Source organism: Pristiophorus japonicus, chromosome 4 (assembly GCF_044704955.1).
Source record: "Pristiophorus japonicus isolate sPriJap1 chromosome 4, sPriJap1.hap1, whole genome shotgun sequence".
Lineage (NCBI taxonomy): Eukaryota > Metazoa > Chordata > Chondrichthyes > Pristiophoridae > Pristiophorus > Pristiophorus japonicus.
Genome location: NC_091980.1, coordinates 284,920,572 through 285,064,750, shown reverse-complemented (window position 1 = coordinate 285,064,750; position 144,179 = coordinate 284,920,572). Strand labels below are relative to the sequence as shown.

The 144,179-nt window shown below is 44.6% G+C and overlaps 1 protein-coding gene across 3 annotated transcripts; it reads right to left on the bottom strand.

The window, feature by feature from the left end:
• Positions 1-49,071: 49,071 nt before the first annotated feature.
• sel1l (SEL1L adaptor subunit of SYVN1 ubiquitin ligase) lies at positions 49,072-101,578 on the bottom strand. Of its 3 annotated transcripts, XM_070879553.1 has the most exons (22): positions 101,359-101,578; positions 92,328-92,362; positions 86,140-86,302; positions 81,385-81,552; positions 73,822-73,927; positions 72,971-73,133; positions 71,295-71,348; positions 71,123-71,182; positions 70,722-70,803; positions 69,347-69,501; positions 68,953-69,009; positions 68,226-68,294; positions 67,201-67,278; positions 66,547-66,609; positions 63,697-63,784; positions 62,625-62,773; positions 61,420-61,585; positions 57,660-57,734; positions 56,359-56,531; positions 53,307-53,435; positions 51,859-52,051; positions 49,072-51,552 (listed from the first exon to the last, which is right to left on the bottom strand). In XM_070879553.1, the coding sequence occupies exons 1-21, from the start codon at positions 101,441-101,443 to the stop codon at positions 51,869-51,871; spliced, it is 2,301 nt and encodes a 766-aa protein (XP_070735654.1). In that variant the 5' UTR covers positions 101,444-101,578; the 3' UTR covers positions 49,072-51,552; positions 51,859-51,868. The 3 variants fall into 3 exon arrangements, with proteins under 3 accessions (XP_070735654.1, XP_070735652.1, XP_070735655.1); XM_070879551.1 differs by having other exon boundaries at positions 49,072-52,051; XM_070879554.1 differs by having other exon boundaries at positions 49,072-52,051; positions 86,218-86,302.
• Between the last annotated feature and the right edge of the window lie 42,601 nt (positions 101,579-144,179).

The window sequence follows — 144,179 nt, the reverse complement described above, 5'->3', positions numbered from 1 at the left end:
GACAGAGCAGACATTGTGAAAATGAGTGCTTTGAGCTTCACAAATGAAAACAACACAATGCTGAGCATTATACAACTCAAATCACAACATAGAGAGAGTTCGTAACGGTGTAATTCAACGTAAAAATGTAAATGCTGTGTCAGCTGTGTGCTGACCTTTAAAGTCTGTACACTCGACTTGCAAAACATACTTACGCCGGGTCCAAACTGTGAAATATAATCTTTGATCCCATTCTCATAATTTTCCCACCACTGAGAACCTGTCACAACAAAATTGACATCGAGTAAATTGGTAATGTTTGCACAGTTGTCATAATCCTGGATGCTGAAGGAAGCAGTGGATGACGAATACCTTGTACATATGCACTGAACAATGCACAGATGGAGAGAAGCAGCACTCGCTTTTCCATAGTTCACATGTCAGTGAAAGGCAGCCGCAGTCAGCGATTGTCTAAAGCCTATGGAAGAGAGAGAAACGATAGGACTGATTACTCACTCCTCTTTCATGGAAGTTCTCAGCACAAGCCTGGTAGTAAAGGAAAATGTAATTGATCGTGAACGAGATTAACGTCAGGGCCAGATGGACCCACCGCCCTAGCATTTTTAAAAGAGAATAAAGATAACAATCTGCTGACTGTTAAGTAGAGATACAACAGTTATTTGAATAAATGAATATTGTTTAACTCTTGGAGTACCAAATTTCCTCTGTAGTTAACAAATATGGAATTATCCAACACTTAAATAGAAATTGAAATTATTCTGTGTAATCATAACAAAACAAATTGCTGATATTTCATCTTCTACTGCTACAACACAGAACCTGAAGGCAGAGATACCCTAAACTCATTTTCTCCACTACAAATGCCCCCCAAACCCCTCTTCCCTGCTCCCTTCATTCACACCCTTAACAAAAAGTGTGAGGAGCTCACAGGGGAGAAATTTGCACCACTCGTCAGTGCCTGTGGTGGGGGGCAGTAACAGGGCACTAAGGGGTTACCGACCGGGCGAATTCGACGACAGCTGCAAACTGGCCTGGCGGTTTTGCGCTGGCGCTAGCACTTACTGTCTCGCTCTCTTGCGCCATGTAGATTGCGACGTCATCCGGTGTGCAGCGCCCCATTACCGCCCCAGATGTGATATTCGCTCCCGCCCCCTGCAGCATCGCTGGGCGTCAACAACAGCAGCAACAGGAGGTGTTGTCGCCTGGGCTGGCCGCTTGGGGAGTGATATTTAAAGGCACTCATGGTCAGGTAAGGCAAAATGTTCCCTTTTGGAGCACTAAAGCTGAAGATCCCGGGAGCAGCAAATCGTTTTTGCCTCATGTTTGAAGGGACACTATGCATTTTCTAGCCCCATGGATTTCTCTCTCATCACGAGAGGGAACAATTGACTAGCTTACTTCCTCTGTCAGTCACTTTGGTGTCAGTCTCCTTGGATTTCAGAGTGTTGAACCTCCAATGGTCTTTCACCAGCTTTTAAAAAATCAAACTTTTATTTGCAAATAAACCTTCTTGATTTTGTCATTGAGCAATCTGTGTGATATGTGTCGAACGCCCACAGGGGTGAACTCAAGATACTTTGGACAAAGTTCAGCTGGGTTGCTGAAACTCCATTTTGGAGAACATCTTTAAGGCAGTTTTGGGGGACACTGTAACATTTTGCAGCATATTTACAGTTTTTGATCTGCTTTCACACTGTCATCAGTGCCGATACCAACATCCAATGTGCTTCACGGTAATGCAAAATTTCATTCACATTCAAGGATTTACAATGTTATTCAACGTTTTATTGAGAAATAACTGATTGTTAGTTAATGGGAAGGTCTAGGTTATTTAGTTAATGGGAAAGTCTAATAAGTGTGAATCTGAGCACTTTACAGAGATTTAAAAAAAAATAATGGGCCATAATTTGCTGATAAAATAATGGCGCGCGTTATTTATGCACAAATGCTACAGCTACCTTAGGCGAGGGCAAATGCGAGGTTAAACACGAAAATCCAATAGTTGCTGTCCGAGATGCGCTGCTCTGCCGTTGGCTTTATGAAAACGGTATCTCGCTGTCTGTTTCACCATTGAAATGCATTGAACGGCGTGAGGCTGCTGTACATACACGGTAGACACAAACTAAACTTGCCACAGAAAGTTAAGCACTTCCTTTGCCCCACCATTGGTGGCCGTGCCCTCAGCTGTATAGGCCGTAAGCTCTGGAATTCCCGACCTAAACCTTTCTGCCTCGCTACCTCTCTCTCCTCCTTAAAATCTACCTCCACCTCTCCTAGGGGGAAATTTTCATGTTCGCCAGTTAATGGCCACTGAAAATGGCTGCAACGCTAACCGAGTCAAATTGGTCTGGGGGGGGCATGGAGAAGGTGGCGCAGCACTCACCTTCCATGCAACGCCGTCCTGGTGGCGTTGCTGGAGGAACTTGGGACTAAATTTCTGCCCAAGTCCGGCGCTGCCGCTTCTCACAGCCTCTGTGAGCGAAGCTGTGGAGCGCGCAAGGAATTGTGGGCAAAGAAGAGGTCTGAGAATTAAAGGGGCCGTGCACACTGCAGCAATACAAAAAAAAATGCAGTGAAACAATACATTTTTCAGCCCTTTCTGCCTTTTAAAAAGAATTTAACATTTAAAAGAAGTTCCAAATATGAATATTCAGCTGTTACAGCTGAATTACCTTCCTAAGCTCAACAAATGGGAAAACTGCCTCAGCAAGCCAGAGAAGGGGCACCGAGGATCTCCCAGGCAGCACTCCAGCTTTGTGCATCCCCTCAGTGCTGTGCCATAGCATCAGCCTAGAGTACATAGAAACATAGAAACATAGGCCCCAAGTTTCGACATGATTTGCTCCTGATTTTTGGGAGCAACTGGTGTGGAACGGAGTATCTTAGAAATCGGAATTCTCGCCATTTAGTTTGCTCCAGTTCTAGTCAGTTAGAACAGTTTCACTTTGGAACAGAATTTTTTTTTCAAAAGGGGGCGTGTCCGGCCACTTACGCTTGTTTTCAAAGTTTCGTCAGTGAAAACTAACTTAGAATGGAGTAAGTGAAGATTTTTGTACGCTCAAAAAAACCTTGTCTACACTTTAGAAAATCAGGCGTAGGTTACAAATCAGGCGTAGGGAATGAGGGGGGGGGGGGTTTTAAAAGGGAAGTTTACAAACATTAAACACTTCAGTTTTACAAATAAGGAGCCATCAATAATAAATGATAAAAACATCAATAAATCAACCAATAAATCAATCAAAAAAATTAATAAGAAATAATATTTTTTTTAAATCAATAAATAAAACATTTTCTACTTACCGACTGCAGCACCGGGAGCCCTCCAACAAGGTGGGGGGGGAAGCGGGAGTCGGGTCGGTGTCGAGGTCGGGTCCAGTCCAGGGGCGGGGGGTGGGGGGAGCGGGGGGAGCGGGAGTCGGGTCGGGTCGGGAGGAAGCAGGAGCTGGCCGTGGGAGGAGCCTTATGCATGCAGCCCCAGTGAGGCCATTGGGCCAGGGCTAGGGACTGCGTGCTTCGGCCCCTCCCACACAGTTTTGGGCGCCTGGAGCTACTGCACTTGCGCACCCACTGTAGCGCGCATGTGCAGAGGTCCCGGCACTGTTTTCAGTGCAGGGACCTGGCTCCGCCCCCTACAGCTCCTGCTGTGCTGTGCCGAGCTGCAAACGACCTGCAGGGAGGTGGAGAATCTGGAAGTTTTTTTTAGGTGCACTTTGTGGCGCGAAAAACGGGCGTCCAGGTCGGGACTGCGCCGTTCTAGGCGCGGCTCGAAACTTGGGCCCATAGAAACATAGAAAATAGATGCAGGAGTATGCCATTCGGCCCTTCGAGACTGCACCACCATTCGATAAGATCATGGCTGATCATTCCCTCAGTACCCCTTTCCTGCTTTCTCTCCATCCCCTTGATCCCCTTAGCTGTAAGGGCCATATCTAACACGCTCTTGAATATATCCAATGAACTGGCATCAACAATTCTCTGCGGCAGGGAATTCCACAGGTTAACAACTCTCTGAGTGAAGAAGTTTCTCCTCATCTCAGTCCTAAATGGCCTCCCCCTTATCCTAAGATTGTGTCCCCTGGTTCTGGAATTCCCCAACATTGGGAACAATCTACCCACATCTAACCTGTCCCGACGCGTCAGAATCTTGTATGTTTCTATGAGATCCCCTCTCAGCCTTCTAAACTCCAACGTATAAAGGCCCAGTTGATCCAGTCTCTCCTCATATGTCAGTCCAGCCATCCCGGGAATCAGTCTGGTGGAACCTTCGCTGCACTCCCTCAATAGCAAGAATGTCCTTCCTCAGATTAGGAGACCAAAACTGAACACAATATTCCAGGTGAGGCCTCACCAAGGCCCTGTACAACTGCAGTAAGACCTCCCTGCTCCTATACTCAAATCCCCTAGGTATGAAGGCCAACATACCATTTGCCTTCTTCACCGCCTGCTGTACCTGTATGCCAACTTTCAATGACTGATGTACCATTACACACAGGTCTCATTGCACCTCCCCTTTCCCCAATCTGCCACCATTCAGATAATATTCTGTCTTTGCGTTTTTTCCCCCAAAGTGGATAACCTCACATTTATCCACATTATTCTGCATCTGCCATGCATTTGCCCACTTACCTAACCTGTCCAAGTCACCCTGCAGCCTTTTAGCGTCCTCCTCACAGCTCACACTGCCACCACCCAGCTTAGTGTCATCTGCAAACTTGGAGATATTACACTCAATTCCTTCATCCAAATCATTGATGTATATTGTAAAGAGCTGGGTCCCAACACTGAGCCCTGCACTAGTCACTACCTGCCATTCTGAAAAGGACCCATTTATCCCGACTCTCTGCTTCCTGTCTGTCAAACAGTTCTCTATCCACGTCAATATATTACCCCCAATATCATGTGCTTTGATTTTGCACATCAATCTCTTGTGTGGAACCTTGTCAAAAGCCTTTTGAAAGTCGAAATACACCACATCCACTGGTTCTCCCTTGTCCACTCTATTAGTTACATCCTCAAAAAATTCCAGAAGATTTGTCAAGCATGATTTCCCCTTCATAAATCCATGCTGACTTGGACCGATCCTATCACTGCTTTCCAAATGCGCTGCTATTTCATCTTTAATAATTGATTCCAACATTATCCCCACCACTTGTGCACCATGCCATTATGGATTACACTTACATCCGCACTACCAAGGACTGGGATCAGCTCCTTGGTGTAGGTGCGCAACTTTTCCTGTACTGGAACCAGCTCAGGTTGTTTTTCGTTCCATAGCCTCTCAAAACATCCTGGCTCATCACTGACTGGCTCACTCCCGTGTCTACTTCCATGAAGACTGGAACGCCGTTTATCTCGACTTCCATCTTCACTGGAGGGCAATCGGTGGTGCAGGTATACACTCCATACACTTCTTCTTGGGGCTGAGTTGCCTCTCTGGCCAAATCATTATACTCCCCGTTGGATTCAAAGTCATCTACCAACTCCTCTGCTAGATGGTGAGCCGTATTTCTTTTACACATACGCTGGAGATAGCCCTTCGTCTTACAGATTTTGCGTACGTACTCAGCAAACCGACACTGGTGAGCCCTATGGTTTTCTCAGCAACGCCAGCATGGTGCTACTCGATTAGCACCCCTCGGCGGACTCTGAGTTGTGGAACCCTGAGGTCTGTGCTCTCTGCCCTGGGCAGAGCCACGTTCTACAGTCTTGCTTGTGAAAGGCACCATTCTGTGAACAGTACTTGCCGAGTTTGAGTCCACAGGATGAATTATTTGCTTGGTGCTGCAGGTCGAGGTCACGAATGCCTAACTGACGCTGATAGCCTTCTGCAGGTTGACTGTGGTGTTGGCTTGTGAAGGAGGCCCTCATGGCCAATTCTCATAATGAAGATGTCTCGCAATGCTTCGTTGAGGTGCATGCCAAAATCACACGGTGCTGCAAGTCTTTTGAGGTCGGCAGCATATTTTGCAATCTCCTGGCCCTCAGGTCTGCGGTGAGTGTAGAATCTGTGCCTGGCCATGAAGATGCTTTTGTTTGGATCTAGTTGGTCGTTAATTAGTTCAGTCAGCTCATCATATGTCTTATCCTTGGCCTTTGTGGGTGCCAGCAAGTCCCTGACGAGGCGGTAACCTCGGGCCCACAACTGGTCAGCAGTATAGCCTTGCGCTTCTCCACCAATGCGTCCATCTCCCCTGCCAGGTCGTTTGCCACAAAATATTGCTCAAGCCTTTCAGTGAAGGCATCCCAATCATCACCCTCTGCGAAGTCATTTAGTGTGCCAAAGGTAGCCATAATCGCGTGCAAGTCCATATACTCATCGCCAGTTGTTATGTCTGTAATGTACTTTTGAATGACTACATGAGGCAATATGTTGTACTCAAACTGTAATGACCTTGGTCCTTTATTTGTAACTCCAGAGTCAGGCAGCTGCATGGTGGCTACCCTTTTATACAGCCCCTGCCACCAGGGCAGGAAACCCCGGTCTCCACCAGTTACGCCCTCTAGTGTGCCAGCATAGTATATACACAGTATAAACCTTATTGATAGTACATCAGGTAAACAAGTCTCCATCTTATGCAACTATACAGTGACTACACAGAGAGTATATCTATAGTTTGCATATATAACAGATACAAGATGCGGGTATCCTCGTACATTATCCTCCTTTTGGCATGCACCTCTTGCAATCCCGCCCCCTGTCCCCCCCCCCCCCCCCACGCCCCTTGTCAGCCCAACTCCAACCTTCTGCCTTCCTAATTTTGCAAACGCAAGAAATGCAGCCTGCCCAGCCAGTGGATCAATAAGAAGAGGCAGCCTGCCCAGCCAATGGGACTGCAGGCGGGTGATTCCATCCCAGATATCCTTGCCACAAAGGGGCTGTCTGTGATGCAGCCTTCCGTCTGATTCCTCCTTGTTGGCTTCTCCTCTTCTGCATCTTCCTCTTTCCTCTGCAAGCAGATGCTGTAAATGTGAAATGACAGCATAAAATGCTGGAAATACTCAGTTGGCCAGGCAGCATGTCGACCTGGGACCCGGATGTTGCATGATCTGTTGAGAATTCACAGCATGTTCTGTCTTCTCAAAGGCCTTCAATTACCATCCGTGACCTTGCAAGCATACAGCAGCACTTCCTACACACTTAGAAAACTTTTCACATCTATTGCAGCAAGCCATCACTTCAATATTTTTTGTTAACAACAGTCCAAACCCTTGAATTCAAACTCATCTGAATGATGTGTATGTCCCTTTAAGAGTTGCAGACGTTGCCACTGTCAGCCTGCTTGCACACCAGGTTAACTTGCCGTGCTTAGGACCCAGCGCTGAACTCAGTGCTAGGGTTGAATTTCGTGTTTATGATGTTAAGTTGATGTTGCACTCCGATTGACATGACCACGCTGCCAGTTTTTTTCCAGGGCTCTGACAGTGACTGGCAGCGCAAAGGGGGAGAGGAATATTGTAGCCGTCGCAGGACCTGCTACCAGCTGGAAAAAGTGACGGATGGCGCTACAGAGTGTGGGTAAGGAGATGTATTTCTAGCCCCTAATATCTCTTTATGTGGTTTGGTACCACATTTTGGTTGATTACACTTCTGTGAAGCGCCTTGGGACATTTTATGATGTTAAAAGCGCTATATAATTGCAAGTTGTTGTCATCATGTCCATTTCAGTCTAAGTACCTTTTTAGTGAAATGATAAGTGGTGATTACTTCCAACAAACTCTCTGGCATTGAAATGAACTATTACACAGTGTGTAGTCTCATTCCTTCCGGTTTTAAATGCTGCTGGAGATTTTAAAAATGTTGCATCTATTTGCATCACCAGATTTCTGATTGGTCCCCTTGGAGGACAAAACACACCAAACAGTTTATCTGGAATGTGTAGTTAGATCCTGCCTGCCTAAGTAATCAAATACTAAGCAATGTGTAATTCAAGCCATTCATTCTGAATGCCAGGCTCCAGACAAAGCCCACAGAGAACAGACAGGGTTCACCCTTGCAGGTTAGGTCCTTCTCCCCCGCCCTAAACAACTTGCTGCCCCAAACTCCCCCCGCCAACAATTTCCTAACCTTCCCCACCTCCCGAGCCTCTGACCTGCCCCCTCCCGAACAAGTACTTGACCTTTCCCCCCAGGTTCTTGACCTTCTCCTCGCGCCCAAGTTCAAGGTCTGTCTCCCCCATCCCACCCTAATTCCTGAGCTTCTCTCCCCAACAAGTTCCTGGCCTTTCCCCTCAACCCCATAGATTGGGCATTGCGTGTGGGTCACGGATTGTTCACAGATTTATTGGGTATGAAGTGAATAGTGACAGTGTCATGACTACTGGATTTTGTCCAGTCCAGTGATATCACTTGCCATACTCACACCGAGCTTTCCAAGAAATCAACCAGGTCTAGGGGGAGAAGAGGGACAATGTAGTGTGGGGGGAAAGGGGGTGGGGGTGTTGTTGGAAGAACATGATCCGTCTTTCCATCTGGATCACATTCTCAGCTCTCATCACCACCCCCCCTTTTAGATCTAAATCACATTTTTCCCCCAGCCTCACTGTGCCCTCTATGCTCTTTAACCCCCCGAGATCTTGACCTCCTCTCCCCCCTCTGAGCTCCTCTGTTCTCCTCCTCCTCTCTTCTTTTCCCCCGATCCACTCTCCCCCTTTGATCTCTCCCTCTCCCATCCTCTCTCTCTCCCCCTCTGATCCTCTCTCTCCCCCTCTGATCCTCTCTCTCTCTCCCCTTCCAATCTCCTCTCTCCCTTTCCTCTCTCTCTCCCCTTTAATCCTCTCTCTCCCCCTTTCAATCCTCTCTCCCCTCCAATCTCCTCTCTCTCCCCCCCTCTGATCCTCTCACTCCCCCTCCGATCCTTTCTTTTGTTCCCCCTTCTGATCACCTCGCTCTCCCCCTCCAATTCTCCCTCTCTCCCCTCCCTGCTTGCCTCTCTCCCCCCCTTCTATCCTTTCTCTCCTCCCGATCCTCTTTCTCCCCCCCAGTCCTCTCTCTCCCCTCCTCTCTCCATCCCCCCTACCGATCACTCTCTTTCCCTCTAATCTCCTCTCTCTCTCCCCCAATATCCTCTCTCTCCCTCTCTGATCCTCTCGCTCCCTCTCCGATCTCCCCTCTCTCGCCCCTCCTCTCTCTTCCCCACCTCCGATCTCTCTCTCTCCCTCCGATCTCCTCTCTCTCTCCCCCCAGTCTCCTCTCTCTGCCCCCTCGATCCTCTCTCCCATTTCAATCCTCTCTCTTATCCCCACCCCCAGCCACCAACGGATCCCTGGACCTTCCCCGCACGGAGCCGAGGAACTTGTGGCCCAAGGTTACTGTTGGGTACTGCACCTACACGGCTCCAGGATACCGAATGCAGCGCAGGAGGCCGCAAAGTTGTTTGTGCAAATAATTACACCGTTTCAAAAATGAAAAGTGTAAAAATAATTTATCTACTTTTCCATTCTATTGCTTTTTTTTCTCTCTCTCTTAATCTAACATATCTTTCCCATTCTTTATTTCTCTTTCTGTAGCTGATTTGACATGAATTCACCTACTCTAATTTTCACTTCCTTCTCAGTCCATGCGCTGTTAATTTCACAATCTGTCAATCTAATTGGTTCAGGACATGCAACAATAACTTGTATTAATATAGCGCCTCTCACGTAGTAAAACGTCCAAAGGCGCTTCACAGGAGCGTTATCAAACAAGGTTTGACACCGAGCCACATAGGGAGATATTGGGACAGATGAACAAAAGCTTGGTCAAAGAGGTCAGTTTTAAGGAACGTCGTAATGGAGGAGAGAGAGGTAGAGAGGAGGAGAGGTTTAGGGAGGGAATTCCAGAGCCGAAGGCCTGGATAGCTGAAAGCACGGCTGCCAATGGTGGAGTGAAGAAAATTGCGGAGGCGCAAGAGGACACAATTGGAGGAGCATAGAGATCTCGGTGGGTTGTAGGGCTGGAGGAGGTTACAGAGATAGGGAGGGATGAGTTGCATTGGAGGCAGTTCAGAGAAGGTTCACGAGATTGATTCCTGAGATGAAGGAGTTGTCTTATGAGGAAAGGTTGAGCAGGTTGAGCCTATACTCATTGGCGTTTAGAAGAATGAGAGGTGATCTTATTGAAATATAAGATTCTGAAGGGGCTTGACAAGGTAGAGCAGAGAGGATGTTTCCCCTCGTGGGCGAATGTAGAACTAGGGGGTATAGTTTTAGAATAAGGCGTCGCCCCTTTAAAACGGAAATGAGGAGGAATTTCTTCTCTCAGAGGGTTGTAAATCTTTGGCATTCTCTACCCCAGAGAGCTGTGGAGGCTGGGTCATTGAATATATTTAAGTGGAGAAAGACACATTTTTGAATGTTAAGGGAGTCAAGGGTTATGGGGAGCGGGCAGGGAACTGGAGTTGAGGCCAAGATCAGATCAGTCATGATCTTATTGAATGGCGGAGCAGGCCCGAGGGACCAAATGGCTCTTGCTCCTATTTCTTATATTCTTATGTGAGTCCATGGAGGGATTTCAAAAGAAGGATGAGAGGTATGTCAGCGAGCACAAGGGTGATGGGCGAACGGTTGTGTGCCCTGTTCACTCAGGTCCCAGATACCCGGTTTCCCTTGCTGCGACGTTATCAGCTCGCACTTTCAGCAACTTATCCCGCAAAATAAAACGAGAGGAGATCGGAGGGAAAGAGAGAGAGAGAGAGAGAAGGTCGAAGGGAGAGAGAGAGAGAGAAAAAGGAGATCAGAGGGAGAGAGAGAGAGAGAGAGAGAGAGAGAGGAGATCAGAGGGAGAAAGAGAGAGAGAGAGGAGATCGGAGGGAGAGAGAGAAAAAGAGAAAAGAGATCAGAGGGAGAGAGAGAGAGAGAGAGAGAAAATCAGAGGAGATCGGAGGGAGGAAAGGGAGGTGGGGGAGCGAGAGGGGAGATTGGAGGTGGTGGGCGGGGGGTGGGGGAGAGAGGATCGGAGGGGCAAGTCTAGCTAATTGCCGATGACTTCCTGCAGCAAATTATGAAACATTCTCTTGAGCACACGCATCAGGCAGCTCGAGCACTGGCACAAGGCTGCTGCTGAAATGTTCTATTCCGCAATGCCTAAATACAAGAGATACAAGAACACAAGAACACAAGAAATAGGAACAAGAGTAGGCCATACGGCCCTTCGAGCCATTCAATACGGCCATTCAATAAGATCATGGCTGATCTGATCATGGATTCAGCTCCACTTATCCGTCCACTCCCCATAACCCCTTATCGCTTAAGAAACTGTCTATATTTCTGTCCTAAATTTATTCAATGTCCCAGCTTCCACAGCTCTGAGGCAGCGAATTCAACAAATTTACAATCCCAAGAAAAAATTTCTCCTCATCTGTTTTAAATGGGCGGCCCCTTATTCTAAGATCATGCCCTCTAGTTCTAGTCTCCCCCATCAGTGGAAACATCCTCTCTGCATCCACCTTGTCAAGCCCCCTCATAATCTTATACATTTTTATTCTTGCAAGGAGAACTTTCCACACTTCATGAATTATTCTCACTTCCTCTATGCTTCAACCTTGAAACATTGTGTGCAAGAGTAATCTCTTTCCATTTCCAACATAAGCTTGTGTACACATAGTGTACCACTGGAGGGTGCTAATGCACACATATCATTGAAAAGTACCAATGAACAGGGCAAACAATTGAAGAGACTTCAATTCGGATTGTATTGTACCAGGTTAATTTATAATTAACCGTGAACCTCTACAGAAATTTACAGCAAAATTATGTTAAATATTAGAATTAGAAATAAGTCAAGGCGCAAAAAGTCTTAGGGGGAGAAATTTGGGTCATTTGCGCTTCCCGCTGGCGCCCCTAAGAATGCAGCTTGGGCCCTTCCCTTTAATTCAGTGACGAGCCCGTCCTACATGGCAGCGTTGTGCGGCCCAGTGCGTAGCACTGCTGAGCCGTGCGCCCCACTACTGCCCCAGAAAGGAAGTGGAGTGCTTGATTTAGCACTCCACTTCCTGTCAGGGGAGGTAACCCCAATTTCTCGCAAGAGGCAACAATTCTGCACCGGCGCACAAAGTCTTGCGTCTCACCATTATTACTGCCTCCGTACCGAATTTTTAGCCTTATTATAGGTTACAGCATTCTTGAAATAAGGTCAATTGAAGTTCTGAGAGTACTAAATGCCACTAAAACTCTTTACAATAATGTTGAACAATAGCAAAGAGAATAGTGGATAGATCAACGTACATTATTATGACAGTAATCGAGATGAAGCAATTGTATAACATATAAATGAAGCTTGAAGGCATTATGAATGTCACCTGCAGCTGAAGATTTGAATTGCTACCTAAATTCATTTGTTTGTAATACATTAATAACAGTACACTGGAGGAACGAGATGGGTTCTAAGAGTTCAATCAATCTGAATACTAAGCTCAGAACTGTAACACATTTGAGTCCCAATCATCAGGTGTGGTTGTAAGTATTGTGTTCTTAACACAGATGAGACTGCACACAGGGAGGTTAAAGTAACAGTGACCTCAGTTTTTATTAAGACACTCCAAAGTGAGGAACAGGGCTTAGGGGCTGGCTTATATACAGTGCTCCCAAGCGATGCTGGGATCCCTTGGGACTTCAGGGGATGCGCTCCCTGGTGGTAGAACATGGAAGTGCATGCTTTACAGATACACAACATCACTCCCCCCCAAGGTCAAGGTGAAAACTATTTACAAAGTGAGGCGGTCTGGAGCCTTTCTTTCCCTGGTGGACCGCCTCGGTTCAAATGTCTGTTCTGGTGTGTTGGCTGTGCCCTCGCTGGGCTGGCGTGTTGTTGGCCCTGCAAGGCTTCTGGGTGAGCCTGGCCTTGCTGCGTTGTTGCACGTGATGGGTTCAATTTCCTGGTCCGGGGTGGTGTCGTTGATCCTTTGGGTGTGTGTTGTGGGTTCGAAAAAGGTGGTGTCTGCTATGGGTTGTTCAGGACAGTCTGTGAACCGCAGCCTCGTTTGGTCCAGGTGCTTTCTGCAAATTTGTCTATTGTCTAGTTTGACTACAAACACCCTACTCCCTTCTTCAGCTATCACCGTGCCCGCGATCCACTTGGGATCATGTCCATAGTTAAGCACATACACAGGGTCATTCAGATCAATTTCCCGTGACACAGTGGCGCGACCATCATTTATATTTTGTTGCTGCCGCCTGCTCTCTACCTGATCATGTAGGTTGGGGTGAACCAGTGAGAGTCTGGTTTTAAGTGTCCTTTTCATGAGTAGCTCAGCTGGGGCACTCCTGTGAGCGAGTGGGGTCTCGTGCGGTAGCTGAGCTGTACTCGGGATAGGCGGGTTTGGAGCGAGCCTTCTGTGACTCATTTAAGGCTCTGTTTGATTGTTTGTACTGGCCGCTCTGCTTGCCCATTGGAGGCTGGTTTAAACGGGGCCAAGGTGACATGTTTAATCCCATTGCGGGTCAAGAATTCTTTAAATTCGGCACTGGTGAGACATGGCCTGTTGTCAGGCAGGCCGAGGGTGGCAAGCATGGCCCTTCTGCTTTCAATGGTGGCGGTGGCGGTGCTTCCCAACATTATTTCACGTTCAATCCATTTTGAATTGACCACCACCACCAGGAACATTTTACCGAGAATGGGCCCGCATAGTCGACATGGATCCTCGACCATGGTCTGGAGGGCCAGGACCACAAACTTAGTGGTGCCTCTCTGGGCGCGTTGCCCAACTGAGCACACACGCTGCATTGCCGTACACAGGACTCGAAGTCAGAGTCGATACCGGGCCACCACATGTGGGATCTGGCTATCGCTTTCATCATTACTATACCCGGGTGTGTGCTGTGGAGATCCGAGATGAACGTCTCCCTGCCTTTTTTGAGAGCACTACGCAGTTACCCCACAACAGGCAGTCTGCCTGAATGGATAGCTCGTCCTTTCACCACTGGAACGGCTTCATTAGCTCTTGCATTTCAACGGGGATGCTGGCCCAGCTCCCATGCTCCCAGTTTTTTACTAGGGACAGCAGAGGATCTTGTCTGGTCCAAGTCCTAATCTGGCGGGTCGTGACAGGTGATCTATCATTTCTGCGGGCTGCGCCACCATCAACAAGTTTGCAGGCTGCGCCATTTCCACCCCCGTGGTGGGCAATGGTAGCCGACTGAGAGCATCCGCACAGTTCTCAGTGCCTGGCCAGTGGCGGATGGGATAGTTATACGCTGATAGCACGAGTGCCCACTTTTGTATGTGGGCTGAGGCATGAGTATTCATCCCCTTGTTTTCAGCGAACAGGGATATAAGGGGCTTGTGATCGGTTTCCAGCTCAAATTTGAGGTCAAGCAGGTACTGATGCATTTTCTTTACCCCGAACACACACACGCTAATGCCTCTTTCTCAATCATGCTGTAGGCCCTCTCAGCCTTAGACAAGCACCTGGAAGCATAGGCGACAGGTTGCAACTTCCCCTCAACGTTAGCTTGTTGTAATACACACCCGACTCCGTACGATGACGCGTCACATGCTAGCACAAGTCTTTTACACGGGTTATACAATACAAGCAGTTTGTTGGAGCATAAAATGTTTCTGTCTTTCTCAAAAGCAATTACTTGGTTTTTTCCCCATACCCAGTTCTCACCTTTACGCAATAACACATGTATGGGCTCGAAGAGGGTGCTTAACCCCGGTAGAAAGTTACCAAAATAGTTGAGGAGTCCCAGGAATGACCGCAGCTCCGTGACGTTCTGTGGCCTCGGCACATTCCTGATAGCCTCTGTCTTGGCGTCTGTGGGCTGAATGCCGTCCGCTGCGATCTTTCTCCCCAAAAACTCCACTTCTGTTGCCATGAAGACGCATTTCAACCTCTTCAGCCGCAGCCCTACCCGATCCAGTCGCTGGAGGACCTCCTCCAGGTTTTGTAGGTGCTCGACGGTGTCCTGACCCATGACCAATATATCGTCCTGAAAAACCACCGTGCATGGTACCGACTTGAGTAGGCTCTCCATCTTTCTCTGGAAGATCGCTGTAGTCGACCAAATTCCAAATGGGCATCTGTTGTAGATGAACAATCCCTTGTGCGTGTTGATGCAGGTGAGGCCCTTTGAAGACTCCTCCAGCTCCTGCGTCATGTAGGCCGAAGTCAGGTCGAGCTTGGTGAACGTCTTGCCTCCTGCCAGCATCGCAAATAGGTCATCTGCCTTCGGTAGCGGGTATTGGTCCTGTAGCGAGAAACGATTAATAGTTACTTTACAATCGACGAAAATCCTGACCGTGCCATCACTTTTGAGTACTGGAACAATCGGGCTGGCCCACTCGCTGAATTTCACTGGGGAGATGATGCCCTCATGTTGCAGTCTGTCCAGCTCGATTTTCACTCTCTCCCTCATCATGTGAGGTATCGCTCGCGCCTTGTGGTGAATGGGTCATGCCTCTGGGACCAAGTGGATCCGCGCCTTCACCCCGGAAAAGTTTCCAATGTCTGGCTCAAAAAGAGAAGGAAATTTGTTAAGAACCTGGGTACATGAGGCCTCATTGACATGTGATAGTGCTCAGATGTCATCCCAGTTCCAGTAGGTTTTGCCCAGCCAGCTCCTTCCAAGCAGTGTGGGACCATCGCCTGGGACAATCAAGAGTGGCAGTTTGTGCACCGTGCCCTCGTAGGTGACCTTGACCATGGTGCTGCCCAGGACAGTGATAAGCTCTTGGGTGTATGTCCTCAGTTTCGTGTGGATGGGGCTCAAGGCTGGTCTGAATGCCTTGTTGCACCACAGTCTCTCAAATATCTTTTTACTCATGATGGATTGGCTAGCACCAGTATCCAGTTCCATGGCTACGGGTGAGCCATTCAATTTTACATTTAGCATTATAGGTGGACATTTTGTTGAAAATGTGTGCACCCCGTGTATTTCAGCATCTGCCTCTTCTCTCTGAGGCTCGAAATTGCTTTGATCCATCATGGACCGATCTTCCTCTGCCACGTGGTGGTTAGCAGGTTTTGCAGAGCTTGCAGCTCATCTGAAAGCTCATTGGAGGTTGCCCCATTGTTCCACAGCTCTTGCATACATACCCTTTGAAGCGGCATGAATAGGCTGAATGGAAGCCTCCACAACGCCAACAAGGTTTGAATTGCCTTGCATTCATCCTTTGTTGGGGACTCTGAGTCATTGCTGGTAGTTGCAGACTCATGGTTTCTGCCCTGTAATTTCTGCTCGCAAACACAGTTCCAGTTAAATTATGAACATTGCTAGCAATTGTGTGCTGAGAGATTTGTTTGGTGTTATCACTGGTGGACATAAACGCCTGTGCTATCGCAATGCCCTTACTGAGGGTTGGTGTCTCTACAGTCAAACGTTTTCGTAGGATGGTCTCGTGGCCAATGTCCAGTACAAAAAAGTCTCTGAGCATCTGCTCCAGGTAGCCATCAAACTCACATTGTCCTGCAAGTCGCCTTAACTCGGTGACGTAGCTCGCCACTTCCTGACCTTCAGATCTCTGACACATGTAGAACTGATACCTCGCCATCAGCATGCTCTCCCTTGGGTTAAGATGCTCCCGAACCGATGTACACAGCTCCTCATACGACTTACCTGTGGGTTTCGCCGGAGCCATAAAATTCTTCATGAAGCTGTAGGTCGGTGCCCCGCAGACCGTGAGGAGGACCGCTCTCCTTTTTGCAGCGCTTCCTTCTCCGTCCAACTCGTAGGCTACAAAATACTGGTCTAGCCGTTCGACACAGGCTTCCCAGTCCTCACCCTCCGAGAACTTCTCCAGGATGCCCGCAGTTTGCTGCATCTTTGTGTTGGATTCGTATACTCGTCGCCAGTTATTGTGTTCCTAACACAGATGAGACTGCACACATGGAGGTTAAAGTAACAGGAACCTCAGTCTTTATTAAGATACTCCAGAGTGAGGAACAGGCCTTAGAGGTCGGCTTATATACAGTGCTCCCAAGGGATGCTGGGATCCTTGGGATTTCAAGGGATGCGCTCCCTGGTGGCGGAACATGGCAGTGCATGCTTTACAGATACACAACAGTAAGTACAGTATTTTAAGTTTTTGCTTGCATACTATTATATGCACTGTATGCTCATATCTATGAACACTTGATCTCAGGGTTTAAAAACCCGAACTGACCTTTGAGCACCATTCTCTTCCTCCCACACCCCACAGCAGTCCCAAGCTCCACACTTTTGCAATTCACTCCCAGCCTCAATGCTGATCTAACAGTTTGCTGGTCCTTAGATGAAATCTACCAAGCCACCTCAAACTTCCCCACTAATGCTCTTCCTCCCAGTACGGGCCCCTCTCAACACTCTCTGGGCCTAAAATTCAGCCTCCCAAAAAGGCCTCTTACCGCCAAAAAGCGGCAGCCAAGGGGCGGATTCCAGTTGCCGGCAATTTCCGGTTGAATGGCCGGCGGCGGCGAAATTCACCTCGGTGCATTTTCTGGCAGTTCTCACTTCCACCCCGCTGCTGCCGACCGGTCCTAAGTGTGCTGTCAAAGGGCGCAGTGCCAATCTCCCACACCTCCAACCAAATTCAGCTTCAAAAATTCTTGATGCATCAAGCGATATCCCCGACAGCTTTATCTGTCACTGCAACTTGTTGTCTATGTTTGGGACTTGGCTTTGCAGCGGCCATTAAAGGCGAGGGTCCACTGCCGTGGCTGCCATTTTATTTTTTTTGCTGGCCGACTTCCAGATCGGCCAGCCAAATATGCCCCCGGGTTCGGCCGGGCCACCAACAGGCAGCCCGTCACCCCCTCTTGGGTGTCAGGCCGCTAGCCCAATGGACCTAACTAAAATGTTCACAGAGCTCACAGCGACCCTCCCTTTTAAGTGAAGGGGAGAGACGTGGTGATTCACACGCATCATGATGTCATCACCACTCCTGCTGATGAATGATAGCGGCGGTGACTCCGTTCTGCCTCCATTTCCGCCCCTCTTATTGGCAATCTGCTGCTTACTGCCCCATTTCCGCCCCCATTATGACTGACTTCCGGTCCGCTTCAAAAAAACAACAGAGCTGAATTTCATGAAACAGGCAACCTCATCCAATGCGGCGGTGAAAACACTTCAAAAGCAGTATAGGTGTGACCTGTTTCGGGCAGGTCTGAATTTCGGCTCCTCTATCTCTAGATATTTTCTCCAACCACTAACTTCACATCTCACTGTTCATTTGCACTCTTTCCCTTCCAGCTCCACATGAACCCATACTGTGACATTCTACCCTCCTTTATGTAAAACAAAGTAGATAAAGTGACTACTAATAAAAATACAGATTTAGTCAATTTATTGGGGGTACGTTCATAATTTTAAAATATGCACAGGTTGTATGTATATAAGCAACCACATTTTAAAACAAAGGAAACTAAAAGATAATTACATGTACAAATTGAAAAAACTGAATACATTTCAAATAAAATATTAGAAGGTACATTGAAAAAGAACATGTAATTGGAGAGTAATCAATTAACCGTGTAAAATTACATTTAATATTTTATGTCTTTGTGAGCAACACCACTGAAGATCAAATAGTTTATAATAGTTATTAAAGTTACTATATGAAGTTTAACAGGAATGGTACCATAGTGGTTATGTTACTGGAGAAGTAATCCAGAGGCCTGGACTAATGATCCAGATTGTTGTAAAAACTGGTTCACTAATGTCCGATAGGGAAGGAAACCTGCCATCCTTACCTGGTCCGGCCTATATGTGACTCCAGACCCACAGCAATGTGGTTGACTCTTAACTGCCCTCTGAAATGGCCTAGCAAATCACTTAGTTGTCAAGAAGGTGGCTCACCACCACCCTCTCAAGGGCAATTTTGTTTTTTATTCGTTCATGGGATGTGGGCGTCATTGGCAAGGCCAGCATTCATTGCCCATCCCTAATTGCCCTGGAGAAGATGGTGATGAATCGCCTTCTTGAACCGCTGCAGTCCGTGCTTCTTTGTCGCAGTTTGATACAACCGAGTGTAGTGCTAGGCCATTTCAGAGGGCTGTTCAGAGTCAACCACATTGCTGTCGGTCTGGAGTCACATGTAGGCCAGATTGGGTAAGGACAGCAGATTTCCTTCCATAGTGAACCAGATGGATCTTTACGACAATCCGGCAGTTTCATGGTCACCATTACTGATACTAGTTTTTTAATTCCAGATTTATTTAATTTACCTGAATTTAAATTCCCCAGTTGCCTTGCTGGGATTTAAACCCACAACCCCAGATCATTAATCCAAGCCTCTGGATTACTAGTCCAGCAACCCAACAACTATGCTACCAAAGGGATGGGCAATAAATGCTGGCTTTGCCAGTGACAGCCACAACCCGTGAATGAATAAACTTTTTTAAAAAAGTTACCTTAATTCCCTGCATCAGATTTTAGATTACTCAAATATTAAGTTCACATCTCAAATATAATGGCTCAGATTTTGTGGTAGAAATAAAGGTGAGGCTAAAAGCACCCAGTCATAAGGAATAAATCAAACAGCAACGTCTGGCATCCACACATGCGCAGTTAAATGCAGAAATCACAAAGTTGCTGTCCGAGTTTTCCTGCTCCTCCAAAGATAACAGTATCTCACCAAGAGACTTGACGTTGAAACACATGAAGCAGTGAAGTTACGCTACTTACCCACTAGATACCCATTAATCTCGCTAGAAAAATTTACAGCTTGTCCATTCAATTGTAAGTGAATTTATAATAGCGTGATAAATCCTAATTACTGCCAATCAACCTCTCTGGCTCTGAGAATTAACTTTTACAAGCGTGGAGTACTTCAGATATTAATTATTGTTGGAAGCTTTAAAAAAAATGTAAAGTTAAATACTTTTTATTACATTTTATGTCTCTTTCATTTCTCTCTTAATCCTAACTTACTTTCCCTCTCTTTACATTGCTTTCTGTACATGATTTTGCATTGAATTAACTAGTCTAACTTACGCTTGCTGGTTTAGATTTTGCGATTGTGGTTTAAAAATGACATCCAAGCAGTGCGTGTACACTTCTGGTACAGGCTGTGCCGGACGCCATTTTGGATGAGGGAGTTAGCATCGGAGCTGGGAGCGTGCGGCGTAGGTATATAGACTGCGCAAATTGTGACGTCAATCAATGTGTCATATTTGTCAAATCAGATTGGATGCCAGCGCTGCCATTTTCGATCTCAATGCCGGAGCGAACACCCTTTTTTAACCACAGCTGAGTTGTTACATTTGAATGCATTTTGGGAACAACATGCATTATTTCTGAGCCAGAGATAGTCTAGACGTACAACAGGATTTATTTTGAGTGGTTAAAGAATGAACATGCATGGGAAGCTTAAATACACTATATGGTAGGCTCACATTGGCTAGGTTTTTGTTGCACTGTTTGCTAGTTTTATTTCCATTGTTAACCATTTCCCCTTATCAGTTGCTACATTTGTTTTTCCATTGCATGCAGATCCATGTTTGGAGTCAAGACCAATGATTGACACCCCTAAGCTACCATAATTAAGATGACCTTTTAATTTGATGCTTTACTGCATTAAGTAGCACTTTACTTTGGTAATATCACAAAAATGCTGCAGATGAAGAAAGCCATGTCACTTAAAAGGCCATGTCACTTATTCTAGCTTATCGATCAAGAATCTAGTTACCTCAACACAGCGCCCACCAAAAGTTTCAAAGGTTTTTGCTTTCGCTACCCATACCAAAAGTCCTTTTTTTAAATTCATTAACGGGATGTGGGTGTCGCTGGCAAGGCCAGCATTTATTGCCCATTCCTAATTGCCCTTGAGAAGGTGGTGGTGAGTCGCCTTCTTGAGCTGCTGTGGTCCGTGTGGTGAAGATACTCCCACAGCTTTTAGGGAGGGAGTTCCACGATTTTGACACAGCGACGTTGAAGGAACGGTGATATACTGCCAAGTTAGGGTGGTGTGTGACTTGGAGGTGAATGTGCAGGTGATGGTGTTCTCATGCGCCTGCTGCCTTTGTCCCTCTAGGTGGCAGAGGTCCCGGGTTTGGGAGGTGCTGTCGAAGAAGCCTTGGTGAGTTGCTGCAGTGCATCTTGTAGATGGTACACACTGCAGCCGAGGTGTGACGGTGATGGAGGGAGTGAATGTTTAAGGTGGTAGATGGGCTGCCAATCAAGCGGGTCTCTTTTAGCTGTCTGGTGTCGAGCTTCTTGAGTGTTGTTGGAGTTGTCTCATCCAGTCAAGTTCCATCACATTCCTGGCTTGTGCCTTGTAGATGGTGGCAAGGCTTTGGGGAGTCAGGAGCTGAATCACTTGCTGCTGAATACCCAGCCTCTGACCTGCTATTGTAGCCACAGTAATTATGTGGCTGTTGCGGTCAATGGTGACCCCCAGGATGTTGATTGTGGGGGGGTTCAATGGTGGTAATGCTGTTGAATGTCAAGGAGAGGTGGTTACACTCTCTCTTCTTCATATTGGTAATTTTGTGAAGAACTTCCAGTCATGTCCTAAATTTGTCTTTTGTCAGTTTGAAACAGTGTCCCCTCATTATAAGCTTTCAAGTAATGTTTTTGATTTACTTTAAACTCATCTTATATTTTTATGAGGTCCCCTCTCTAATCTTGGTCTGAAAAAGGCTTTCCTCTTGATAGCCATTTACTATGATAATTTTTGGACTGTGGAGCTCAAATATCTCCCTCGTGAACAGATCTGTACACAGTACTGATATACGTTCTGATTAGAGTTTTAAGCACAAATTCCTCAGACCCATGGTTAGTGGCCACATTTGAATGCAAGCTTTCTTGCTGAAGTTGGAGATCAGCTGCAGTGGAGATCGAGTTTTGCCTGCTAGTTTTCCAGACCTTATGTCAGGCCAAAGAGGTCCCTTCACTGCCTTCCATACATGCCAAGATAGTTTGGTGTGGCAGCATGCTTCTGTCAGGATACATGCACACCAAGGCATGGCCGCATCACCAAGCAACAGATTTTGTGGAAGTTTAAAATATTTAAACCCCATGTACAATACTCAAAAGCTCAACGTCCATTGACAGTACTTGCTCATACATAGAACAACATGCTGACTTTTCAGAAGACAGCCTAAGCGATGCTTTATAAAATATGGGAGCAGCCCCTCATCAAGTGCATACTAGGGACAGAATATATAAAAAGGTCAAAGTTTGCATTCATCGCAATTTCCAACTGTTTGTATCGAGGTTCTGAATCCAATCATTAAATGTAGAGCAAACATTTGGAGGGCCCATAACTAATTCCTGAGGCACTCAACTCAAAACTCTTCCCTCCTCCCCTACCATCACCCACCCAACAAGTATTCACCTTTCCCTGCCTCTCAACTAATTTTGTATCCATTGCTAGCTTTTACTTTAACCCACTGCTTTAAAAAGGCTTTATTGGAAATCTGGGTACACTATTTCATAGGCTTTTCCATTTCCACAGTCTAGTTGGATATCACTTTAATTAAATAAGCCAGGAGGTCAGACGGAAATGTCCTTTCGACATCCATATAGGCTGCTATTTACTACATTATCATAGTCACTAAAGATTTTTCCTAAAAATAGCTTGATAGTCAAACATAGTCAAAACAAGTGAAATTCCTACAATCCACCATAATAAGGATTTGATTTCCTAATTCACTGTGAAATAGTGGCTCTGGTAATTTTTTTAAATAGTAAGGGTCTATTTCCATTGGTGGAGGGGTCTATTATGAGGGGTCATAGTTTTAAGGTGGAAGGTTTAGAGGGGATTTGAGAGGGGGCTTCTTTACGCAGAGGGTTGTGGGGATCTGGAACTCGCTGCCTGGAAGAGTGGTGGATGTAGAAACCCTCACCACTTTTCAGAGATGGTTGGATGGGCACTTAAGGTGCCGTAACCTGTAGGGTTATGGACCTAGAACTGGTAATTGGGATTAGACTAGATGACCTTTTGTTGGTTGGTGATAGAGAATTCAACAGGCTGCATACAGAATTCACAGACCCCCCGGTTAGAGCTTCTACGTGCAACTCAGCACATTGCATTAAGTCATCAATCAACTTGACATTTTAGGACTTTTGGCAGCGAGCCAATTAAAGGTTAACGGAATATCAATTGAGCCAATAAGGTCAAAGAAGGCGTGTTCTTTTCTGTAAATTGATCAGGTATAAGAACAGCCATTTTGGCCATGTGTTCTCAGAAAGACAAAGGAACTGGCAATCAGCCAGAAGCTTGTTGCTGCTGCCAGAAAAAAAGTTATGTTAAAACTACAAACGGAGTTCACATTTCATTGAAAATTAGGAGATCTAACAATTTTGGCGTCACGAACATGATCGCTGAGGGGAGAAACTGAATTTTGGACATCGGACCTACATACTGAGGTAAGGACTCCTCTTTATAAAAGTCCTCAGTCAAAAGTCTAAATTCGCCTCTCCTTCTACACGATTCCGAAAGCCTCCGGTTTGCGAACCTTCCGGTTGGTAGTCGGCTCGAGCTCCCATAGACGTCTAACTTCGGCGGTGTGTTAGTTAATTGATCACCGACCCACTGATCGGCTGGAAAGCCTACGACGGGAGACCCCAGTAAAGAAATCAGTATTATGGCAGCAGGAGATAGGAGCAAAGAATTGCCTACAATTCTTAAAGGTGGGCAGGCACCACCTGAGGTTTCGATAGATGAAATCTTCGAACAGTTGCAAGAATACATAGAGCAACAATTCAACTTATCTAAAACCTGTATTAAGATCGAACAAAAATACGGTACTTCCAAAGGACAATGGTCCTTGGACGAGATCAAAATGTCTGGGGAAAAACAGCCCATATGAAAAATAAAGAGCGAATCCGATGGTCCCTAGCCGTTATGAGACAGATCCGACAGCAGAATGAAATTATAACGCGTTCCCAACATGATCGAGAACTGACCAGTACAAAGGACCAATTGCAAGCAGTTTGTGCACAGCTGCGACAGAAAAAACTTGAACTTGAAAAGTCGGAAGCGGAAGTTAAAGATCTTAAAGGTGAAATTAAAGAATGGAAAAAATCATTAGGTCAAGAGACAGTAATAGGAAAAGGAAAATGTATCGGTTGGTTCCCAGGGTACCCATGTTGGGATAAATTAAAAGCGCAAACCCGAAGACACGACCAAGGAATAGATACGGATTCTGAATCCACTGATGATACAGGGTCGGAGGATGAAGAATTAGGGGTGCGCTTTGCCCCTTTTAAAAAAAGACGAGTTTTAGTCAAATCAGAAGAGACTGCGGATGAGGACGGAACCAAAACAACGAAGAAAAGGGTGTATGCAAAATATTTAGTTCATGATCTGGCAGACCTAGAGAAAATTGATAAATGGTCCAAGGAGTTGCCCAATCCAAAGAAAGGGGGCGTGAAAACATGGGACCAATTGGACCGCTGAAGAAATATATATCAACTTCATACCTGGGACGGAGTGCAAATTTTGACTATAATGCTGCCAAAAACACAGGGAAGAAAATTGCACGACAAAGGTAGAAGAAGCTTTGGGGCAGGATGAGCAAGAATTAAATGCAGGGTGGGAGGCGATTAAACACTGACTGCAAGCCTTCAGTCCAGCTAAGACAGACTGAGGAAAAATTGCAGCCTGCCAACAGAAAGGAACAGAGGAGGTCCTGGAGTATGACGAGTGGTTTAGATGCACGTGGCTAGAACATTCGGGTATGGATAATACAGATGAGGAAATGGATAAACAAGTGTTTAGATCCCTGAAAGCAGCTTTCGTGGCAGGTCTAAAGCCAGAACAGTCCAAAATGCTTAAGGTAGTGTTACCGGACTGGAAAGGTAGAGGAACTACCTTTGCAGCATTGGTAGATCGATGTAACCAATTAGATCTGGATATGGGAGCTAAAGTCCGAGACCTGCAGGCTGTGGAATGGAAATCCCAGGATTCCGATAAACAGTTATTAGGAAAATTACCCGGAAAATGTCATTATTGTGGAAAAGGTCACTGGGCCAAGATGTGCAGGGCAAAACAGCAAGGTCGCGGCCGGGGAAGAGGATGCAGCCAGGGATACAATTCAGCCAACAAACCAGGCTTGTCACAAGATAATGACCTCAGAGAAGCATTTAAGCGACTGACAATACAACAACAGAAGGAGTTACTTGGGATAGCAAAAAACGATTAGAGCCCGCCCTGGCCCCCCTCCTCGCACTAATACAACAGAGGGGAGATGGGCTATATATAACTGAGAGGGTGGGCGATAAGGATGTGGACTGTCTTTTAGACACAGGGGCGGAATTAACATACTTACCCCTACAATATGGAGACTCTTTGCCATTGGATGGTAGGGCACGTACAGCCTATGGAGTTGGGAGCCATAAAACGGAAATTAAAAGGACAACACCAGTACTTATAGGGTTGGGTCCACATGAACTAACCACACAGGTCTGAATAGACCCAATAGATCAACCCCTTTTGGGAATGGACGTTCTAATCCAAATAGATTCATCATTGCATTTCGAGGATGGTCGGGTGACCTGGTCAATTAGAACTTTGAAGAAAGAAGAATTGAAGGAACACCCGATATGGGCTAAAGATAAGAATGATTGTGGCCTACTCCAGATGCAGCCTGCGTAATTTACCGGGACCAAGCCTCCATGCACTAAACAGTATCCCATCAGTTCAACTGCCATCATGGGAATCTTACCGGTTATTCAGCAATTGGAGAAACAAGGGGTGCTTATTAAAACGCATAGCTCCTCCAATAGCCCCGTGTGGCCGGTACAGAAATCTAATGAGACTTGGCGTTTGACTGTCGATTATAGGAAAGCTAACCAGTGTATTGATCAAAAAGCTCCTTTGGTCACAGATCCCTCCACCATTTTTAATGCCCTCAAACCGGAACATAAATATTTCTCGGTTATAGATATGGCCAACGGATTTTGGTCGGTGCCTCTGGCACCGGAGGTTCGACAGTGGTTTGCTTTCATGGTCTAAGGCCAACAGTATACTGGGACCCGGTTACTGCAGGGTTTCCACAACAGCCCTACGGTATTCCACATGGCTTTACAAAGCCATTTGCGAGAATTATCTCCCCTGTCTTCCACAGTCATCCAATATGTAGACGATATCCTGCTAGCTTCAAACACAGAAGAACAGCATGAACAAGATTTACGAGCTTTGCTGGACCACCTTTGGCTGAAAGGACATAAAGCCAGCATCGACAAAGCACAAATATCCTAAGAAGAGGTTGTATACCTGGGACAAAAGATTTCACAAGGAAAGAGAGAACTTACCCAGGATAGAACTGCAGCCATTCGGGCTGCTAAAAAACCCACCACTATTCAGGAACTAAGGTCTTTTTTGGGATTATGTAACTTTAACAGAAATTGGATTGACTCCTTCACACAACTTGCTCAGCCATTGAATAATATTTTAAAGGGGAAACGTGCCTCTAAAGAAGCCATCACCCTCACTAAGGAACAGCAAGAGGCCTTCCTGAGTTTGAAAAAGGCTTTGTGTTCGGCACCGGCTCTGGGAATCCCCGACAGTGGTAAGCCATTTACCCTGTTTGTCCATGAGAAAGAAGGATATATGACAGCTATACTGACACAAGAACATGGGGATCGGCAAAGACCCATTGGCTATTATTCGGCAAAACTGGATGCGGTAGCCCTCGGATGGGAAAGTTGCCTAAGGGCCATGGAAGCTACATGTCGAGCGGTAATGATCACTGCGGGTCTAGTCCTCGACCAAAAGCTGATTGTCAAGTGTCCCCACACTGTACGTGCTTTGCTGTCTATGAATAGAATTTCTCAGGTGACGGCAGCTAGATGGACCTGCTGGACAGCAGTTTTGGAAGCTCCTAATCTCCATATCGTCCGGGCCAGCCCGGTTAATCCCGCAACTATGCTCCCGATGTCAGAATCGAGGGAGCTAGAGGGGGGAGAATGTGAAGAGCATGACTGCTTGGAGATTTTAAAAGAAACAGAAGAAGCAGCCTTAGCAGCAGAGGAGCCTCTACACAACCCAGACCTTATCCTGTTTACAGATGGTTCCTCCTTTGTTGACAATGGTACCAGAAAAGCAGGATGTGCAGTTAAAACCTTATATGAGGTAGTGGCAAAAGAATGTTTACCCTCAGGAACGTCAGAACAACAGGCCGAGTTATGGGCCCTGTCAGAAGCATGTCGAATAGCAGAAGGACAGACAGCTAATGTCTACATAGATTCACGTTATGCTTTTGGAGTCGCTCACGACTTTAGTCTATTTTGGCGGAAAAGAGGATTCATCACTGCTGCTGGTACACCTATCCGAAATGGAAAAGAAGTCCGAGACTTACTAGAGGCCATACAATGACCTCAGGAAGTGTCCATCCTAAAGTGTAAGGCCCATACCAAGGAAAATACCATGGAAGCACAGGGAAATACCCTAGCTAACCAGGCAGCTAAAGATGTCGTCTCACAGGACGCTCCCCTAGAAGAACCAACACAGATGTGCAGATTGAAAGCACTCAGGACTCTGACACGAGACCTTCAAACAATGCAAGGCAAGTGCTCCCGAGAGGAAAAATGGACACGGGTTGAGGCAGGAATTAAGCTATGCGAAGATGGTGTCTGGAGAAAAAGAGTTACTGACAAGCCAGTCGCGCCACAAGTGCTTATGCCTTTTTTAGCCCAACAGATCCACTCGTGGGGACACTTGGCCTCACAACAGATGACGGCATGGTTCCAGAAAAGTTGGTGGGGTCGGGGATTTAAAAAACATGCCCAGCTGGTAGCAGACCGCTGTGTGGTCTGTCAGAAAAATAATTCTGGACCCATCACGGTAATGCCCCAACTGAGGCCCCCTGCCCTTGTCGGACCATTCCAGCATCTGCAGGTTGATTATATATCTCTTCCTTCATGCCAAGGATACACTAACATTCTTGTCATGGTCGACAGATTCGCTAGATGGGTAGAAGCTGTCCCAACTAAAAGAGCCACAGCCAATCACACTGCAAAGGTCTTGTGTAAGGATTACATTCCCCGATGGGGAGTCCCGAGTAGCATTGACTCAGATCAGGGAACACACTTCACAGGTGCTGTCTGCCAAGAAGTCTGTAGGTTACTGAACATTACGTTGGATTTACACTGTCCTTATCATTCACAATCATCAGGACAAGTAGAGCGAATGAATCGAACTCTGAAACAACGGCTTGCCAAATATCACCAAAAAGGAACACCATGGCCCCAGGCACTACCAATACTGCTATATAGCATTAGGGCAACCCTAAACAGAACTACAGGTCTAAGCCCATTTGAAATTATAACAGGAAGACCCATGTCGCTGCCAGGAACTATTGATTTACGGAAAGCTGATGTTCACTTAATGAGTGACACTTTGTTATCATACTGTCAGAACCTAACCAATGCTATTAGTTCTGTTTCCCGACAGGTATTGGCACCTTGGAGTAATCCACCCGAAGGAGGACACGACATAATCCTGGGAGTCTGGGTGCATGTGAAAAAGTTACATGAAGAACATTTGGGTGCCAAGTGGGAGGGACCTTACCAAGTGTTATTGACCACCCAGGCAGCTGTTAAAGTCCAAGGAAAGAAAGCCTGGATCCACGCCTCACACGTTAAATGAGCACCCATAACTGAAGCTGAAATCTGATAAGGACAATTACTTTTTGCCAAAATATATAAATTTACTGTATTACTGACTACATCTAGGCATAGGCCTACTTCTTACTAGCCGATCCTCAGCACCAAAGGGAAATAGTAGAGTAGCAAGGGAATTACATGTAAATACCTTTTTATATATGTCATACATTTATGCCAAACAAGGTAACATTTCTAGTTGTTGGGTGTGTGCGCATATTCCTATTCACTCAAAGGGAGGGATTCGCTTGAGGCCAGTTCCCTTGAATATCTCGGAAATGGCTGAGTGGATAATTAATCAAATCAAAACAGGCAATGCGTTTCAGGATACGGAAAACTGGGCACGTAAATGGAAGTCAGCAGGTTACAATCTGACTACCTTTGAAGGGGGATACCAACCGTGCTACAATAATTTCAAATGGCCCCCATTTTTTGTTATTACTCATACAATGGGAATAGGAAGACCGGGGGAATCGGTCTGTCTGATTAGAAACATCAAAGGAGGCCAAAATATGGGGTATAGTAACTGCTCCCGGAATTATAATACAATCAAGCCACGGAACCATCCAAACTGAGCCGATGTGGGAGTTTTTAACGTAATGGGGATTCTGAATAAAACAGATGGAAAAGCCTAGACAGGCCCCGGAGTGTTGCTGACAAAGAAACAGCTAACATTCATTGCCTATAATGGCACCTATTGGGTGTGTGGCCACAAGGCCTACCCTTGGTTCCCCCAGACTTGGACGGGATCCTGCTATTTTGCCTATATTGTGCCATATATGTATCATATAAAGTCCCTGTCGGAACATCTACACCGTCCTAAGAGAGCTATCACAGAAACAGAGAGGTTCTTTGCCATTCTGATCCCCAGGTATGGGACCGCCAGACTGGCAAGGGAATCCATTAACATGGCATCTGTTGTGGAACGGGTAGCCAATGATACCTCAGAGGCCCTAGTTAAAATCAATGCAGAAATGGTAGCAATCCGCACAGTAGCCCTACAGAATAGACTGGCCCTTGATTACATCCTGGCTGAAAAGGGAGGTACTTGTGCCCTACTTGGAACTGAGCGTTGCACATATATCCCAGATAGCTCCGAAGAAATTACCCACTTAGCGGAGCACATCCAAAAGGAGGTAGAAAAACTTAAGCAACCCCCGTCATTCACTTTGTGGAGCGGAGCCACTGAATGGTTCGGTTCAATAGGAACTTCATTGGTGGAAGGTTTAATTCTATTCATTGTAATTATTTTACTTTTATATTGTTTGTTTATGTTGAGTAAATGTTGTTGCGACCAGGCGGCTGTAGCTGCTGTCCCTAAGGTGAGACACCTTGCAGGTCCCAGCAGACCGTCTGTACATGGCACAGGGGTATGTTATGCTTAAGGGAAGGTTGTTTACTGGTTGAATTAAGATATTGATATTCAAGCGTGAGTTAGATATGGCCCTTACGGTTAAGGGAATCAAGGGGTATGGAGAGAAAGCAGGAAAGGGGTACTGAAGGAATGATCAACCATGATCTTATGGAATGGCAGTGCAGACTCGAAGGGCTGAATGGCCTACTCCTGCACCTATTTTCTATATTTCTATGTTTCTATTAAATTGGAATAAGGTTAATTAACCTACTAAAACCAGACTTTCATTGTGGCCACGATGGAATTCGGGTTGGTATAAATTTGTGTGGAAGCTACTAGTCCGGACATGTGATGAAACACATCAACAAATTTTCGAAGGAAACTATGAAATTATTTTGTAGAATGTTTAACCGGTGATAACTGATGTTTTATGATTCAGTTTGTGAAAGAATCAAAGGGGGAATTGATAGAGAATTCAAACAGGCTGCATACAGTCTGTGAGAATTCACAGACCCTCCAGTTAGAGCTTCTATGTGCAACTCAGCACAATGCATTAAGTCCTCAATCAACTTGACATTTTAGGACCTTTGGCAGCGAGCCAATTAAAGGTTAACAGAATATCAATTGAGCCAATAAGGTCAAAGAAGGTGTGTTCTTTTCTGTAAATTGATCAGGTATAAGAACAGCCATTTTGGCCATGTGTTCTCAGAAAGACAAAGGGACTGGCAATCAGCCAGAAGCTTGTTGTTGCTGCCAGAATAAAAGTTATGTTAAAACTACAACCAGAGTTCGCATTTCATTGAAAGTTAAGAGATCTAACAGTCGGCGCAGATATAATGGTAAGTACTGCAGGGAATAGAATATGGCCAGGGTGATCTCCTGGACTATTTTTGATCGTCTGGATGGGTCAGAGAAGAATTTTCCCAGATTTTTTCTACCTAAATTGGCCTGGGTTTTTATCTGGTTTTTGCCTCTCCCAGGTGATCACATGGCTCCAGTTGGGGTGGAGTTTAGATGTTTTTGGTATAAGGGGTGTTGCAGTGGTGTGGGGCGAACTGGTTGGGCTGAGTGCTCTTTGTCTTTCTGTCATTGTTCATGGGTTTGTATGTAACCTTTAGGGCTGCTGACAAAGGGCTGTGCGGCTCTTTGTCGGCCGGCGGAGACACGATGGGCCGAAATGGCCTCCTTCTATGCTGTGAATTTCTATGTTTCTTCTATGTTTCTAATATAGTAATTGAGGCCCTGTCATGTGTGGCTCAGTTGGAAGCATTCTTGCCTCTGAGTCAGAAGGTTGTGGGTTCAAGTCCCACTCCAGGGACTTAAGCACAAAGTCTAGGCTGACACTCCAGTGCAGTGCTGAGGAAGTGCTGCACTGTCAGAGGTGCTATCCTTTGGATGAGATGTTAAACTGAGGCCCTGTCTGCTCTCCCAGGTGGATGTAAAATATCCCATGGCACTTTGTTCTTTCAGGAGAACTCCCCTGCCATTCTTCAGTAACCAATATTTATCCCTCAACCAACATCACTAAAAACACTTGGTCATTATCACATTGCTGTTTGTGGGAACTTGCTGTGTGTAAATTGGCTGCTGCGTTTCCTACATTACAACAGCGACTACACTTCAAAAGTACTTCATTGGCTGTAAAGTGCTTTGGCACAATCTGAGGTTGTGAAAGGCATTATATAAATGAACGTTTTTCTTTTATTTTATTTCCAGTCTCATTTTGGTCAATGATATAATAGTACCCTGGATTATTGCACAGCATGGCTTATTTTAGCTATTACAATATTAACTTTTGCATTTCATCCATGGTGCAGTCACCAATTTCCTGGGTTTCATGAACGAGCCACTGCAGGTCATTCGCAGTTTACTGAAAAATGCTCTTATCTGGGGATTAGCTGTGAATTGACACTACTTTAAGCTAGTTAATAGCATTCAAAAATAAATGGGACATGTGGTATTGAAGCTAAAGCGCACAAGTAGAATGTAACCTAGGATAAAGTGAGCTGATCACATGACATTCATGAGGTGACATCGCTATTTAGAATTGATAAGTAGATTTTAAAGTCTGGCAATATAAATATAAAATCCTGAAACAATTTCTTGCATGCATTTACAAAGCTGATTTTAATTCGTTATCTATTTCTCCCGCGACATGAACTTAAAACCAAAATACCTAAATAGATGCACTATAATATTGTGCTTTGTTTGTAGCAAGATCTGTCAATTCCAAAAACATCACTGTCAAGTATGAGGATAGGGAGTCTAGAGATGGCCTATGTACGCACATGATTACACTGTTAGACCCGCAGAAAATTGCATAACCTCGCCATTCAAATGGGCAGGATGTACTTACAATAAATGCTTAACTCTTTTGAAAGCAGCACATTAAAATTAGGATCAACTTGACATTTTCTTCAGGAATTTAACTCAAGTAAGTGCTAATGACATCATTAAGGGAATTATTTGCAACGAACTGTTATCCCCAATAGTAAAAAGGCTGAATTAATGTATGGGATGATAAAGTAGCCAGAAATGTATTCCAGCTACATTGAATTAAGGAAACCTTAAAATTAAAAAAACACATTCTGCTAAAATGTTTCAGTACCTAGATTTTTACAATTATTTAGGGATATTTCCCCATCTTTTCCTATTTACCCACCACAAAAATTGCTTCTGATAGAGAAAGTTAAGATACGTTTTGTCACCAGATAATTGTCACCGACATTACTTGAAGCAACAAAACTCCAAGGGCAAGGGCTTGGATTTTTATGGGGAAGGTGGATTGGGGGGCTTCGATGTGAGAAGGAAACCCTGGAGAACAGGTTTCCCACAGACACAGCTGATGATCATATCCTGCGGTCAGCCACCAGAGGATTGTGGCCGGCCTCAGGATGATCATTGGGCAGGGCTGGGAGGAGGGGGACTGTCCAGAAAGGCGATTGGAGGCCTCATGAATGGGGTGGGCTAGGCACAGACCCTGGATCCAAAGGTAGGTATTGTTAAGTCCTGACTCTAATGTATTGACTTACACGAGACACATGCTGAAGTCAAGGTCACTCAGGACCTGCACCTTTAATTCCAGCTCTCCCAGTGCTGCACTTGCCTGAGACCTCCCTTTATATACCTCAGTGGGACAGGTATGGAGTGTCTCCTGAAAGTGACCTGGAGGCATAAGCAACGGGCTGCAATTTATCCGCATCATTGACGTGCTGTAAAACGCACCCGACCCCGTACGCTGACGCATCACGCGTAAGGACTAACTTTTTACCTAGGTCAAAAAAAGGTAAAACACTCTTGGAACATAGAAGGTTGCGTGCCTTATTGAAGGCGCGTTCTTGGGCGTCCCCCCAAAACCACTCGCACCCCTTTCTGAGTAGCACGTGGAGAGGCTCCAGTAGCGTGCTCAAGTTCTGCATAAAGTTCCAAAAGTAATTGAGTAGCCCGAGAAAGGCGCGCAGTTCCGAGACATTCCGGGGCCTGGGTGCCAGGCGAATTGCTTCGGTTTTGGATTTGGTTGGGCAGACTCTATCAGCGACAATCCTTCTGCCCAAAAATTCAAACTCAGGTGCAAGAAACAGACACTTGGATTTCTTAACTCTTAGGCCTACCCGATCTAATCGACTTGGTACTTCCTTAAGATTGTGGAGATGAGAGTCGGTGTCCCTGCCTGTGATGAGTATGTCATCTTGAAACACAACCGTCCCCAAGATGGACTTGAGCAGACTCTCCATGTTGTGCTGGAATATAGCAGCTGTCGACCTGATGACGAATGGGCATCGATTGTACACAAAAAGGCCTCGATGTGTGTTGATGGTGGTGAGTAGCTTAGACTCTTCGGTCAGTTCTTGCGTCATATACGCAGATGTGAGGTCAAGTTTCGAGAAAAGTTTTCCTCCAGCCAACGTGGCAAATAGGTCCTCCGCTCTGGGCAGCGGGTATTGGTCCTGTAGGGAGACTCTGTTTATGGTAGACTTGTAATTCCCACAGATTCGCACGGATCCATCAGGCTTCATGACGGGGACGATGGGGCTTGCCCAGTCGCTGAATTCCACGGGAGAAATTATGCCTTCCCGCAGAAGCCAGTCCAGTTCATTTTCAATCTTTTCCCTCATCACATAAGGCTCAGCTCTAGCCTTGTGATGGACCGGTCTGGCATTCTGTGTGATGTAGATTCTAACTTTAGCCCCTTTGAAGGTGCCCACACCTGGCTGAAAGAGATGTTCAAAACGGCTGAGAACTGTTGAGCAGGAGGTCCGTTCCTCTGACAACATGACGTGAGCATCATCCCATTTCCAATTAAGTTCTGCTAGCCAGCTTCTCCCCAACAGGGCTGGGAGATCCCCGGGGACAATCCACAGCGAAAGTCGGTTCATCATCCCTTCGTGTGTGACTGAGAGCATGGCGCTGCCAAGGACTGGGACGATTTCTTTGGTATAGGTCCTTAGTTTGGTGTCGATCTTTGTGAGTTTTGGTCTGTTGCTTTTGTGCGGCCACAGCTGTTCAAATTGTTGAACGCTCATGAGGGATTGACTGGCACCCGTGTCCAGTTCCATGTTGACGGGTATCCCGTTGAGTAGAACCCTCATCATTATTGGAGGCGTCTTGTTGTAAGAACAGTGGACATTGATCGTGTTGACCCGCTGTACCTCGGTGTCCCGGGCACTGTCCCCACCGTCTTGTGGTCTGCTTTCCGACCCTTCCGATTCGTATACCAGCCGAGCTGCTGTTTTTCTGCACATGCGGGCCAGATGCCCTGTATAGTTGCAGTTTCTGCAAACAGCATGCTGAAATCGACACCCCCTTGATGAGTGCCTTCCCCCACATCTCCAGCACAGACTGCTTCCATTGTTTCCGAAGGATGAGCTGCGTCTGGCTGATCTCCCTTGAGCTTCTCTCAATCTGTTGTTGATTGCTCGCATTGTGGATTGATGAGGTGTGATCGGCCGTTCATGTGGCCCTTGATTTTGATGGCTTCTGGCGCCACTGTCTGCTGTTGAAGGCCTGCTCTCTTGCCGTTGTCTGTGTTTGGGGGTAGCGGTTTGTTTCACAATGTGAACCTCTTGTTCCGATGCTTCGTTGGTTGTCGTACCCGAAGTATAGATCAGCCTCGTTTCTTCTTCGCCTGCTAAGAACGTCTGTGCGACCAGTGCTGCTGCCTCTAGAGTCAAGTTCTTAGTCTCTATAAGCTTTCGGAATATGCCTGCATGGCCTATTCCTTCAATAAAAAAGTCTCTCAGTACTTCCCTCCTTAGTTCATCGGGGAACTCACATGAACTAGCCAGCCTTCGCAGTTCCGCCACGAAGTCGGGTATGCTTTGGCCCACACAGCGTCTGTAGTTGTAGAACCTGTGTCTGACCATGTGTAGGCTGCTCGCTGGCTTCAGGTGGCCTCTCACCAGTGTGCTCAACTCCTCAAACGATTTGCTTGCTGGTTTCTCGGGTGCCAGCAGGTCTTTTATTAAACCGTATGTTTTCGAGCCACAGCTGATCAAGAGATGGGCTCTTCTCTTGTCTGCCTTATCATCGCCCAGCCAGTCTTTTGTCACAAAGCTTTGCTGGAGCCTTTCTATAAAGTCATCCCAATTGTCTCCAGCATTGTATTTCTCATTTGAGCTGTTGGTAGCCATTCTGTGGGTTCTGTGATCCCGTAACTCGTCGCCACTGTTAAGTCCTGACTCTAATGTACTGACTTACATAGAAACATAGAAACATAGAAAATAGGTGCAGGAGTAGGCCATTCGGCCCTTCTAGCCTGCACCGCCATTCAATGAGTTCATGGCTGAACATTCAACTTCAGTACCCCATTCCTGCTTTCTCGCCATACCCCTTGATTCCCCCTAGTAGTAAGGACCTCATCTAACTCCTTTTTGAATATATTTAGTGAATTGGCCTCAACAACTTTCTGTGGTAGAGAATTCCACAGATTCACCACTCTCTGGGTGAAGAAGTTCCTCCGCATCTCGGTCCTAAATGGCTTACCCCTTATCCTTAGACTGTGACCTCTGGTTCTGGACTTCCCCAACATTGGGAACATTCTTCCTGCATCTAACCTGTCTAACCCCGTCAGAATTTTAAATGTTTCTATGAGGTCCCCTCTCATTCTTCTGAACTCCAGTGAATACAAGCCCAGTTGATCCAGTCTTTCTTGATAGGTCAGTCCCGCCATCCCGGGAATCAGTCTGGTGAACCTTCGCTGCACTCCCTCAATAGCAAGAATGTCCTTCCTCAGGTTAGGAGACCAAAACTGTACACAATACTTCAGGTGTGGCCTCACCAATGCCCTGTACAACTGTAGCAACACCTCCCTGCCCCTGTACTCAAATCCCCTTGCTATGAAGGCCAACATGCCATTTGCTTTCTTAACCGCCTGCTGCACCTGCATGCCAACCTTCAATGACTGATGTACCATGACACCCAGGTCTCTTTGCAGACCTCCCCTTTTCCTAATCTGTCACCATTCAGATAATAGTCTGTCTCTCTGTTTTTACCACCAAAGTGGATAACCTCACATTTATCCACATTATACTTCATCTGCCATGCATTTGCCCACTCACCTAACCTATCCAAGTCACTCTGCAGCCTCACAGCATCCTCCTCGCAGCTCACACTGCCACCCAACTTAGTGTCATCCGCAAATTTGGAGATACTACATTTAATCCCCTCATCTAAATCATTAATGTACAGTGTAAACAGCTGGGGCCCCAGCACAGAACCTTGCGGTACCCCACTAGTCACTGCCTGCCATTCTGAAAAGTACCCATTTACTCCTACTCTTTGCTTCCTGTCTGACAACCAGTTCTCAATCCATGTCAGTACACTACCCCCAATCCCATGTGCTCTAACTTTGCACATCAATCTCTTGTGTGGGACCTTGTCGAACGCCTTCTGAAAGTCCAAATATACCACATCAACTGGTTCTCCCTTATCCACTCTACTGGAAACATCCTCACGAGACACATGCTGAAGTCAAGGTCACTCAGGACCTGCACCTTTAATTCCAGCTCTCCAGTGCTGCACTTGCCTAAGACCTCCCTTTATATACCTCAGTGAGACAGGTATGGAGTGTCTCCTGCAAGTGCACCCCTGGTGGTAAGGTATGCTTATTGTTACAGGTCATATCCAGTTACAGTCATGTATAGCATGGTAAGATACACTTATATACAGTAATGTGAGATACATGATGGGTATAAAGGCACTTATCTTCTGAATGCACCTTGCTGTAACTGCCGGGTTTTACGAAGTGTGTAAATCTCGTCCAGCTGCAGTTGAAAACAAAATGGAGGTTAAAGAGGTTTCCAGCCTCATTGTAATATTTAAATTGATGTCCTTTGTTCCCGGGAGCGGGTTGGCTGCCCTCTCCCATCCTGCTTCCTTTAAAACTGGAAATGGGCGGGCTGGAGGGGGGTTCAGGTTGAGAATCTGATTTTTAACAATTTAACTACCTCCACACTCCAAATCCATCCATTTTTTTTAGGCTAAAATTCACCCCAAGGAGTAAAAAAAATAATCAGGTGATGAGTGGCAAACAGTGTGGTGTAAAATGGATCCCATAACAATATTGTTCAAAAGGCAAAATACTGCGGATGCTGGAAATCTGAAATATAAACAGAAAATGCTGGAAATACTCCGCAGGTCAGGCAGCATCTGTGGAGAGAGAAACAGAGTTAGCGTTTCAGGTCGCTGACCCTTCGTCAGAACTGGAAAAAGTTAGAGATGTAACAGGTTTTTAAGCAAGTGCAGGGGCCAGGAAAGTGGGGGAGAGGAGGAGCGAACAAAAGGGAAGGTCTATGATAGGATGAAATGCAGAAGTGAGTAAGAGACTGCTTCATGAGCACTGAATACAATATACTAAATTGAAAGAAGTACAAGTAAATTGCTGCTTCAACTGGAAGGAGTGTTTGGGATCCTGGACAGTGGGAACGGAGGAGGTAAAAGGGCAGGTGTTGCATCTCCTGAGCAATTTATTGTCCAAATGACACAATAGGGATCTAATTCACTATGACACAAGAACATGATTATCTGCACTGTCGTTCCATGCCTGTTCTAAATACACACCACAGAAAAGAAAAAAAGAACCCCGGCATATTATTCTTTATCCTAAATGCAAGCCCTTTAATAAATCAGGATACAATACAAAAAAGTCTCAAGATATTGTAATTCAGGAAGATTTGATAGCAATTGCATCAGTATATGCAGATTAGAACCCAACACATTAGAAATGTTCCCATTGTTTAAACCACACAAATTTTATTGCACAATTTTCTTTGAGACTGTTCCAACATCAAATAGATATGTAGAAATGAGGCTTAATGGTTCTCGCTTACATGGATTTTATTAAAAGTCCTTATGATACAGTATAATTCAGACAAGGTCCACAAATTAGCTTTAATTGTTCCTGTTGCCTCCTGCTATCTATGGAAAATAAATGAGTAAGTTTTATTTTTATTCATTCCTGGGATGTGAGCGTCCCTGGCAAGGCCAGCATTTATTGCCTATCCCTAAATGCCCTTGCGAAGGTGGTGGTGATCCGCCTTCTTGAACCACTGCAGTCCGTGTGGTGAAGGTCCTCCCACAGTGCTGTTAGGGAGAGACTTGTGCCTTGTAGATGGTGGAAAGGCTTTGGGGAGTCAGGAGGTGAGAGACTCCCCGCAGAATACCCAACATCTGACTTACTCTTGTTGCCACAGTATTTATTTGGCCGGTCCAAGTAAGCTTCTGGTCAATGGTAATCCCCCCCCAAGATGTTGATGGTGGGGGATTCGGCGATGGTAATACCATTGAATGTCAAGGGGCTCTTGCTTGTTGGAGATAGTCATTGCCTGGCACTTCTATTGTCTGAATGCTTTGAGCCATTTATCAGCCCAAGCCTGAAGGTTGTCCAGGTCTTGTTGCATATGGGAATGGATTGCTTCTTTATCTGAGGAGTTGTGAATGGCACTGAAAACTGTACAGTCATCAGCAAACATCCCCACTTCTGACCTTATGATGGAGTGAAGGTCATTGATGAAGCAGCTGAAGATGATTGGGCCTTGGACACTACCCTGAGGAACTCCTGCAGCAATGTCCTGAAGCTGAGATGATTGTCCTCCAACTAACTCAACCAATGTTCCTTTGTGCTAGGTGTGACTCCAGGCAGTGGAGAGTTTTCCCCGATTCCCACTGACTTCAGATTTACTGGGGCTCCTTCATGCCACACTTGGTCAAATGCTGCCTTGATGTCAAGGTCAGTTATTCTCACCTCACCTCTGGAATTTGGCTCTTTTTTTACATGTTTGTACCAAAGCTGTATGAGGACTGAAGCTGAGGGGTCCTGGCGGATCACAAACTGGGCATCGGTGAGCAGGTTATTGGTAAGTGTCGCATGATACCTTCTATCATTTTGCTGATGATTGAGAGTAGACTGATGGGGCAGTAATTGACCAGATTGGAGTTGTCCTGCTTTTTGTGCACATGACATACCTGGGCAGTTTTGCACGTTGTCGGATAGCTGTCAGTGTTGTAGCTGTACTGGAACAGCTTGGCTAGAAGCGCGGCTAGTTCTGGGGCTCAAGTCTTCAGCACGACAGCCGAAATGTTGTCAGGTCCCAAAACCTTTGCTGTATACAATGTGCTCAGCCATTTCTTGATATCACATGGAGTGAATCAAATTGGCTGAAGACTGGCTTCTGTGATGGTGGGGATCCCCGGAGGAGACCAATATGGATCATCCACTCAGCACTTCTGGCTGAAGATGGTTGCAAACACTTCAGCCTTGTTTTTTGCACTCATGCGTTGGGCTCCACCATCATTGAGGACAAGGATATTCAGGAGCCGCCTCCTCCTGTTAGTTGCTTAATTGTCCACCACCATTTATGACTGGATGTGGCAGGACTGCAGAGCTTTGATCTGATCCATTGATTGTGGGATCGCTTAGCTCTGTTTATAGCATGCTGCTTCCACTGTTTAGCCTGCATGTAGTCCTGTGTTGCAGCTTCCCCAGGTTGGCACCTATTTTTAGATATGCCTGGTGTTGATAGTCATTCTGGAGACGAAGTCCCATCTTCATTCTCCATCAAGTTGAGTGATGGTACTACCCCATGCTAAATGGGATAGATTCAGAACTGATCTAGCAACTCAAAAACAGGGCAACCAAGAGGTGCTCTGGGCCATCAGTAGGAGCAGAATTGTATTCCACCACAATATTTAACCTTATGGTCTGGCATAACCCTCACTCTATCATAACCATCAAGCCAGGAGCTCAAACCTGGTGTAATCAGAAGTGCAGAATAGCGCTATTTAGCATGGGATAGTACCATCACTCAACATGATAGAGAATGAAGACGGGACTTCGTCTCCAGAATGACTGTGCGGTGATCACTTCTACCAATGCCGTCATGAGCAGATGCACCTGCAACAGGTAGATTGGTGAGGACAAGATTAGAACATAAGAACATAAGAACAAGGAACAGGCCATCTAACCCCTCGAGCCTGCTCCGCCATTCAACAAGATTATGGCTGATCTGGCCGTAGACTCAGCTCCACTTACCTGCCCGCTCCCCGTAACCCTTAATTCCCTTATTGGTTAAAAATCTATCTATCTGTGATTTGAATACATTCAATGAGCTAGCCTCAACTGCTTCCTTGGGCAGAGAATTCCACAGATTCACAACCCTCTGGGAGAAGAAATTCCTTCTCAACTCGGTTTTAAATTGGCTCCCTTGTATTTTGAGGCTGTGCCCCCTAATTCTAGTCTCCCCGATCAGTGGAAACAACCTCTCTGCCTCTATCTTGTCTATCCCTTTCATTATTTTAAATGTTTCTATAAGATCACCCCTCATCCTTCTGAACTCCAACGAGTAAAGACCCAGTCTACTCAATCTATCATCATAAGGTAACCCCCTCATCTCTGGAATCATTCTAGTGAATCATCTCTGTACCCCCTCCAAGGCTAGTATATCCTTCCTTAAGTAAGGTGACCAAAACTGCACGCAATACTCCAGGTGCGGCCTCACCAATACCCTGTACAGCTGCAGCAGGACCTCCCTGCTTTTGTACTCCATTCCTCTCGCAATGAAGGCCCACATTCCATTCACCTTCCTGATTACCTGCTGCACCTGCAAACTAACTTTTTGGGATTTCCAAAAAGAGTTTCATGCACAAGGACCCCCAGGTCCCTCTGCACCGCAGCATGTTGTAATTTCTCCCCATTCAAATAATATTCCCTTTTACTGTTTTTTTTTTCCAAGGTGGATGAGCTCACATTTTCCGACATTGTATTCCATCTACCAAACCTTAGCCCATTCGCTTAACCTATATAAATCTCTTTGCAGCCTCTCTGTGTCCTCTACACAACCCGCTTTCCCACTAATCTTTGTGTCATCTGCAAATTTTGTTGCACTACACTCTGTCTCCTCTTCCAGGTCATCTATGTATATTGTAAACAGTTGTGGTCCCAGCACCGATCCCTGTGGCACACCACTAACCACCGATTTCCAACCCGAAAAGGACCCATTTATCCTGACTTTCTGCTTTCTGTTAGCCAGCCAATTCTCTATCCATGCTAATACATTTCCTCTGACTCCGCGTACCTTTATCTTCTGCAGTTACCTTTTGTGTGGCACCTTATCGAATACCTTTTGGAAATCTAAATACACCACATCCATCGGTACACCTCTATCCACCATGCTCATTATATCCTCAAAGAATAAGTTGGTTTTTCCCTCATGGTCGTTCTCTCACTGCCCGTCGCAGGCCCAGGCTGGCAGCTATGTCCTTCAGGACTCGGCCAGCTCAGTCAGTAGTGGTGCTACCGAGCCACTCTTGGTGGTGGATATTGAAGTCCCCCACCCAGACTGTGCCCTTGCTACTCTCAGTGCTTCTTCCAAGTGTTGTTCAACATGGAGGAGTACTGATTCATCAGCTGAGGGAGGGCAGTAGGTGGTAATCAGCAGGAGGTTTCCTTGCCCATGCTTGACCTGAATTACTGTGGTAAATGCCTAGTGCAACTGCTGCAAATCAACAAAGATAGCATACAGTGCAGAATTTAAGTGCTTGCACTTTAAATTTCTCACAAAAACCAACTACCCCAGCCCATTATGGATTCAAAACCACCTCCTAGTTACACAATCCTCTGCAACAGCTGATGCATGATTTTATAAATCTAGTTTTTCGCTTTCAGGAGGGCAACTTTGTGAAGATGGATTCATGGAGAGAATAAGCAAGGGCAGCATAGACTTGTAAAACAGTTATTAAAGTTGCATACACATTGATTTATTCCACTTGAAAACCTGGTTACTCCCTTGTGAAATAAATTCCATTTATTCTCGTTCCCCAAAGAAAATTCTCAATTTACAAAACAATCACAGGTATGGAAATATCAGTATAATTGAGGTCATTGCTGTGACTTCTGTTCCAAGAAAGATTCAAGCTTGATAAATTGCTGGTTAAACATCTGTAGGTATAAAAAGGATAAAAGTTCATAAATAGCTCATGAGCTGCTGGCATTGTGGAAATTTAATGCAAAGACAGGCAACTCTTGTCCAGAGCTTCCAGTCGCCTGTTACTTTAACTCTCTGCTCCACTCCCACTCTGGCCTCGGCCTCCTACACTGTTCCAGTGCAGCTCAACGTAAGCTCAAGGAACAGCACCTCATCTTTCGCTTAGTCACTTTGCAGCCTTCTGGACAAGTTCAACAATTTCAGATCATAACCACTGACCCCATTTTTTCCAGACAACAGCTGTTGCTGATGATTGCGATATTCCCATTTACTCTTCTAGTCCCAACTTTTGTTTCTTTACTTGTCCCATTATCACTCCCTTTTGCCTTGTGCAATTATACCTCTTGTCATTTAATCTCTCCTCCCTGCCACTCTATCACGACCTTCCCTTTTGTTCTTTCCTTTCCTCCCCCTCTTTCCCTGCCTCTGCACTTATTTAAAGAAACACTGTCATTATTTATACTGCACTTTTTATGACAGACATGCATCTGTCAAGCTCCGTTCCCCCCCCCCTCCTCCCAGCCCACGTGGTGCCGAGAAGCAGGACCTGAGGCTCTGACTCTCTTTGCCCGCCTAGGCCCCGGCCCTCCCCCCAGCCGGCTTGCGACCGAGAGGGCTCGTGGGCAGCGGCGAACAGAGAAGCTTGCGGGGGGCTGAGAGGGAGAGAGGCTGGGGGAAGAGGGTGAGAGAGGGGCTGGGGGAAGAGAGTGAGGGGGAGGCTGGGGGAAGGGAGTGAGAGAGGCTGGGGGAAGAGAGTGAGGGGGAGGCTGGGGGAGAGTGAGAGATAAGCTGGCGGGGGGAAAGAGAGAGATAGAGAGAGCGAGAGGCTGGGGGAGGGAGAGAGGCTGGGAAGAGAGACGGGGTGGGGGGGGAAGAGAGACTGGAGGAGAGAGGCTGGGGAAGAGAGAGGGGCTGGGGGGAAAGTGAGAGACTGGGGGAGAGAGAGAGGCTAGGCGAGAGTGTGAGAAAGAGGCTGGGGGAGAGAGTGAGTGACATGGGTGGGGGGTTCGGTGGGGAGAGAGGGAACTCAAGAAAGATGGATCACATTCTTCCAACCCCCAACAAGGGACATCGTTGGAGTGAAGGTGATATCCAGAACTTAATACAATCACTATCACTAATGAAGTAGTACTAGGTAAAATAATGGGACTAAAGGCGGACAAGTCCCCTGGACCCAATGCCTTACATCCTAGGGTTTTAAGAGAAGTAGCTGCAAAGATGGTGGATGCATTGATTGTAATTGTCATAGTACAAACAATAGCCATGTAGGATATATCACAAGGTGTGCCACCAGGGGGCACAGCAGTGGGAGACTTGTAGGTTACCTGTACAGGTGTGCCTGGCCTAGTATAAAAGGCAGGCCACCATGTGTGATCCTCACTCTGGATCAATAAAGGGCTAAGGTCACCATATTTCAAGTACAACACATTGCCTCGTAGAATCATTATCAGAGCATCTAAGGACATAACAATTGTCGACGAGATTACGGCCTTTCACTTGAAAATGGCTACCCTTGCTATGTTGCAGCAGTTTGCCGATGGTGATGATTGGGATGCCTTTGTGGAGAGGCTCGACCATTTCTTCACAGCAAACGACCTGGTAGGAGACAACCTGGCCACACTGGCTGGCAAGCGCAGAGCTATCCTGCTAACCAGTTGTGGGCCTACCGTCTATGACCTCGTCAAGGACTTGCTGGCGCCAGTGAAGACGACGACCAAGATGTACGAGGAGCTCGTAACACTGATCCATGAGCAACTCAAGCCCAAGGAGAGCATCCTCACAGCCAGACACTGGTTCTACACCCACTGATGGCCCGAAGGCCAGGAAATCGCGAAATACGCTGCAGATCTCAGGAGGCTGGCGGCATCATTTGATTTCGGCGACCACCTCACCGAAGTGCTGCAGGACATTTTTGTCATTGAAATCAGCCATGGGGGCCTTCTTCATAAGCTACTGTTGGCGAATACACACAGTCACACTGCAGAAGGCCATCTCTGTGAGCCAGGCATTAATGACCTCGACCTGCAGCTCTAGGCAGATGACTCATCCTCAGGACTCAAACCCGGAAAGTACTGTGCACAGTCTGGCGCCTTTTAGAGGCTGGACTGTAGAATGTGAACCTTCTCAGGGAAGAGAGAACAGGCCCCCGAGTCCTTTAACTCAGAGTCCGCCGAGGGGGGCTAATCGAGTAGCTCTATGCTGGCATTACGGAGGGAATCACAGGGCTCACCAGTGCCGTTTTAAAGATTATGTATGCAAAGGCTGCAAGCACAAAGGGCCACCTCCAGCGAATGTGTAAGAGAAATATGACTCACTGTGTCGATGAAGAGTCTGCAGATGGCCATGAATCCAGCGCAGATTATGAAATGATAGGCAGAGAGGCTGCTCAGCCTCACAACGAGGTATATAGCATGTTTACCTGCACCACCGAGTGCGCCCCGTTGAGGATGGATGGCATTCCAGTTTTCATGGAAGTGGACATGGGTGTGAGCCAGTCAGTAATGAATCAAGAAGCCTTTGAGAGGCTATGGGACAATCAAGCTGAATGACCCAAGTTGGTCCCGGTTCAGGCAAAGCTGCGCACCTACACCAATGAACTTATCCCAGTTATTGGTAGTGCAGATGTAAAGGTACTCCATGATGGCGCAGTGCACAAGTTACCTCTTTGAATTGTTGAAGGTGATGGACCAATGCTACTCGGAAGAAGGTGGATGGAGAAGATCCATTGGAAGTGGGAAGACTTCACCCGTCCAACAATCAACGTCCTCTGCGCTCAGAGGCAAAGCAAGCCCTCACCTGAGGTTGGATCCGGCACCAGAGAGCAGACCAGCACAGCACCCAAGGCACAAACCACCCAGCATGACTGCATGGAGATGATCCAGCTGATGGAGCAACACGTGGCACCAAACGGAGAAGAGGATTGGGGTAAAGAAAGCAAGGCTCTCTTAAAGGAGGCCTGCAACCCACCACACTTAAAGGGACAGTTCCACACACTCAAGCAATGTAATAGCAACTGTGAGTTAGATGAAAAATGGGTAATTGCTGATCAGAGTTGTGTACATGTAATAAGCAAGGAAAAGTCACGTGATTGCGATCAGAGCTACAGGTTATTCACAATAAGTAATGAAATGTTGTGCGATGTAGGATTTCAACTGCATACAGCGGGCAAACACCCATCGAGAGCACACAGGTCCAGCGAGCTACCCAACGCTGTGATCTGCATCCCTGGGACCAGAGTGATGCACCACCGAGTGCGGCCACAAGCAGCTAATATATAAAAGCTGCAGAGCAAGCGATCTCAGGAGGGCAACGGCAACGGTATCGATACCCTGCCCCCGCTCAGCTCCGTCTCTCAGGCACCCGATGGCACCAACTGCCTCGAGCCTAAAAAAAACAAACTGTGCTAAGAGGCAGCCCCCAGACCCCATCGCCACCAAGGCCATACCTGGGAACGAAGGGCCACCCACTACAGATCTCCCAAAGGGGACCGGGACCAGCCAGGATCCCAACCCAAACAACGCTCCGACAACCAAGTCAGCAGTTCCCTGTGCACTGCTAGACGACAGCTCCTCAGGGAGCATCAGCCACCTAGCGTGCAAAGAAAGGGCAGGGAGGTCACAGAAATCTGTGAACCTGCCTGATGCTCGGAGCAACAGCAACAGCCCCGAGAGCAGGCAACCTGAGCCAACCAGATTCCCACTGCCAGCACTGGGCACCGCGCCACCACCAGACTGCCTGGACACCATCCAGCAGTTCTGGAACTAGCCTGTCCTTACGCACTGGTTACCGATCCCCAGTACGTATCGATAATGTATCTCACCAATCGAATGTACTTATCTCACAACTGAACCACAAATGTAATGCAAGTTTGTTTTTCTGGACTTGAATGTATATGAATGTAATGAGCCTCCAGCATAATCTATATGTGGGGGGGGGGGGGCGGTTTGGAGAGATTTGAGTGGTCAAGGACACACACGAAACAACAACCACTCATGCAAGATAGAAGCAACCCACCAAGGGGTCAACCAGATAGAGCTAAGCCCAGAGCACAGTCAATACAGAGGCAATTTGCACTAAAGGCTTGGGGGAAGAGTGATGTCATGTATCCTACATGGCAACTGTTTGTACTATCACAAGGTGTACCACCAGAGGGCACAGCAGTGGGAGACTTGTAGGTTATCTGTACAGGTGTGCCTGGCCTAGTATAAAAGGCAGGCTACCATGTGTGATCCTCACTCTGGAGTTTTTAATAAAGGACTAAAGTCGCTCCAGGTCAAGTACAACACATTGCCTCGTGGAGTCATTATCAGAGCATCTAAGGACATAACAGTAATCTACTAAAATTCCCTGGATTCCGGTCTCAGCAGATTGGAAAACTGCAAATGTAATGCCCCTATTTAAAAAAGAAGGCAGACAAAAAGCAGGAAACTATAGACCAGTTAGCCCAACATCTGTCATTGGGAAAATACTGGAGTCCATTATTAAGGAAGCACTAGCAGGACATTTGGAAAAGTATGATTCAATCAAGCAGAGTCAGCATGGTTTTATGAAAGGGAAATCATGTTTGACAAATTTGCTGGAGTTCTTTGAGCAGGGTGGATAAGGGGGAACCAGTGGATGTGGTGTATTTGGATTTGCAGAAGGCATTCGATAAGATGCCACATAAGAGGTTACTGCACAAGATAAAAGCTCACAGGGTTGGGGGTAATATATTAGCATGGATAGTGAATTGCCTAACTTAACAGAAAACAGAGTTGGGATAAATGGGTCATTTTCCGGTTGGCAAAACGTGACTAATGGGGTGCCGCAGGGATCGGTGCTGGGTCCTCAATTATTTACAATCTATATTAATGACTTGGATGAAGGGACCGAGTGTAATGTAGCCAAGTTTGCTGATGATACAAAGATGGGTGGGAAAGCAAATTGCGAGGACACAAAAAAATCTGCAAAGGGATATAGACAGGCTAAGTGAGTGGGGAAAAATTTGGAAGATGGAGTATACTGGGGGAAAATGTGAGGCTATCCACTTTGGCAGAAATAATAGAAAAGCAAATTATAATTTAAATGGAGAAAAATTGCAAAGTGCGGCAGTACAGAGAGACCTGGGTGTCCTTATGCATGAAACAGAAAAAGTATGCAGGAACAGTAAGTAATCAGGAAAGCAAATGGAATGTTGGCCTTTATTGCAAGGGGGAATAGAGTATAAAAGGAGAAAAGTCCTGCTACAATTGTACAGGGTCACACCTGGAGTACTGCGTACAGTTTTGGTCTCCGTATTTAAGGATATACTTGCATTAGAGGCTGTTCAGAGAAGATTCACTAGATTGATTCTGGAGATGAGGGGATTGACTTATGAAGATAGGGTGAGTAGGTTGGGTCTCATTGTTCAGAAGAATGAGAGGTGATCGTATTGAAACTTGTAAGATGAGGGGGCTCGACGAGGTGGATGCAGAGAGGACATTTCCACTCATAGAGGAAACTAAAACTAGTGGATGTAGTCTTAGAATAAGGGACCACCCATTTAAAACTGAGATGAGAAATTTCTTCTCGGAGGGTTGTAAATCTATGGGAATTCATGCCCCAGAGAGCTATCAAAGCTGGGTCATTGAATATATTTGAGCGATAAGGGAGTAAAGGGTTAAGGGGAGTGGGCAAGGAAGTGGAGCTGAGCCCATGATCTTATAGCCAAGATCTTATTGAATGGCGGAGCAGGCTTGAGGGGCCAAATGGCCTACACCTGCTCCTATTTTTTCTGTTCTTATGTCACAACACTGTAATTATTCACTTCATACCCAATAAACCTATTAATAATCAGTGTACAATACCTTCCCCATCTATTGTGGGGTAGGGGAAGGATGCATTTGTGCTGGGGTAAGGCATTTTGGCTAGCCATTGCTGTCTTCTGGGGAGCTCTGTCCTTTGTCACTGAAGGAAGTCAAAGTAGATGGAGTTACAATTTGCAAAGTCAGTGAGCCATTGGGATGGACAGTTCCAGTTACACATTCCTGTGAAACTTTAGGGTGTGGCTTATCCTCCAAGGGGACCAATCATAGACAAAGGGTGGAGCATGGTGGCCATCTTTGCAGTACAAATAAGCATATCCTTAAAAAAACCTCTTTAGCCAGAGAGTGGAATTCACTACCACGGAGTGGTTGAAGGGAATAGTATCGATGCATTTAAGGGGCGGTTAGATAAGCATTGGAGGGGAAAGGGGAGAGAGGGTTATGCTGATCTAATTCTAATTAGATGAGCATAAATACCATCAAAGACTGGTTGGGCACAAATTCTACAATCTTTCAACTTTTTCTAATGACCTGAAACATTAACTCTGTTTTAATGAGTATTTTCACAGTCTTGTGTTTTTATTTCAGATTTCCAAAGTCTGCATTATTTTGCTTTTGTAACTCTTGTCCCTCTTTTTTCTCAAGTTTATTTGGAAGTAGTGTTGGAGCTCACAGGCTGATGATTAAATTGTATCTAGTGCAGTCTGCAGGGCTCTGGCAGATTGCATACAAATTGTGGATAGGATAGCATCCATTGGCCAAGTGGCCTCTTCTCATCTAACATGTTAATCTTGTTCTCTTGTGGTTAAAATAGTTGACACTTTGCATAGAATGTCATCTTTGATTGTCATTAATATACTGTACATTGGGAGCATGCTACAATGCTATAAACAAATTCAAGACTGGAGTACACAGAGTATTATTAAAAATGAATATAGAAAGAGTCCACAACAGCTGCTGGACACTTTATTCAAATGCAAGCATAAATATACAGTTTTCTGGCTAATTGGGTTGAAATTTTCAATTCACAAAAGGTTATCATATTAAAAAACGTCTGTACACCTTATTAACAGTTTTAAACAATTTTACACAGCTTGCCCTTATTGCATTTACAATATAGTACATTTACAATACAGCTACCAATCCAACTGCCAGTTTTAAAGGGGGCACATACTTTCACATTTCAGCTATATTTCCAAAACAGGTACAGCCATAAGAAGCTTCTATTCTCTCAGAAACCACTCTGTCTAGTTAAAAAGCAACCTAAAATCATATTTAAGTGGACATTTCTAAACTGTAAATCCCCCCCCCCCCCACCCTTGCAACAGTGTCTTAATAATGTCCCCTGGCCTAAATGTGTCACATGAGCCAAGCCATGATTCCACCCAGTGCTCTACCATTACTAATCATTCAAATCCATCATTAATCATCAGTAGTCCCTCGAATCGAGGATGACTTGCTTCCACGTCAAAAAGTTCACAGGTGTTTCAATGATGGACCTAAAATTCCAGGTCCGAACTAAATCTTGAAGGGTGGTAGATGCCTGTGCGTGGTAACGTGTGGTGGTCATTAAACACCAATGCTGGCCCTCTAAATTAGACATGTGGCAAGAAAGCCCTTTGCAAACATATTGTCACTTGCCATTCATAAATAGAAGTACACTTCTACTGCTAGCTATTAATGAGTGACTTTGTCAAACTGACTGTGGGCTTTTTCAGTTTTAGTTCAGCACATTTAATTTTTGTAACAAAAAATAAATCCCTACCAAGCAATATTCATCACACTACAATGGGCCCAAATTTCCCCAACTCCTTTTTCCGGCGCACTCTCCCGAGATACGGCGACTTTGTGCGCTCAAAACGGCACCAAAAAACCTACGAACAATTTTGGCCACTCTGCTGTGTGTCCCGGGTCCTGGTGTGGTGTTTCTCTTGGAGTGGGGTGGGGGGGGTGGAGCTACAGCTCTGTGCCAAAAACAGTACCGGCAGCTGGGCACATGCGCAGCAGTTCCTCGCCCTCCCAGCGCGTCCTTCAAGCTGTGAGCCGGACCCAATGATCGCTACCCCTATCCGTGGCCGAAGGGACGAACCGACGTTCGTCGCCCCAATCCCTGGCCGAGTGGCCTGCCGCACAGGCTGGCCGCTGTCTTCAAGAAACAGGTTTTTGTGGGGAGACTTTTGATCGGGGCGGGGAGGAAGGAGGAAAGCTTTTGTTTAGGGGGGGGGGGGGGGGGAAGGGAAGGGAGGGAAAGAGAAAGGAGAAGAATTTCTTTAAATGATTTAGAGAACATCTCTGTCAATGGCACAATGCAACTGGCTGTTAAGAGGCGAGAATGACCAGGAGAAAAAAGCTTTCCTTAGGTTTGGTCTCAGTACCAGCAAATATCTGGTCATGGCTTTTGCTTTGGTAGTAATCATGACTTGGGATTTTTTTTTTTTAAATTGACCCAAGCTTTATATAGTGGAATGTGTAAATTATGCAAACGTTACAGTACAAGATCTGTATTAGTTGTTAAGGTGTTTAGTGCCCAAGGTCCTCTGCTTTCCTTTCTCCCCCCCCCCCATATCTCTGGCTACCTGCGCTGATTTCTTAACTCTCCAAGTGTTTTCTGTGCAGGCCACATATGCTGGCCTAAGTTAGTTTGGAGCAACTATTAGCTGTCCAAACTGGCTCAAATGGCCAAAACAGGTGTAGGTGGCTGGTAACGCCCCCTTTTGAAAAAAAACTAAAAAAAATCCTAACTAACTCACTTACATTGGAGCAAATTGAATGTGCAAAATGGGGTTTTTAAGATACTCCAGAAAAATCAAGTTGCTCCAAAAAAAGGCAAATCCTGGCCAAATTTGGGCCCAATGAAATAGTTCACAAAAAAAACATACTAGTTTCAGGTCCCTGCTTTGTAAAAAAAAAAATCAAATTCATCAAGGCAAAAAATACAATAACTAAAATTAATACCATGGGAATCCCCTTTCCAATAGGGAACCAAAGCAATCTATAGAATTAGTCGATCTGGGGAACAGAGAAACTGCTATTTACAAGTTATTTAAAAATATTTTCCTTTTAATTAGATAACTGTTCCCAGATTTGTACCAAAGTTGAGCCCGAAATAGATTTCTATGCATTGTTGCATTTCTTTAATCAACTCTCCTCAAAGTCTTTCTGTAGCTGAACAAACACACCCAGGAAAGCTCCACAATGAAATGTGGTTGTTGAGAGCAGCGGTCTTGTCGAAGCTGAGTCAGTTGGTTGACGAACTCACCAAAAAAAAGTATGAAGGTTCTTCATAAAAGAGCTGAAGTATTGGCAAAGATCCACTGGCAAATAATTGCAATGCTTCAGGAGATGGCTGTGTAATATTACACTCGTGTAGTGGCACTTCGAGAAGAATAACCCACTTGCAGGATTCAGTAGAGTTCATTAGTTATGTATATCTTCTAATGAAAAAAATCAAAATCAGCTATAAGCTCAAAACGGAAAGAAATTTAATATATAAACTGTTGGAAAATAGCAAGTAAAATAGTGTGTTTTTTTAAAAGTTAAAGACCAGAAGCTGTCTGTAGACTTCATATTTTTTCTGATGTTCATCAAAATAGCTAAAAACTCAGCAAGCCCGAAAATAGGCCTGGTTTTATTAAGAAAATGTGCACTTCATACAAGTCAAGGGTCCAACTTTTTGTTGCTGCATAAATTTGTCTGGGGGGGGTGGGGAGAAAAGAGAAAGAATGGACATCTGTACTGACTGTATCTTTGCTATTGTTGCTCACGTTGAGGTTCTGGCTGCTGGGGGCCTGGTGGCCGTAGCTCAGGCTGCTGCTGTCTTTGTCTGTAAGCAATCACAGTCCCCAATAGCAGAGCAAGTATTGTCATCAGGTAAAGGTCCCACTCAGGGCCCAGCAACATGTCCAAGTCAACCTGCATCCACATCTCACGGAACTGCAGCAAGAAACAAGAGTACAGTGGTGTTCACACAACAGAAAACTGCATTGGTTTTGAAGTCCAACTAAGCCTTAATGCCTTAAACCCCACCCACCCACCCAGTCTTTGTATGTTGGTAACTTTCTCCAATGCACAGTTGAGGGAGATATACTTGTTATATCTAAACGCCAGTGGTTTTTGAAACAAAGCTTCGCTGTTAGCTTCCCTGCCAGAAAATTCTGCACTTTGAGGTGAACGCCAGAAACTGGAATGGATGTAGGCCATACGGCCCCTTGAGCCTGCTTTGTCATTCAATATCAGGGCTGAACTTTTATATCAACTCCACTTTCCCACCCTAACCCCACATATCCCTTGGTGCCCAAAAAGCTAGCGATCCCAGTCTTGAATATACTCACTGATTACCCCAGAGCCTTCTGGGGTAGTGAATTCCAAAAGATTCACAACCCTCAGTGAAGTTCTGGAGCAGACCTCCTCTCTGGGAGAGGATTCCTCCCTGTAACTGATGCTACTGGAGAGGCCCAGTGAGGAAAATTATAGCCACAAGAAATATAAACTAATTTTCAAAACAAGAAATTTCAAGTAACTTTAAATGTCTTCTATGCTTGGGGCAAGTGGGAAGAGTCATCAAAAAAAGTAACTTCCCCTAGAGTCATGTTCCCCAACTACACAATGGTGATGGCACCGCCAATAATTTTCTAATATGTACTGCTGCAGGCAAGGCTCCCCAATGATAATATCTACTCATGCATTCAGCGTCAAAACAACCAAGGAATAAACACTTTGATGGAGATTGCTACCACCTCTATTTTTGCTTAGATTTCATTGGGTGGTGGAAATAGAAAAATATTGAACAGACTGAAGATTTTTTTCTAGTTAGATTGACATCAGTTTACAAACCAGGTTTTATACTATGGGGAGTGATTTTCCCAGTATGTGTTGGATTTATAGACCATCATTCAACACCAGCTCATGGTAGGGAGCACACCTTCAATTTTCCATGCACTGGTGGCAGACAAAGTCCCTGACTATGAACACATGTCAGGCAAATTTAGCCCATGGTTTATTTCATTACACTTCCCAGATATTTAAACCAAGACACTAAATGTTTCTCCAGATTGTATCATCAGAGATGGCAGTGAAAGATTCCCTGTACACAAATGATAAATTGGTTAGGACAAGGACACCAAGAAAGAGATTTTTTTTTTTCCATTACTAACATTCCTAGCACTATTTCATAGCTGTGGTTACTTACTTTGGTTTCTCTCAGGTAGTCCACTGAATACATCATGCCTAGTTTACAAAGAGCTAGGAAGACAGGGACTTGAGCATCAGGACTAGTCTCTGCAGCCATGTCATAAAATCGCTTTGCAAGGTAGATATCCTTCAGAAGGAAGAAAGAAAAAAAAAGTTATAAAATTTATAAAATATAGTTAATTGTTATTTTAATTAGAGAGCAGTATAGCATATTGATGCTAATTTATACTGCAATATTAGTACAAGACTGGTTCCAGCTAAGCAATATCCTCTTTACACTACCTGGCTGGAACCACAATTACCCTGCTGAAGACAGATATATCTGCATATACATGCTTACATACAATATACAAAACAACTCTACGGTGGTCGACCCTCAGCATTTAAATTAAATGCAGGAAGGCTTAAAAGTGCCAGGAGCAATTTTTAATAACCAGGCTGACACTGCACTATAGTTACATTTTATGTAATGTCAAACTAAAGGGTTAAAGAAACATAGAAATCTACAGCACATCATGTTCTCGCCGGCCTACAAAGCCACACGGCCCTCGGTCAGCAGCTCTGAAGGTTACATATAAACCTATGAACAATGAATAATGGCGGAAAGGTAAAGAGCATCCAGCCAACCAATGTACCCCACACAACTGCGATACCCCATACATCGCAACATTTTACACACCATCCCAACCTGAGCCAGGTGATCTACTGGGAAAGGCAAGGATAAAAACTCAGACCAATTGAGGAAAAAAAAATCTGGGAAAATTCCTCCCCGACCCATACAGGCGATCAAACTAGTCTAGGAGTTCACTCTGGCCGTATTAGATTCCCTGAAGTGCTTACTACGTATCTGCGCAGCTAACAAGAGGTTATCCAGTCTAATCCCACTTAGCAGCTCTCGGTCCGTAACCCTGCAGGTTACGGCACCTCAAGTGCCCATCCAAACACCTTTTAAATGTGGTGAGGGTTTTTGCCTCCACCACCCTTCCAGGCAGTGTGTTCCAGACCTCCACAACCCTCTGCATGAAGAAGCTTCCCCTCAAAATCACCTTTAAACCTTCCCCCAATCACTTTAAAACTATGCACACTCGTAATTGACCCTTCCAAGGGAAATAGGCCTTTGCTAGCCATAATATCCAGGCCCCTCAAAATTTTATATACCTCAATGAGGTTAACTCTCAGCCTCTTCTGTTCCAATGCGAACAAACCCAGCCTATCCAATCTGTCCTCATGGCTAATATTCTCCATTCCAGGCAGCATCTGCGTAAATCTCCTCTGCACCCGCTCCAGTGTAATCACATCCTTCCTATAATACGGCGACCAGAACTGCAGTATTTCAGCTGTGGCCTAACCAGTGGGGCCCATGAGAGGCATGAATTCAGGGCCCAGAAGAGGAGAGGGCCCAGGGGCAGCACGGGCCATCCCAGACTGCAATGTGTGTGTGCACTAGGTCCGTACAGCAGAGCAGGTTTCCAGTCACCTTGGTTAATCCTTGCCACTAGAACAAGACCTAGCTCGGTCAAGCCCGTGTGGTGGCTGGTGTGCAACGACCACTACCCGTTAAAAAAAATCCACGCACAGGCATCTTCCACCCTTCAACATGGAATATTAGGTCCTTCATTGAAACACCTGTGAACTCATCCTTTTTTGGCGTGGAAGCAAGTCATCCTTGTTTCAAGGGACTGCCAATGAATGAATGAATGAAACCAGAGTATAACACAATTTAAGCATAACCTCCCTGCTCTTGTATTCAATGCTTCGGCCAATAAAGGCAAGCGTTCTCTATACCTTCTTAACCACCTGGCCTGCTACTTTCAGGGATCTGTGGACAAGCACTCCAAGGTCCCTTTGTTCATCTACATTATTAAGTGGCCTACCGCTTAATGTGTATACCCTTTCCTTATTAGCCCTCCCGAAGTACATTTACCTCACACTTCTCTGAATTAAATCCATTTGCCACTGTTCTGCCCACCTGACCAGTAGATTGATATTCTCCTGCAGTCCATGACTTTCCTATTCATCATCAACCACACAGCCAATTTTAGTGTAATCTGCAAACTTCTTAATCACACTAATTAATCTCTCCTTGTAATTTAACCCTCAAGAGTCTGGGTAACATTCTGGTAAACCTACACTGCACTCCCGCCAAGGCCAATATATCCATCCTACGGTGTGGTCCCCAGAACTGCTTACAGTACTCCAGGTGTAGTCTAACCAGGGCTTTGTAGAGCTGCAGCATAACTTCTACCGCTCTAGATATAAAGGCCAGCATTCCATTAGCCTTTTTGATAATTTTCTGTACCTGCTCACTTTAATGATCTATGTACCTGGACGCCCCACAAACCTCCACTGTTTTTAGCTTTTCACCATTTAGAAAGTACCTTGTTCTATCCCCTTTAGGTTCAAAGTGGATGGCCTCACGTTTGTTCACACTGAAGTACATTTGCCACAGTTTTGCCCACTTCATTTATCAATATCCTTTTGTAATTTTAAGCTTTCATCTACACTGCCTACCATGGTCAGTAACCATGGTCTTGAGTGGGAGGGAAAATACCAGTTAAACAGGGCTCCTGTTGATCACGATGTAGTGCAAAAAGCACATTCAGCAATGTCAGACGAGGAGGGATCAGCTACAATGCGTACTGCAAAAAAAAAAAATCCAGCCAACAGCTTGTGGGGTGGGGAATGCAAAATTGCTTTTGAGATAGTGCTTTTTCCACACACAGGGCAGTAAATTTGATTCAAAACAATTGAGGGGCATGGGGAAAAAAAAAGGGAAGAACACATTCAAAAATTAAGACAAAAAGTAAAAAAAAAAAATAGCTGTCTTATACAATCCACATTACAGGCGCACAACAGTACAAATGACTTGGACATGAAACCACACTGTCAGACCAAAAAGGCACTCAATACAAAAGTTGGTGCATCCGAAGCAGCTCGTGAATCGTGGCAAAGGCAGCAGAAACTCAAGGAATACAGTCAGTTTGTCCTTCAATTTAAAACACACAAGTCCATTAGACAATACAACTGATGCATTATTTTCAAACTCCGACCTGTTTAATGCCCAAACCCTTTTCGTGCATGTAGCCCAGGTTAAACATGGCCTGGGCACTGTGCTGTTGCTCGGAGGCAAGTCTGTAATGAATTACAGCCGTTTCATAGTCAATATCTGTGCCGTAACCATAGAAATGATAATCTCCAAGTTTGATTCTTGCAACTGTATAACCTGAAACACAACACACAATATTTAAATACATATAGATACACAAATTATAGATAGCAATTCTATTCCCCTCACACATGGGCCTCATTAATGCTAGTCTCTTCAGGAAAGTAAGTAATGATGCCTCAACAGTTATTTGAGTAATGATGCTTCTGCTAAGCTGAATTTTCTTCCTGCATTTAGAAATGCAGGATTTTCTATTGCAATTTCCCACCCAGTCACCTAGATGGCAGCATCTCTCAAGTTCACTTGAGAGCTTCTAATCATCAGGTTCTCGTCCTCATTGCTCACAGCCTTTTTAAAAAATAAAGCGCTTCTGACCAAAAAGGGATTCTTGTTGCTTTCCTTAATTTTTGAAGGAAATAACAATTCTGTACCAACTAAATTAGAAACAGCACAGCAGCCAATGTTTTAAAATGTGGGTTTGATTGCAGTAGTTATAAATATGTTGTTTATCCCATCTGGGTTGAGTTTGTTTTTAAAAAATAATCTGCATATACAAAATGGGAGAAAAATGTGGCATTGGAAGCAAGGGCCATCTAAAAGACGGCACCTCTGGCAATGCAGCACCTTCTCACTACTGCACTGAAGAACTAAAAACAATTGTGCTTACGTTAAATTTGTGTGTTTAAAATGGGATTGTTGGTGATCTATATAATGATTATTCTGGAAGCTTGCTTCAAGCATTAGAACCATTTTGTACTATAGCTACTTTCATCAAGCTAATAACATTTCCAATTTGAAAATGGTATTTAGGGTTTTTTTAAAAAAAAAACATATGATTTTACATAAGACTTCTATCCAGTCACGAGTTTGGCAAGGCTACTTTACAGCCATCTTCATAAAATGAGGTGAACAAGCAGATCATGAATTGAATCTTCTGAGAGAATAGTCATCCTAGGATGTGGCTTGGGTATTGTGTTTGCATTAAACAGTGTGTGTAAACAGTACAATAGAACTATATGTTCTGAATAACTTTCAACAGCTTAAAATCAAGGATGCACAACAATGTTCCTTTATCTCTCTCCCTCTAGCATTTAAAAAAAACACACAAAAAACTGCACTAAGGCTGCCCCCATGAATTTCAGTGCAAGACTACTTCCCTTCCCTTTCCTGGTCTTGAAATCTCACCTTGTGCTGCTGCTCTGTTCCAGTGCAGTAGCGCTCGTGGATAGGTCTCATTCTCGCCAAAAATTTTAGCTTCCTCTGTAAATAGGAGAGAATGCAAATGAAGGATTTATTGTTAGGTTACCGATGTTCCAGAAAACTTAGTCCATCAAGTAGGGAAGGACATTAGCTTAGATGATGTGGAATCTGTATGGGTGGAGCTGCGGAATACCAAAGGGCAGAAAACGCTAGTGGGAGTTGTGTACAGACCACCAAACAGTAGTAGTGAGGTTGGGGACAGCATCAAACAAGAAATTAGGAATGCGTGCAATAAATGTACAGCAGTTTATCAGGGATGACTTTAATCTACGTATAGATTGGGCTAACCAAACTGGAAGCAATACAGTGGAGGAGGATTTCTTGGAATGTATTAGGGATGGTTTTCTAGACCAATATGTCGAGGAACCAACTAGAGGGCTGGCCTTCCTAGACTGGGTGATGTGTAATGAGAAAGGACTAATTAACAACCTTGTTGTGAGAGGTCCCTTGGGAAAGAGTGACCATAATATGGTAGAATTCTTTATTAAGGTGGAAAGTGACAGTTAATTCAGAGGCTAGGGTCTTGAACTTAAGGAAAGGTAACTTCAATGGTATGAAACATGAACTGGCTCGAATTGACTGGCAAATGGTACTTAAAGGGTTGACTGTGATAGGCAATGGCAAACATTTAAAGATCATATGGATGAACTTCAACAATTGTACATCTGTCTGGAGTAAAAATTTAAAATAAAAAAGTCGGGGAAGGTGGCTCAACCGTGGCTAACAAGGGAAATTAGGGATAGTGTTAACTCTAAGGAAGAGGCATATAAATTGGTCAGAAAAATCAGCAAACTTGAGGACTGGGAGAAATTTAAAATTCAGCAGAGGAAGACAAAGGGTTTAATTAGGAGGGGGAAAATAGAGTACAAGAGTAAGTTTGCCACGAACATAAAAACTGACTGCAAAAGCTTCTATAGATCTGTGAAGAGAAAAAGATTAGTGAAGACAAACGTAAGTCCTTTGCAGCTAGATTTAGGTGAATTTATAATGGAGAACAAAGAAATGGCAGATCAGTGATCAGTTGAACAAATACTTTGGTTCTGTTTTCACGAAGGAAGACACAAATAATCCTTCCAGAAATACTAGGGGACCGAGGGTCTAGTGAGAAGGAGGAACTGAAGGAAATCCTTATTGGGCGGGAAACTGATGGGATTGAAGACCGATAAATCCCTGGGGCCTGATAGTCTGTATCCCAGAGTACTTAAGGAAGTGGCCCTGGAAATAGTGGATGCATCAGTGATCATTTTCCAACAGTCTATCAAATCTGAATCAGTTCCTATGGACTGGAGGGTAGCTAATGTACCACCACTTTTTAAAAAAGGAGGGAGAGAAAATGGGTAATTATAGACCAGTTAGCCTGACATCAGCAGTGGGGAAAATGTTGGAATCAATTATTAAAGATGAAATAGCAGCACATTTGGAAAGCAGCGACAGGAGCGGTCCAAGTCAGCATGGATTTATGAAAGGGAAATCATGCTTGACAAATCTTCTAGAATTTTTTGAGGATGTAACTAGTAGAGTAGACAAGGGAGAATCAGTGGATGTGGTGTATTTGGACTTTCAAAAGGCTTTTGACAAGGTCCCACATAAGAGATTAGTGTGCAAAATTAAAGCACATGATATTGGGGGTAATGTACTGACGTGGATAGAGAACTGGTTGGCAGACAGGAAGCAGAGTCGGGATAAACGGGTCCTTTTCAGAATGGCAAGCAGTGACCAGTGGGGTGCCACAGGGCTCAGTGCTAGGACCCCAGCTATTTACAATATACATGATTAATATGAAGGAATTGAGTGTAATATCCCCAAGTTTGCAGATGACACTAAGCTGGGTGGCGGTGTGAGCTGTGAGGAGGACGCTAAGAGGCTGCAGGGTGACTTGGACAGGTTAGGTGAGTGGGCAAATGCATGTAAGATGCAGTATAATGTGGATAAATGTGAGGTTATCCACTTTGGGGGCAAAAACAGGAAGGCAGAATATTATATTATCTGAATGGCAGCAGAACCTCCTGGCTCTTTTGTGGCCTCCAATGTGCTCCTCTCCCACCTCACTGCTCTCTCTAGCGTCAGTCTCCACAGCGTGCTATGATGCCTCCCCCTCTATTTTTGGGCAAATTCAGTCAAATATGTGGCTGGTAACAGCTACTTTTTGTTTGCCTACTTGCTGTGAAGCTCTAGTCTCCCTCCTTCCTCCCAAAGCAGCCACACCACACCCAGACACATCTTCAGTCCCTCTGAGCTCCCTCTCTCAATGGCAGATTAGGAAAAGGGAAGCTGCAATGAGACCTGGGTGTCGTGGTACATCAGTCACTGAAAGTTGGCATACAGGTACAGCAGGTGGTGAAGGCAGCAAATGGTATGTTGGCCTTCATAGCTAGGGGATTTGAGTATAGGAGCAGGGAGGTTTTACTGCAGTTATACAGGGCCTTGGGTGAGGCTTCACCTGGAATAGTGTGTTCAGTTTTGGTCTCCTAATCTGAGCAAGGACGTTCTTGCTATTGAGGGAGTGCAGCGAAGGTTCAGCAGATTGATTCCCAGGATGGCAGGACTGACATATGAGGAGAGACTGGAACGACTGGGCCTGTATTCACTGGAGTTTGGAAGGACAAGAGGGGATTTCACAGAAACATAAAATTCTGATGGGACTGGACAGGTTAGATGCAGGAAGATTGTTCCCGATGTTGGGGAAGTCCAGAACCAGAGGACACAGTCTAAGGATAAGGGGCAAGCCATTTAGGACTGAGATGAGGAGAAACTTCTTCACTCAGAGAGTTGTTAAACTGTGGAATTCCCTACCGCAGAGAGTCATTGATGCCGGTTCATTGGATATATTCAAGAGGGAGGTAAATATGGCACTTACGGCTAAAGGGATCAAGGGGTATGGAGAGAAAGCAGGAAAGGGGTACGGAGGTGAATGATCAGCCATGATCTTATTGAATGGTGGTGCAGGCTTGAAGGGCCTACTCCTGCACCTATTTTCTATGTTTCAAGTACATTCTTAAATCTCTGCAAGACATTTTTTTTGCATTACTGACAAATTAACCATTTAAACTTGGTAATCTATTCAGATCAAGTTAATCTTTTGGCTCATTTGATTTTAAATTTCCAAAACCCCCATTTCCTCAATACAGCAACTTTCACCACTTATCAACGCACCCAACCGTACTGCAAATACAAGTTTATTTACAGAATAAATGTAATTCTACAGTGGATTATATTATGACTATGTTAATAATGCCCCGCTCAACAACTAGCATTGTGAAACATTTCTTTATAAAAACTAACGTCTGGTGTACAATATTTTGCAACTTCCATCTTAGTTTTTTTTTTAAAAAGTAGAAAGATTTGAACTAATTCAACAGTAATCTGTGAGCATTACATTTTACCAGTGTTTGTTGGTACCAATTATCAGCTTGTAAAAGTCAATCATCACCAATTCATGGCTCAGCAGCACGGATTCCTTTGAATTAAATCTACTTTAGTTTAGCAGAAACTAGAGCATTAAAATGTGACTTCCTCCAGCTTTAATCCATGTTGGCCACCTATTTTGCAGCATATTTTCACAGGAGTGTAATTTAAGTAAAGTGATAGATCACAGAAACACGATTAAAAATTTGTACGTTTTAGATATATGAACTAAGATTGAACAAGGCAGTTGACAGACTGCTAGTCTGGTCTTTGTTCTCACTTTGATCCAGAATGAACGCAGCATTGCTCTGGGCCACCTCGTAGCCTTGTTCAGCCAACAACAGATACTGTACCAATGCAGAGTTAGTGTCTCCCTCCTTATAGCTGCTGTATGCAGACATTAGCCGCTCTGACCAGCGACCTCGCTCACAGACATTTTTAAATAACTGCAAAAGGAAAGTAGAAATGTTTCAGAAAGTCTGCTGATGCAAACTCAAAAACTATAGCAGAAAAAAGGAAATTTTACACACATTTTTAAAAAGGTCGATCTGCAATCTTAGAATTGCCACAATCTGTTCTTGCTGCTTTTAAAGAGCTGGAGAGAGGCAACCTGGAACAAAGATCTAAATCACTCTTCAACTGACATTGTGAATTGATAAAGCTGCCTGGAACCCAGTGTTCTTAGTCAGGAAATCACTGGGAATCAGTGGAAAGGGAATTCTAATTAAAATGTTAACTCATTGGCTGCCTCTTACTAGCAATTTGAAAGAATCAAAAGAATAAAAATATACAAGTATCACATTTGACATTTAGAATTATGAATACATTGAATGGAATAATTTACCACTTTGTAAAATTAAGTGTATACAAACATTTAAAAAACATTCTACAGCAGCTCAGTTGTTTGCCAGATAGGACAAAAATCAGACCACAAGGTTTCAGGTGTAATTCTTAGCCTGTGCCAAGTTAGCCATTTTCAGCCATACAAAAAGTTGAAGTGGTACAAGCGACTTCAGCGTCCCCGAGTTGGGAAAGAAAGCAGAGATCCTGCACTCGGTCCCAATCCATTGACCAGAAGTGGAACACTCAAATGTTAAGGCTCACATGAAGAGGGGTCACTTGAAAAAGGTACTAGAAGACTTCTAGCACTTGTGGAACCGTACCCCAAAACAAGAGGAGGAAAAAAATCTACAATGGTCGGAATTATTTTTTTATTACATCAAAGTCAACATGCTTGGAATTAGATTCCTTGCATACAGGAGAATGAAAGGTGTTAGTGACATACTACCAACTGCAGTGGTTCCCTTTGACTCAGTTGTGCTGCCATATAAACACAGCCCAACCCAAAAAATAAGTAATCATGTGGAGTGGAACCTTAAATGTTCATAAGCATAACTCTCACTACACTTTAAATGCGTACATGCAAAGATATTTTAAAATCAAAATAATTAATATTTCCAGTCAATGTATGGTGCAGATTCTTACCTCAACAGCTGTATGACAAGATCGAAGCACACCGCTGCCTATTGCATGCATCTGAGCCAAGTTATAAAAAGCCAGTATGTGTCCACCTTGCGAGGCGAGATTAAAATACTTCAAGGCTTGTTTGTAATCTCTCTTCACACCTACACCATCTACAAAACAAACAAAAAGTTACTTCCATAAAGATATTTCAGCATTGAAATTGAGCCCAAAATTTAAAAAGTCCTCATGTTGACACGGCAAGGCAAAGCCAGGGATAGCAACTCGGCAGTCTGTTTTACTCTGCCCAGTTTTATTTTTCCAAGCGGAGTATAAAACTGGGCACAGATTTGCTATCACCCTCTGTGCTACTGCCCAAAGATGAATTTCACCCCAACATATAACCACTTGTGCATGGTCAGATGTTTTAAGGAAGCTGGGGAGAACAAGCATTTGAAAGTTATGGATTGCTCATTCTAGGTAGTAAAAAAAAAAACAGGTGGCTATTAGCTGTTGGAAACTGTTCCAAGAATTTGAATAGTGCAGATCAAATGGTTTGTATTAAAAAAATAGTTTTTGTACTAAAAAAGCCTTCAAGCACATGTAAACTTCAGAACACAGCAGTGATGCCTGCTGTTCTGTTCAAAAGGAAGTTGGAATGGATAAAACAGCCAATTTCTCAAGAGTTGCAATGGTTAATCTGAAAAGCACATTTTGTAGCAGAAATGCTCAGAGACTGCAATTGCTCGAGAGGATCATATAGCTTTCGAGACTATAATGACAAAAAAAGCTTAAGGCACAATCCCATGATTTTCATCTATTGATCCCAATTCTAATGCGCACAAAGGACAGATATCAGGACTAAATCAATTCCAATATCTTTCTCCCCCTGTATATTCACAGAACTAGTTGCAGAATAAACCTGTTGTATTCCTTCTCATTCATTGACCATCAAGAACATACGTTGCATCAATTTTTGTTGGGTTGTATTTAAATAAAATGTATTCGCCAGGAGCTGTATATCTGGTACAGAATAGCTCACCTGGAAATTTCTAGATAGGTGTATAAACAGTAAAGATATGCAACTATGACTTACTGTAATACATGGAACCTAGCTGGAGTTGGCCATCCACCCAACCTTGTTCAGCAGCTTTCTGAAAGTACTTCAGTGCCAATTCATGATTCTATTAGAGGGAAAAAAGATAACTTGTGTTTCCACTCAAATCACACACACACACACACACACACACACACACACACACACACACACACACCAGGTTTTAAATCAAAAATACAAAAAACAAAATTAGGACGAGAAAGGCCACTTTGTCACCCAACATTGTACTCAAGTATTTGAATCACCCATGTTTTTGCCTCCTTTACATTGCTTAAAAGTGTATTCCAATCATTAACTGTGTAATTGAACATAACCATTTCAGTAGGGTGGGTTTACATGTGTATATACAAAATGTTAAATGGTGGATCAATCTCCCATTCCCAAACACTACATTAAAATGAACTATTTTTGAGCCAGTTACATATTTTTCACAGGCTGGATGTCACAGTTAAAAAAAAATTCTGCAATTGCAGTATTACTTGGCAAGGAAGTTTTCCCTGCTTCCTCTCCAAATTTACTATTTATTTTTCAGTTACATCTTCAAGTCCTAATTTGAAGATTGTGGATGCATTTGATTTAGTGGTGTGGTGACCGCCAGCACAACTTGCATTTATATAGCGTAAATGAGAGGGAATTCTAGGAGATTATGGCCTGGACAGCTGACGGTATGGCCACCAACAGTGGGGCGAAGAGAATGGGGTGGGGGGGCGGTGGCAGGGAGGGGGTGCGGAGGGATGCAGAAGAGTCTAGAGTTGGAGGAACGCAGAGTTCTTGGAGGTTTGTAGGGCTGGAGGGAGGTTACAGAACTAGGGAGATCATCATGGAGGGATTTGAGCATAAGGATGAGAGTATTAAAAAAAAAGGGGTGGTGCTAGACTAGGAGCCAATGCAGGCCAGTGAGCACTCGGGTGAAGGGAGAGTGTGACTTGGTGTGGGTTAGATTATGAGCAGCAGAGTTTTGGATAAGCTCACGCATATGGAGGCTGGAAGTTGGGAGGCTGACCAAGAGAGCATTATAATAAAACCAAGTCTAGAGGTAACAAATGCATGGATGAGTGTTTCAGCAGGAGATAAAATAAGGCAAGGATGTAGACAGGCAATGTTAGAGGTGAAAATAGGCAGTCTTTGTGATGGGAGAGGATGCAGGTTTGAATTTCAATTTAGGATCAATAGGACGCTGAGGCTGCAAACAGTCTGATTCAGCCAGAGTGTGACATGGAAAGAGAATGGTATCTGTGACTAGGAAAAGGAGTTGTGGCTTCTGTCTTCCCAACATTTAACTGGAGGGAATTGTGGCTCATCCACGACTGGATGTCAGACAAGCACCCTGACAAGAGGCAGTGGAGGGGATAAGAGAGGCTAATCAAATTCCAGGATGTAAACCTAAAAAAAAAAATGGTAAGCCTTGAAATATACTGGTCAGACCATATTTGACATCTGATTTCAAGGTGGCTTTTGATTTAAAAATATAAATATATATATATAAAAAAAGCAGGTCATAACCCATAGCTTCTCCCAACTTCCTTCTTGGAGGACCATTTGGTCTCCCCACAAGGTCAAGACTTTGCAACTGACTGAAAGATTGACGCAAAAATTGGGCTCTCATCCCCATTTAAGCATCAATTCTATACCTGATCATAATGGAGCACTTCATCCTGGTTTAAAACTGATCAGACATGCAGCTCCAGGAGGCAATTTAGCCTTCAAAGTGGGATTGCAGATGTTCTAAATCATCATCATTTATCAGAGAGGTAGATGCAATGTCGGTTTTGTACCACTTGAATTAGCAATTCATTTTTTAATGAAAGTGAAGATAGATATGAATTAATCCTCATTTCTGCCTCTGCAGTTTTTTTAAAAAGCAGCATAAAACATAGGCAAATGCATCAGAAACTGGCTAGAAATATAGACTTGAAGAAAATGGGGGAAGGCAGAGTGACAGAAGTACAGGTTGTACCTCTCCAGTCCAGGACTCTAGTCTGGAAACATCCCTGGTCCACCATCAGTCCCGGCGTGGGTGGTGTCCATTGAAAAAAAAATTGTGGCTCCACGTGTTAAATGTATGTGAGATACATTTTGGATGACAAATCTTGCCCTGGCCAGCTGGAGGTTTTACACACCGGCTGGTATGGTGCTCGCTGCCGAGGCCGCCTCTCCCTGCCCGATTAGCCGCGGGCACGCATGCTCTGAAGGCTGCAGCGCCGAGCTGAGCCAACATTTTCACCTCCCCCCGTTCTCAGGGGGTTGTTGTGGGCGTCTCTCTCTGTGAGGAGGCTGCCGCTTCCACCAGTCAGGCTCTGCTCGCGGCTTACACATGGACTGACGGCGGGAGTAGGATCGTGGGCTCTCTCCTTGACTATCGCCGATCTCTAGTTTTTTTGTGTGTGAATGTATGTCTTTTTTTAGGTTGATTTTCTTTGCCCGGCTCGCTTACCTCAATGAATGTAAAGGGAAGGCGGCTGACTGAGGTGCCGAAGCTGGGCCTGAGAATTAAAAATAAACTGAGAGATTCTGGATGACTAAATGCTGCGCAGTAGGCTTCTCTGCAGAACGCGTCCGGATCGTTGTCAGTAGCGTCGTCACCAGTTGACCTCCCATGGTTCGGAAAATTCTCTTGTCCAGCACCGGTCAGGTCCCTAAGGTGCTGGACCAGAGAGGTCCAACTGTACCATTTTACAGTAGATTTATAATTGTAATGTATGTCTGTTTCAATGTTTATGGAATGCAATGGAAACTTAGAAAAATGAATTTGCCGTCACACTAAGAATTCAAATGATTCCCTTTAAAAGTAGCCAAAGCAATTAGATATAAACAAACAGTAATACGCACCACTGGGACGCCCTTTCCATACAAGTAAGCCATTCCTAAGCCGCTCTGTCCAACTGGATTACCCTGAAAATTAACAAAGAGTCACTGCCTGCCACACAATGTTTTTCAATCTAGAGACCAAAAGTGGAGTGAAACAAGCGGAGGTGATTTTCTGCTGACAAGCCACAAGATTACACAATACTAAACCTCTCATACACATACAAAAAAAAACACAGGAATTGAACCAGTGAAGTTGCAAATTTCTGTGGACTAGCTGATATTCAGCATCTCGCTCGCTCTTATATACAGTGTTCCACTTGACCTAGTGCAGGACAGCCAAATGTTAGAACCTCACCATCCTTCTCAGCAGTCCACTATGCACAGGGATATTGCTAGAGCTAGATACTGCTCGTCTAGTTAAGAACACTGACTTGCCGATATCACTGGGGTGCTAGTGATGAGTCTACTTTCGGAATTCCATTAATGCAGTAGGCCAACTAATGAATCAATAACCTGGGCTGTCAAGTGAGAAATCCAGAATATTTACATTACTTATTTATTTAAACAATACTTTTAGGCTTTGAAAGGTTAAGAAGAATCAGTTTGGATAGGAAAAAAAAAAGAAACACACCAAGTCAAATTTATTTCTGACATCCGTTTTAAAAAGCAACTTACCATCTCTGCTGATTTCTTGAAGTAATGTAAAGCAGTGTCATTGTTCTGAGGTACAACATTACTACCCTCCGAGTACATCTGTTTATGTAAAAAAATTAAAAGTTCAGTTTTAAAGGCCCCAAATTTCCTCATGAGTTGCACTGTTTTTTTTGGTGTAACTTGATTTTTCTGGTGTATCTTTTTAGTTGCAAATATGGCCATTTACTTTGCACCAGTGTAAGTGAGTTGGTTAGGTTTTTTGTTAGGTCAGTTTTTTTTCCCCCCAAAAGGGGTCATTCCCAGCCACTTACACCATTTATGCCAACTTGGCCAGAAAAAAGTTGTACTAAACTAACTTAGGGCAGCGTATGTGTCCACTTTTAACGGCACAGAAAGACCTTACTTACAATTAAGGAATCGGCACAAGTAACAACATTTCAAGCACCAAGCACAAGCAGTAGTAACAATTCAATAAAAAGATAAAAAAGTGACGTAAATAATTAAAGTATCAAATAAAAGTACTGCATCAAATCCTAGTTAAACTGAACTATGCAGCGGCTGGCCATGCTGGAGTCTGTTCGGCTAGGGCAAGGTGTGGGACACCAGCAAGCCCTTCGGCCAGGGCAAAAATTGGGAGAAACGGCAGGCTGTGGCCGGGGGAAAGGAGAGAAGAGAAACGGAGAAATAACGCGGCAGGCTGTGGGGAGGGGAGGGTGTTAATGCCCCACTGAGCATGCGTGAATGCTGCAGCACGCATGTGTGTGCTGCCGACACTCAAATCAGGCCCCGCCCTCCCTGCCAGCTCTGCACGGCCAGCACGGACCTAGCTCCGCCCCCCTCTCTTTATTGTATGCCATGCCAGCCCCACAGACGGCCCGAGAATCGGCCATGATCGCACGGAATTTTTCCGGCGCTGCTTCGGAGGTAAAATATCGGCGAGGGACTCGGAGGTGTGCTGAAAAAAAACTGGAGGGCCAAATTTGGGCCCATTGTTCTCAGTAAGAGTCGGTCTGGTTTGTATGATGTATATTATCTTATGCATTTACCTTTCCAAGGAATGCCATTGCATGAGAGTTTCCAGTAGCTGCTGCTTGGTTAAAATACTCAAAGGCTCTCTGAAAAAGGAAAACAAACAAACCCAACATGTTACCAATTCAGATATCTATTTTAGGTTCAGTGTTGTCAGCTGCTCCCTTGAGCTGAATACACCTGCAGAGCTCTCACCCAAGTCAGAAATTTAAAAAAAAGTTTAGAGCAGGGAGGGAAGAATTCCTGCTATTTAAAATAGGAAGTTGGATAGGTGAGAAGTGTAGAATAAATCTAAAACACTGAGCACTTGGCAAGTCCACTTTGGCACAGCACTGGGTTTACACTCCACGGGATACCAGACTGAAATGGTGTGAGAACATAGCTTCCAGGAAGTGTTAGTTCAAATGTGTGGTTTCCCTCCAAGCATCCTTTGCAGTAAGCAGATAAGGCCCATTATTTCTCAGGTGATCACAGCACACCCTTTAGTTAATGACTATTAAGACAAGATGGCATCATTTAAACAAACAAAAAAATGGTCTCCAACCTGTTATCATTGAAATAAAGAAATCCTTCGAGAAACTATATCAACAATACACCACATTTAAAAAAAATGTGCAGAGTCTGCACTGGTAAAAAAAAATAAGCTACTTCTATAAAATGCAGTAGAAACCACACACTGCTTGGAACATTTCAAGAGGAGGATATGCATTCTAATTTCGCAAGTATTCTTATAAACAAAGTTACCTGATAATTTTGTTCCACCCCTCTTCCTCCATGCAAATGCAACTGGCCAAGTCCAACCTTAAAAATAAAAGACAACTTAAAAAAAAAGTTTACAGGAACCTTTGTTCTCTTCAAGAATCCCATTTGAAGGTCTGCGTCATGTTTGCAAGTTTGAACTAAACGGGAATTAAACTACAAAAAAAATACACAATAACCACATTGTATGGCAATTCTGCTCAAGAGCTTTATACAATTTACATTTGACTAGCCAAAATAGTTTTCTACCTGGCTAAAGATTAACAGGTAGAAAACTTTTACATTTTAGCTACAATGGGTAATTCAGATTTTACTTTAGTACCAAACCAGACTTTACTTTTATGCAGACTATGTTATTCAGATCATTTCAATGCTCTACCTGTGCTTGGACATCACCCTTTTCAGCCAGGAATTGGTAATATTGGATTAAGTCATCTTCTAGCATTCCACTGCCAACACCGGCGTTTTCAACTTCATCAAGGAGACGAATTCTCTGAACAACATTACCACCAGTCAAAGATATATCACTGGCAACTAAAGGAAGAAATACGATCATTTAAAAAAATCAGTTAACGCAAGATGAGATGTTTGAAGGACAGGCTCTGGAAATAGCATTTGCGCTTTACTCGGTCCTTCTAGAATTATCACTGTTTTAAAACTTCTAGTTGAAAATCATTCATAATTTCCAGCATGCAGAAGATATTGGCAAACAAGACAAAATAAAATCCACTGTGCCACCTATCACATACTGCAAAACTTTCATTTAAAACGGCAGGTGCATAAAGCCTCGTTCACACAGCAATAGGGTTATTCCATTAGTAAAAAAAATAAATAATGCAGTCACTGAACCACATGTAACCACAAACAGAAGATTAAGAACAGAGTGCAGGAGAAACTTCACAATCATGAGGCTGTAGATTTCACTTCTAGGATTAGTGGTTGAGGCAGAAACTGGGTTAACATTCAAGATTAGATTGGGTAAGTGGATAAAGGAAAAAAGATTGAAAGGATAAGAGAACAGGGTGTGAATAGAAGGATTTGCTCCCAGGAGGGTAAATTCTGACTGACTGGTTAGGCTAAATGGTCGGTTTTGGTGTTGCAACTTCAATGTATGCGTATTTCTATGTTTTTGACAGACAGTTCAAGTTTATCCCGACTGAGTGAAATTTTAATTATTTTGGTATCCTTTCTACAACAATTACTTGATCAAGATTTCAGAAATAAATTAATATTCCTAGGACATCAGTAAAACAATTTAATCTGCGAATGTAAACTTTAAAATGGAAAACGATCTGTAAATAGTTGGGGAGGGAAGAAAGAGGGGGAAAAAAAAAATGCTATTTAATCCAGGGACTGCAACCTCTTGAGAGCACATGCACTTAAGATCACTGGTGACCAAAGTACATGCCGGCTTCCACTCTGCTTTGTGTTTGTTACTATTGAAGAAGTGGGCCAAAACCACCACTTTTGGTAGGTTACCAATCTTAGCAAGTCAGCAAACAAGTTAGCTGTAGAAGGCTGGTAAAAGTGTAAAAGAGGCTAGCAGCCAAATTCTCCTCAGCAGTAATAAAAATATTGCTTTAACAGCTGCTCATCTTTAGTACACAGCAATACTGAAAATTTGAACCAGTCAATTCCAGAAAATATGGGACCTTATTTACCCGGAACAACATGAACAGAACAGAATAGTTCTCATTTGTATAGAGAAAAACACACACACACACACATAAGCCAAGATACATTTGATTGCTTACCATAATTCGCCACGAGTTTGTAATGAGTTAGTGCAGATTCACAGCTCTGAGGGACTCCTATGCCAGCCCAATATCTATAACCCTGAGGGATTAAAAATAGATGCATAATTGAAAAAGACTGTCTACAAATATGATCATTCATAAAATGTTGTTCAAAACTTGCTACAGTACGGAGGGGGGGGGGGGGGGGGGGGAAAGAAAGGGTTAGAAACACATTCCATAGAACAATTTATAAATGGAAGCAACAAAACTGAATGGGAGATTATGCTACTGGCCCTTTTGATACAGGTGTTCATTTTAATATTTTACTGTTTTTTTTCTTTATTGTGTTGATAAAATCAAAAGCATATTGCACTGAATCTTTGCATGTGTGGTTTATTTATTACAATAATATTACTTACCAAAATCATGTGCGACAACAAGTTCCCTCCAAGTGCTCCAAAGGTGTAAAATACCAACGCCTTTAAAAAAGCAAAGCAAAGAGAGATTATCAAGTGTTTTGCTGCATGCAAGCTTTCAAGACCACATTCAGAGGTAACTCGGTGTCCAGGTTAAACAAAATAAAACAAGTACCTTAGCTTGACTTGAGTGGACTCCCACTCCAGATGCATAAAGGAATCCAAGTGCCTAGAAAGAGTACAAGACAGCTAGCATGTCAGAAAGTTCTCTTGATAAAATCTCTAAACTCCCCTCATCTCTTTTCCTTCCCCCAAAAAAAGCACGCTATAGGAAATAAAAGTAAATGATTTAGAGCTTCCAAATACTAATCATTTAATTAAATCAGAGTTAATGTGCAAGACGACTAGTCTCCAGCCCACTGGTACCTACAAAGCTTCTTGAAATCAAGTGACATAACTACTTGCCTATTTTTCTTATAACATATGCTGTAAAAATGTGTAAGTGCAAGTATCTTGGGAGGGATGTCTGATAGTTAGTATTCAATACTTCAGCATGCACTTTTACTGTACAAAAACAGACAAAAGGAGGAAAGATTATGACCAAAAGCTTGGGCAAAGAAAAGGGTTTTAAAAAGAGAGGATTATGAGATGAAGGTGGAGAGCTAGAGGGGCTGAAGAATGGAATTCCAGCACATGGGGCCTAGGCAAATGAAAGCATGACCAATAGTGGAGTTTGGGGAAAATGCACAGAAAGCTAAAATCAGAGAAACAGAGAGTTAATGGAGGGCATTATAGGACTGGAGTTGGTTACAGAGGTAGGAAGGGACATAAACACACGAATGAGAATTTAAACCCAAGGTGTTTGAAGAACCAGGAGCCAAATGCAAGTCAGTGAGGATTGTGGTGATGGAATAGGATATGCTGAAAGTTAGATGGCAGAGGACTGGAGGAAGTGCAGATTTGCCAAGGTAGGGGCAGAAGCAGTTGGCGTTACGGAAGTGTGGGTATGTAGTTTTGCAAAACTCAGCTTTGAATCAAACAGATCATTGAAGTCCAGTCTGAGACAGTGGCCTGGGACAGGGATGGAGTCATTGGCAAGGGCACATAAGAATTTGTGCAAGGGCCGAAGACGATGGAATGACGAGAGGAAATGGAGGAGATCGCGCAGAGTGCCATTAACATACATGGGGAAACTGATCCTAGGTTTGCAGATGATGCCGCTAAAAGGAGAGATTTAGATAAACCTTGATAACAAGCTCACAAAAACGGAAAGTAAAGCTTTTCTATAGTCGCCTAGAGAGGGAGTTAGTTGGCTTCCTAGAAGAGAGGGAGGAAAGCTCGGATGATTCAGTCAATATGCTCACACCCCTTTCCTCAATTCAAGCAAACATTGGCCAACTATCTCAGCTGAAGAATGGATCTGGGTAATCAGTCATCCCAAAAATAGGATGAAACACAAACAGAAGACAAAAACAGATCACGTCGTCAAGGACAAATCAACAAAGGTTTAACTACAATGCATGTGTGTTCAAACTGAAGCATCCCAAAAACCTTTACTGTTAAGAATTTAGTCATAGAACATTTCAGATCATGTACAGGAATACCTATAGTTAAAATTGTTAGGTTAATTGTCAAGTAAAATATCTGATTCTTCAATATCAAAATTACACAATGAAACCTGCCATTTAAATATATATTACAGAATTGTGTTACTGTTCAGAACTTAAGAGGCTCAGATCAAGTTTTTGTTCAACAGATTGGCTTGACTGTAGTTTGTGTCACTATCATTTGAGGCAAGAACTGATGATGAATAAAGATTGTGTAGTTATGTTATAGTTAAAGCACACCTACTGTTTGGCCTTTCGGAGACCCCTGCTCTGCAAGCATCTCAAAGAAATTCTTAGCTGCTCCAATGTTTAACTTCAGGTAATCACCCAACAGCATGGCATAGCCCACTTTCTCCATGGCCTTAGCATTTCCCAGGTCAGCTGCTTTCACAAGTATTTGATACCCTCTAGATTGAAGAAGAAATAAAAAACGAAAAATGGAACCAGCACCCAATAAGGGAGTTATGATTAAGGCAATGGCAAGACAGTCACACACCTGCAACATTGATAGTGCCGGAGTACGTGCAAAGCCATGTGGGTCAAGCATACTCCATGATGAAGAATTCGACAATGTATACTCCCAACATCAGACACATTTCCTTACTAGCAAAGGTTTTCCCATAAAGATGCCAGCATTTTGCTTTGAATAGTTCATGTTCCCAATAAACCCTGGTCCTACTTCCAACATTTAAACAGTTCAAAATCCATCAATTTAAAGTAAAGTATTTATTTACACCAGGCTCTGGTACCTCTGAAGGCCGACAAAAGACAGGACAGCACCCACACAGTTCTAGCAGCCTACAGAGTTCTAAACCAGGACATTAGAGGTTTTGGTGGAGGTTGCACCTATAAAAGTGATTAAAGCTGGAACACCAGTACAAAAGGAACATGCATCACCCTACTCCACTTCAGTGGGGTGGGGAACAAAAATAGGAACGTCCTCTCTCCAAGGATTTTCATTGTGCCTGGAGCCGCTGATTTGAGAACTATAGTAGTATAGTTTTGACCATCTTACACTCACGAGTGAAGGAGGAGGCAGAATGGTACCAAACAGCCTACAGGATGCGAAGTTTAAAATTAAAAGGAGGTGCTTACTCTTTTTTCTGATTCTTTTTACTTGTACTGTTGATCATCTTCATTCCAGCATGATAAAAACTCTCTGCCTCCTGTGCAACTTTTCTTTGACTGGCTTCTTCATCAGCTAGAACACGTTAAAAAAAAAAAACACATAATTCTTAATACTTCTTACATAATAACAAATAGGAGCAAGAGTAGGCCATACGGCGGATCTGATCTTGGTCTCAACTCCACTTTCCTGCCTATTCCCCATAACCCGCGACTTCCCTATAGTTCAAGAATCTGTATATCTTAGCCTGGAATATATTCAATGACTCGGCCTCCACAGCTCTCTGGGGTAGAGAATACGAAACATTCACAACGCTCCGAGAAAAGAAATTGCTCCTCATTTCCACCTTAAAATGGGTGGGCCCCTTATTCTGAAACTATGGCCCCTAGTTCTAGATTCCCCGAGGGGAAACATTCTCTCTGCATCAACCCTGTCAAGCCCCTCAGAATCTTACATGTTTCAATATCATCGCCGTCTTCTAAACTCCAATACATACAGGCCCAATCTGCTCAACCTTTCATCATAAGACAACCCCTTCATCCCAGAAATCAACCTCGTGAACCTTCTTTGAACTGCCTCCAATGTAACTATCCCTACTTAAATAAGGAGACCAAAACTGTACGCAGTTCTTCAGACAACCAGAGGGATAGATTAATTTCTAATTGATGTCAAGGCTACAAAGCTTTTTAAAACACTTGTATGTAAAAGTATGTGGCTATACTCTAAATATGCAATAAATAACTATTTAAACACACCCAGCCAAGATATCACATTGAAAGCTTTTAAACCACCATTGTAATAAGATAACTCAAAAAAAGTCCTCTGACAACTCAATTCACTTTCATAGGGAGGGAGTGGCCCTGGGAATCCTCAACAGCGACTCAGAACCCCATGAAGTCTCATGGCTTCAGGTCAAGAATGGGCACGGAAATCTCCCGTTGATTACCATCTACCGCCCTCCCTCAGTTGATGAGTCAGTACTCCATGTTGAAAACCACTTGGAAGAAGCACTGAGGGTAGCAAGGGCACAGAATGTACTCTGGGTGGCTCGGTAGCACCACCACTGACTGAGCCCTGAAGGACATAGCTGCCAGACCGGACCTACGACAGATGGCAAGAGAACCAACACATGGGGAAAAACCCACTTGACCTCCTCCTCAGCAATCTATCTGCCGCAGATGCATCTGTCCATGAGGGCATGGATAGCAGTGACCACTGTGGAGACGAAGTCCCGTCTTCACACTGAGGACACCCTCCATCGTATTGTGTGGCAGGACTGAGCTAAATGGGATAAATTCAGAACAGATCTAGCAGCTCAAAATTGGGCATCCATGATGCGCTGTGGGCCATCAGCAGCAGCAGTAGAATTGTATTCCATCACAATATGTAACCTCATGATTGGCATATTCCTCACTACCACTACCATCAAACCACAGGACCAACCCTGGTTCAATGAAGAATGTAGAAGAGCATGCCAAGAGCAGCACCAGGCAATCCTAAAAATGAGGTGCTAACCTGGGGAAGCTGCAACACAGGACTACATGCATGCTAAAAAGTGGAAGCAGCATGCTATAGACAGGGCTAAGCAATCCCACAATCAACGGATCAGATCAAAGCTGGAAATCCTGCCACATCCAGTGGAGAATAGTGGTGGACCATTAAACAACCAACGGGAGGAGGCGGCTTCATGAATATCTCCATCCTCAATGATGGTGGAGCCCAGCACGAGTGCAAAAGACAAGGATGAAGCGCTTGCAAGCATCTTCAGCTAGAATGCAGAGTGGATGATCCATATCGGCCTCCTCCCGAAGACTCCATCACAGGAGCCAGTCTTCAGCCAGTTTGATTCACTCTAGTGGTATCAAGAAAAGGCTGAGTGCAATGGATACAGCAAAGGCTATGGGTCCAGATACCAGCCTGGCTGTCGTGCTGAAGACTTGTGCTCCACTACTAGCTGCGCCTCTAGCCAATCTGTTCCAGTACAGCTACCACACTGACATCAATTTGACAATGTAGAAAACTGCCTGTCCTGTCCACAAAAAGGTCAAATCCAATCTGGCTAATTATTGCCCCATCGGTCTACTTTCAATCATCAAAGTGATAGAAGGGATCATCGATAGTGCTACCAAGCTGCACTTGCTCATCAATAACCAGCTCATCGATGCCCAGTTTGGGTTCTGCCAGGACCACTCGGCTCCAGATTTCATAACAGCCTTAGTCCAATCATGGACAAAAGAGCTGAATTCCAGGAGAGGAGAGGGTGACTGCCCTTGACATCAAGGCAGCATTTGACCAAGTGTGGCATCAAGGATCCCTAGCAAAACTGAAATCAATGAGAATCAGCGGGAAAACTCTCCACTAGCTGGGGTCATACCTAGAACAAAGGAAGATAGTTGTGATGGTTGGAGGTCAATCATCACAGTCCCAGAACATCGCTGCAGGTGTTCTTCATGGAGGTGTTCTAGGCCCAACTATCTTCAGCTGCTTCATCAATGACCTTCCCTCCATCACAAGGTCAGAAGTGGGGATGTTTGCTGACGATTGCAGAGTGTTCAGTGCCATTCACAACTCCTCAGATAACAAAGCAGTCCATGCCCTCATGCAGTAAGACCTGGATGACATTCAGGCTTGTTACTTGCCAGGTATGAGCCCATGCACGTCACCCAAGTGCCAGGCAGTGACCATCTCCAACAAGAGTCTAACCACCACCATTTAAAATACATACATTACCATTGCCAAATCATCCATAAACACTCTGGAGTACACCACTGACCAGAAATGTAACTGGACCAGCCACATAAATACTGTGGCAACAAGAGCAGATCAGAGGCTGGATATTCTGCACTGAGTGTCTCACCTCCTGACTTCCCTAAAGCATTTCCACCATCTACAAGGCACAAGTCAGGAGTGTGATGCAAGAATGCAGCTCCAACGACACTCAAGAAGCGCAACACCATCCAGGACAAAGCAGCCCACTTGATTGGCACTCCATCCACCACCTTAAACAAACAAACAGTCACTACCTCCACCACCGGCATACCGTGGATGCAGTATGTACCATCTACAAGATGCATTGCAGCAAGCCGCCAAGGCTTCTTCAGCAGCATCTCCCAAACCCACGACCTCTATCACCTCGAAAGACAAGGGTAGCAGGTGCCTGGGAACACCACTACCTCCAGTAGCCTCCAAGTCACACACCATCATGACTTGGAAGTAGCCATTCCTTCATCATCGCTGGGTCAAAATCCTGAAACTCCCTCCCCAACAGAACTGCAGCAGTTCAAGGTGGCGGCTCCTTACCACTTTCTTAAGGGCAATTAGGATGGGCAGTTAATGCTGGTCTTGCCAGTGACACCCAGATCCCATGAACGAATCACAGAATCATAGAAATTCACAGCACAGAAGGAGATAATTTCAGCCCATCGTGTCCACGCCGACTGACCAAGAGCTATCCAGCCTAATACCACTTTCCAGCTCTTGGTCCCTAGCCCTGTAGGTTATGACACTTTAAGTGCATATCCAAGTATTTATTTAAATGTGGTGAGGATTTCTGCCTCTACCACCCTTTCAGGCAGTGAGTTCCAGACCCCATTACCCTCTTGGTGAAGACATTTCCCCTCATATCTCTTCTAAACCTCCCCCCCCCCCCCCAATTACTTTTAAATCTATGGCACCCTGGTTGTTGACCCCTCTGCCAAGGGAAACAGGCCCTTCCTATCCACTTTATCCAGATCCCTCATAACTTTATACACCTCAATCAGGTCTCCCCTCAGCCACCTCTGTTCCAAAGAAAACAGACCCAGCATCTCCAATCTTTCCTCATAGCCAAAATTCTCCAGTCCAGCCAACATTCTTGTAAATCTCCTCTGCACTCTTTCCAGGGCAATCACATCTTTCCTGCAATGTGGTGACCAGAACTGCACATAGTACGTCAGCTGCAGCCTAACTAGTGTTTTATACGGTTTAAACATAACCTCCTTACTCTTGTATTCCCTGCCTCGACTAATAAAGGCAAATATTCCATATGACTTCTTAACCACTTTATCCATCTGGCCCGCTACCTTCAGGGATCTGTGGACTCCAAGGTCCCTTTGTTACTTTACACTTTTCAGTGTCGTACCATTTAATGTGATTTCCCTTGCCTGGTTAGACCTCCCCAAATGCATTACCTCACACTTATCTAGATTGAATTCTATTTGCCACTGTTCTGCCCACCTGACTAGTACATTGATATCTTCCTGTAGTCCACAGCTGCTTTCTTCATTATCAACCACACAGCCTATTTTAGTGTCATTTGCAAACTTCTTAATCATACCCTCAACATTCAAGTCCAAATCATTTGATATATACCACAAAAAGCAAGGGACCCAGCACTGAGCCCTGCAGAACCCCAGCCTTCCAGTCACAAAAACACCCATCAACCATTACCCTTTGCTTCCTGCCTCTGAGCCAATTTTAGATCCAACATGCCACTTTGCCTTGGAGCCCATGGGCTTTTACTTCCGTGACCAGTCTGCTCTGTGGGACCTTATCAAAAGCTTTAATAAAATTGAGATACGCTACATCAAGCGCACTGCCCTCATCGACCCTCCTGGTTATATCCTCGAAAAATGCAAATCAAGTTATTCAGACACGACCTTCCCTCAACAAATCCATGCTGACTGTCCTTGATTAATCCACGTCTTTCCAAATGAAAGTTTATCCGTCCCAATAGTTTTCCCACCACTGCGGTTAGGCTGACTAGTCTGTAATTACTCGGTCTATCCCTTTTTAAACAAAGGTACAACATTAACAGTCTTCCGGCACTCCACCTGTAGCCAGAGAGGACTGGAAAATTATGGTCAGAGCCTCTATTTCCTCTTTTGCTTCTCAAACAGCCTGGGATATATTTATTTCATCCATGCCTGGGGATTTATCCACTTTCAAAGCTGCTAAGCCCCTTCCTCTCTCTCTCTAGGTTTATCTCGTCTAATATTTCACACTCCTCCTCGATTGCAAAGTTTACATCGCCCCTCTCTTGTGAAAACTGATGCAAAATATTCATTAAGAATCATACCCACATCTTCTGCTTCCACACACAGATTTCCTTTATGGTCTCCAGTAGGCCCCATGCCCCAGTCTCTCTCTAGTTATCCTATTATGTATTTATAAAATATGTTTAGATTTTCCCTGATTTTACTTGCCATCATTCTTTCAAGCTCTTTTTAAAAAAAATAAAATTGCACCCCTGAACTTCTTATACTTCTAGATTTTCTTCAGTATTGAGTTCTCAGTATGTCATAAGTCTCCCTTTTTTTCATATGTCCCTTGACATCCAGGGGGCTCTAGATTAGTTTGCCCCAACCTCTTTTTTTTTAAAATACAAGGGAACCGACTTGCTCTGTACCCTCAGGATCTCCTCCTTGAATGCCTCCCACTGCTCAAACACTTATTTATGATCAAGTAGTTGTTTCCAGTCCACTTTGGCCGAATCTCATCTCAGCAAAATTGGCTTTACCCCAATTGAGAACTTTTATTCCTGGTCCACCATTGTCCTTTTCCATAACTACACTAAATCTTACTGAATTATGATCACTAGCACCAAAATGCTCTCCCACCGATACCCTTTCCACCTGCTCCTCTTCATTCCCCAAAATCATCACCTCTCTTGTTGGGCTTGTTACATACTGGCTAAAGTAGTTCTTCTGAATGCATTTTAGGAATTCCGCACCCTCTACCATTCACCCTGCTTGTTTCCAGTTATATAATCCTTACTTTGAGGAATTGATTATTTAAATACAGGAAACTCTCGTTTATCCGGATCATTCGGGGATTCGGCAATTCCGGGTAAACAAATTTTCCGACAGGGCAAGTTTACATTTTAAAAAGTTAATATTTGTATATATATTTAACAACTCATTGGAAATCAAAATTCCCACAGGTATGCTAGTGATCGCCTGCTTAATAGTCGCTGCATCTGAAGTAACTAATTGCAAGAAGAGTTCTGAGTGGTTTCAATGTGAGAACGTGAGAGGCAAACGGTTCATGCGCAACAATAGTTTCTGCAGAAGAAAAGGTTGAGTTGCCAGCATGCATGTACTTCCCCCGGACTGTAATCACGGAGGGACGAATGCTGCACTGGGAGTGGCTGCAGGTGGCCTTGAGGAGGAGATTGTCGAGCTCCGGGGTTCCGGAGCGCGCTCTCCGGGCTGCATTCTGTGCCTGGAACCTGGTGCTGGCACTGCTCCCGTTCCCAACGTCAGCGGCGTGCACGAGAGACAGCGGCTGCAGCAGTGCGTGCACACACACACCAGCAAAGTAAGGGCAGAGGAGGGTGAATTTGTGTATTTAGATTTTTACGGTAGATTTTCTGAGTCCTTGCTTATGGCGAGTGTCACGTTGTGCAATTGTTAGCGATCTTGCAACAGAAGGATCTGGATATGATATATGTCGAAGTGTTACGGGCAGGGCCACCAGCCGGTGAGAAGTAGCAACGCAATATTTTAAATTCCGTTACGGCGGGTTTTCCGTTAAATCCGCATCCGGATAAACGAGAGTTTCCTGTAGTTGTGCTCTGGTCTATAGTTGACTAGATTTCAGATCTTATGTAAAAGCCAAAACTATGCAAATCTATTTCACAGAATGTAACGGCTTCCCCTCGGTCAGATAATGAAAGATATGGGGGGGGGGGGGGGGTGATAAATCAGGAGGTACAATGTATAGAATGTAAAAGCCAACAATTTCTTGCATTTTCACAGGTTTAAAAACTTGTGCACTGCATGGTCATTGTACATTTTAGTGGATCACCTTGTGTCAATACAGGGAATTTGTATTGCTAAAACAGAATCACTTGTATGAGGAGGTGACGAGCAGTGCTTCCTGGAAAAACAGGCCAATTGTTTCCATGGAAGAGTTGGCATTGTGAATACTATTACAGTAATTCAAATGGAACAACATTCAGAGTATTTTGTAAGCCACATATCCAGAGTATGTTATTTTATATTGTGACAGTCATCAAAAAGGTAAAGTAGTTTAGCTGCAGGGGAGGCACAAATATGCTGACCAAGATTTTTCTAAAACATTTAAGTTGATGAGGAGTGGGGATTAAAAAAACCCAGAAAGCACTAAATATACAGGCTTTACATAACCTCAACACAAAATGCTTTTTCCAAATGTCGCCATGCTCCAGCCCCTTAATTAAGGCAAGCAACAAAAGTGACTCCAAACCACAATTATTGAGCTATGCCAAGAATGTAATTATTTTTTCACAAAATTCATTTTGCCTTCGCAATTCAGTTGCGGTCCAATATCAATAGTTTCTGTTATAAATTATGATCTCAAGTTTTGCACCGTATAAATAACTGATGGATTTGCTACTACAGAGAGGAAGTGAACTATTCCTCTAGACCGCAGCACTGCACTTCAGAATTTTACAAAAATTATTTAAAATAGTCTCGGACTTAACATTCAAGCTTTTAGTGTATAACACAGTTCAACTTCCTTGTGAACAAAGGCCCAGATGTGTAAATTGAACTAGGTTAAAAAGTACTCACTTTCACAAAATCCCCACTTGTGGTCCCGATTGTAGTTGTAGGTTGTTGCACACCAGAATCGGTCATCATCTCGTCCATCAGTAGTACAGCTCAAGTACTCCTGGTCCAAAAACAGGAAGGGAAATACACAGGGCTCACCATCAGCAGTGCCACCAATTGCTGTTGGATCTGAAATGAATTAAATACTTATTTTATTTTAAAATCAAAAAAATAAAATCTTGTAAAAGACCTGACTTTATATAGTGCCTTTCATGACCACCTGATGTCCCAAAGCACTTTACAGCCAATGAAGTACTTTTTGAAGGTGTAGTCACTGTTGTAATGTAGGAAACGCTGCAGCCAATTTGTGCACAGCAAGCTCACACAATTTGATAATCAACATCAGTAAAACAGATTATCTGTTCATTGAAGGATAAATATTGGCCAGTATAGCTTCTCTATTCTTCAAAATAGTGACATGCCTTGTCGAAGGCAATGAATGCAACTGAATATTTTACTATACATGACAGATTGCAAACACTACTACAGACAACTCTTGATTATCCGGGTCCCTCGGGGATTGGGCTATTCCAGGATTTTTCCATTAAGGCGAGTCTACATTTTAAAGTTAAAACTTTAATGAATCAATACAATCAGCTACAAACAGTAACAAAAGATGGACATTACCAGCATGCATGTACAGGTTCTGTGCCTGGAACCCGGTGCCAGCACTGCCCCGATTCCCAAAGTCAGCGGCTGTAGCAGCGCGCACACACACTCCAGAAAAGCAAGAGCAGAAGAGGGTGATTTTTACGGTGTGTGAAAGCGCACGTGAGCGAGAGCGAGAGAGAGAGACCCAGGGCCTGATGGACTGCATCCCAGAGTACTTAAGGAGGTGGCCTTGGAAATAGTGGATGCATTGACAGTCATTTTCCAACATTCCATTGACTCTGGATCAGTTCCTATGGAGTGGAGGGTAGCCAATGTAACCCCACTTTTTAAAAAAGGAGGGAGAGAAAACAGGGAATTACAGAGCGGTCAGCCTGACATCGATAGTGGGTAAAATGATGGAATCAATTATTAAGGATGTCATCGCAGTGCATTTGGAAAGAGGTAATATGATAGGTCCAAGTCAGCATGGATTTGTGAAAGGGAAATCATGCTTGACAAATCTTCTGGAATTTTTTGAGGATGTTTCCAGTAGAGTGGACAAGGGAGAACCAGTTGATGTGGTATATTTGGACTTTCAGAAGGCTTTCGACAAGGTCCCACACAAGAGATTAATGTGCAAAGTTAAAGCACATGGGATTGGGGGTAGTGTGCTGACATGGATTGAGAACTGGTTGTCAGACAGGAAGCAAAGAGTAGGAGTAAATGGGGACTTTTCAGAATGGCAGGCAGTGACTAGTGGGGTACCGCAAGGTTCTGTGCTGGGGCCCCAGCTGTTTACACTGTACATTAATGATTTAGACGAGGGGATTAAATGTAGTATCTCCAAATTTGCGGATGACACTAAGTTGGGTGGCAGTGTGAGCTGCAAGGAGGATTCTATGAGGCTGCAGAGCGACTTGGATAGGTTAGGTGAGTGGGCAAATGCATGGCAGATGAAGTATAATGTGGATAAATGTGAGGTTATCCACTTTGGTGGTAAAAACAGAGAGACAGACTATTATCTGAATGGTGACAGATTAGGAAAAGGGCAGGTGCAAAGAGACCTGGGTGTCATGGTACATCAGTCATTGAAGGTTGGCATGCAGGTACAGCAGGCGGTTAAGAAAGCAAATGGCATGTTGGCCTTCATAGCGAGAGGATTTGAGTACAAGGGCAGGGAGGTGTTGCTACAATTGTACAGGGCCTTGGTGAGGCCACACCTGGAGTATTGTGTACAGTTTTGGTCTCCTAACCTGAGGAAGGACATTCTTGCTATTGAGGGAGTGCAGCGAAGGTTCACCAGACTGATTCCCGGGATGGCGGGACTGACCTATCAAGAAAGACTGGATCAACTGGGCTTGTATTCACTGGAGTTCAGAAGAATGAGAGGGGACCTCATAGAAACGTTTAAAATTCTGACGGGGTTAGACAGGTTAGATGCAGGAAGAATGTTCCCAATGTTGGGGAAGTCCAGAACCAGGGGACACAGTCTAAGGATAAGGGGGAAGCCATTTAGGACCGAGATGAGGAGGAATTTCTTCACCCAGAGAGTGGTGAACCTGTGGAATTCTCTACCACAGAAAGTTGTTGAGGCCAATTCACTAAATATATTCAAAAAGGAGTTAGATGAAGTCCTTACTACTAGGGGGAATCAAGGGGTATGGCGAGAAAGCAGGAATGGGGTACTGAAGTTGCATGTTCAGCCATGAACTCATTGAATGGCGGTGCAGGCTAGAAGGGCCGAATGGCCTACTCCTGCACCTATTTTCTATGTTTCTAAATACAAATGAGCAGTGTTTGGAAGGCGATTTTTCCAAATTATTTGGAGCTGCCTTTTCACTTGTTAGCAACAGAATTTTAAATCCCGTTACAACGGTTTCCCGTTGGATCCGTTGTATGGATAATCAAGAGTTGCCTGCATTTGGAACCAACAAGTTCTCAAATATTTTTAGAGATTTTATGGCAAGTTGAATTACTGCTTAAGGCATGCAAGTTTTTGTCTCTGGTGTGTTGGGTTATCAAAAACATTAAACATAATTGAGGGAGAAAAAGTGATTGAACAATACAAATAAAGAATCTACCATAATTCCAGAAGTGAACATGATATTGTTGAAATAAAACATGTAGAACTCAAAGTAAAGCTCATTTGCTTTTTTAATATCCATCTTGTTTCAAAAAGTTGCAAACTGTACAATTCCATACACAAATTTAGAAAACCTAAATCATTTGTTTGTCAATTAAAGCGCCATCTTTTCAAATCGCTGCTTGCTTCAAAAATGGATAAAAATCAGAACAAAGGCAATCTTTATTCAGCTAAATACAGGTGGCCCAAAACGTTTATTCAAAAAGGCTGTTATCTGGATTAGGTCAATACCAAAAAAAAATGATCCTATATTGTTAAAAATGACATCCAATAAAAATTATATTTTGCTGGTCAAATATAACACCTGAAATCAGAAGGTTTCACAAATAAAATGTCTGCACTTGGCTGGCTGCTCACACGTTCCCATATTGGATAAACATCTAACAAATTATCCTAAATTGAACTTAAAATATTACGTCTAACCAATCAAATGATTAGAATTAAATGTTTGAAGAACGTATTTTCTGCCCTTCCTTTCCAATCTTTGTTCTACACTATAGAAACTTTTTCTTTGCATACGTGGCACACTATTAATCATGTGGGAAGGTGGTGGGGGAAAAACACCTGCTTAAGCCAACGCTGACCTAGTCTCATTGCAGCTTATGACTGATATGATCAACTATTTTTAGACACAAGTGTTTCAGATGGAGTCAAAAACAAGCTGCAACCATCAGCAGCATGTTTCACTTTGGCAAGTAACCAATACAACTACAATACAATACAGGGAGAAAAAAATCCCTAATTTTTCAAGACTAATATACCAAGCAACTAGAAGTAAACCCATACAGTACTGTACTTGGTATTATTGTTATAATCACAGATGGATTAATTAATCGACTGTACACCACAACCCCACTTTGTAATTTACCAACTTTCAACAAATTTAATACTTTGCACAGTATTCCACATTTCAAACTCCGCTGAACCTGAAAATTGAATTCTGGTAGGAAATGGATATGTAAAAAAAAAAAAAATTAATAATCTATTCAATAGTAATTTACAGTCAAAAACACAAACTATTACACACTCCTATTATGATCAATACAGATTCCTCTGGCATGGAGTCAATCCTTCCCTTGATTCTTAAGTTATTCACCCAACATTGCAGATTAAGGTCGAGATCCAAAGTGGATGATCTCACTTTAGAGATAAAGGCTACAATATTCCCACGTCCCTTATGAAACCAAAGATTCCAGGTAAAGAGTCAAAATATGGAAATGTGCTCGTCCTTTCCCTCAAAACACAATTTAGTAAGAAGCTTTTGTTTTTTTTTTGGGGGGCGGGGGGGAAGAAAGAGAAATGGAACACATTTAGTAAACTGTTCTGTCTGCACAAATTAATTGACTTTAGACTGTCGGACTTCATATCAATCAGCTAATAGTAACAGTTATTAAGTAATTACAGTATCACAACTATGAGCAATATACTTCAAGCACCTCTGATGGGTTTCCCACTTTAAAATTCAAGATAGTCTTGTTCCAAAAAGCAGCACCAATGTACTTAACTTCTTGTAACAGTGCACTCAATTTTTTTTTAAAGTCTTGGCCATTGTGGTTATACTCAATTCAGCAATACAGTATTGAAACAATGCACTACTTATTTTTTGCCAAATTGCTTAAGCGTTGACTCTCGCAGGGTATCAGTGCCAACAGTTCTCATGTGTTAACCTAGACTATTCAACAAAGGCGGCATCATAGCCAAACATCATCAGATATTCACACAAGTACACTTTCCAGTAGGTCAATGAATAGCTAACAGGAACAGTACTAGCTTCCCTTAGCCCCAAAGCCAATTGTAGCACCAACTTGTGTTTTGGTTGATATCAGCAAACCTAGCACCTGCTGCTGCTCTGCTTGGTTTCGCTCTACACCAAATAATGCATTTGGCCACTGGGGACCCACCTAGAGTTCTAAAGGATCTATTAAAAGTTGGTTTTGGTGGGTCACTTGAAGGCTGGTCAAATAGAGGATTTTTAGTCTTACTTTTTTTAACATCTTCTATATAGTCAGTAGTGAGACTTTCTTCATCAGAAGTAGAATGCTGGTATTCTTCATCTTTACCTTCCTGGAGATCACCTGTGGAATCTATGATCTGCCCAGCAACTACACGGGCTCCAGTTGGACGATCTTCATTTTGTTGCTCTGTCTAAAAAAAAAAAGGAACATGCAAAAAAAAAGTAGAATTCAAATCAATTGTCATCACAGGGTCTCCATCTCAAACATTTTTTGTGTTTTTTTTAAATAAAGGCTAGGAACGGGAGCGTTCTCTCCAGAGAGGAGGAACCACATTAACAGCTAAAGATTATAACATCGGCAGGCTTTAACAGAGGATACCAGGGAAAGAACATTGAACTTTACTGCACAGCAAGTGATAAAAAACACCACTTTCAAAGAGCACACATTAAAGATTAAACTAATGCAAGAAAATAAAGAGAGTTGAAATATATCACACGCCCTCGGCCCAATTTGTCTATGCCGGTATTTATGCTCCACACGAGCCTCCTCCCACTAGTCTTAATCAGCATATCCTTCTATTCCAGAACCAAGCAAAATATGGCCCGCCAATGGATTCTATTCAGCCCGCAGTGGTTCTCAAACTGGGGTCACAAATCTTGCGATTTTAAAAAAAAATGCTGATTTGCACATGCGTAAATCACGTACATTTTCCACGCATGTGCAAATTGGCATTTTTTTCAACAAAATTCCAAGATTTAGGAGTTTCTGGATTTACAAGGCAAGTAGAGTTGCTGTTCTAGTTCTAGAATCATGGACAAACATGGCAACATTTTGCACATTTGGCTGGACATTATTACCTGTATTGGTTTGCACACCGTCCCTGACTTAAGCAGAGAGAGTTAAACTACAGTTGAGATGCACAGAAGACACCTCAAGTCGCTGGAAATATACCACCAACGATGTCTCCGCAAGATCCTGCAAATCCCCTGGGAGGACAGGCACAGTAATATCAGTGTCTTCGTCCAAGCTAACATTCCCAGCATTGAAGCACTGACCACACTCGATCAGCTTCGCTGGGCAGGCCACATAGTTCGAATGCCAGACACAAGACTCGCTAAGCAAATGCTCTATGCGGAGCTCCTTCACGGCAAAGGTGGGCAGCGGGAACGTTACAAGGACACCCTCAAAGCCTCCCTGATAAAGTGCGACATCACCAGTGACACCTGGGAGTCCTTGGCCGAAGACCACCCTAGGTGGAGAAAGTGCTCAATGCCCTCCCGGATGCACTTCGAATCTCAACGCCGATAGCATGGAGAGGTCAAGCGCAGGCAGCGGAAGGAGCGTGCGGTAAACCAGTCCCACACACCCCTTCCCTCGACAAATATCTGTCCCACCTGTGACAGAGTCTGTGGCTCTCATATTGGATTGTTCAGTACTCACTTCAGGAGTGGAAGCAGGTCTTCCTCGATTCTGAGGGACTGCCTATGATGATGAGTATTATTTACCAGAGTGGTCAATAATGCACTGAGTTGTTATATAAAACTCAATTGAGTGGGTTGAGAGGATGATGATATTTGCAATTGCATCAATAGTGAAACAATTAAACGATGGGGTGTATCAGGATACACTGACTTGAAAGTTGACTCAGTGTTATTTGTACCCATGATGCTGGGCTTGATAATGTGGTTTTCTTAGTAAATCATTTGTCTGTATCATGCATCTTTTATGGATTAATCATTGCAGGGTTTATCATAGGCAGTCCATCAAAATCAAGGAAGACTGCTGCCACTCTAAAAGCAAGTTCTCAGGTGGCTGTACAGTCCAACATGGGAATTACAGTCTGTCACAGGTGGGACAGACAGTGGTTGAAGGAAAGGGTGAGTGGGGAGTCGGATTTGCCGCACGCTCCATCCAATGTCTGCGCTTGGTTTCTGCATGCTCTCGGCAACAAAACGCGAGGTGCTCAGCGCCCTCCCGGATGCTCTTCCTCCACTTTGGGTGGTCTTGGGTCAGTGGGGATTTTACACTTTGTCAAGGAGGCTTTGAGGGTGTCCTTCAAGCGCTTCCTCTGCCCACCTGGGGCTCACTTGCCGTGTAGGAGTTCAGAGTAGAGCACTTGCTTAGGGAGTCTCGTGTTGGGCATGCGGACGATGTGGTCTGCCCAACGGAGCCGGTCGAGTGTGGTCTAAGCGAGAACACATACGGTGGTGCGTCTATCGTCCTAGTGGATTTGCAGGATCTTGCAGAGGCAGCGCTGGTGGTACTTCTCCAGCGCTTTAAGGTGTTTGCTGTATATAGGCCATGTCTGAGCCATATAGGAGAGCAGGTATCATAACTGCCCTGTAGACCATAAGATTGGAGGTCCTGGTCTTCGAACACTCTCTTCCTCAGGCGACCAAAGGCTGCGCTGGCACACTGGAGGCGATGTTGGAACTAGTCATCGATGTCTGCCCTTGCTGATAGTAGGCTCCAGACGTCTGAAAAATGGTCCATGGTGTCCATGATTTTGATGACGGGGGGGGGGGGGGGGGTTTAAAGTTCCACTCCAGCGGGGAGCTGTTGATAATGAGATGGAGCATTGAAGCGAGGAAGATCGACAAGAGAGTTGGTGCGATGACACAGCCCTGCTTGACCACGGTCCGGACGTGGATTGGGTCTGTGGTGGATCCGTCAGTCAGGATCATGGCTTGCATGTCGTTGTGGAACAGGCCGAGGATGGTGACAAACTTTTGGGGGCAGCCGAAACGGAGGAGGATGCTCAATAGTCCCTCACAGTTGACAGTGTCAAAGGCCTTTGTGAGGTCAAAGGCGGCCATATACAAGGGTTGGTACTGTTCCCTGCAGTTCTCTTGTAGCTGTCGCGCGGTGAAGATCATCTCCGTTGTACCACTTAGTGGACGGAAACCACATCGTGACTTTGGGAGCAGCTCTTCAGTCACAGGGAGAAGACGGTTGAGGAGGATTCTTGTGATGACTTTCCCAGTGGCCGACAGCAGGGAGATTCTTCTGTAGTTGCTGCAGTCGGACTCGTCTCCTTTTTTGAAGATGGTCACAATTATGGCATCTCAGATCCAATTAGAAATAGGAACAGGAGTAGGCAATGCGGCTCCTCGAGCTTGCTCCGCCATTCAATAAGATCATGGCTGATCTGATCATGGACTCAGCTCCACTTTCTCACCCACTCCCCATAACCCCTTATCGTTTAAGAAGCTGTTAATTTCTGTCTTAAATTTATTCAATGTCCCAGCTTCCACAGCTCTGAGGCAGCGAATTCCACAGATTTACAACCCTCAGAAGAAATTTCTCCTCATCTCAGTTTTAAATGGGCAGCCCCTTATTCTAAGATTATACTCTCTAGTTCTAGTCACCCCCATCAGTGGAAACATCCTCTCTGCATCCACCTTGTCAAGACCTCTCAATCTTATACATTTCAATAAGATCACCTCTCATTCTTCTGAATTCCAATGAGTAGACACCCAATCTACTCAACCTTTCTTCATAAGTCAACCCCCTCATCCCCGGAATCAACCTAGTGAACCTTCTCTGAACTGCCTCCAAAGCAAATATATCCTTTCGTAAATATGGAAACCTAAACTACACACAGTATTTCAGATGTGGCCTCACCAATACCCTGTATAGCTGTAGCAAGACTTCCCTGCTTTTATACTCTATCTCCTTTGCAATAAAGGCCAAGATACCATTGGCCTTCCTGATCACTTGCTGTACACGCATCCTTTTGTGTTTCATGCACAAGTACCCCCAGGTCCTGCTGTACTGCGGCACTTTGCAATCTTTCTCCATTTAAATAATAACTTGCTCTTTGATTTTTTTCTGCCAAAGTGCATGACCTCACACTTTCCAACATTTTCTCCATCTGCCAAATTTTTGCCCACTCACAGCCTGTCTATGTCCTTTTGCAGATTGTGCGTGTCCTCCTCACACATTGCTTTTCCTCCCATCTTTGTATGGTCAGCAAACTTGACTACATTACACTCAGTCCCTTCTTCCAAGTCTTTAATATAGATTGTAAATAGTTGGGGTCCCAGCACTGATCCCTGCGGCACAACACTAGTTACTGGTTGCCAACCAGAGAATGAACCATTCACCCCGACTCTGTTTTCTGTTCGTTAGCCAATCCTCTATCCACGCTAATATATTACCCCCAACCCTGAGAAGTTATATCTTGTGCAGTAACCTTTTATGTGGCACTTTGTCAAATGCCTTCTGGAAGTCCAAATACACCACATCCACTGTTTCCCCTTTATCCACCCTGTTCGTTACGTCCTCAAAGAGCTCCAGCAAATTTGTTAAACATGACTTCCCCTTCATAAATCCATGCTGACTCTGCCTGACCAAATTTTGCTTTTCCAAATGCCCTGCTACTGCTTCTTTAATAATGGACTCCAACATTTTCCCAACCACATATTAGCTAATATAGTTTCCTGCTTTTTGTCGGCCTTTTTAAAAAAAAATAGGTGCGTTACATTTGCAGTTTTCCAATCTGCTGGGACCTCCCCAGAATCCAGGGAATTGCTGGCATACTCTTCTCCTTCCAGATGAGAGAGGATTTATACAGATTAAAATATAATTTAATTTTGGCATAAGTTAAGCAAGATCTTTTCTCTCTTCCCATCCCAAGTTCCCTCACTGCTAAGACTCTTGCATCACAGCATCAGTATGAAGGGTTGATTCCACGAGCAAGCAGGGAGACGCAAATTGCAGAGTCATCTCCAAGGCAAACCAGTGATATGTTCAAGAAGACTAACTAGAAGCCCAAATATAAGTGCAATCAAAACCCTTTTCTGTAAGTTGCCGTAGTCCAATACATAAAAAGTGTAGGAATCTGCATTTCATTCCTGATCACTTCCACAAACGTGTAAATTATGCTACCGTTTCACATTGTGCCTAATGTCTGAAGTCTGTGATAATGCCAAATCACTTGTGCTCTCTGGGTGAATACAGGGACCAAAATATTATGTCCTGACTTTTGGACTTGACAGTCTCCTCCCTGCCCCCCACCCCCTCCCCTTTGTTCTTGGGATGTAGGCAACACTCATAAGAAAACATTTGTTGCCCATTCCTAGTCACTGTGGGCATTTAAAGTTAATAACATCCTATGGGACATGTACATTTTACAGCAGTTGTCAAGTAACCAGTTTTAATTATGGTATATCATCAATGGCCAAGATAAGTTTTGGGTAAACCTGCATCATTTTCTTTAGCATGCTAATATATGGTTCATTAAGTGTGAACAATACATTAAGGTTTCTTTATACAATAAATGCCATATGCAAAAATAAAAGTGATTTTACACAAGAGATTATACAAAAAGACAAGTTTGAAGATACAAAATGGATACCTTCCCCAAATTCATGTCTCCTGGCTGGGCAGAGCCCAAGGAACAAAGGAAGCATGGCTTTGAAACTCACCAAACTAGAAAAGGTGTTAAATGGAAAGCCATTAACCTACTCAAGGAATGGCACTGGTCCTCCAGTCAGACACATGCATGCGGCGAAGCCAATAGGAACTGCCCTGGAACCAAGACCCAATCCTGGGGCTTTGAGAAACAATACACTTAAGGGGTATAATAACCCAAGACTCTTCTCCTTAGCATATGGACCTCCTCCACAGCAGAAGCAAGGACGAAGTATAACTTTTTAGAAATTATTATTGTATCATTGTATCTGTTGTAACTAAGTAGATTTTCAACTGCTGTTTGTCTAATAGGCGTGCATGTGTGTGTGTTTAATAAACTTATTCCAAATTGTTTTAAAAGAAAATCGGTCTGGCTGTCAATTTAGTGCCTGAGATTTAGAAATCTTACACGAGTTTTAAATGTAGCGGTTATTAGCACAATTCATTATGTGCAGCCCTCAGCAACTCACCAAAACTTAAGTGGCCCTCCAGCCCAAATAATTGTTCATCCCTGTTCTATTCCTTTCTCCTTCATGTGTTTATCTAACTTCCCCTTAAATACATCTACGCTATTCAGCTCAACTACTTCCTGTGGTAGCACATTCCACATTCTTATCACTTTGGTTGAAGAAGTTTCTCATGAATGCCCTGTTGGATTTATTAGGTGACTACACAAGAGCAAATAAGTTTGGAAAAAGCACTTGCAAAGTTTTCAGTTCTGGGACACCATGAGGTCCTACATCAGCAACAGTGCTCCTCTGCAGCTTAATGGTGTGGTTGGTCACAATGTGAAAAATTACCTTTGACTCCAGTGATTCATCAATTTCTTGTACATCTGTGAAAATAGCACAAGGGAAAAAAGTGTCAGTTATCAGGGTAAAAATAACTTTACAATTATTACATAGACTAAATGAAGACAATTGTTTTTTTTTAAAAAAGCATTCACACTGCAAGATGCCATTTAAATCATGTATTGAAAAACATTAAGCTCATTGGACTGATCAAAAAAAGTCTTGCCACATAATTTTAGAAAATCAGAACTATTCTCCGAATGTGGAATTCACTATCACAAGGAGTAATTGAGGTGAATAGTATAGATGCATTTAAAAGGAAGATAGATAAAACACAAGAGGGAGAAAGGAGTTTTGGTGAGCTGTTGAGGGCCACACACCAAATGAATTGTGCTAAAGCTGCCATTAAAATTTGTTACGGCATTTAAAAATAAAACTTTTCCAAAGAACACAAAAGATTTGACTCATGCATAATACAGATGATTCAATTATTTGTGTTTACATGGTTTAATCGGCAGCACAGAAATATTTCTGATTGTTCAGCCTATCCAGAAAGTCCAGTATCCACCCTCTAGAAAGGATTGGTCACGTTATGGAAAAACAAACACCATTAGAAAGGAATATGCAAGTGAAAGACTGATCACATGCCTGTTTACTAACCTGGAAAATGGCCAGGTTAAAGAAATATTAAATATGGTTGAATAAGGCAGATTCAATCCGTTTCTGTGGTTCATCAATTTAAAAAAGGACTTGTTCCATTATGAAGATCCAGAACCAATTAACAATCTGTCTGACCTGTACGACTGATGTGACATGTAAATAGTTCAAAGGCTAAAAAAAAGGGTCAAATATTCAGTCTTGCATTTATGTATTCTTAGTGCAATTAGAAGTGTACACACAATATTGTTGATTCGTCTGGGAAGTAGCAAGCCTGAAGATTGGGAGCAGTTTAGAATTCAGCAAAAAGGATCAAGAGATTGATTAAGAGGGGAAAAAGAGTGTATGAGAATAAACTTGCAAGGAACATAAAAACCAACTGCAAAAGTTTCTACAAGTACGTAAAAAGAAAAAGATTAGTGAAGATAAATGTAGGTCCTTTACAGACAGAAACGGGAGAATTTATAATGTGGGAAGAAGGAAATGGCAGAATTAAATACTTCGGTTCTGTCTTCACGGAAGAGGACACAAATAACTTCCCAGAAATGCTCGGGAACCAAGGGTCTAGTGAGCAAGAGGAATTAAAGGAAATGATTATTAGTAAGAAAATAGAGCTGGAGGAACTAATGGGACTGAAGGCTGATACATCCCCAGGGCCTGATGATCTGCATCCCATACTAAAAAAGAGGTAGCCATGGAAATAGTAGATGCATTGGTTGTCATCTTCCAAAATTCTATAGATTATGGAACAGTTCCTGCAGATTGGAGGGTGGCAAATGTAACCCCACTATTTAAAAGAGGGAGTGAAAAAACAGGGAACTACAGACCGGTTAGCCTATCAGTAGTAGGGAAAATGCTAGAGTCTATTATAAAAGGATGTGATAATGGCACACTTAGATAATAGCAACAGGTTTTGACAAAGTCAATATGGATTTATGAAAGGAAAATCATGTTTGACAAATCTATAAGTTTTTTTTTAGGATGTAACTGATAGAATAGATTAGGGAGAACCAGTGTATTTGGATTTTCAGAAGGCCTTTGATAAAGTCCCACATAAGAGTTTAGTGTGCAAAATTAAAGCACATAGGATTGGGGGTAATGTATTGGCATGGACTGAAAATTGGTTAACTAACAGGAAATAGAGTAGGAATAAACGGGTCTTTTTCAGGGTGGCGGGCAGTGACTAGTAGGGTACCACACATATATAAATAAATGATTTGGATGAGGGAACCAAATATAATATTTCCAAGTTTGCTGACGACACAAAATTAGGTGGGATTGAGTTGTGAGGAGGATTCAAAGACGACTTAGATAGGTTGAGTGAGTGGGCAAACACATGGCAGATGCAGTAGAACGTGGATAAACGTGAAGTTATTCACTTTGATAGGAAAAGCATAAGGACAAAGTATTATTTAATATGTGATGGCTTGGGAAGTGTCGATGTACAGAGGGACCTGGGTGTCCTTGCACACCAGTCATTGAAAGCAAACATGCAGGTGCAGCAAGCAGTTAGGATGGCAAATGGTATGTTGGCCTTCATTGCAAGAGGATTTGAGTACAGGAGCAAGGATGTCTTACCACAGTTATACAGAACCTTGGGTGAGACTGCACCTGGGAGTAATGTGTGCAGTTTTGGTCTCCTGAACTAAGAAAGGATATACTTACCATAGAGGAAGTGCAGCGAAGGTTCACCAGACTGATCCTGGGATGGCAAGACTGTCATATGAGGAGAGACTGGGTCGACTAGGCCTGTATTCACTAGTTTAGAAGAATGAAAGGGGATCTCATTGAAACGTATAAAATTCTGACTGGGTTGGATAGACTGGATGCAGGGAGGATGTTTCCCGTGGCTGGGCAGTCTACAACAAGGGGTCAGAGTTTCAGGACACAGGGTAGGAAATTTAGGACAGACGAGGAGAAATTTTTTCACTCAGAGGGTGGTAAATCTGTGGAATTCTCTACCACAGAAGGCTGTGGAGGCCAAGTCAGTGAATATATTTAAGAGGGAAGATAGATAGCGATTTCTAAACACAAAAGACATTAAGAGATATGGAGAAAAAAACGGGAATATGGTGTTGAGATAGAGGATCAGCCATGATCATATTGAACGGCAGTGCAGACTCGAAGGGCTGAATGGCCTACTACTGCTCCTATTTTCGATTTAAGAATTAACGTGTTAAAAGTCAGTGTTTGGGGCAAGTAAAAGACTTGATTATGAAAGGGTTTGATAGGATAGACATAGAGAAAGTATTTCCATTTGCTGGATATACCAAAACTAGGGGCCATAAATACAAGATAGTCAGTCTTGAATAAATCCAATAGGAATTCAGGAGAAATTTTAACCAGAGAGTGGAACTCGTTCCCACAAGGAATAGTTGATGTGAATAGTATAGATGTTAAGTGGAAGCTAAGTACACATGAGGGAGCAAAGAATGGAAGATTATGCCAATCGGATTAGATGAAAAGGGGTCGGAGGAAGCTCATGAAGCATAAACACCGGTGTGAACCAGCTAGACAAATGGCCTGTTTTTGTGCTGTATGTTTGAAGTAAAGAAAATATTTCAGAGTCCATTTGAACAGGATGTGGTTTCTCTTCAGTTGGAAGAAAGATCTGACAACAGGGTAGACAGATTGTTAATTTGTTCTGGATCTTCATAAATGGAACAAGTCATTGTAAATAATGTACAGCAAATACAGTGGTCCCTCTGGAACAAGACCAACAGATTTCACAATGTTACTAACATGTAGAGGCAAAATTGGAAGATTTCCAGTAACTATGACCAATATTTAAATTTTCATACAAACTGATAAGCGTTCTGACAGTAGTTAATGCCAATCTACCTCCCTTTCAAGCTTCTTCTCCATACCCTCCAACCTCAAATCCTCCAGCTCCATGCTCTCCCTTGCAGTAGTTTTACGATCGATTTGCAGTTTCAAGCCCTACTTTTGTACTAAACCAGTCTATCTATCTAATCACACCAGCTGCTCTGCCTGGCCCCATAGGTAGAGTGTGAAGCTTACAGGAGACAGAAAAATAAATGACAAAAAGAAAATGCCAAAAGCAGTCAGAAATAGAAGTAACTTTTTAAAAAAAAAATGAAGTACAGACAGGCAGGCAGAAAGAATTAAAGAGGACAAGACAAGGAGAAAGGCTTTTGTGTAATGGATCTGATTATGCAACAAAAATCACATCTAGGTATCTCCAATTCAAGGTACTGAGAAGTCTACATCCATCTGCAGGATTGCTAGTCACTCAAAATGAGGTGCACACTGTTCCTTTAGGGATACATCTCACATACCCATCCAGCTAGGACCACCCCAATTATTAGGGCTTGGGCCTGCAGGATTATCTAAAGTAGATTCAAAAAAATCCCAGCGACTCCTTCCTCATCTTACCCCAGTGACAGGTCTACTTCAGTTCCAGCAGCGAGCCACCTTTGACTAGTCAATCAGCAACAGTGCTAACAACCTAACTGGTTTGCTATGCCATCATAAAATGTTGAATTAGCTCCCAATATCCATTGCCAGGCAGATCATCTTAGATTCACTTCAACCCCAAAGATAACCGGCCCGGATATCCCCTTCTCATTACCTGTACCATCCAATTTAACATGACCACCCCTCATCCGGAAAAATCCCTATCCAGAACAGACCAGGTCCCGAGGGTTCTGGATAAGTGAGGTACAACCTGTACTGCAATTCCTAGTCACTGAGTGAAGCATATACATACACACTTATGGACTAGCATTAGTACATTGGGAGCAAACTTGAAATTGTGATACAAAAGCAAAATACTGCAGATGCTGGAAATCTGAAAAAAAACCAGAAAATGCTGGAAATACTCAGGTGGTCAGGCAGCATCTGTGTAGATAGAAAGAGAGTTAACACTTCAGGTCAATAACCTATCAGAACTGGTGAATATGTGATGCTTTTAAAAATTAATTCTCAGGATGTGGGCATTATTGGCAAGGCCCATATTTATTGCCATCCCGAGCTGTCCATGGCAGTTGGATACAATGGAATGGCTTGCAAGGCAACTTCAGATGTTATTTAAGAGTCAGAAACATTGGAGTAGGGACATTAGTGAGCCAACTGGGCTTTTTAATGTCAAACAGTTTTTTTTTATTAAAGAGATTCTCATAACTGCTATGGCAGGATTTGAACAGACTCTGTATGAACAGCCCAGTAAAATAAAGACTTGGATTTATATAAAAGCACCTTTCACAACCACCGGATGTCACAAAGCACTTTACAGCCAATTAAGTACTTGTGGAGCGTAGTCACTGCGGTAATGTGGGAAATGTGGCAGTCAATTTGCGCTAAAGCAAGCTCCAACAAACAGCAATGTAATAACCAGATAATCAGTTTTTGTGTTACGACATAGGTAAAAAAAGGGATGAGGTCCTACGAAAAGAATTTAAGGAGCTAGGAGCTAAATTAAAAAGTACGACCTCAAAAGTAGTAATCTCGGGATTGCTACCAGTGCCACGTGCTAGTCAGAGTAGGAATCGCAGGATAGCGCAGATGAATACATGGCTTGAGCAGTGGTGCAGCAGGGAGGGATTCAAATTCTTGGGGCATTGGAACCGGTTCTGGGGGAGGTGGGACCAGTACAAACCGGACGGTCTGCACCTGGGCAGGACCGGAACCAATGTCCTAGGGGGAGTGTTTGCTAGTGCTGTTGGGGAGGAGTTAAAACTAATATTGCAGGGGGATGGGAACCTATGCAGGGAGACAGAGGGAGACAAAAATGAGGCAAAAGCAAAAGACAGAAAGGAGATGAGGAAAAGTGGAGGGCAGAGAAACCCAAGGCAAAGAACAAAAAGGGCCACTGTACAGCAAAATTCTAAAAGGACAAAGGGTGTTAAAAAAGCAAGCCTGAAGGCTTTGTGTCTTAATGCAAGGAGTATCCGCAATAAGGTGGATGAATTAACTGTGCAAATTGATGTTAACAAATATGATGTGATTGGGATTACGGAGACGTGGCTCCAGGATGATCAGGGCTGGGAACTCAACATCCAGGGGTATTCAACATTCAGGAAGGATAGAATAAAAGGAAAAGGAGGTGGGGTAGCATTGCTGGTTAAAGAGGAGATTAATGCAATAGTTAGGAAAGACATTAGCTTGGATGATGTGGAATCTATATGGGTAGAGCTGCAGAACACTAAAGGGCAAAAATCGTTAGTGGGAGTTGTGCACAGACCTCCAAACAGTAATAGTGATGTTGGGGAGGGCATCAAACAGGAAATTAGGAGTGCATGCAATAAAGGTGCAGCAGTTATAATGGGTGACTTTAATATGCACATAGATTGGGCCAGCCAAACTGGAAGCAATACGATGGAGGAGGATTTCCTGGAGTGCATAAGGGATGGTTTTCCAGACCAATATGTCGAGGAACCAACTAGGGGGGAGGCCATCTTAGACTGGGTGTTGTGTAATGAGAGAGGATTAATTAGCAATCTCATTGTGCGAGGCCCCTTGGGGAAGAGTGACCATAATATGGTGGAATTCTGCATTAGGATGGAGAATGAAACAGTTAATTCAGAGACCATGGTCCAGAACTTAAAGAAGGGTAACTTTGAAGGTATGAGGCATGAATTGGCTAAGATAGATTGGCTAATGATACTTAAGGGGTTGACTGTGGATGGGCAATGGCAGACATTTAGAGACCACATGGATGAATTACAACAATTGTACATTCCTGTCTGGCGTAAAAATAAAAAAGGGAAGGTGGCTCAACTGTGGCTATCTAGGGAAATCAGGGATAGTATTAAAGCCAAGGAAATGGCATACAAATTGGCCAGAAATAGCAGCGAACCTGGGGACTGGGAGAAATTTAGAACTCAGCAGAGGAGGACAAAGGGTTTGATTAGGGCAGGGAAAATGGAGTACGAGAAGAAGCTTGCAGGGAACATTAAGGCGGATTGCAAAAGTTTCTATAGATATGTAAAGAGAAAAATGTTAGTAAAGACAAACGTAGGTCCCCTGCAGTCAGAATCAGGGGAAGTCATAACGGGGAACAAAGAAATGGCAGACCAATTGAACAAGTACTTTGGTTCAGTATTCACGAAGGAGGACACAAACAACCTTCCGGATATAAAAGTGGTCAGAGGGTCTAGTAAGGAGGAGGAACTGAGGGAAATCTTTATTAGTCGGGAAATTGTGTTGGGGAAATTGATGGGATTGAAGGCCGATAAATCCCCAGGGCCTGACGGACTGCATCCCAGAGTACTTAAGGAGGTGGCCTTGGAAATAGCGGATGCATTGACAGTCATTTTCCAACATTCCATTGTCTCTGGATCAGTTCCTATCGAGTGGAGGGTATCCAATGTAACCCCACTTTTTAAAAAAAGCAGAGAGAGAGAAAGCAGGGAATTATAGACCGGTCAGCCTGACCGCAGTAGTGGGTAAAATGATGGAATCAATTATTAAGGATGTCATAGCAGCGCATTTGGAAAATGGTGACATGATAGGTCCAAGTCAGCATGGATTTGTGAAAGGGAGATCATGCTTGACAAATCTTCTGGAATTTTTTGAGGATGTTTCCAATAAAGTGGACAAAGGAGTACCAGTTGATGTGGTATATTTGGACTTTCAGAAGGCTTTCGACAAGGTCCCACACAAGAGATTAATGTGCAAAGTTAAAGCACATGGGATTGGGGGTAGTGTGCTGACGTGGATTGAGAACTGGTTGTCAGACAGGAAGCAAAGAGTAGGAGTAAATGGGTACTTTTCGGAATGGCAGGCAGTGACTAGTGGGGTACCGCAGGGTTCTGTGCTGGGGCCCCAGTTGTTTACATTGTACATTAATGATTTAGACGAGGGGATTAAATGTAGTATCTCCAAATTTGCGATGACACTAAGTTGGGTGGCAGTGTGAGCTGCGAGGAGGATGCTATGAGGCTGCAGAGTGACTTGGGTAGGTTAGGTGAGTGGGCAAATGCGTGGCAGATGAAGTATCATGTGGATAAATGTGAGGTTATCCACTTTGGTGGTAAAAACAGAGAGACAGACTATTATCTGAATGGTGACAGATTAGGAAAAGGGAAGGTGCAACAAGACCTGGGTGTCATGGTACATCAGTCATTGAAGGTTGGCATGCAGGTACAGCAGGCGGTTAAGAAAGCAAATGGCATGTTGGCCTTCATAGCGAGGGGATTTGAGTACAGGGGCAGGGAGGTGTTGCTACAGTTGTACAGGGCCTTGGTGAGGCCACACCTGGAGTATTGTGTACAGTTTTGGTCTCCTAACTTGAGGAAGGACATTCTTGCTATTGAGGGAGTGCAGCGAAGATTCACCAGACTGATTCCCGGGATGGTGCGACTGACCTATCAAGAAAGACTGGATCAACTGGGCTTGTATTCACTGGAGTTCAGAAGAGTGAGAGGGGACCTCATAGAAACTTTTAAAATTCTGACAGGTTTGGACAGGTTGGATGCAGGAAGAATGTTCCCAATGTTGGGGAAGTCCAGAACCAGAGGTCACAGTCTAAGGATAAGGGGTAAGCCATTTAGGACCGCGATAAGGAGAAACTTCTTCACCCAGAGAGTGGTGAACCTGTGGAATTCTCTACCACAGAAAGTAGTTGAGGCCAATTCACTAAATATATTCAAAAGGGAGTTAGATGAAGTCCTTACTACTCGGGGGATCAAGGGGTATGGCGTGAAAGCAGGAAGGGGGTACTGAAGTTGCATGTTCAGCCATGAACTCATTGAATGGCGGTGCAGGCGAGAAAGGCTGAATGGCCTGCTCCTGCACCTATTTTCTATGTTTCTATGTTGATTGAGGGATAAATATTGGCCAGGACACCAGGGATAACTCCTCAGCTCTTCTTCGAAATTTTGCCATGGGATCTTTTAAGTCGATTTGAGAGCAGACAGACTTTGACGTCTCATCAGAAAGACGACACCTCGGACAGTGCAGCACTCCCTCAGCACTGCACTAACATCTCAGCTTAGATTTTTTTTTTGTGCTCACGTTCCTGGAGTGGGGATTTGAACCCACAAACCTGCTGACTCTGAGGCGAGAGAGAGCTACCCACTGAGCCACAGCGGACACAATCAGTACCTGTGGGATGAAAACGACAAGTACAAGTGTCTGTTTTCTGCACAAAGAGCCAGTTTGAAGACAATTTACGGTGCAATGTCTGCGGCTTGAGGGGGGGCTGGGGGTGAGCAGACCACTCAGCGGCTCAAGAGCCTAACCAATAGCCGCAGCCCACCCCCAAACAACACATCGCCATTGGTGACAGGTTACCGTCCGGGGGCTTGCGGATCACTGAACCTCGGGTGCGTGTATTGGAAGGGCGAGGAGCCGGGGCCCTGGGCTCAGTCTCCGGGGGAGGGAGGGACCCCAAGGCCTGGGGATTGCCATGGTTACTCACCCCCAGAAACCGGCTGCAGCGCCGCCACCACCATCAGCAGCAGCAGCGTCCAGACGCAGATCTTCCGGATTAGGTTAACAGTCATCTTCTACCCCTTTCTTTCTCTGGTACCCGGAGCCTTGCTTGCTTTATTTATTTCCTTCCTCAGTCGTTCGCTCAAACTTCCTCTTCCATGGCCGCTGCGTCGACTCTTACTTCTTGTCAGCCGGCCGCCGTCACCACCGACCAATCAGCCGCTCCCACACATACCGGCGTCGGCTGGTGAAGCGGCGGTGCCACGTGTCCCCCTACATGGCTCCTCGCCATTGGCCCTTCTCCTCATGGCTCCTCGCCATTGGCCCTTTCTCCGCAGGCAGGCGGCCTATCGGATCTCGCATACTCGCCGCCGGTTTCCCCCTCCCTGAGACGCGAGACCTGGAAGTGGGGCGGAGCCAGAGCCGGTCCTGGGATGGGGCGGGGCTTCGCGCGCACTGTGCCCGACGTCATCTTCGCTGAGGCTCGGCCGGGGGTGGGTGCGCGCGCACAGAAAGTGATCCAAAGGCATGCGCTGGACAATGGCACCTGATTGGTGGAACTGGCTGTCAGTCATAGAAACATAGAAAATAGGTGCAGGAGTAGGCCATTCGGCCCTTCGAGCCTGCACCGCCATTCAATGAGTTCATGGCTGAACATGCAACTTCAGTACCCCATTCCTGCTTTCTCACCATACCCCTTGATCCCCCGAGTAGTAAGGACTACATCTAACTCCTTTTTGAATATATTTAGTGAATTGGCCTCAACAACTTTCTGTGGTAGAGAATTCTACAGGTTCACCACTCTCTGGGTGAAGAAGTTTCTCCTCATCTCGGTCCTAAATGGCTTACCCCTTATCCTTAGACTGTGTCCCCTGGTTCTGGACTTCCCCAACATTGGGAACATTCTTCCTGCATCTGACCTGTCTAAACCCATCAGAATTTTAAACGTTTCTATGAGATCCCCTCTCATTCTTCTGAACTCCAGTGAATACAAGCCCAGTTGATCCAATCTTTCTTGATATGTCAGTCCCACCATCCCGGGAATCAGTCCGGTGAACTTTCGCTGCACTCCCTCAATAGCAAGGATGTCCTTCCTCAAGTTAGGAGACCAAAACTGTACACAATACTCCAGGTGTGGCCTCACCAAGGCCCTGTACAACTGCAGCAACACCTCCCTGCCCCTGTACTCAAATCCCCTCGCTATGAAGGCCAACATGCCATTTGCTTTCTTAACCGCCTGCTGTACCTGCATGCCAACCTTCAATGACTGATGTACCATGACACCCAGGTCTCGTTGCACCTCCCCTTTTCCTAATCTGTCACCATTCAGATAATAGTCTGTCTCTCTGTTTTTACCACCAAAGTGGATAACCTCACATTTATCCACATTATACTTCATCTGCCATGCATTTGCCCACTCACCTAACCTATCCAAGTCACTCTGCAGCCTCATAGCATCCTCCTCGCAGCTCACACTGCCACCCAACTTAGTGTCATCCGCAAATTTGGAGATACTACATTTAATCCCCTCGTCTAAATCATTAATGTACAATGTAAACAGCTGGGGCCCCAGCACAGAACCTTGCGGTACCCCACTAGTCACTGCCTGCCATTCTGAAAAGTACCCATTTACTCCTACTCTTTGCTTCCTGTCTGACAACCAGTTCTCAATCCATGTCAGCACACTACCCCCAATCCCATGTGCTTTAACTTTGCACATTAATCTCTTGTGTGGGACCTTGTCGAAAGCCTTCTGAAAGTCCAAATATACCACATCAACTGGTTCTCCCTTGTCCAGTCTACTGGAAACATCCTCAAAAAATTCCAGAAGATTTGTCAAGCATGATTTCCCTTTCACAAATCCATGCTGACTTGGACCTATCATGTCACCTCTTTCCAAATGCGCTGCTATGACATCCTTAATAATTGATTCCATCATTTTACCGACTACTGATGTCAGGCTGACCGGTCTATAATTTCCTGTTTTCTCTCTCCCTCCTTTTTTAAAAAGTGGGGTACATTGGCTACCCTCCACTCCATAGGAACTGATCCAGAGTCAATGGAATGTTGGAAAATGACTGTCAATGCATCCGCTATTTCCAAGGCCACCTCCTGAAGTACTCTGGGATGCTGTCCATCAGGCCCTGGGGATTTATCGGCCTTCAATCCCATCAATTTCCCCAACACAATTTTCCGACCAATAAGGATTTCCCTCAGTTCCTCCTTCTTACTAGACCCTCTGACCCCTTTTATATCCGGAAGGTTGTTTGTGTCCTCCTTAGTGAATACCGAACCAAAGTACTTGTTCAATTGGTCTGCCATTTCTTTGTTCCCAGTTATGACTTCCCCTGATTCTGACTGCAGGGGACCTACGTTTGTCTTTACTAACCTTTTTCTCTTTACATATCTATAGAAACTTTTGCAGTTTGTCTTAATGTTCCCTGCAAGCTTCCTCTCGTACTCTATTTTCCCTGCCCTAATCAAACCCTTTGTCCTCCTCTGCTGAGTTCTAAATTTCTCCCAGTCCCCAGGTTCACTGCTATTTCTGGCCAATTTGTATGCCATTTCCTTGGCTTTAATACTATCCCTGATTTCCCTTGATAGCCACGGTTGAGCCACCTTCCCTTTTTTATTTTTACGCCAGACAGGAATGTACAATTGTTGTAGTTCATCCATGCGGTCTCTAAATGTCTGCCATTGCCCATCCACAGTCAACCCCGTAAGTATCATTTGCCAATCTATCCTAGCCAATTCACGCCTCGTACCTTCAAAGTTACCCTTCTTTAAGTTCTTGACCATGGTCTCTGAATTAACTGTTTCATTCTCCATCCTAATGTAGAATTCCACCATATTATGGTCACTCTCCCCAAGGGGCCTCGCACAACGAGATTGCTAATTAATCCTCTCTCATTACACAACACCCAGTCTATGATGGCCTCCTCGCTGGTTGGTTCCTCGACATATTGGTCTAGAAAACCATCCCTTATGCACTCCTGGAAATCCTCCTCCACCGTATTGCTTCCAGTTTGGTTAGCCCAATCTATATGCATATTAAAGTCACCCATGGTAACTGCTGCACCGTTATTGCATGCACCCCAAATCATTAAGCGATCTTTCAAAGAAACATGGAAAGCCTGCTTAAATCCATTCCTGGAATGATCGTATTCCAGGACGACATCCTCATCACGGGTCGAGACACCGAGGAACACCTCCACAACATGGAGGAGCTGCTACGCCGACTGGACCGGGTAGGCCTGCGACTCAAGAAGTCTAAATGTGTGTTTTTAGCTCCTGAGGTTGAGTTTCTGGGCAGGAGGGTTGCTGCAGATGGGATTCAGCCCACCGAATCCAAAGCAGAGGCGATTCGATGAGCATCCATGTGTGCAGTCCGTTCCCGGGGACTGAGCTGCAGCTGCACCCCGCGGGAACATTCGGTGCCGGTATCGACGGTGGACGGAGCAGTGCCGTCCGGGCGAGGCGAGCCGGTGCACAACGCCCCTGGTAGCGACAGCGGCTTTATTTTTGGATCGCGCCCGACCCGTAGCGCGACCTGGTGGGAACACCTGTAAAAGCTGGCATTCCAAACTGCAGCGGACGCAGTGAGGTAGGTAATGCCGACCTGAGATAAGAGTGATTGTTTTTTGGGGGGTTTTTTGCGATTTATGTTGGGGTGGTGTGAGCTGCTGAGCTATGTATTGGGAATGTTTTTTGCTGGGGTTTTTTTTTCAAGTTCTCTTTCCACCACCCCACCCTCCCCACCCCCCCGACCTCTGTTATGGCACTCTCTTTCACTCAGGAATTTCCCTTGCTCAGCCGGCGTAGCGCAGTAAAAGAGGTGTGCAATGCCTTCCTTAGCGCACCGCTCCAAACTCCGGGCCCAGTTGATGAATTTGGCGGCAGCAAACGCAAACCAGTTGCCGGTGCAAAATTTACCGCTCAGCCCGGGGCCCCAACTGAGGCGCAACCGAATTTCCATCCCAAGGCCTTTATTTCCAGAACCCTTCTCTGCTGTAATCTGTGGTGCAAGTGATAGCACTCCACATCTTATTCCTTTCAGTGTGTGATCTTATTTTGCAACGTGTGTGTTGCTGTTTACGGTTGATGTTTTTTTGATCAAGAGTCACAATTGACCACCTGCTCAGAGCTGATACAGGGAAAATGGCTCTCGAGATCAGTGGGCAGCACACTCGCCTCTCAGTCAGAAGGCCTTTGCTGGCAATGTAATTTTTATCAGCAGTTTGTATTAGGTGCTGTTGGGCCCCTTCCAACATTTCCAAGAGTGAAGGTGGCTATTTGTAACAGTGGGTTCTACAATTGCCAAGAACTTAGCTCACACTGTTCAAAATTTGCACATTCGGCACATCATCGGCCATTTAGTGCTCATATAAGAGCTGTGATACAGGCGAGCGCCCATATTTGCTAAAAAGTGGAAACTAGCGCCAGATTATAGCCCATTTATCGTCGGCGCAACTTTCGGCACTGCTGAATGAGCTGCATCGCCCGGCCTACTTTTTAAAAAAATATGACGTCATCCTCATGGAAGGCTGAGAATATTGTTCATAATGGAAACTTGCGCCCGATTATGGCCCAGATTATCGGCGAGTGCTACTTTCGGCATTTCGCCCACAATTCGCCCAAACGAACGCTGGCCCAAAAATAGGCTGAAGAAAAGCTGCAATAACTCGGCACTACGGGGAGGATCTGTAGTAAAAGGCTGTCAGGAGAATCAATGTGTGAGTGATTTTAAGGACCTTATTGACTCTTGCCAATCATCTAATCACTTTGTATTTGTTGAGGACAAATTAAGGGCCGTTATAGCGATTTATAGTAATGGGGGGGCTGTAATTTCTCAACCTGTATTGATCACTAATCATACTGCAGGATAGAGATGGGAGAATAAAATGAGAAAAGTTACATACAAATACATTGCTGTAATGTCAGGGTTAATATTAATCATGGATTTTTTTCCCCCTCTGGTCCACAGTACAAGTAGAAGCAGAATTAGGGTATGCCATCCCATGAGGAAGGAAATGGAGTTCACCACAGTTGGCTGATAGATTTTATTTTATAAAGTAACAGGGGCTAGAATAAAAGAAAAGTTCTATAATGTTATTGATGGGGACCAGGTCCCCTGTTCTCTCTGTCAACCCCCATGGGAAAAGTTCATTGCCTGAAAAAAAATGCGCATGCGCAGAATGGCCGTTGCTATAGATGCCAGCCGTGCACAACTGAATACATCGCTAAGGCCCATTTCACATCGCTAAGGCTATTGCCCAAATTAAAAAGGCGAGAATAGCGGTTTTTAAAATGGGCGATATGCCAGCGATCCTGAAAAATAAAAAAAGCATGACGGCTGGAAATATCGCCCATTTTGGGGCGATAGCGACCATAGTGGAGTGTCTAGCCCAAGGTGTTACAGAGCACATGTAAAATCAAGGGAATCCAATTTTTTTTCTGCAGGAAACTAAAGGGGGAGAAATTCGGGTCGTTTGCACCCCAGTTGGCACTAATGAGGCACAAACGACTTCTCGCCCAGGGCGCGGGGCAGCGAAATTCCATGGGAGTTAGTGGAGGCGTTAACCAGTAGCACCCGGCTTCTGTCAGTAGCACCCCGGGCTGCTGCGCCGCCGATGACAATGTCATCACCGTACGCAGCGACCCGTTTTTGCCCCGGAGCGAAAATTCAGTAGCGTCCCGTGAGGCTGCTACGGGCGATGTCCGCGCCAGGGTCGCGGGTAGCAAACTGGGCTTCAGTGCACTCGCGGGCTGAAAATTAAAAGGGAGGTGCGGTGCCGACTTTTTTTTTTAAATGGCCTTGCCCCCTTGAAATTGCGGAGTCCATGCTGCGATGTTGCAGCCCGGCACTCCGCCTTTGTGCCAGGCTGCTGTCACGGTAACCTGCTCCCTGGTGGTGTAGCAGAGGTCCCTTCTCTCCAATGCAGAGCCGCAGCTTCCGCCAGCTCTACGCGCTTCTCCGCATAGTGCTGAAAAATTCCCAATGTTACCATCCCAGTCCCGCCCCCGAGAGGAAGTGGAGCACACGACATTGTTGAGCTGCCGGGGCGAGACTTCTTCGCCTGGCGCAGGTAGTCCCGCCTCACAGCTGGTACCGATTTTTCCCCCTAATTGTAGATATATCTCTCTCTCTCTTGGGCAGTACCTTGGAGTCGAGGATGATTTGCTTCCACACTAATGAGATCTCAGGTGACTAATGAGACCGATGCAGGATCTACAGACTGTCATAGGTGGGGCAGATGGTGGTTGGAGGGTCAAGTGGGTCGGGTGCTTGATTTGTCCTACGCTCCTTCCACTGTTTGTGCTTGGCTTCCGCGTGCTCCCGGCGGAGAGACTCGAGGTGTTCGGCGCCTTCCCGGATGCTTTTCCTCCACTTTGAGCGGCCTTGGGCCAGGGACTCCTAGGTGTCGATGGGAATGTTGCACTTTTTCAAATAGGCATTGAGGGTGTCCTTGAAACATTTCCTTTGCCCACCTGGGACTCGATTGCTGTGTCGGAGCTCTGAGTAGAACGCTTGTTTTGGGAGTCTAGTATTGGGCATGCGGACGATGTGGCCCACCCATCGGAACTCATCGAGCGTGGCCAATGCTTCTATGCTGGGGATGTTGGCCTGAGTGCGATGACATTGGTGCGCCTATCCTGCCAATGAATTTGCAGGATCTTGTTGAGGCAGCATTGGTGATACTTCTCCAGTGCTTTGAGGTGCCTGCTGTACATAGTCCATGCCTCTGAAGCATATACGAGGACGGATATCACTACTGCTCTGTAGACCATGAGCTTGGTGCTGCGTTTGAGAAAGTGGTCTTCAAACATTCTTTTCCTCAGGCGACCGAAGGCTGCACTGGCACACTGAAGGTGGTGTTGGACTTCGTCATCGACATCTGCCCTTGTTGACAATAGGCTCCCAAGTTATGGAAAGTGGTCCACGTTGTCCAAGGCCTCGTCATGGATATTGATAATCGGGGGGGCAGTACTGTGTGGCGGGGGCAAGTTGGTAGAAAACCTTTGTCTTACGGATGTTTAATGCAAGGCCCATAGTCTCGTAAGCTTCGGTGAAAGTGTTGACGGTGGTTTGGAGTTCAACCTCTGAGTGTGCGCAAACGCAAGCATTGACTGCATACTGTAATTCAATGACAGAGGATAGGACGACCTTGGATCTGGACTGGAGGCGATGGAGTTTGTTTGTTCTGTAGATTAGCTCCATTCCAGCGGATATACCTAGGATTGCACCCAAAATAAAAACAAAAATTACCATCTAAACATTTGAACAAGACCATTCAATTTGTATGTTAAATAATCTGGGGGCCAATTCTGGGAATAATTAGTGTGCTGGCTTTAAGAGCACATGTTACAGTAAATGCTGGTCTTAATGACTCAACATGTTCCACTAGCTTGCCAGCACGAATTCAAATTTTAAAATAAACTGCACCAATGTGCTGAGTTGCTCATCCACTGTACAACTAGTTGAAACTTGCTCAATGTAACCGTGAGGAACAGCAGCGCATCTTTCTATTATACATTTTACAGCCTTCCAGACTCAACACTGAGTTCAGCAATTTCATATCGTAACCTCTGCCCCTATTTTTTTGGACGGCAGCTGTTGTTGATGTTTCTGATATTTCCATTTACACCTTCTCTAGATCCATCCTTTGTTTCTTTACTTGCTCCATTACCATCTCCTTTCAGCTTCCACCGTCATTCCTTTTATTATTTAATCTCTCCTGCCTTACACCCTATCGCAGACCTTCCTTTTTGTTCTTTCCTCCCCTCCCCCCACTTTCCCTGCTTCTGTGCTTGCTGATATTTCAGCTTCTCCCTTCTCCCCATGTGAAAGTCCCAATCTTTATTTCGATCTCAATAACATTTTTAAAAAGTGCGGGAAAAAAAGCTGCTTTTCATTTCCTGGTTTGCTGTCTGTGAGAATTCTTCAATGTGATTAGATAGCTTGTTGGCGTCACTGCAGCTCTTCGCTGGGGATTCCCATTACATAGCGCAACAATCAATTCCATGTCAAGAAAGGCAAATTTTTCACCAAAGAGTCTGAGAGATCTTTGTGGGCAGCTACTTCATGTTCAGTGGTGAGCGCCTTAGCTTCGTCCCTGACCACAAATTACAGTTAAGGAGATACACCGTTGGTCCTGTCGTTCACCAAGGTCCCAGATGTCCCATTGTCCCCGCCACACTGTTACCAGTTCGCATATACAGGTTGAACTTCCTTTATCTGGCACCCCCGGGACCTGGCCTGTGCTGAATAATGGATTTTGCCAGACGTGGGGAGGTTACGTGTTATAAGGGGAGCAACGCTATCCAAACCATTTTTACAACTTCATTGGTGTCAATCATTGGTCAAAAACAGACCGTGCCTTCATTTCTGTGCCATAGCGACCAAGTACATACATTATTGTATACATTAAGCGTAATTTTTACAACTTTCATGAACTCCGATCACTGGCCTGACCCCACGATCCATCGCCTCCCCCCCGCCCCCAGCCACGATCTCACTGCCGCACTCTCAGTCTCCCCCGACCAGCCAGTCCTGATATCCCCGACCGCTCCACTACAAACTCCGCCGGACTCCTGACTCCGCGATCTCTTCCACCACCGCCGATTTCCCCCCACACCCTTCCTCGCTGCCGTTGGGGAGTGCGGCAGAGAGATCGTGGGTGGGGGGGCGGTGGATCACGGTGTCAGACTAGTGATTGCGGGAGTTGGCAGCGAGGAAGGACTTCAATTTATTCATGTCGGAGGACCCGGCCGCATTTTGTGCATGCGTCCCCCAGCAGCGGGAATGATGCCGAATGAGGGGTGGTGTCGGATAAGGGAGTCCCGGATAAGTGAGGTCCAATCTGTACAGCGAGTTCTAGCTCAAACATTTTTTCAGCTGAAGGATGCAGGCAAAAGCCTAGCCAACAATGTGCGCTCTGAGATACCCCACTCCAACAAAAGCCAAATCAATGTTGCTTTTGTGCTGGTGTTAAGTTATAATTTAATTAGGAAATAGTGTAAATGTATCCTAACTGAAATTGCATTACTTTACTTATTCATCATTGTAGTATTTGCATTGATTTTTTTTGCTGAATAATATTTCATTTTTATTAGTTCAGTATTCATTGGGCTATTTCTTATACTGTTTCTCATGCTCCATTAGTGTATGCAAAACTTTCATTAAACATTTTCAATGTTTATACGTACTATTACATTTGAGTATACTGTAAGAATAAAAGTTGTTTAGTAATGATAAAATTGATTCTGTGTATATATAAATGAGATTATACGGAAGGACATGTTTGAAGAGACAAAATGGATACCATCCCCAAGCCCATGTGTCTCCTGGCTGGGCAGAGCCCAAGGAACAAAGGAAGCATGGCTTTGAAACTCACCAAACTAGAAAAGGTGTTAATTGTAAAGCCAGTAACCTAATCAAGGAATGGCACCAGTCCTCCAGACAGACACATGTATGAGGAGAAGCCAATAGGGAACTGCCCTGGAACCAAGACCCAATCCTTTCTGAAACAATGGACTAAAGGGATATAAAAACCCAGACGAAAAGATTGCTCGCTGTCTTGTTTCTTCTTAAGCACACGGCAAAGCAGGAAACCTTCCTCTACACAAGACCAGACTAAGAGGCAGGCCGTGTGCTTTACCAGAGGGAAGTAAATATACCTTTTTATAAAATTGTTATTGTAACATCATTGTATCTGTTGTAACGAAGTAGATTTTGACTGCTGTTTGTCTGATAGGCATGCATATGTGTGTGTTTAATAAACTTATTCCAAATTGTTTTAAAAGAATTGGTCTTGCTGTCAATTTAATACCAGAGATTGAACAATCTTACAAATTGGGGGCTCGTCCAGGATCTGGCAAGACAGCTTTTGATTATTCTTTTGAAAAATTGGAAATTTCGGGAGTTGTGATTCTAGAAACATAGAAACATAGAAAATAGGAGCAGTAGTAGGCCATTCGGCCCTTCGAGTATGCACCACCATTCAATATGATCATGGTTGATCCTCTATCTCAACACTTGATGCCTTTTTGTTTTTAGAAATCGATCTATCTCCCTCTTTAAATATATTCAGTGACTTGGCCTAAACAGCCTTCTGTGGTAGAGAATTCCACAGCTTCACCACCTTCTGAGTGAAAAAATTTCCCCTCATCTCAGTCCCAAATTTCCTACCCCGTATCCTGAGACTGTGACTCCTTGTTTCTAGACTTCCCAGCCAGGGGCAACATCCTCCCCACATCCAGTCTATCCAACCCTGTCAGAATTTTATACATTTCAAAGAGATCCCCTCTCATTCTTCTAAATTCTAGTGAATACAGGCCTAGTCGACCCAATCTCTCCTCATACAACAGTCCTGCCATCCCAGGAATCAGTCTGGTGAACCTTCGCTGCACTCCCTCTATGGCAAGTTTATCCTTTCTTAGGTGAGGAGACCAAAACTGCACACAATACTCCAGATGCGGTCTCACCCAGACCCTGTATAACTGTAGTAAGACATCTTTGCTCCTGTACTCAAATCCTCTTGCAATGAAGGCCAACATACCATTTGCTTTCCTAACTGCTTGCTGCACCTGCATGTTTGCTTTCAATGACTGGTGTACAAGGACACCCAGGTCCCTCTGTACATCGACACTTCCCAAGCCATCACCATTTAAATAATACTTTGTCCTTATGTTTTTCCTATCAAAGTGGATAACTTCATATTTATCCAGTTATGCTGCATCTGCCATGCGTTTGCCCACTCACTCAACCAATCTAAATCGCCTTGCAGCGTCTCTGCATCCTCCTCACAACTTACAATCCCAATCAGTTTTGTGTCGTCAGCAAACTTGGAAATATTACATTTGGTTCCCTCATCCAAATCATTTATATATATTGTGAATAGCTGAGGCCCAAGCACTGATCCCTGTGGTAGCCCACTAGTCACTGCCCGCCATCCCAAAATACATGTGTTTATCTTACTCTTTGTTTCCTGTCAGTTAACCAATTTTCAATCCATGCCAATACATTACTCCCAATCCTATGTGCTTTAATTTTGTACACTAACCTCTTATATGGGACTTTATCAAAGGCCTTCTGAAAATCCAAATACACTACATCCACTGGTTCTCCCTTATCTATTCTATCAGTTACATCCTCAAAAAACTCTAGTAGGTTTGTCAAACATGATTTTCCTTTCATAAATCCATGTTGACTTTGTTTAATGCCATTGATATTATCTAAGTGTGCCGTTATCACATCCTTTATAATAGACTGTAGCATTTTCCCAACTACTGATGTCAGGCTAACCGGTTTGTAATTCCCCGTTTTCTCTCTCCTTTTCTAACCTATGTTGCGAAGTTTAAACTATAAACTGTTAAACGGCTCGGGAGAAGTTACGGCTCGGGAGAAGTTGCGTCTCAGGGAGCAGTCGTCTCGGTAGTTGTTTAAGTGGGGACCCACTAGTAGTTAAATTCAAAACACATAGGATGAAGGGATTGGTCATGTACATAAAGCCAGCAAAAGATGTAGAGGTAATCTATCAGGAGAAAGTAAGAAAGTATCCAAAAAGGTGTCCATAAAGGACGTACAAGAGTTATAGGCACAGGCACTGTACTTCCATAAGGGCCAACATATGTCTTTTGGGGAGCTCGTGGCATTTATCCAGAAGAAAGTAGATCAAGGAGAGCTAAAGCCAAAACAGGCAAATGGTCTCTTGGCATTCAGCACACATTATTGTGCTCGGAGAGGTGAGGAATTAATGAGGCAGAATGCAAAAGAGATTCAAAATTTAAGGGAACATAAGAACATAAGAAATAGGAACAGGATTGGCCATACGGCCACTAGAGCCTCCTCCGCCATTCAATAAGATCATAGAAACATAGAAAATAGGTGCAGGAGTAGGCCATTTGGCCCTACGAGCCTACATCACCATTTGATAACATCATGGCTGATCATTCCCTCAGTACTCCTTTCCTGCTTTCTCTCCATACCCCTTGATCCCCTTAGCTGTAAGGGCCATATCTAACTCCCTCTTGAATATATCCAATGAACTGGCATCAACAACTCTCTGTGGCAGGGAATTCCACAGGTTAACAACTCTCTGAGTGAAGAAGAAGTTTCTCCTCATCTCAGACCTAAATGGCCTACCCCTTATCCTAAGACTGTGCCCCCTGGTTCTGGACTTCCCCAACATCGGGAACAATCTACCCACATCTAACTTGTCCCGTCCCATCAGAATCTTGTATGTTTCTATGAGATCCCCTCTCATCCTTCTAAACTCCAATGTATAAAGGTCCAGTTGATCCAGTCTCTCCTCATATGTCAGTCCAGCCATCCCGGGAATCAGTCTGGTGAACCTTCGCTGCACTCCCTCAATAGCAAGAACGTCCTTCCTCAGATTAGGAGAAGAAAACTGAACACAATATTCCAGGTGAGACCTCACCAAGGCCCTGTACAACTGCAGTAAGATCGCCCTGCTTCTCTACTCAAATCCCTTAGCTATGAAGGCCAACATACCATTTGCCTTCTTTACCGCCTGCTGTACCTGTATGCCAACTTTCAATGACTGATGAACCATGACACCCAGGTCTCGTTGCACCTCCCCTTTTCCTAATCTGCCACCATTCAGATAATATTCTGTTTTTGTGTTTTTGCCCCCAAAGTGGATAACCTCACATTTATCCACATTATATTGCATCTGCCATGCATTTGCCTACTCACCTAACCTGTCTAAGTCACCCTGCAGCCTCTTAGCATCCCCCTCACAGCTCACACTGCCACCCAGTTTAGTGTCATCTGCACAGTTGGAGATATTACACTCAATTCCTTTATCCAAATCATTGATGTATATTGTAAAGAGCTGGGGTCTCAGCACTGAGCCCTGCGGCACTCCACTAGTCACTGTCTGCCATTCTGAAAAGGACCCATTAATCCTGACTCTCTGCTTCCTGTCTGCCAACCAGTTCTCTATCCACGTCAGTATATTACCCCTAATACCACGTGCTTTGATTTTGCACACCAATTTCTTGTGCGGAACCTTGTCAAAAGCCTTTTGAAAGTCTAAATACACCACCTGCACTGGTTCTCTCATGTCCACTCTACTAGTTACATCCTCCAAAAATTCCAGAAGATTTGTCAAGCAGGATTTCTCCTTCATAAATCCATGCTGACTTGGACCGATCCTGTCACTGCTTTCCAAATGTGCTGCTATTTCATCCTTAACAATTGATTCCAACATTTTCCCCACTACTGATGTCAGGCTAACTGGTCTATAATTACCTGCTTTCTCTCTCCCTCCCTTTTTAAAAAGTGGTGTTACATTAGCTACCCTCTAGTCCATAGGAACTGATCCCGAGTCGATAGACTGTTGGAAAATGATCACCAATGCATCCACTATTTCTCGGGCCACTTCCTTAAATACTCTGGGATGCAGACTATCAGGCCCCGGAGATTTATTGGCCTTCAATCCCATCAATTTCCCTAACACAATTTCCCACCTAATAAGGATATCCTTCAGTTCCTCCTTCTCACTAGACCCTCGGTCCCCGAGTACTTCCGGAAGGTCATTTGTGTCTTCCTTCGTGAAGACAGAACCAAAGTATTTGTTCAATTGGTCTGCCATTTCTTTGTTCCCCATTATAAATTCACCTGAATCTGACTGCATGGGACCTACGTTTGTCTTCACTAATCTTTTTCTCTTCACATATCTATAGAAGCTTTTGCAGTCAGTTTTTATGTTCCCAGCAACCTTCTTCTCGTACTCTATTTTCCTCCTCTTAATTAAACCCTTTGTCCTCCTCTGCTGAATTCTAAATTTCTCCCAGTCCTCAGGTTTGCTGCTGTTTCTAGCCAATTTATATGCCTCTTTCTTCGATTTAACACTACCCTTAATTTCCCTTGTTAGCCATGGTTGAGTCACCTTCCCCATTTTATTTTTACTCCAGACAGGGATGTACAATTGCTGAAGTTCATCCATGTGATCTTTAAATGTTTGCCATTGCCTATCAACCGTCAACCCTTTAAGTATCATTTGCCAGTCTATTCTAGACAATTCATGCCTCAAACCATCGAAGTTACGTTTCCTTAAGTTCAGGACCCTAATTTCTGAATTAACTGTGTCACTCTCCATCCTAATAAAGAATTCTACCATGTTATGGTCACTCTTCCCCAAGGGGTCTCGCACAACAAGATTGCTAATTAGTCCTTTCTAATTACACATCACCCAGTCTCGGATTGCCAGCTCCCTGGATGGTTCCTCAACATATTGTTCTTGAAAACTATCCCTAATACACTCCAGGAAATCCTCCTCCATGGCTGATCTGATCATGGACTCAGCTCCACTTCTCCACCCGCTCCCCATAACCCCTTATCATTTAAAAAACTGTCTATTTCTGTCTTAAATTTACTCAATGTCCCAGCTTCCACTGCTCTCTGAGGCAGCAAATTCCACAGGTTTACAACCCTCAGTGAAGAAATTTCTCCTCATATCTGTTTTAAATGGGCAGCCCCTTATTCTAAGATCATGCCCTCTAGTTCTAGTCCCCCCCAGCAGTGGAAACATCCTCTCTGCATCCACCTTGTCAAGCCCCCTCATAATCTTATACGTTTCGATAAGATCACCTCTCATTCTTCTGAACTCCAATGAATAGATGCCCAACCTACTCAACCTTTCCTCATAAGTCAACCTCCTCATATCCAAAATCAATCTAGTGAACCTTCTTTGAACTGCTTCCAAAGCAAGTATCGTAAATATGGAAACCAAAACTGCACACAATATTCCAGGTGTGGCCTCACCAAAACCCTGTACAGCTGTAGCAAGACTTCCCTGCTTTTATACTCCATATACCAAAGATGCCCCTTTGGGATTCGCTCGGCTGCGGCCATCCTCCAGAGGAACATGGAGAGTCTGCTGAAATCGGTTTCGCGCACCGTAGGGTTTCAAGACGACATCTTCATCACTGGCCGCAACACCACCAAACACTTGCACAACCTGGAAGAGGTTCTCAAGCGACTGGACAGAGTGGGACTCAGGCTGAAATGCTCCAAGTGTGTTTTCCTGGTGCCAGAGATTGAATTTCTGGGGAGAAAGGTTGTGGCAGACGTCATCAGACGCACGGACTCCAAGACGGAGGCCATCAAGAATACACCCAGACCACAGAATGTGACGGAGCTCCGTTCGTTCCTGGAACTCCTCAACTATTTTGGTAACTTTCTACCGGGGTTGAGCACTTTGCTGGAATCATTGCATTTATTGCTACGCAAGGGTGATGACTGGGTTTGGGGTAAATCTCAAGAGACAGCCTTTAACAAGGCCAGAAACCTGCTATGATCTAACAAGTTACTTGTATTGTATGACCCGTATAAACGTTTAGTACTAGCTTGTGATGCATCTTCGTACGGGGTCGGTTGTGTGTTACAGCAAGCCAATGGGTCAGGCAAACTGTAACCGGTTGCATATGCGTCCAGAAGCTTATCTAAGGCTGAAAGAGCCTACAGTATGGTTGAGAAAGAAGCATTAGCTTGCGTAGACGGAGTTAAGAAAATGCACCAATACCTATTTGAACTCCGGTTCGAGCTCGAAACCAACCACAAACCACTCATTTTGTTGTTCTCAGAAAGCAAAGGTATTAACACCAATGCTTCCTCCGGCATCCAAAGCCTAATGTTATCAGCGTATGACTATACAATCCGCCACAGACCAAGCACTGAGAATTGTGTGGCTGTCCTCAGTCGGCTACCATTGCCCACCACCGGGGTGGAAATGGCGTAACCCGCAGACTTGCTTCTTGTAATGGATGCTTTTGAGAGCGAGGGGACACCAGTCACGGCTCGCCAGATGAGGATCTGGACTAGCCAAGACCCGGTGCTATCACTAGTAAAAAACTGCGTCCTCAATGGGAGCTGAGGGCGGTTCCAAGGGAAATGCAAGATGAAATATAGCCGTTCCACCGACGCAAGGATGAAATGTCCATCCATTCAGACTGTCTCCTATGGGGGAATTGTGTAATCTTGCCAAAGAAAGGCAGGGAAATGTTTATACCCAACCTTCACAGTACTCACCCAAGCATAGTTATGATGAAGATTATCGCCAGGTCACACGTTTGGTACAGGATTTAATAGAACTACATGCAAAAGAGATTCAACATTTAAGGGAACATAAGAACATAAGAAATAGGAGCAGGAGTAGGCCATATGGCCCCTCGAGGCTGCTCCGCCATTCAATAAGATCATGGCTGATCTGATCATGGACTCAGCTCCACTTCTCCACCCGCTCCCCATAGCCCCTTATCATTTAAAAAACTGTCTATTTCTGTCTTAAATTTATTCAATGTCCCAGCTTCCACTGCTCTGAGGCAGCAAATTCCACAGGTTTACAACCCTCAGTGAAGAAATTTCTCCTCATCTCTGTTTTAAATGGGCAGCCCCTTATTCTAAGATCATGCCCTCTAGTTCTAGTCTCCCCCATCAGTAGAAACATCCTCTCTGCATCCACCTTGTCAAGCCCCCTCATAATCTTATACGTTTCGATAAGATCACCTCTCATTCTTCTGAACTCCAATGATTAGAGGCCCAACCTACTCAACCTTTCTTCATAAGTCAACCTCCTCATATCCAGAATCAACCGAGTGAACCTTCTTTGAACTGCCTCCAAAGCAAGTATCGTAAATATGGAAACCAAAACTGCATGCAGTATTCCAGGTGTGGCCTCACCATAACCCTGTATAGCTGTAGCAAGATTTTCCTGCTTTTATACTCCATCCCCTTAGCGATAAAGGCCAAGATACCATTGGCCATCCTGATCACTTGCTGTACCTGCATACTATCCTTTTGTGTTTCGTGCACAAGTACCCCCAGGTCCTGCTGTACTTCGGCACTTTGCAATCTTTCTCCATTTAAATAATAACTTGCTCTTTGATTTTTTTCTGCCAAAGTGCATGACCTCACATTTTCCAACATTATACTCCATCTGCCAAATTTTTGCCCACTCACATAGCCTGTCTATGTCCTTTAGCAGATTTTTTGTGTTCTCCTAACACATTGCTTTTCCTCCCATCTTTATATCGTCAGCAACCTTGGCTACGTTACACTCAGTCCCTTCTTTCATGTCTTTGATATAGATTGTAAATAGTTGGGCCCCAGCACTAGTTACTGGCTGCCAACCAGAGAATGAACCATTTATCCTGACTTTCTGTTCGCTGTTAGCCAATCCTCTATCCATGCTAATATATTACCCCCAACCTCGTGAACTTTTATCTTGTGATACAAGATTTACAAGTAAAAGAGCATCAAAGTATGAAAGAACGAAGGGAAAAAGAGATACAAGATTTAACAGAATTACAAGTAAAATAGGTTCAACTGAAGAAAAAGTGAATCAAAGTATAAAAAAACAAAAGGAAGAAGGCCTCCAACTTGTTCGCCAGTTAAAGGAGGAAGAAATACAACATTTGGGACAAGAAATTGATCGATTAAGCCACAATATTAGGCAATTAGAAAGAGGGGCCGAACAGAAAACTTCGTAGCTACAGGAACAAAGCCTGTCAAATTTAAATGCTGCAGCAGCCGTCGTTGAAGCAAATGAAAACAAATTAGAGTTAAACAAATATAAATTAGAAAACTTGGGGCTCCGGCAAACATAGAAACAGAGAAACATAGAAAATAGGTGCAGGAGTAGGCCATTCGGCCCTTCGAGCCTGCACCACCATTCAATAAGATCATGGCTGATCATTCCCTCTGTACCCCTTTCCTGCTTTCTCTCCATACCCCTTGATCCCTTTAGCTGTAAGGGCCATATCAAACTCCCTCATGAATATATCCAATGAACTGGTATCAACAACTCTCTGCGGTAGGGAATTTCACAGGTTAAAAGCTCTCCGAGTGAAGAAGTTTCTCCTCATCTCTTTCCTAAATGGCTTACCCCTTATCCTTAGAATGATGAACATTTATAAAGCACTGGCTCGGCCTCAACTGGAGTATTGTGTCCAATTCTGGGCACCGCACTTTAGGAAGGATATGAAGGCCTTAGAGAGGGTGCAGAAAAGATTTACAAGAATGATTCCTGCGATGAGGGACTTCAGTTACATGGATAGACTGGAAAAGCTGGGGTTGTTCTCCTTGGAGCAGATTTGATCAAGGTGTTCAAAACCATGAGGGGTTTGGACAGAGTAGATAGAGAAAAACTGTTCCCATTGGCGGCAGGGTCGAGAACCAGAGGACACAGATTTAAAGTGATTGGCAGAAGAACCAAAGGCGACATAAGAAAAACATTTTTACGCAGCGAGAGGTTCGGATCAGGAATCCCAGGAAGGAAAAAAAACACATGCAAAACTCAGTCGTGATGCACATGTGCAATGGGTACTCAGCTTTAAACCACTCAACCAAGTTACATCAACAACTTGTATTTATATAGCGCCTTTGACGTGGTAAAATGTCCCAAGGTGCTTCAAGGGAGAGTTATAAAACAAAATTTGACACTGAGCCACATAAGGAGATATTAGCACGGGTAACCTAAAGATTCGTCAAAGAGGTAGGTTTTAAGGAGCATCTTGAAGGAGGAAAGAGAGGCGGAGAGGTTTATGGAGAGAGTTCCAGAGTTGGGGTCTCGGCAGCTGAAGGCATGGCCACCAATGGTGGAGCGAGTATAATCAGGGGTGTTCAAGAGGCTAGAATTGGCAGAGATTATACAGCTGGAGGAGATTGCAAAGATAGGGAGGGGTGAGGCCATGATTGAGAGAAGAGTGTCATCCACATTTTCTCAAACTAACACATCTTTTTCTAAAGCAGTGTTGAATCTCAGTGCTCTGATATGCCTGGTGAAGCACAAACTGCATAGTGATAGCACCAACACAAGGCCACCTGCACGCTCTTAACACAAGCTTCCGGCATTGCGGCACTGATTTTGAAAGAGGTAGAAAATGCTAGGAGAGCATTAAGGGAAGCAATTAAGAAGCCACATAGGGAGGCAGACCACTCCCGGTGCCAACCAGAAATAGCGAGACTAAAGAGTAAGTTAGTGGAGCAGTAGGCCCTAGTATCTGCAGCAACACGGGGAGCCATAACCGAGACAACAGAAGGGGACAATGGAGAGATAGATTGGGAAAAGGAAGGCGGTCAGTATAATCCCCAGGAGGGTGGTGTAGTATGGGATACCTTAGAGACACACGGGCCAATCGTAGCAGTAGTAAGCACTTCTTTACGATGTAACAGGCATGGTCACATCAGCAGTTACCATACCAACTCACGGCTCATATCTGGTGCTGACTCCATGGCGGGTAGCCACGAGTTGGGTCTCATTAATGATAGGGATGACCCACCGGGAGTTAATAGGAGGTGGGAAAATTTCAGGAGTCGTCACCCTGAGTTAGAAGTGAGAGACTTAACAGGAGTCCTCCTCTTGGCCTGTTCCACTTCGCTAAAAGATAGTCTGTCAGACTCAATCCTCCAGCATGGCACAGAGGCCGATGCAGTCATGACCGAGATCCTAAACCATTTAGGGATCCAAAACTTGAACTTAATGGCACTGCTTAATCAGACCAATCAGCTCCCAGGAGAGACCACTAGAGCCTTCAGTAATCACCTGTATGATATCTGTGAACGAACCCAGAACCAGGCAGCTGCAAATGTTGCAGTAGCAAAGAATCAGGAACAATTTAAATCAATGTTCCTGATCTAACTCCACTCTTTAGTGAAAAGCACCCTGGGCATAGCCATGAGGCCTATCAATCAGTGGACAGATATAGTCTGGGAGATGTTAAAAGACCAGTTAAATATGAATAAACCAGTGTCAACGGTGGAAGGATCTTGGTACTACCCCTTTAAGGGACAGTGCTATAATTGTAAGAAGGTAGGCCACCTAGCAAAAGACTGCAGCAGACACAGACATGCACCGGACCATGATGCAATGCATAGATACCTCCCGAGGGATGAACCCAAATCCTCTGGGATGGAACAACAATTGGCTCAGTTAGTAACCCTTCAAAAGAAGGATGAATCCAAGCCCTCTGGGTCAGATCAACGATTTGTAATTGATAACCCTCATACAAACCCAAATTGTCACCGGGAGGGGGGGATGCAAAATCATTTACCGGTCCATGCAATCGCCGATGCACACTCATTAGAAAGACCCCTTCAAGGATCCACCCTATGATGGGGTCCGGCCTCCAAAGATTGGTCGGAAGTGGGGTTCCGGTCTGATGGCAGTGGGAGATCAGTAGTCCTGGTTGTCTTAAAAGAGGGCCGGCAGCAGATTATGCTTATCGATACTGGCTCATCCATTATCATCGTCCACACCCATACCCTGAGTGCTATGCAGCGGAGGGCAAGGGTTGTATGACCCTTAAAGGGTTTAATGGTGATACAACCACCTAAAACTTACCTCGCAATTCTCCGTGTTCAGCAGGCCTGTTTAACAGTTGGCGCGGCGCAGCACAAGCAGCTGGGGGCGGAGCTACAGCCCTGCACCGAAAAGAGTGCTGGCAGCTGCGCGCGTGCGCAGTGGAGTCTGCGCGCATGCGCAGCAGCTCCTGGCCCTCCCAGCGTGTCCCGTCTCCGGGCAACCCTATCCCTGGCTGTCCTGATGTTCGCCGCCCCTATCCCGAGCCAAGTGGCCTGCCTGCCTCACCGTCCCTCGCCTCGCCGCTGCCCGACCTCGGGCCTTCTCTCGTCGCCACTGCCTTTACCTCGAGACCTCCTCGCCCGAACACCTCCTCCGCGATGGGGCAGCCCGACCAGCTCTTCAGTGGGCTCCACCCGACTGACTATTGATTACAGAAAGTTAAATTCACCGGTAGTAAGAGAAACTCCCACCATATTATCTCAAATTCCTGCTCGTTCCAAGTACTTCTCAACTCTCGACATCGCTAATGGATTCTGGAGTATCCCTGTTAAAAGGGAAGACCAGTACAAATTCGCGTTCACATTTGAGGACCAGAGCTACACCTGGACATGCCTGCCTCAGGGGTTCCACAATGCCCCTATGATCTTCCACAAAAGAATGTCTGCAATTTTAAAATATTTTCACACCCTACCTGCTTGCTGCAGTGTGGAGATGACCTACTGTGTTATGTATGTAAACATTGCCAATGTGTAAGACTTGCCACCAGGTGGCGCACCTGTGGGAGACCCAAGGGTCACCTGCACACCCTGGGCAAGCAGGTATAAAAGGCAATCTATCATGCTGCTTCCTCACCCTGGAGTTACAATAAAGAAACAAAGGTCACAACAGTTTGAACTTAAGATATAATCTTGTGGAGTTATTCTGAACATAACAATTGGTGACGAGTAACAGATCACAAACTTTCATATAGTTATGGCTGCAGTGGTATTCTTGAGAGATTTGTTGAGAGTGATGATTGGGAAGCCTTTGTTGAGCATCTTGACCAGTACTTCATAGCCAACGAACTGGAAAAGGAAGAAACTGTGGTCAAGCGCAGGGCGATTCTCCTCACCGTTTGCGGGTCCACGATATATGGCCTCATCAAAAATCTGCGAGCACCGACAAAACTAAAGGACAAGACCTATGAAGAGTTGTGCACGCTGGTTCGGGAACACCTCAAGCCGAAGGAGAGTATCTTGATGGCCAGGTATCGCTTTTATACGCACCACCACTCTGAGGGCCAGGACGTGGCGAGCTATGTCGCCGACCTAAGATGCCTTGCGGGACCGTGCGTATTTGCTGAATTTTTGGGGGAAGTGTTGAGGGACTTGTTCGTGCTTGGAATCGGCCATGAGGTCATTCTTCGCAAACTGCTGTCTGCCGAATCTGAGCAAGGCCATCACGATAGCCCAGACTTTTATGTCCACGAACGATAACATTAAACAGGTATCATTGCAGCATCAAAACTCACCGGCAAGTACTTTGCATAAAATAACGCCTTCAGCTGGCAGAACTATACATGGCAGGGCCTACACGCCTGCAGAGGCCAGACCTAGGATGACTCAGAGTCTGCCGTGGGGCGTGAATGCGAATCCATTAGCACCATGTTGGCACTGCTGGGGTAATCATCGAGCCCATCAATGCCGATTCAAGCACTACGTGTGTAAGGGCTGTGGAACAATGGGGCACCTCCAGCGAATGTGCAGACGTGCTGTGACTCACCATGTGGCAGAGTCGGCAGAAGATGACCGATCCGACGCTGAACGAGTAAGAGAGGCAACTCAACCCGAGGCTGAAGAGGAAGGGGTACGGGGTATGGGGTACGCACCTTCACCATCAAAAGCCCTCTGATAATGTTAAAAATCAAATTAAACGGCATTCCAGTTTCCATGGAATTGGACACGAGGGTGAGTCAGTCAATTATGAGCCAGAAGGCTTTTGAGAAACTGTGGAGCAACAAGGCACATAGGCCAAAACTAAGCCTGATCTACACCAAGCTGCGCACTTACACCAAAGAGCTCATACCAGTCATTGGCAGTGCGGTGTCGTACGATGGAGCTGTGCATGATTTACCATTATGGATTGTACCAGGTGATGGCCTAATGCTGTTCGACAGAAGCTGACTAGGAAAGATCTGATGGAACTGGGACGACATCCAAGAACTGTCTTTGATGGATGACGCCTCGTGCGCCCAAGTGCTGAACAAATTCCCGTCGTTATTCGAGCCAGGCAACTTCAAAGGCGCCAAAGTGCAGATCCATCTAGTCCCTTATGCACGACCTGTTCATCACAAGGCTCGAGCAGTTCCATACATGATGCAAGAGAAAGTCAAGATCGAGTTGGACAGACTTCAATGAGAGGGAATCATATCGCCAGTCGAGTTCAACGAGTGGGCCAGTCCAATTGTTCCAGTGTTGAAAAGCGACGGGACGGTCAGAATCTGCGAGGACTACAAGGCAATGATCAACCAAGTCTCGTTGCTTAAACAAAGGGGACTACAGTGGGATGAGGGCAGAGTTAGCTAAAGTAGACTGGGAACACAGACTAAATAGTGGCACAATTGAGGAACAGTGGAGGACTTTTAAGGAGCTCTTTCACAGTGCTCAACAAAAATATATTCCAGTGAAAAAGAAGGGCGGTAAGAGAAGGCATAACCAACCGTGGATAACCAAGGAAATAAAGGAGAGTATCAAATTAAAAACCAATGCATATAAGGTGGCCAAGGTTAGTGGGAAACTAGAAGATTGGGAAAATTTTAAACGACAGCAAAGAATTACTAAGAAAGCAATAAAGAAAGGAAAGATAGATTATGAAAGTAAACTTGCGTAAGACATAAAAACAGATAGTAAAATCTTTTACCGATATATAAAACTGAAGAGAGTCCCTTAGAAGATGAGAAGGGGGATTTAATAATGGGAAATGTGGAAATGGCTGAAGACCTTAAACAATTATTTTGCTTCGGTCTTCACAGTGGAAGACACAAAAATCATGCCAAAAATTGCTGGTCATGGGAATGTGGGAAGGGAGGACCTTGAGACAATCACTATCACTAGGGAGGTAGTGCTGGACAGGCTAATGGGACTTAAGGTAGACAAGTCCCCTGGTCCTGATGAAATGCATCCCAGGGTATTAAAAGAGAAGGCGGAAGTTATAGCAGATGCATTCATTATAATCTACCAAAAATCTCTGTACTCTGGGGAGGTATAGCGGATTGGAAAGCAGTTAATGTAACACCTCTGTTTAAAAAAGGGGGCAGACAAAAGGCAGGTAACTATAGGCCGGTTAGTTTAACATCTGTCGTGGGGGAAATGCTTGAAGCTATCATTAAGGAAGAAATAGCGGGATATCTAGATAGGAATAGTGCAATCAAGTAGACGCAACATGGATTCATGAAGGGGAAATCATGTTTAACTAATTTACTGGAATTCTTTGAGGATATAACAAGCATGGTGGATAGAGGTGTACCGATGGATGTGATGTATTTAGATTTCCAAAAGGCATTCGATAAGGTGCCACACAAAAGGTTACTGCAGAAGATAAAGGTACGCAGAATCAGAGAAAATGTATTAGCATGGATCGAGAATTGGCTGGCTAACAGAAAGCAGAGAGTCGGGATAAATGGGTCTTTTCGGGTTGGAAATCGGTGGTTAGTGGTGTGCCACAGGGATCGGTGCTGGGACCACAACTGTTTACAATATAGATGACCTGGAAGAGAGGACAGAGTGTAGTGTAACAAAATTTGCAGATGACACAAAGATTAGTGGGAAAGCGGGTTGCGTAGAGGACTCAGAGAGGCTGCAAATAGATTTAGATAGGTTAAGCGAATGGACTAAGGTTTGGCAGATGGAATACAATGTCGGAATATGTGAGGTCATCCACCTTGGAAAAAAAAACAGTAAAAGGGAATATTATTTGAATGGGGAGAAATTGCTGTGGTGCAGAGGGACCTGGGGGTCCTTATGCATGAATCCCAAAAAAGTTAGTTTGCAGGTGCAGCAGGTAATCAGGAAGGCGAGTGGAATGTTGGCCTTCATTGCGAGAGGGATGGAGTACAAAAGCAGGGAGGTCCTGCTGCAACTGTCCATGGTATTGGTGAGGCCGCACCTGGAGTATTGCGTGCAGTTTTGGTCACCTTACTTAAGGAAGGATATACTAGCCTTGGAGGGAGTACAGAGATGATTCACTAGAATGATTCTGGAGATGAGGGGGTTACCTTATGATGATAGATTGAGTAGACTGGGTCTTTACTCGTTGGAGTTCAGAAGGATGAGGGGTGATCTTATAGAAACATTGAAAGGGATCGACAAGATAGAGGCAGAGAGGTTATTTCCACTGGTCGGGGAGACTAAAACTAGGGGGCACAGCCTCAAAATATGGGGGAGCCAATTTAAAACCAAGTTGAGAAGGAATTTCTTCTCCCAGAGGGTTGTGAATCTGTGGAATTCTCTGCCCAAGGAAGCAGTTGAGGCTAGCTCATTGAATGTATTCAAATCACAGATAGATAGATTTTTAACCAATAAGGGAATTAAGGGTTACGGGGAGCGGGCGGGCAAGTGGAGCTGAGTCCACGGCCAGATCAGCCATGATCTTGTTGAATGGCAGAGCAGGCTCGAGGGGCTAGATGGCCTACTCCTGTTCCTAATTCATATGTTCTTATGTTCTTATGTTCTAGGCCCAGTACCCATTACCCAAAGTGGATGACCTCTTTGCAATGCTGGCAGGGGGAAAGTTGTTCACCAAGCTGAATCTAACCTGTTTATATGACACAGGAGCTGGCTGAACCTTCGAAAAAATTGATGTGCATCAACACGCATAGTGGACTGTTCATATACCACAGATGCCCCTTTGGGATTCGCTCGGCTGCGGCCATCTTCCAGAGGAACATGGAGAGTCTGCTGAAATCGGTTTCGCGCACCATGGGGTTTCAAGACGACATCTTCATCACTGGCCGCAACACCACCAAACACTTGCACAAACTGGAAGAAATTCTCAAGCGAATGGACAGAGTGGGACTCAGGCTGAAACGCTCCAAGTGTGTTTTCCTGGTGCCAGAGGTCGAATTTCTGTGGAGAAAGATTGCGGCAGACAGCATCAAACGCACGAACTCCAAACGGAGGCCATCAAGAATGCACGCAGACCACAGAATGTGATGGAGCTCCTTCGTTCCTGGAACTCCTCAACTATTTTGCTAACTTTCTACCGGGGTTGAACTTTGCTGGAACCATTGCATTTATTGCTATGCAAGAGTGACGACTGGGTTTGGGGTAAATCTCAAGAGACAACCTTTAACAAGGCCAGAAACCTGCTATGTTCTAACAAGTTACTTGTATTGTATGACCCATGTAAATCTTATGGGGTCGATTGTGTGTTACAGCAAGCCAATGGGTCAGGCAAACTGCAACCGGTTGCATATGCGTCCAGAAGCTTATCTAAGGCTTAAAGAGCCGACAGTATGGTTGAGAAAGAAGCATTAGCATGCGTATACGGAGTTAAGAAAATGCACCAATACCTATTTGGACTCCGGTTCGAGCTCAAAACCAACCACAAACCACTCATTTTGTTGTTCTCAGAAAGCAAAGGTATTAACACCAATGCTTCGTCCCGCATGCAAAGACTAACATTATCTGCTTATGACTATATAATCCGCCACAGACCAAGCACTGAGAACTGTGCTGATGCCCTCAGTCGGCTATCGTTGCCCACCACCGGAGTTGAAATGGCGTAACCCGCAGACTTGCTTCTTGTAATGGATGCTTTTGCGAGCGAGGGGTCACCCGTCATGGCTTGCCAGATCAGGACCTGGACTAGCCCGGTGCTATCATAGTAAAAAGCTGCAACCTCAGTGGGAGCTGGTCGGCGGTGCCAAGGGAAATGCAGATGAAATTAAGCCGTTCCACCGACGCAAGGATGAAATGTCCATCCATTCAGACTGTCTCCTATAGGGGAATTGTGTAATGTTGCCAAAGAAAGGCAGGGAAACGTTTATACCCAACCTTCACAGTACCCACCCAGGCATAGTTATGATGAAGGCTATCGCCAGGTTGCACATTTGGTGGCCCGGCATTGACTTGGAATTGGAGTCATGCGTACACCAATGTAGCACTTGCTCACAGTTGAGCAATGCACCAAGGGAGGCCCCACTGAGTCTGCGGACATGGCCCTCCAAACTGTGGTCCAGGGTCCATGTAGATTTCGCTGGCCTCTTTCTAGGAAAGATGTTCCTAGTAGCAGTGGACGCTTACTCTAAATGGATTGAATGTATAATAATGTCGTCATGTACATCCATTGCCACCATTGAAAGCCTCCGTGCCATGTTTGCCACCCATGGTTTGCCCGACATCCTTGTTAGTGACAATGGACCATGTTTCACCAGCTCGGAATTCAAAGAGTTCATGACCTGCAATGGCATCAAGCATGTCAGGTCTGAGCCATTTAAGCCCGCATCCAATGGTCAAGCGGAATGGTCAGTCCAAATCATCAAGCAGAGCTTGAAACACAAGACGGACGGTTCCCTGCAGACCTGGTTATCTCGGATTCTGCTCAGCTACCGCACACAACCCCACTCACTTACCGGGGATCCCCCTGCAGAATTGCTAATGAAGAGAGCACTCAAAACCAGGCTCTCCTTAGTCCACCCGGATCTCAATGATCATGTAGAAACCCGGCGTCACCAGCATAACATGTTCCATGATCACGCGGTTGTATCACATGACATTGAGGTTAACGATCCTGTGTTTGTTCTTAATTACGGTCATAGTCCCAAATGGGTTGCTGGCACTGGGTTAGCCAAGGAGGGGAATAAAGTGTTTGTTGTCAAAATTTTGAATGGACTATCGTGCAGAAAGCACTTGGATTGGACCAAACTGTCATTCACTGACAACCAAGAACAGTTTGAAGAGGACATTACCATCAATGATCCACCCACATGCACCCAATCAGCAATCAACCTCGCGGCTCGTGGTTAACTACGAGGATGGACCCACCATGCCCGACAGTCTGATCAGACCAGCCACACCGCAGTGCAGCAATGATCCGACCGACTCACCCGTGCTGGGACTTCAACTCAGGCGATCAACCCGGGAACTCAGAGCCCCAGATCGCCTTAACTTGTAAATAACTTGTGTCTAAGACTTTAGGGGGGAATGATGTTATGTATATAAACACTACCAATGTGTAAGGCTTGCCACCAGGGGCTCACCTATGGGAGACTCAAGGGTCATCTGCACACCCTGGGCACAGAGGTATAAAAGGCAGTCTACCATGCTGCTTCCTCACTCTGGAGTTACAATAAAGAGACCAAGGTCACAACAGTTTGAGCTTAAGATATACAGTCTTGTGGAGTTATTCTGAACATAACATACTGCTGGCAACCGACAGCATGGAGGAGCATCTGTCCCTTTTGCACAAACTTTAGATATTGTTGGCTCAGGCGGGGCTAAAGGTGAATTCCCATAAGGCTCAATTAGTAAAAGAATGGGTCACCTTTCTCCAGAGGAGTCGTCCCCCGACTTCACAAGGTGGAGATAATACAGCGCCTGCCATTACCTACTTCCAAAACAGCCCTACGATCATTCTTGGGTTTGTTGGGGTACCAAGGGAACTTTATCCCAGGCTTTGCAGAGTGCACAAAGCCACTGTATGATTTGATGAAACTGTAGGGTGATGACATACGTCCCGGCATGGCCTGATGGTCGCACCCAGTCCGTGACTAAATTAAAAACTGCAGTGATACAGGCCGCATGTCTGATCCCTCCAGGTCCCATGCAGCCCTTCAATTTGGAGGTCGGGGGCACAGAACAAAGCCTAACTACAGTTCTGTGCTGAACGCAAGCTGATTGACTATAGCCAATTGCACATGCATCTCGAATCCTGCAGGGGGAAGAAAGGACGTGAGCGCCACCTACTGGCCGTCTTCTGGTCGGTACATCACTTTACCTTTATTACTGGGTTACAGGCGACAATCCTGCACAGCAGTCACACACCTCTGACACTACTGATGAAGCCTGGAGATTCACTAGTTTCCTCGCAGCGCCTCAGCAAATGGACATTGGAATTTATGGAAAGAGACATTGATACCATTTCCAAACTCACTATATTGCTGCCACAATTTCTGATCTATAAGAGGGACATGCATGAATGTCCATTACCCCTGATTAACTTTGAGACCCATCCTGTGCAGAAAGAGCCCAGACAGGGTGCCCCAGATATCTGCATCACATTGAGGGATACCTCCCGCACCGGGTATACTGTGGTATTACCAGAAAGAACCTTCCAGCGAAGATGTAACAGACATTCTTCACAATATGCAGAAATCGCCACACTTCTAATCACTTTGAAGGAAACCTCATCTAGACCTGTGAATATTTGGTCCGATAATGCCTATGCTATAAACACCATGCTCTCCTTGCACTTATAACCACAAAAATGACTATCGTACAATAGACAGTAAGGCCCTGGTTACGCCTGCTCTGGTCATACCTTAAACAGCGATCCCAGCCCTGTTTCACAGGAAAGATAGCAGCCCATAGAAAAGGGGGTCCACATAGTGAGGGAAATTCCAGAGCAGACAGAGCAGCCAAGGATGCTGCAATTGATGGGGAGATAGAGGACATAGTTGTTGAGCCCTGCAATACTGTTAGCAAGGCCTCCCCAGCAGATCATCTAGATTTAAAATCCCTTTAGCAGCAATACTGGCCATATGCTGTTGTAAGTGCCTGGCACGAGGAAGGCAGACCCCTTCCTCAATCGACAGCCTGGACTCCTAATCATCATAGGCAGTCCCTTGGAATCGAGGAGGACTTGCTTCCACTCTTAACATGAGTTCTTAGGTGGCTGAACAGTCCAATACGAGAACCATAGACTCTGTCACGGGTGGGGTAGATAGTCGTTGAGGGAAGAGGTGGGCGGGACTGGTTTGCCGCTCCCAATACCATACTAGCTAGCCACTGGCCCTGACTCAGATGAGCAGTGGCTGATATTCAAAAGAAAGCCAACGCCTGCCCGGTGGTGTGTGTTCCACCAGAGGTGGAACAGGAACTGCTCTCCCTCTTTCACTCCCATCCCACAGCAGGGCACTATACGGCCCTGGTAACCTTCTATAAGGTAGCATCCACAGCTTGATGGCCTTCCATGAGGGAAACAATCAACCAATACGTGGCACGATGCCTACTGTGCCTGCAACACAATCCTCCCACATGCACTAACCAAGCCTTGCTTCAAAGCGCACCCCCACCTCAAGGGCCATGGACTCACCTCCAGATAGACTTCATTGGGCCACTTCCACAGGTGCAAGGCAATATTCAGCATGCCCTGGTGGTGGTGGATCAATTCACTAAATGGATCAAAGCATTCCCCTGCCACCCCAACACTGCAATCACAGCAGCCAAAACACTATTAAATCATGTGTTTTGTAGGTGGGGAGTACCAGTACAAGTGGACAGTGATCAAGGTTCACATTTTACCAGTAAAATTTTTACCCACCTGCAGGAAATGTTGAGGATAAAACACAAATTACATATTGCTCACCACCCCCAGTCGTCCGGAGGGGTCGAAAGGGGGAACAGGACCCTCAAGTTAATGTTAAAAAAATTGTGCGCACACCACCCCACTCAATGGGCTAACATGCTGCCAATGTGCTTAATGGCAATGAGGACCACACCTCATAGAACAACAGGGGTCTCCCCATATCAGGCCATGACGGGGAGGCTCATGAGAACACCAGGCCAGCTACACTAACAGGGATAAGTCCCCTGACAATGAAACCATATAGTTCCAAGTGGCTGGAACAACTGGTAGATCATACTGATCAGATGAATCAATTTGGCCACCAAATGGGGAAAGTCAAAAAGACAAATTAAAAGGTACATTGACAAGAAAGTACATCCCTTTGAATATGAGGTGGGAGACTCAGTAATGGTTCCAATTATGGGAAAAAGCAGCTGCCTTTGAGCCCAGGTGGTGGGGACTGCATATGATTATAGACCAATTGAACCTCGCAGTTTATTTGATTCAGTTACCGAGGAACAAGGGTGTTAAGTACAAGAAATGGTTTCACATTAATCAGTTAAAAACTGCCAAAGAGTAAATACTACACTGACCTTGTTTCCCACAGACCATGATACGGATCCTTATGATTGTCGGGACGATACTGGCCACGACCGAAGCTGAGGGAAGATGGAGAAACGGGAGCTGCAGTATGACTTACGAACATCATCAATCATCAATGTGCTTTGAGAAGCGACGGTACTCTGAAAATACAGGAAGGGGAGGATCTCCGCTGGAGATGTTATTGCACTATAGTAAATCGCCTACATGTGGCATACACCTTACGAGGTGGGGACCAAATCAGGCCATTCATTTTTCTCTCACTCTCTCTAAATTTAAAACCCATTATACAGTGGTCATCCACCTCACAGAAACATAACAGCAGAGCTATCAGAATCCTTTCAACATTTATGATATGTGAGCCCTGAGGAGATAAACCATATGAGGAGTCAGTAAGGATATTTCCCCCTCAAGATGGGGAGTCTGTAAGAATAAAAGTGTTTAGTAATGACAAAATTAATTCTGTGTATATATAAATGAGATTATACGAAAAGACAAGTTTGAAGAGACAAAATGGCTACGTTCCCCAAGTCTATGTGCTCTCTGGCTGGACAGTGCCCAAGTTCTTTGAGGATGTAACAAGCAGGGTGGCTAAAGGGGAACCAGTGGATGTGGTGTATTTGGATTACCAGAAGGCATTCGATAAGGTACCACATAAAAGTTTACTGCACAAGATAAAAGTTCACGGGATTGGGGGTAATATATTAGCATGGTAGAGGATTGGCTAACTAACAGAAAACAGAGAGTCGGGATAAAGGGATCATTTTCTGGTTGGCAAACAGTGACTAGTGGGGTGCCGCAGGGATCGGTGCTGAGGCCTCAACTATTTAAAATCTATATTAATGTCTTGGATGAAGGGACCAAGTGTAATGTAGCCAAGTTTACTGACGATACAAAGATGGGTGGGAAAGCAAATTGTGAGGTGGACACAAGAAACCCGAAAAGGGATATAGACAGGCTAATGAGTGGTCAAAACTTTGGTAGATGGAGTACAATGTGGGAAAATGTGAGGTTATCCAATTTGGCAGAAAAAATAGAAAAGCAAATTATAATTTAAATGGAGAAAAATTGCAAAGTGCTGCAGTAGAGAGAGACCTGGGGGTCCTTGTGCATGAAACACAAAACGTTAGTATGCAGGTACAGCAAGTGATCAGGAAGGCAAATAGAATGTTGGACTTTATTGCAAGGGGGATGGAGAATAAAAGCAGAGAAGTCCTGCAGCAACTGTACAGGGTATTGGTGAGGCCACACCTGGAGTACTGCATACAGTAAACAGTAAACAGTAACTAGGCTGATTTTTCCTGACTGAGGAAGTGCAATTGCCTTTTCATTTGCGTTTTTGCATTTTTTTTAACGGATGTGCCGGAATAGAATTCAGGTACAGTATATGGAAATTATAAGAACATAAGAAATAGGAGCAGGAGTAGGCCATACGGCCCCTCAAGCCTGCTCCACCATTTAATACGATCATAGCTGATCCGATCATGGACTCAGGTCCACTTCCCTGCCCGCTCTCCATAACCCCTTATTCCCTTATCGTTTAAAAAACTGTCTATTTCTGTCTTAAACTTATTCAATGTCCCAGCTTCCACAGCTCTCCGAGGCAGCGAATTCCACAGATTCACAATCCTCTGAGAGAAGAAATTTCTCCTCATCTCAGTTTTAAATGGGCAGCCCCTTATTCTAAAATTATGCCCTCTGGTTACGCTGGTGTGATTAAATCAAATTCTGCTATTATTTAAATGCAGTTTGAGCTAGTTTAGTGCTGTGAAATTGCTAAATCAACATATACCATATGTGTTACGGCAGCTGAGTATTGATATATTGTGAAGGAGTTAAGAAAATTTCCTACCAAGTGTGCAGTATATTGAACTTTTACATTGTGGTGCACTCCTAACTCCTGGATCTTACAATAATGGTGCTCAAGCTGAATTTGACAAAGGTTCTGTCCAGTATCTATGTTCCTGCTTTAGTTGATACAAGTACTTAGATTAGTAGCTTCATCTCATAAATTATGGAGCATTGCTGAGAATATTACATTTGCTGGTAGTTTGTGCTCCATTAAAATAGATCAAGCCATTGTATAGCCAGTGGCAAGGGAATCACAGTCACCATTGTGTCTCTTAGCCGCTTACTGATTATTTTTCATGGTGATTTGAGGGGTGCTTAAGGGGACGGGGAGGAGCCCAGTAGACAGTAATGTTTGGGACATTTTGAGGTGTATTAATTAGACTGGTATGTGGGTGTTAGAATTATATTAATAGGAAGACAAATATTGACCATGTAGCAGTTAAAAGAGGAACAATACTGTATCGTGCCTGTATACAGTGGAACCATCCTGAGATAATGAAATGAATAATCTAGAACATGAATACTGCAACAAATGTGGATTTACAGATGGTGTCAATCTGAAACACATTGGAGTATGCACATCGAAAGAATCCATTTTGTTTTGTTATGTTTTGACGCTTTTAATATTTTTAGTTGTTTGATTTTAGTAGAATATTTCTTTACTTGGGATCGAATGTATTTAAAAAAAATAATGCTGATTAAATAAATTGAAAAGTGAGTTTCTGATTTACAGTATGAATGACAATGTGAAAGTGATAAAATAATGTATTACTGTGGGATGTTCATTTTTGCAGGGGAAGTTGTTGCTATACTGGAAGTGGTTTGTACAAATATTAGTCAATAAACGTCAGTTGTGGCAAGTAACTGGTGACACATCTGGTACATGCTGGTTTGACTAGGTGTAATGCAAAACAAAAACAAACATGCAGTAATAAAATTCTACAATTTTTTTAATTACTTTTTACGCAGATTCATATCAGATGAAGCTTTGGTTCTCTGCTGCATTAAAGAATGGTGTTATCACATTAACAGTCTGTAGTTGAGAGATTTTAAATCAGTATAGCGACAGACTCCCTGTGTATAACACCACGGTGCTTCTGACGCATACGCACAGCATACGCTGTCAGAAGCCTTCAGAATGACCCGGCACGTTCTGGGTTTCTGCATGTGCTGTGAATGCACAAAAACCTGGAACTTGCAAACTGTCAAGTTTCATTGCAAAATCACTTTCGCAAGCACAGATTTGGGCTATTTTCCCCTCAAAACCTTTACGCCTGGTGACAGCAGGTGTAAGGCCTTTTTTTACCAGCATAAAGGTTAAAATTAATATTAAAATAAAATGTTTTAAGTGATTTAAGTATACACAAACATTTTAAATTAGTTTAGGTTTATTTTAACCCATTTTAAAATATTCAAATTTTTATTTTAAATGCTTAATTAAAGGGTCTTTAATTACAAATTGATTGATGGTAATTAATTTTGAACATGTGCTCATTTATTTTTATTTAAATGGTGGGATTTTAAGTTTTTATTTATTTGGAGATTTCTAATATGCTTATGGGGATTCCGTACATGAATGGGATCCCCATAAGCATCATTTGTGATTGGTTGGGCTGACCCTTGCGATCCCAGTGATGTTTGCGAACCACATGTGCCCCTGGCATCCATGGGCCTTTACGCAGACATACGTCTGCAGGTCCAGGACCTGAAAAGAATGAAGTTCCGGAGACACCACGTAAGTGGATTTTTTTTCCGGTTCGGAGGTGTCTTCTTCTGCCTCCGACCGCAAATTCAGGACCATTATATTTAAAGTTTAACCTAAAGTGCAGCCTTTCTGTAAGTGTTGCATGTACTTCCTGTAATACTTTACTTTGGTCACACCTACCTGTCATACTATGCATTGTATTTTTCTCCCAGTGAGTCCTCCTGGCTTTGTCTCTCTTTGAACATTGGAGCGGCCGATAAAAGGCCCAGCGGGTGTTTCACAGGCAGCAGCAGTTGGTGAGAGGCGGGAGCAGCGTCAGAGCGACCTATAAAAGGATACCGGTGCAGCTACAGTGGGGAGAGAAGGCAAAAAAGAAGTAGAAAGGAATCAAAAGGTGACGTCACAGCCAAGGGGGTAAGTGATTGGCTGGTGATTGGTGATTAGCTTTTCTTTTTCTTTTTTATATCAGTAAGTAAACTGTAACATTGTTGTTACCAATTTAAGGGTATCTAAGGGTTAAGGCATGGCAGGAGAGCTCGGTCACGTGTTATGCTCCTCCTGTACCATGTGGGAACTCAGGGACACTTCCGGTGTCCCTGAGGACTACGTGTGTGAGAAGTGTATCGACCTCCATCTCCTGACGGACCGCGTTACGGAATTGGAACTGAGGGTGGATTCACTCTGGAGCATCCACGATGCTGAGAATGACATAAGTGGCCCGTGTAGTGAGTTGGTCTTACCGCATGAGAAGGATCCACAGCCAGCTAGGGAATGGAAAACCAGCAGGAAGAGTAGTACAAAGAAGGTAGTGCGGAGGTCCCATCTGGTCATCCCCCTGCAAAACAGATACACTGCTTTGAGTGCTGTTGAGGGAGATGACTCATTAGGGGAGAGCAGCAGCAGCCAAGTTCATGGCACCGTGGCTGACTCTGTTATACAGGAGGGCATGAAAAAGAGTGGGAGAGCGATAGTGATAGGGGATTCAATCATAAGGGGAATAGGTAGGCAATACTGCGGCCACAACCGAGACTCCAGGATGGTATGTTGCCTCCCTGGTGCAAGGGTCAAGGATGTCTCCGAGCGAGTGCAGGACATTCTAAAAAGGGAGGGAGAACAGCCAGTTGTCGTGGTGCACATTGATACCAACGACATAGGTAAAAAAAGAGATGAGGTCCTACGAGACGAATATAAGGAGCTAGGAGCTAAATTAAAAAGTAGGACCTCAAAAGTAGTAATCTCGGGATTGCTACCAGTGCCACGTGCTAGTCAGAGTAGGAATCACAGGATAGCACAGATGAATACGTGGCTTGAGCAGTGGTGCAACAGGGAGGGATTCAAATTCGTGGGGCATTGGAACAGGTTCTGGGAGAGGTGGGACCAGTACAAACTGGACAGTCTGCACTTGGGCAGGACCGGAACCAATGTCCTTGGGGGAGTGTTTGCTAGTGCTGTTGGGGAGGAGTTAAACTAATATGGCAGGGGGATGGGAACCAATACAGGGAGACAGAGGGAAACAAAAAGGAGACAAAAACAAAAGACAGAAAAGAGATGAGTAAAAGTGGAGGACAGAGAAACCAAAGGCAAGAAACAAAAAGGGCCACTGAATATAAAAGGGCTGCAGGAGGGGTCAAAACTAAAAATCATGGTTTAAAAACTAGGATGAAAACACTCCACCTAAATGCATGCAGCATTCGAAATAAAGTAAATGAATTGACGGCACAAATCATTACAAATGGGTATGATTTGGTGGCCATTACAGAAACATGGTTGCAAGATGGCCAAGACTGGGAATTAAACATACAGGGGTATCTGACGATTCAGAAAGATAGGCAAGAAGGGAAAGGAGGTGGGGTAGCTCTGTTAATAAAAGATGATATCTGGGCAGTTGTGAGGGATGATATTGGCTCCAATGAACAAAATGTTGAATCATTGTGGGTGGAGATTAGAGATAATAAGGGGAAAAAGTCACTGGACGGCATAGTTTATAGGCCCCCAAATAATAACTTCACGGTGGGGCGGGCAATAATCAAGGGAATAATGGAGGCATGTGAAAAAGGAACGGCAGTAATCATGGGGGATTTTAACCTACATATCGATTGGTCAAATCAAATCGCACGGGGTAGCCTGCAGGAGGAATTCATAGAATGCATACGGGATTGTTTCTTAGAACAGTATGTAACAGAACCTACAAGGGAGCAAGCCATCTTAGATCTGATCCTGTGTAATGAGACAGGAAAAATAAACGATCTCCGAGTAAAAGATCCTCTTGGAATGAGTGATCACAATATGGTTGAATTTGTAATACAGATTGAGGATGAGGAAGTTGTGTCAGAAACGAGCGTACTATGCTTAAACAAAGGGGACTACAGTGGGATGAGGGCAGAGTTGGCTAAAGTAGACTGGAAACAAGGACTAAACGGTGGCACAATTGAGGAACAGTGGAAGATTTTTAAGGAGCTCTTTCATAGTGCGCAACAAAAATATACTCCAGTGAAAAAGAAGAGCGGCAAGAGAAGGGATAACCAGCCGTGGATAACCAAGGAAATAAAGGAAAGTATCAAATCAAAGACCAATGCGTATAAGGTGGCCAAGGTTAGTGGGAAACTAGAGGATTGGGAAAATTTTAAGCAACAGCAAAGAATGACTAAAAAAGCAATAAAGAAAGGGAAGATAGATTACGAAGGTAAACTTGCGCAAAACATAAAAACAGATAGTAAAAGCTTTTACAGATATATAAAACGGAAAAGAGTGACTAAAGTAAATATTGGTCCCTTAGAAGATGAAAAGGGGGATTTAATAATGGGAAAAGTGGAAATGGCTGAGAACTTAAACAATTATTTTGCTTCCGTCTTCACAGTGGAAGACACAAAAACAATGCCAAAATTTGCAGGCCACAAGAATGTGGGAAGGGAGGACCTTGAGACAATCACTATCAGTAGGGGGGTAATGCTGGACAGGCTAATGGAACTGAAGGTAGACAAGTCCCGTGGTCCTGATGAAATGCATCCCAGGGTATTAAAAGAGATGGCGGAAGTTATAGCAGATGCATTCGTTATAATCTACCAAAATACTCTGGACTCTGGGGAGGTACCAGCGGATTGGAAAGCAGCTAATGTAACACCTCTGTTTAAAAAAGGGGGCAGGCAAAGGCAGGTAACTATAGGCCGGTTAGTTTAACATCTGTAGTGGGGAAAATGCTTGAAACTATCATTAAGGAAGAAATAGTGGGACATCTAGATAGGAATAGTGCAATCAAGCAGACGCAGCATGGATTCATGAAAGGGAAATGATGTTTAACTAACTTACTGGAATTCTTTGAGGATATAACGAGCATGGTGGATAGAAGTGTACCGATGGATGTGGTGTATTTAGATTTCCAAAAGGCATTCGATAAGGTGCCACACAAAAGGTTACTGCAGAAGATAAAGGTACGCGGAGTCAGTGGAAATGTATTAACATGGATAGAGAATTGGCTGGCAAACAGAAAGCAGAGAGTCGGGATAAATGGGTCCTTTTCCGGTTGGAAATCAGTGTTTAGTGGTGTGCCACAGGGATCAGTGCTGGGACCACAACTGTTTACAATATACATAGATGACCTAGAAGAGGGGACAGAGTTTGGTGCAACAAAATTTGCAGATGACACTAAGATTAGTGGGAAAGCGGGTTGTGTAGAGGACTCAGAGAGGCTGCAAGGAGATTTGGATAGGTTAAGCGAATGGGCTAAGGTTTGGCAGATGGAATACAATGTCGGAAAGTGTGAAGTCATCCACCTTGGGGAAAAAAACAGTAAAAGGGAATATTATTTGAATGGGGAGAAATTACAACATGCTGTGGTACAGAGGGACCTGGGCATGAAACTCTTTTTGGAGTTCACCTGCAAAAACATAAAACATTAAACCGTGCCACCCGACCTGGGTGACACACCAGACATTTACAAGGCCCTTTTTTTCTTTTTTTTGGTTTTTTTTTTGTGTTTTTCATTTTTTTTTTTTTTTGGGGCACTAAAATCACAATTTTCCCCAGTGCCCCCTATAAAAGGGAAGGGGGACACTAAAAGCACCAGCAATTAAAACAAATTAAACTTAAAAACGTAAAATCAAATTAAAATTTGGTTGCCGGGCGTGATGATGCACTCCAGTCCCTCCGGTGCCCACCTCTCGCGGAAGGCCGCGAGCGTACCGGTGGACACCGCGTGCTCCATCTCCAGGGACACCCTGGACCGGATGTAAGAGCGGAAGAGAGGCAGGCAGTCAGGTTGAACGACCCCCTCGACCGCCCGCTGCCTGGACCGGCTGATGGCACCCTTGCCGTGCCCAGGAGCAGTCCTACGAGGAGGCCTTCGGACCTACCCGCTCCCCTCCGCACAGGGTGCCCAAAGATCAGGAGAGTGGGACTGAAGTGCAGCCAGAATTTCAGGAGCAGCCCCTTCAAATAATAAAACAGGGGCCGCAACCTTGTGCATTCCATAAAAACATGGAACACGGACTCTTCCAGACCGCAGAAATTGCAGGCGGCCTGGGAGTCCGTGAACCGGCTTAAAAATTTGTTGCACGGCACTGCTCCATGCACCACCCTCCAGGCCAAGTCCCCGACGAATAGTGGGAGGACCCCTGCGTAGAGTGCCCTCCATCGGGGACCCCCGCCTCCTCCGGATGGCAAGATGGTACGCCATGGCATGTCCGGACGGCTGGCAAGGATGGCAAAGTTGAGGGTGTGCAGGAGTAGCCCGTACAGGAAACCCCTCCGCGCGGAACTGAAAGGCACGGAGGGGATTTCCCCGAGGCGGCTCAAGTTGTGAGGCGCCGGCCCCCGAGGGAGGTTCCGGGGTTTGGCGCTGATGAGGAATTCCGTCCGGACGGGGGTCAGTTCGGACGGGATCTCCCCACGTGCTTGAGCCTCCTCGATGCACCTAACGGAGTCAGGGCCCAGAGCTGTTTTTAGCGACTCGATGGCATCGGCCGCGTGGCGGACATTGGCAGAATTTAGGCGCCGCGCCAGCGTGTCTGGCACCATCCAGCCCGTTCCTCCGCCATCAAGCAGGTCCCTGACCCTGGTCACTTCACCAGCCACAGCCCTCTCTTCCGACTGCCACATAAAACCTCGGTCGTGGAGGTACGGATTCCCGAGCAGCGGCTCCTGCAGGACGGCCGCCACTCCAGCCGGCGGAGAGCTGCGCTTGGTGGAGACTTTGTTCCAGACCCTGATGAGTTCCCTGTAAAAGACAGGCAGCTCCCGGAGGGCGGTCCTGGCACCCCCCAAGTTCACAAACAGGAGCTGCGTGTCATAATTGAGGTCGCGCTGCTGGCAGAAGAAATACCTCGCCAGAGCACACCACCTAGGAGGGGGCTCGACGTAAAGGTATCTCTGCAGGGTCTGAAGACGGAAAGTCGCGAGCTGGGCGCTGACGCACACCAACGACTGACCGCCCTCCTCAAGCGGGAGACTCAAGACCGCAGCAGAGACCCAGTGCTTCCTGTTGTTCCAGAAGAAGTCCACCAGCTTCTTCTGTATCTTGGCGACAAACGCAGGGGGAGGGGTCAAAGTGACCAGCCGGTACCACAACATTGCGGCCACCAGCTGGTTTATGACTAGCGCTCGACCCCTGTAGGACAGCACTCAGAGCAGTCCTGTCCAGCGCCCTAGGCGAGCGGCGACCTTGGCCTCCAGCTCCTGCCAGTTCGCCGGCCAGGCTCCCTCGTCGGGGCTAAGGTAGACTCCCAGATAGAGGAGATGGGTCGTGCTCCAGGCAAAAGGCCTGAGCTCCCCCGGCAGGGAGTCCACCCGCCACTGACCCACCAGGAGTCCGGAACATTTCTCCCAGTTGATCCTGGCGGAGGATGCGGCCGAGTAAATCTCCTGGCACTCATGCATCCTCCGCAGGTCAGCGGGATCCTCTACCGCGAGGAGCACGTCATCGGCGTAAGCCGAGAGGACGACCTCCACGCCCGGCCCTTGCAGAGCCAGTCCCGTCAACCTCGTCCGCAAGAGGCGCAGGAAAGGCTCCACGCAAACGGCGTATAACTGGCCGGACATGGGGCATCCCTGGCGCACCCCTCTCCTAAAGCGAAGGGGCGCCGTCAAGGACCCGTTAACCTTAATCAGACACTCCGCGGCGGCGTACAAAAGTCGGATCCGGGCGACGAAATGCGTCCCGAACCCGAAAGCGCGCAGAGTTCCGAGCAGATAGTCGTGATCCACCCTGTCGAACGCCTTCTCTTGGTCGAGGGATAGGAAGGCGACCTACAGACCAGCCTCCTGGGAACAATGGATGAGGTCCCGGACCAGATGGATGTTATCGTGGATTGTCCGGCCCGGGACCGTGTAGGACTGGTCGGGGTGGATCATGTGGTCCAGCACGGCACCAAGGCGAGCAGACATCGCCCTGGCGAAGATTTTGTAGTCTGTGCTGAGGAGGGAGACCGGGTGCCAGTTCTTAAGGAGGCGGAGATCGCCCTTCTTAGGCAGCAGGACGATGACTGCCCTGCGCCAAGAGAGGCCTTGTGCATGAATCCCAAAAGGTTAGTTTGCAGGTGCAGCAGGTAATCAGGAGTGGCCTTCATTGCGAGAGGGATGGAGTACAAAAACAGGGAGGTCTTGCTGCAACTGTATAAGGTATTGGTAAGGCTGCACCTGGAGTACTGCGTGCAGTTTTGGTCACCTTACTTAAGGAAGGATATACTGGCTTTGGAAGGGATACAGAGACGATTCACTCGGCTGATTCCAGAAATGAGGGGGTTACCTTATGATGATAGATTGAGTAGACTGGGTCTTTACTCGTTGGAGTTCAGAAGGATGAGGGGTGATCTTATAGAAACATTTAAAATCATGAAAGGGATAGACAAGATAGAGGCAGAGAGGTTGTTTCCACTGGTAGGGGAGTCGAGAACTAGGGGGCACAGCCTCAAAATACGGAGGAGCCAATTTAAAACCGAGTTGAGAAAGAATTTCTTCTCCCAGAGGGTTGTGAATCTGTGGAATTCTCTGCCCAAGGAAGCAGTTGAGGCTAGCTCATTGAATGTTTTCAAGTCAAAGATAGATAGATTTTTAACCAATAAGGGAATTAAGGGTTACGGGGAGAGGGCGGGTAAGTGGAGCTGAGTCCACGACCAGATCAGCCATGATCTTATTGAATGGCGGAGCAGGCTCGAGGGGCTAGATGGCCTACTCCTGTTCCTAATTCTTATGTTCTTATGTTCTTAAGGTAGACAGAGCTGCTCCCCACAGAGCCACCTGCCTGAGGCCTAGTAGGATTGGGCCTGCCATCTGATGGCCATTGTGCTGCTTCTATAGTGTCCTAATCCTGAGCTGGGAGGACTAATTGGGATGAAAGTGTAACATTTAGGCCAGTTCAAGCATGACAGATGGGCACAACCAAAGGTAGATAATGTGTTTCATATATAGGTAAACAAATGTGTAATAATAGTAAAGTTCATAAAAATGTGGACATAATCAAACAATTTGTAATAAAATCATAATTTCAATTATTCAATCACCATAAATCAGTAACTTTTATATATAGCAGTAAACAGTGAATTCTTTGACGCACTTTGATATATAATATGTATGCATGGAGGATATGCTTTAACAGATTAACAAATTGCTTATTACATGATATATAACGTAAGTCACACTCTGGCATCACGCCAGTCTATATGTAAACTTTTCCGTCACATTGCGATTTACTGTGCTGAAATAAAAGAGCAACAAATTACAACTGATGAGACAGCGAATGTACAAATCAAATGTGAGCAAAGCAGGCAAAAGAACTTTGAATGAGGAATAACTAAGAACATATGAAAACAAAGAATCAAACAGGAGCAGTCTGCAAAAACTTGCAGTGAAAGAAAAAAAGACAGAAAAAGCCCCCACTTTGAATTTACCTCAGTTGAATATTTACCACAAATGGAACAAATATAACATAAGAAACCCACAACAATTAAATAAACCAGAATAAAGCATCTATCCAAAATCACAGAGGTGCTTGTACCTTGTTATAAATCACAGGGAACTATAGAAGCCTATTCCTGTGTCATGAGACTGAGGTTCAATTTGGACCACTGAGTTGGAACTTGACTTATTGGAATCCGAAATAAAAACAAAAAATGCTGGAAATACTCCGCAGGTCAGGCAGCATCTGTGGAGAGAGAAACAGAGTTAGCGTTTCAAGTCGCTGACCCTTCGTCGATGACCATTCCCCATAATGGCTTTGATTCTTACTGATTGGCTGTTGTTCATCACAGCAAGCCTCTCCTTCATTATACATCCACACTTTAAATGAAGGATTCCTCCTTTTGGAGTCGAATGAACATTCACAGAGCATGCCAGGACTTTCAGACCAATGGAAAAGCCTGGAAACCTTGTGAAGTAACTGATTTTTTTCTTATATAATACCCTCAAAATAACATAAGCCACAAACGTTTGGCCTTTTTTCTGAGGTAAATTATATAAGTATCCATATGAAAAGAGCTATTTGTTTATGTTATGTTTATTAAAACAACATATGTTTATTTATTATTTGAAAGTCAAACTATTCCTATTTCCCAATAAATCTTTTCACCTATCAGCAATACTACTCCGGTTTTTACTCAATGTGGAGGCCTACGTTTCTGCGAGCTGTAGTGATATTTTCTAGAATTTTTTGACCGACAGCAAGACTGAACATTCACATAGCTTACCAGCACTTTAAACTATACCAAATTTTAAAGTGAGATCTTTACTTTTTAATTTGTTCAGAAATTAGTTACATCAGTTGCCTGTTTTTTTTTGCTTATATTGAGA

What these genes read in the sequence shown, in the direction of transcription:
- sel1l (XM_070879551.1), bottom strand. Translation starts at nt 101,443, where the DNA reads ATGACTGTTAACCTAATCCGGAAGATCTGCGTCTGGACGCTGCTGCTG. An exon ending in ATGGAAAGGGCGTCCCAGTG is followed by an intron (nt 63,785 to 66,546) that starts GTGCGTATTACT and finishes TCCCTCTAATAG; the next exon opens with AATCATGAATTGGCACTGAA. An exon ending in CTTGTCATACAGCTGTTGAG is followed by an intron (nt 61,586 to 62,624) that starts GTAAGAATCTGC and finishes TTCCTTTTGCAG; the next exon opens with TTATTTAAAAATGTCTGTGA.